Source organism: Triturus cristatus, chromosome 7 (genome assembly GCF_964204655.1).
Source record: "Triturus cristatus chromosome 7, aTriCri1.1, whole genome shotgun sequence".
Taxonomy (NCBI): Eukaryota; Metazoa; Chordata; class Amphibia; order Caudata; family Salamandridae; genus Triturus; species Triturus cristatus.
Window position 1 is genome coordinate 1,868,314,691 of NC_140590.1, and position 143,257 is coordinate 1,868,457,947.

Genomic DNA, 143,257 nt, shown 5'->3' on the forward strand with positions numbered 1-143,257 from the left:
TTCAGAGTTTGATTATGGCGTTCCACGAGACCTGCTGCCTCGGGATGTCGGACACAGTGGAATTTCCATTGGTAACCTAACAGAAGTGAAGAACAAGTTACTAACCTTCGGTAACGATGTATCTGTAAGAAACATTAGTTAGTTAGATTCCTCACCTTAGAATATCCCCAGGCGTCAGACTGGATCCGGAAGATTTTTCGTCAGCAATACCCCTTGCGCGTTGCTAGGCGTCGTCTGCGGCTCCGCGTCCGTCGTCGGCGTCGTGCGCCGGGATGACGTCGTCGGAGTACTTAGACGCCGCCCTCGCGCGCTGACGTCAGTTCTTGTACATAGCCTTCCGCGCCAGGAACGCAGAGCCATGCAAAGACCGACACTGGTGCCAAAAATAAAATCTAGGGGCCTGAAAAGGATAACCTTAACCCTAGATGTCAGTTCGCAGAACGGGGAGGATGGGAGGGTCGGTGAGGAATCTAACTAACTAATGTTTCTTACAGATACATCGTTACCGAAGGTTAGTAACTTGTTCATCTGAAAGAAACACGTTAGTTAGATTCCTCACCTTAGAATAGATACCCAAGCAATACCATCCCCGGTGGTGGGTCTGCGAACCAAGATCACACCAGAAAGTCCTGGAGGACAGAACGGCCAAAGAAGCCATCCCTCCGGACTTGGCTGTCAAGGCAATAATGCCTGGCAAACGTGTGTAGCGAAGCCCACGTCGCCGCCTGACAGATGTCCTGCAAAGGGACTCCCCGTCCCAAGGCAGTAGTAGCCGCCGTGGCCCGAGTAGAATGGGCGCGCAGCCCAACAGGAGGGTCCTTTTTAGCCAAGGAATAGCAGATTTTTATACACAAAACGACCCACCGAGAGATGGTTCTTTTGTGCACAGCTTTCCCCTTCTTAGCGCCCACGTACCCAACAAAAAGCTGGTCGTCCACCCGGAACTGTTTTGTGCGGTCCAGATAAAAGGAGAGCGCACGTTTTGGGTCCAGACGGTGGAGCCTCTCTTCCTCTTTGGAAGGATGCGGAGGCGGAAAGAAGGTGGGCAAGGTGACAGACTGCCCAAGGTGAAATGGAGTCACCACTTTAGGAAGAAAGGAGGGACGAGGCCGAAGGACAACCTTGTCCGGATGAACAGACAGAAAAGGAGGCTTTGAAGATAAAGCCTGGAGCTCACTCACCCGTCTATCCGAGGTGATGGCTACCAGAAAAGCAGTCTTTAGAGTTAGAAGACGAAGAGGGCAATTGTGAAGAGGCTCGAAGGGAGCGCACATCAGGAATGTCAATACCAGATTCAAGTCCCACTGAGGCATTACAAAAGGGACAGGAGGGAACGTGTGTGTAATGCCTTTGAAAAAACGTGTGACCACAGGGGACTTGAAAAGAGAAGGCTGATCAGGAAGCCGCAAGAAGGCGGAGATGGCAGCAAGATAACCTTTCAGAGTGCCCAGGGCAGAGCCCTGCCGGGCCAGAGAAAGAAGGAAGAGGAGAACCTCAGAAAGAGGGGCGGAAAGGGGATCCACAGCCTTTGCTGTGCACCATGCCACAAATTTGTTCCACCGGCAGGCGTATACCGTCTTTGTGGAGGGACGCCTGGCTGCCAGAATGATATCACAGACTTCAGGAGGCAAGTCAAATGGCATCAACTGCCGCCGCTCAATCTCCACGCATGGAGGTGGAGGCTGGACAGGTTCGGGTGGAGGACCGTCCCCTGCTGCTGCGACAGAAGATCCTCCCGAAGGGGCAGACGTATCGGGGGATCGGTCAACAGACTGAGTAGCTCGGGATACCAGTATCTTCGTGCCCAATCCGGAGCCACCAAGATGACTTGGGCCCGGTCGCGCCTGATCTTCTTCAGCACTCTGGGCAGAAGTGGTATAGGCGGAAAGACGTACAACAGACCGCAACTCCACTCGTGACGAAAAGCGTCGCCGAGTGAGTGCCGCCTTGGAAATTCCAACGCGCAGAACTGCTGACATTGCGCGTTCTCTTCGGTGGCGAATAGATCTAACCAAGGCTCTCCCCACTGCTGAAAGAGGCCTTGCGCCACTTCGGAGTTCAGACGCCATTCGTGATCCATCATGCACCGGCGGCTGAGTTCGTCTGCTCTGGCGTTCAGAGAGCCCGCCAGATGTTGAACCACCAGGGTGACGCCCTGGTGTTCCAGCCATGTCCAGAGGCGCAGAGCCTCCTGACAAAGGGTCCACGACCCCACCCCGCCCTGTTTGTTGCAGTACCACATGGCGGTGGTGTTGTCCGTGAACACCTGCACGACACTTCCCCTGACAGAGGGAAGGAAGGCTTTCAGTGCAAGCCGGATCGCTCTCAACTCCAACAGGTTGATGTGGAGACGAGACTCCGCCGGAGACCAGAGGCCTCTGATCTCCGCCTCTCCCATATGGCCACCCCATCCCAGGAGGGACGCATCCGTCACTACGACATGCTCCGGTTGGGGAAGGGAGAGGCTCTTGCCCTTGACCCACTCGCGGTCCGTGAGCCACCACTGCAACTGCTGTGCAGTGCCCTCCGAGATCAAGACATGGTCGGACAGGTTGCCGTGATGCTGGGCCCACTGAAACTTCAGGTCCCACTGCAGAGCCCGCATGCGCCGCCTGGCGTGATGCACTAGTAGGATGCAGGAGGCCATCAGCCCCAGAAGCCGCAACACTAGCCTGACCGAAACCCGGGATAGAGGCCGAAAGATGGGAATCAGGGCCTGTATATCCCGGACCCGCTGTTCCGGTGGATGGACCCGGAACTGCGCCGAATCGAGAACCGCTCCGATGAAGAGGAGCTTCTGAGAGGGACTCAAGTGTGACTTCGGCACGTTGATGGAAAACCCCAGCAAATGCAGGAGATCCGCCGTAGTCTGGAGGTGGGAGACGACTGCCCGGGGCGAGCCCGCCTTCAACAACCAGTCGTCGAGATAGGGGAAGACTGGGACCCCTGATCTGCGCAGATGAGCTGCGACCACCGCCATCACTTTCGTGAACACCCGAGGGGCACTGGTGAGGCCGAAGGGGAGCACGGTAAACTGAAAGTGCTCTTGGCCCACCGTGAACCGCAGGTAACGCCGGTGGGCCGGCAGGACGGGGATATGGAAATATGCGTCCTGCAAGTCCAACGCTACCATCCAGTCTCCAGGGTCTAGGGCAGCTAAAACCTGAGCCAACGTTAGCATCTTGAACCTTTCCTTTCGGAGGAAGGCATTGACGTTCCGGAGGTCCAAGATAGGGCGCAGGCCCCCCTTGCCCTTCTTGGGAACCAGAAAGTAGTGGGAATAACAACCACGACCTACTTCTGGACTCGGAACGCGCTCGACGGCCCCCTTGGCCAAGAGAGCCGAAACTTCCTCGCGGAGAAGATCCAAATGATCCCCCGAGATACGGTGGTGCTGCGGTGGCATGGCTGGAGGGGTCGTCTCGAAGGGGAGGGAGTAGCCCCTTCGGACGATCTGCAGCACCCACCTGTCCGATGTTATGGACCGCCGGTGGAGCAGGTGATGGCGAACTCTGCCGCCCACTGGCGTGGTATGGGCCTGAAAGCTCGGACTAGGAGGGCTTTGAGGCGGATGCTGCCGGGGTGGAAGTGGGCTGACCACGTCGGCCTCCATTTCCGCCACGGCGGAAGCCACGTCCGCGACCGCGCGCAGGTTGGTTCTGCGGCTGGTGGCTTTGCGGACGTGAGGAGGCGCCCCTTCCTTGGCCACGAAAGGGGCGAAAAGCGGAGGTGTGCGCCCGCGGAGCCGAGAGGCCCAAGGACTTGGCCGTAGCCCGGGAGTCCTTAAAGCGGTTCAGCGCACTGTCCGCCTTCTCACCAAACAGGCGAGTGCCATCAAAGGGCATGTCCATGAGGGTGTTCTGGACATCCCCGGAAAATGACGTGGACCGCATCCAGGCGTGGCGGCGGAGCGCCACCGTGGTGGAAATCGCCCGACCTAGCGAGTCCGTGGTGTCAAGCCCACATCTTATGGCGTGCCGTGCTGCATCCCTCCCATCGGCCAAAGCCTGGGTAAGACGCGTCCGGACCTCCTCCGGACACAGGGGCAGCACGTCCTCCACCGTATCCCACAGGGAATGGGAATAACGGTCCAAGAGACAGGCGGTATTTAAGGACCGCAGGCCCAAACTAAGGGACGAGAACAGTTTCTTGCCAAACTGCTCGAGTCTCTTGGAATCCCGGTCCGGCGGAGCGGTCGGGAAGGAGGATTGGGAAGTAGAGGCCTGGATAACCAGACTCTCGGGGGTGGGGTGTTGGGACAGGAAACTGGGGTCGCCCGGAGCAGGGCGGTGGCGCCTGGCAACGTTCCTATCCACAGGAGGAACTGTGGAGGGCTTGGACCAGGTGCCCTGCAGAACGTCAGTGAGGGCCTCGTTGAACGGCAGCAGAGGCTCAGTGGAGCTTGCTGAGGTTTGAAGCACCTCAGTGAGGATGTTGGTCCTCACAGCCACGGCAGGCAACTCGAGCCCAAGGGCCTCAGCCGCCTTGCGCAGCACCACAGAAAATGCTGCACCCTCCTCCGAAGCCACGGTCGGAGGAGAAGTGAATCCAGCGTCTGGCGAGGTGTCCAGCCCACTGGCCTCCCCCAGTTCATCTGCCCAGTCCTGAGAAAGCTGGGACTGAACAGCCAGAGGGTCCTCGAACCCCTCCCAGTCGCCCCCTTCTTCCGATTCCTGATAAACAGGAGGAATGATCGGAACCGGACTGTAGAGATGGTAGGACTCAAGCGGCGTCGGATGCGGCGTCGGCGGACGCCGTGCCGGCGTCGGGTCCGGATGAGGGCTAAACTGGGGCGTCGGCGTCACAGGCGTCGGCGTCGGTGGCGCCGGTGACGGCGTCGGTGGTTCAGGCGTCGGCGCCGGTGGAGGAGTGACTAGGTCAACCGGCGTCGACTGGGGCCCAGGCAAGGGCCCCGCGGGGACCTGCGGCGTCGAGACCGGAGTCGTCGACGGCGCCGGGGCCGGAGCCGCCGGCACGCGAGGTCGCCCAGTCGAGTCCGCGGGGCCCGAAGGCGCGCCAGCGGGCGTCGACGGCGGGGCCAGGCTCCTCATGGCCGAGAGGAAGGCACTGATCTCCGCCGGCGCCGCGTCAGCCCCAGGGACCGGAAGGTATGGGGGCGGACGCGGCACCTGCGGCTCCGCCGGAGCCGCGGGGGTGGAACCACTTGGACCCTCGGCCGAGTCGCGCGACCGGCGAGGGGAGTCCGAAGAGCGATGTCGCCGCTTGGACTTCTTAGAGTGTTTGGACTTACCCGACGACTTGGAGCCCGACGATCGATGGTGGCGTCGGCTAGGGCTCCGCGAGCGATCCTTGGACCTCCTCCTGGACCGGGATCGCGCACGACGCGGAGCCGAGTGGCGAAGCTCGAGAAGCTTGCGGGACCGCTCCCGCCTAGCCTTCGAAGTCAGGGCCTGACAGTCGTTGCACGACTCCGCGTCGTGGTCGGGGCCTAAGCAGACAAGGATCAAAAATGATCAAAAAGATTTAGTCAAAAAAGACTAAAAGGGGTAGCTCTCCCGGATCTGCGCTTACTGGCGCGGAAAAAAGAAGAACTGACGTCAGCGCGCGAGGGCGGCGTCTAAGTACTCCGACGACGTCATCCCGGCGCACGACGCCGACGACGGACGCGGAGCCGCAGACGACGCCTAGCGACGCGCAAGGGGTATTGCTGACGAAAAATCTTCCGGATCCAGTCTGACGCCTGGGGATATTCTAAGGTGAGGAATCTAACTAACTAATGTTTCTTACAGATACGTGTTTCATTAGTTCGGATGAGAATGGCTGGCCGTTATCTGAGTATACAACACGTGGCAAACCGTACCGTGGGAAGAATTCTCGAACTAACTGTTTGGCAGTAGTCGGGGCAGTGTAATCTGAAACCGGGTAGGCTTCTGTCCAACGGGAAAGAGCACAGACAACTACGAGAACATATTTGAATCCTCGACATCGTTCCATCTGGATATAATCCATCTGGAGGACTTCAAAAGCGTGATCGGGAGGCTGAAATCCACCCTGCTCTACGAAAATGCTTTTACCTGGATTAAACTGACAACATATCATACAGGTACGTACTTTCTGTTTGGCTGCTGCTCGCAAGTGTTTGTTGAACCAAATGTGTTGAATACTGTCTAGCATAGCTTTTTCTCCTAGGTGCGCTGGACTATGTATTGTGTTAATGATGACTTGAACCATGGAGTCGGGAAGAAACCATATAGATTTTTCCTTCGTCATCCATCCTTGATCCGTTTGGATCCCTCCTAATTCAGTCCATTTCTTTATTTCTTCTGGTGTAGCATGTGTCTGTATGTCAATTACATCAAGGGCGGGATCCTTAACTGTCATGCAATGTGTTGGTGTCGGAACTATTGTCTTTGTCGTGTCAGTTGTATGAGTCTGGTTCTGAGCAGTCTGTTTAGCTGTTCTGTCAGCTAGGTCGTTACCCTGAGAAATGATATCGGTAACTTTTGTATGGGCTTTGCATTTCATAATCGATATTGCAGTAGGTAGATGAATTGCGTCTAATAAAGCTTGAATGAGGGGTCCGTGTTGGATGTGGGCACCGTGAGAAGTTAAATAACCTCTCTCTCGCCACAGTACGCCGAAGTCATGGACGACTCCGAATGCATAATGTGAATCTGTGTATATGTTGACTTTATTATTTTTGGCTTGAATACAGGCTTGTGTCAGAGCGATGAGCTCTGCTGCTTGAGCTGACAAAGTGTTAATACAATTTGTTTCAATAACTTCAGTGTCTGTTGTGACTGCGTAAGCGGCCACTAACTCTCCTGTACTTGTTCTCATACATGAACCATCTACATACAATGTCAGGTCCGGATCTGATAAAGGGATATCTGTCAAGTCTTGTGTGGGTTTCGTCGTGATAGTAATGACTTCAATACAATCATGTGCTAATGGATCTGTTCCATTTACTGGCAAAAGTGTGGCAGGATTTAATGTGTTACAGCGTCTGATTTCTATGTGTGGCTGAAACAATGTTAATTCATAACCGGTGAGTCTTGCTATAGTCAAGTGTTGTGTTTGTGTGCGGTTCAAGAGAACCTCTACTGCGTGTGGTACTTGTACTGTCAATTGATGTCCTAATACTATGGCATCGCTTTGTCTGATTGCTAAAGCTGTTGCTGCCACTGATTTCAGGCACGCAGGAAGAGCCTGAGCTACGGGATCTAATGTACTAGAAAAATAAGCACATGGTTTGTGTGATCCTGCTTGTTCCTGAGTGAGTACTGACAAGGCAGTACCTTCGCGTTCTGTAACGAAGAGTGTAAAAGGCTTACTGTAACATGGTGTTGCTAAAACAGGTGCTTGACATAAAGCTTTCTTTAAACTTTCAAAGGTTTGTGTATGTTCTTGAGTCCAAGGGAGGACAGTCGATGTGGCTGCCTCCTGTGTTGTCAACTGGATGAGTGGTTTTGCTAGAAATGCATATTGAGGGATCCACTGCCTACAGTATGAAGTGAGACCTATAAAAGCCCGCACCTCCTTTTGTGTCTTGGGTGGTGGCATGTTAGCAATTAACTGGATGCGGTCGGGTGTAAGCTGTCTTCACTCCTTGGACAGCAAGTGCCCAAGGTAAACAACTTGCTGGACACAGAATTGCAGCTTAGAAGGGGACACCTTGTGCCCCTTGTCGGCCAGAAATTTTAAAACCGTCAGTGACGCTTTTTCACATTCAGGTTCGCTTCGGGCGGTGATCAGCAGATCATCGACATATTGAAGCAGGGCAGTGTTAACTGGCATGTGGATACTGTCAAGTTCTCGTTTCAATGCTTGGCTATAGATGCTGGGGCTTTCTGTGAATCCTTGAGGAGCGCGTGTGAATTTAAAACTTCATCCATTTAAACTGAATCCGAACAAATATTGACTTTCCGGATCTATTGGGACGCTAAAGAAGGCATTCTTGAGATCAATTACAGTAAAGAACGTTGCTTCTGAATCAATAGCTGTTAGTAATGAAGAGATATCTGGGACCACAGGGTATTGTGGTACAATACATTTATTTAATTCGCGCAGATCAATAACTAATCGATATACTGGTGGTGCTTTTGGATCCGTTCTTTTAAGAATCGGAATTATCGGGGAATTACATACATTGGAGTCGGTTTCTACAACCACTCCTTGTGAAATGAGCTCGTCAATGATTTGCAGTAAAGCCACAACAGCATCTGGTGGTAACTTGTATTGCCACATTCGTGGTAGTACTACTCCTGTTTTTAGTGTGACTCGATATGGTGTAATGTTCATGCAACCAACATCAGTCGGGCCTTGTGCCCATAAATGTGTAGGTAAATTCTGCAGCCGATGATCCATGTCTCTGGACACGTAGTGACCTTTGAAGTCACGTAGAAATAGTTGTACTCCTTCCGGAAAACAACATATTATGGCTCCTAGAGCTTTCAATGTTTTTATACCTAACAAGTTTTCTGGACATGATTTAGTAAGCAATAAATCTGTAGTTCGTGTCAATGGACCAACCGTAAGTGGAAGGGGTTGCGTTACTTCATTAATGATAGGCTTTCCTGAGAATCCAAGGGAAATATTCTGTGAGCCTGAGAGGGGTGCCCCTGGAACTTCACTGCGTCGTATAGTTGTTCTGCTTGCCCCTGTATCAAGTAAAAACTTTCTGTCTTCCCCTAATAGTTCACTATGTACATAAGGTCCCTCTTGATCTACAGGAACCTCGATAAGGGGTAAGCCAACTTCCCTCTCTAGGCTATTTCATGTATATCGCTGATAATCGGGATAATCATTCTGTGCATACTGGTACATCTGTTGTGTCGGAGGTGTCAAGTTTTTCGATATTTCCGGGGTGGCCTGGGGTAACCCTTCGGCCAAAAGAGGATACATACCATTCATAAGAGTGTTTCGTTGTCTGTCTACTTGTTCTGCTTTTACTCGGGTACCTTCTTCAATTAATATATTTTCTCGGGTTTTATTTGCATTCTCCCTACTTTTCTCTTCCTGTCTGAGCGCTTTTTCTGTACGTCTATATGATTCTTTACGCCATAATTCAATGGCATCTTTCTGTGACTGTCTGGCTTTATTTTTCCATAATACTTCTTCTACTCTCATGATGCAATCTGCATCCCAGGTCCCAGCTGGGGGCCATCTCTGACTTTCTGGTAAATCTTTGGTGTAGTCCACCCATAAATCAAGAAATAATACGGCATCTAGGCCATGTTTATGATACATAAAGTACCCTGGAGTGTCCCTAGGTGGAATGGGAACAGCTTCTTCGAGTACCCCTTTTCTGGTTTTGATCTGTCTTAATTTTAAAAAGAGCGGCATTTTTAGACCTTATTACTTGAACACACTTTATACAATAAACACAATAATGAACAATCATTCACACCACAATATGTAGAACGTATTAAAACAATTAACATTTAACAGTTAACGAACGATAATAACTAATAGAAAACTAGTTACTGACATAATACTAACACTAGATAATACTGAATTATATGCAAGACATTACTAGATATACTGCTAAACAGTACAGATACACTGCTGAAACAGTGCAGACCGGATTTGTGTACCCAAACCCGTCTTGACCGGCACAACCTATGTGCACGTCTAAATGCCTCCCCGGCAACGGTACTCACCGGGTAGCTCGGAACGGAAGGCCTCGGAACTGAACTGAACTGGACCGGACTGGACTCAACTCGACTGGACTCGGAACTTCGGAACCTGGTGGGCCTCTGTATACCTCGGATCTTGCTCTCTCAGCTAGGCTCTGGTCGGGATACTTCGCACTTCTCACCGCCTCGTCTGGGTGTTGATCGCAGCCTCAGTCACCCCCGCTTGGCCGGAGGGAGATACAGGAAATCCTGCGGGTACGCGTTTTTGTCCGTCCAGCTGTGGCAGGAGACCGGGCCTGCAACGCACCTCCGGCGCGTGAGATGAGAAAGTGTCCCTGTTCGGGCGCCAATTTATGTGGTAAATATTTCATTACCGGTACTATTTTTTATGGGGTAAAGTCTAGTAAGAATAACTCAGTATAAATAAGAGGCAGAATCCGTGGTATTAGAGGTTCTGAAAGGCTTTATTCCTCTACAAAGGAATTACAGTTCGAACCGTAGGCTTCAAATTCCATCACCACGAAGGTTCAGGAAGGGAAGGCAATACATTATTGACAAGTAAAGGTATTTATATGAAAAGCATTACATTAAGACAGATGCAGGAGGCGTAACAGCTGATAATACAGATAATGATACACATACGTAATGGAAAAAGGCGTAAACATAGGCGTAACTAGAAACGTCATTAAACATGATGTCACAAGTGGGTGGATCCATAAGAGAATCCTGCAATGTCAGCAGAAATATTTGGCAGAGATGCGTGCGCAGCCGCATGACGTGTGATTGACGTGCAACTAGAGGGTGAAGGGGACTTGACATGTAGCTCTACATGTGGAGACAGAAGTCTGAGGAGTCATGTCAACCTAATCCCAAATCATATCTACTATCTTATGTTTAAAGAACTGTATTATCCAAAAGGAAAGGTCTCTGGGACGGAATCTATTCTATACTGACTGTTAGTGCGTGTACAAGCGTCTAAGTGTCTACATGAGATGCGAGGGGGCAGGAATCCTCCATAGTAACAGGGGCTATGAATTACTTGCATGAGGACAGTGAGGCCTGGCCCTTTACTCGGTAGCTGAAAGAATGTTTACCTAAACTACTAGACAGGAATGCATCGGATGAGGAGCGAAGCAGATAATCTTGAAGGTGAAATACAGTTTTTGGCAGGCAACGGCCGGATCAGGCACCGTTAGCCGCGCAGGGAGTAGGACAAAGTTCAGGGATACAGATGCGGGCTCGGACTGGAGCTGTCAGAGGCAGAAGGCAGGAAAAGGCTTGATGGCAGAATTCAGGGCCTACTCGCCTGAACTGTAAAACGTGGAAAGTGAACCACATAAAGTCGGTGGCCTTTCATACTTAGGAACGGAATATCTGACCCATTCATGGCGGATCTGAAAGAGGACATGTTGACGGTGGACGCACATGTATTTGCGTCTTCATAACTGGAACTGGAGGGAACATACATGTACTTGTAGCATGCACATGGAGCCGTTGGGGTCTACGATAGGGGACATAACTGATCATAAAATTCATATTTCCTCAGAGGAGTGGCCGGTGCCCCGAGGAGTAAAGGTAGTCCAGAGCTTCATAGGCTTCGCCAACTTTTATAGGCGTTTTATTGGCTTTCTGGCTTGGTTGCCCCGATCACGCAACTACTAAGGAAGTCTCAGGAGTTCGTGTGGGGACCGGAAGCACAAGAAGCATTTGTGGCCCTCAAGAAGGCCTTCAGCACCACCCCGGTGCTAGCTCACTCGAATCCGGAATTACCCTATGTGGTAGAAGCAGACGCCTCTGATGTGGCGCTGGGTGCCATTCTATCTCAGAGGAATGAGGTGTCGGGTTTGCTCCATCCTGTGGCGTACATGTCTCGTAAATTGAACGACGCGGAACGCAATTACCATATTGCGGAGAAGGAACTACTCGCAATAAAGGACGCATTTGCTGAGTGGAGGCATTTGTTAATGGGGGCCAGACACGTGGTTACAGTGTATATGGACCACAGAAACCTCCAGTTTCTGACGGCGGCGCGGCATTTGTCTCCCCGTCAAATGAGGTGGATGATCTTTTTCTCCGGTTTCAATGTCCACATCACATACCGACCCGGTACGGAGAACAGGAAAGCGGACGCGCTTTCGAGGCAATCGAATGCCAGGGATCCGCAGCCAGTTGCCGAACATTCCATCATCCCTCCAGGAGTTGTGATAGGGGTGATTCAACCACAGACGTTCCTCAGGGGGGTTCAGAAGGGGACCCATACCGTCATGTGGCGGAGGTGGCTTCACAGTCACAAGGAGTGGCAGATGAAGGACGGGATTCCGGTGAAAGGACGATGTATGTTGTTACCCACGCCTAGGCTTCGAAAACAGGCCTTCACCTGATGCCACGTGTCTCCCTGTGCCGGCCATCTGGGTGTCGAAAAGACGGTGGTGAGCCTAGGATGGCAGTTCTGGTGGCCTGCCATGAGAACAGACGTCCGGAATTGGTGTTCATCATGTACCGTTTGCGCATCCATGAAATCGGACCACAGAAGATCGCAAGGACTCCTCCAACCCCTTCCTACACCGACCAAACCCTGGGAAAACATATCCTTAGACTTCATTGTCGGGCTACCAAAGGATCAAGGAAAGGTGGCCATACTGGTGGTGGTGGACTATCTCACGAAGATGGGGCACTTCCTCGCTTGCAAACAGGTACCTTCGGCAGGAGAGCTGGCGTCGTTGTTATTGAAGAATGTAGCGAGACTACATGGCCTACCCAACGTGATCGTGTCGGACAGGGGATCTCAGTTCACGTCGCACTTCTGGAAAACTTGGTGTTCAGCGTTACACGTCAAGTCTGCCATGTCCACGAGTTATCACCCGCAGACGGACGGCCAGACGGAGCGCCTGAACCAGTCGCTCAAACAATATCTATGTTGTTTTGTAGAGCAAGGGAAGGATGAGTGGGTGGACCTACTTTGGATCGCGGAAATCGCGTACAACAACGCCACACATTGTTCCACCAAGGCCTCCCCTTTTTATAGTAACTACGGCCATCATCCCCGGTTCTTGCCGTTTCTGCACCCGGTCAGGGAAGACAGATTGCCGACAACAGCCAAGAGGGTGGCCCGCATCAAGGAGGCCTTGATGAGTTCTCGAGTTGCCCTGGAGGGGGCTAAGGCCACATATAAAGCCTTTTCTGATAGGAGGAGAAGGCCTGGACCGGTCTACAAACCTGGAGATTACGTCTGGGTCTCTACACGGCACATGAGATTCAAGAAAAGTAGCGTGTTCCATCCCCGCTTCATGGGCCCATATAGGATCCTTCGATGCATCAGCCCGGTGAACGTGAAAGTGTGCCTGCCCCAGTCCCTGCGGATCCATCCCGTGTTCCACGTTTCTCTCTTGAAACCCGCGAACGCGGTGAGGCGTCGTACGCCGGTGTCGGTGACTGTGGATTTGGAGGTGGAGTACGAGGTGGCTGGTATCTTGGATTCCAAGTGGCGCAGGGGCAAACTATGGTATCTGGTGGCATGGAAGGGGTACGGACCCGAGGAGCAGTCATGGGAACCTGCGGGGGGGGGGGGGTTCACGCTCCTCGTCTGGTATCGTCGTTCCATCGTCGATATCCTTCCTGTGCTGGTCCTGATGGGGGGCGCTGATGGGAGGGGGATGTACTGTCAGGAATCCTACTACTTAAGGAGAAGATCACTGGGACTCGGTGTCGGATATTCTGATCTTTGCCGGAGTACCTGGTTGAGGTACACGGACCGACCCGTTGGTGAGTTGAGCGGCGGAAGGAACATTCTAAGGAGCGGAGGAGAGGTGCTGGCGTGTGCTTCCTGCCCGTGTCCTGTCCCGTTCTGAGAGCCGTATTCAACGTCATTGGGCACAAGTCCCGTTGGTAGAGCCGAAGCTCCCAACGGCCTGACAATTTGGAGAAAACGAGGTTGGTGCGAGCCGAAGCTCCCAACCCTCGTTCCTTGGGTAAACACACGCTTAGAGCTAAGACGCTATCCAGGAGGTGTTTCCGCGTCTTAGCCATCGACACTCGTAGGAGAACTGGGATAGGTAGAGCAGCTGCTCCCATGCATTCTCTGCGCCACCTTGGGTATCATCACTTATACCCGGATACAAGAGACGCACACTAGGAGGTGTTCCCAGCGTCTTTGTGTTGTGGCAGTACTCTGGGGGATACTGGTAGAGCGGCTGTTCCCAGGTGGTAGAGAGCCCGGCCGGGTGACTCCCACGTGCCCCCCCGTAGATTCCACAACCTTGGAACTACCCTTCACAGCGGTCGAGTGGCATTGTCGGCCACTGCTTAGCACTGTGCCCTCCGTTGGAGCATACCGGGTCCGGTGTGCATGCGGAGGACGGTTAGACGAGCTGTGAATGGGTATCGTACGTTAACTGGTGATTCCAGTGCCGGTATTCTTTGTTGTCTGTAGTTGTTTATCTGTTTATTAAATCATCCTTAAACCTCCATTTCTCTGGTCCGTCGTCTGTTTGTCCGAACCCCGAGAAAGCCAGGACGTTACAGCTGTCTGGGTTTAGAGGGACAGGGCAGGCTGAGCCCGACCTGGATTGAACAGAGATCTGCAGTTGGAGTATGGGGAGGGGTGACCCTTTGATCTGAGCAGGGCTGTGTCTGGCAAGGTGAATGATGGCTCTACCTCCCACTGTGCGTCTGATGGCAGACCCCCTCTTCCTGAAAGGCAGGATTCCGCCTTGTAAACAAAGTGCTCCAGGACCACACCAAACTGGTTCTGGCTGGGTTTAGTGACTTGTGACTTTTGAGAACAAAGGAATTCTGGGTATAAGTATTGGGGCTGCAACCCCATGAGGTTGTTCAGTCTTGGTTCCTGATTCCTGCCGGGGCATGCTGCTGCTGGGGTCCGGGGTGGGGGGGGGGAGCTGCCATGAGGGCTTGCCTCTCTGGGCCCTGCATTGCCCCTTCATCTCTGAGGACTTTTTGGGACCCTTCTGCTTTGCTTTGACTGTGTGTTACTTCTGGATGTCAAGACAAACCTCTGTCCGTGTAACTAGAGGGAAAGGACTTTGAAACTTCTATCCATCTTGCTGAAGCAACTACACAAGGGCCTGCTTTGAGCTTGCCTCCTGCTGAAGTCTCAGGGACATTAGACTTCACCCATCAGCCTTCTGAATTCCTATTGAGGGAGATTCTACTTGCAGGTGAGGCTTCTGTCGAGAATTCCAGAGCCTCCGGGTCTACTGCGGGGAACGTGGGCTGAAAATCATCGCTATCGCTATTGTGGGCCGCTGCACCTGAGGAACTGTTGCCGCTGAGAGCCCGCATTTGCCTGTGCTACGAGAATCATCGCTATCGCTATTGTGGGCTGCTGTAGCTGAGGAGCTGTTGCCGCTGAGAGCCCGCATTTGCCTGTGCTACGAGAATCATCGCTATAGCTATTGTGGGCCGCTGCAGCTGAGAAGCTGTTGCCGCTGAGAGCCCGCATTTGCCTGTGCTACGAGAATCATCGTTATCGCTATTGTGGGCCGCTGCAGCTGAGGAGCTGTTGCCACTGAGAGCCCGCATCTATCTGTGCTACGAGAATCATCACTATCGCTACGGTGGGCCGCTGCAGCTGAGGAGCTGTGCCGCTGAGTGCCCACCTTTAATCACCATCTCAGGATCATCGTGAGTGCCCGCCGCGGACAGCTGCAGCTGGGAGCTGTGGCCGCTGTGAGTCCGCCTGTCATCTTCGCGGCTTCCTCACGAAGCTGCGTGCCGTGCCCCTTTAAACTTCAGGTACATTGTGCATCACCGGGTCGCGTAGACCCCAGCCTCAAACTAAGCTCGTTTCACATGCTTATTAGTGCTTTTAGTGCTTTTTAGGTGAATCTATATTTACTTGCATTGTGGCTTCTTGATTTGGTTGTAGAGGGCCCAGAGGGGCCCGTGCCGGTGGTTGAGCAATCTCGGCTGCCCCACCTGACAGTGGGCAGCTGCAACGTTTTGGGCAGAGTTAATTCGAGAGCCCCAGAGCAGGGTCTCTGTGGTCATTTCTCAGTTGCGCCACCGTAGTGGGCAGCTGCAACATTTTGGCCTATTTGGTCAGAGGGTACATTGGGTGCCCAGGCCTTCCTTTCCTTCACAGCTGCGCAGCACTTAGTGCCAGCTGCCACGATTAGGCCATAATTTCTCTGGGGGCATTGTGAGAGATAGGAGTGAGATGGACTCCTCTGCCCCAGCACAATTGCGCACATGGATACTGCTGCATTGGCAGCGCGCCCTGACATTTTGGACACAAGGCATTTGAGCGCATTTGAGAAGGCCAGTTGGCCAGGGGGACTGTTAGGTTTGTAGAGCGCCAGACCCTAATGTGATTTATGTGGTGCTAGGAAATGTGATTTATCTGCTATAATTTACGCACCCTGTTTTATGCCTCTAATGTGGTTTTATGATTATGAGGTTGTGCATACTGTGTTTATGTTTGAGTTATTCTATACTGTGATATATGCCTCTAAATATGGTGTAGGTATGAGGTTATTTGCATACTGTGGTTTATGCTAGTGAGATTATTCCCTACTGTGAGGTATACCCCTAATGTGAGTAATGCTTAGGAGGTTATGGTCTAATGCGTTTAGACTTATGAGAAGATTGCATAATGTGTTAATGCTGGTGAGGTTGGTGCAGAATATATTTCACGCCTAAATGTGATACTGTGCATAATATGGTTTGTGTTACAGGATGATGCTGAGTTCAGTGTTTGCCAGTAATTACTGGTTGTGTTCTATGTTCATTATATGTCTACCTTTACTATTTTTGCTAAGTGATGGTCTGACAGGGGCCCAAGTGGCCCTGTCATGTGCATATAATCCCCTGTAAATATTGCTCAGTGCCAGGTGGCACAGTGAATATTGTGTGATTACTATTCTAATGTATTTTATGATAATACAAAGGCCATTTTTTATATAACCTTGTGTGGAGTTCCTTTTGTGGTGTGCCTAGTATGTTGCTGCTGTGTGTGTGTGTTGCGCAAACGCTTTACACATTGCCTCTGGGATAAGCCTGACTGCTCGTGCCAAGCTACCAAGGGGGTGAGCAGGGGTTATCTTTGGCGTGTAACTCCCTTGCCCTGACTAGAGTGGTGGTTTCTGCCTGGCTTTGGTGTAAGCCTTAGTCAACCAGAAATCCCATTTCTAACACCACTGATATGGGTCGAGAAACGCATCTCCCTATATGCAGAGGACATACAGGCATATGCATCAAAAAACAAAATAGCGAATCTTTAATTGCGATAATTAAGGAATCGCAATCTAAAAATCTCTATCGGCAATGCATGAATCCATTAGCGAAATATTACCGACTCGCTAAAACGATTTGCGAGGACACAAATGCGAGGCGCAAAAACAAAAAATTCCATTTTGCGATATCGCTTTTAGCGAAATCTCTAATTGCGAAATCGCTATTAGCGAAAATCGCAAAATGCGTGTCGCATTGGAAGCAGGCTGATGATATCACAACCAGGAAGTCATCCAGTCCATGCTTCATTCAGTGCCCAGAGGAGTTCAGAGGAGGAGGAAGAGTACTGGAGCTGAGCTGAGCTGAAACACACCCAAGTCTGTATCCAGAAACTTTCTGTGACACAGGATGGACAAAACAGCACCAGGGAAGAGTGTCACGCCCAGAAAGAGGAAGATTAAGTTTAGTGAGAGAGAACTAGAAAATCTCATTGAGGAGGTCAGCAAGAGCCATGACAAGCTCTTTGGAAAAATGTCTCTGAAAGTGCCAGAGGCAGAAAAAAGAAAAATATGACTGTGCATTAAGACAAGGTGAATGCTGTGGGTGTCACACACTGCAGCATCGATGACTTAAAAAAAAAAGGTGGTACGACCTGAGGATACGTGCCAAAGAACGCATTGCCGAAAGGCTGTAGGAGGCAGGTGACACAGGAGGGGGACCATCAACTGTACCCAACAACACAGCCCTGGAGGACCTTGTGGAGGCGACAATCCAGCCTGAGGCAGTGGGTGGAGTCACACAGCTGGACACATCCGGCGCAGCAAGTACCCCACAAGGTAAGATGCATGCAAGCATAATCCTCTACGTAATGTATAATTGTGCACATACACCCAGGCAAAACACAGTGTACAGATCAAACGCCAGTCCAAGTTTTCCCTTATACACCCAATGCATCATGGGAGTTGTAGGCATTCCAAAGCAACAATGGCAAGCAAAACACACCAACACTGCATGGCAGTCAATGTTTTCAGTCAGTGATTTAATGTGAGCAAAGTATGTCAAATGTACAATAGTAGGATTAATAAAAATTAACATTGCACTGTTTCACATCACAGATGCAGCTGAGGCAGACTTCGAAGATAGTGACTGCCTCCACATCTCTGAGACACCTGCTGGGAACGATGTTGAGACTCCAGTTGCCCCAGCATGCACACCACCTGCACCACCAAAATGCAGGGCACAGATTCCCTCACTGCAGCCAATGGAATCCGAGCTGTCTCCTGCACCCACTACAGGGACCAGCCAGCCTCGTGTTGCAACACCACAGGCACGGGTCCAACCAGGATGGCGCAGGTCAAGGGCCTGTATTGCTGCACGTGAACATCAGGCTCAGAATGTGTTTGGAGGCGTAGAGTCCCAGATGTTACGCGTGCAGCGCCTGCAGGGAAGACACATGGGCTCAATTAATCTCCAGATATCCAAACTTGCAAAGAACATCAGCACAATGACAGACAGTGTGTGTGAGCTGACCACAGTGGTTGCTGTGGGTAATAGGCAGACAACCTTGAGCATACAGGAGCTCACCCGGGCGCTGCTTGCGGGACAAAGCACAAAGAGGAGAAGACATCGCCAGAGCATGATCTGCATGTCAGCCAATACAAGGGCCACCAACAAGCTCTGCAACATTACTGCGCTGCTGGCATGGTGCTCCGTGGCAATGCAAATAGATCTTGGACATTTCTGTGGGGATGTTGCCATTGCCCTAGGACAAGTGACCACTGCTGTGGAATATATCCAGGCCGGGACTGTGGGTGACATCAACTTGACTGAGGAGGAGGGGAGTGAGGAGGCATCGAGCCTTAGTAGCCTGTCGGTGCCACTGACCACTGCCAGGAGGTGCAGTTCACGCAGCACTACATCTTCAGTCACACATCAGGGTGATGTAGCAAAGGCAGGCAGAAGGAGGGTGAGGGTGCGTGGCAGAAGGCGGTAGCCAGGCATGTCCTCCTTTTTTGGCCATGGTGGTGTAACCATGGTCAATTACAACCTAGTGATTGCTATCCAGTGCATGGAACTGTTCATTTGACTTTATACCTCAATGCAATCACAGTCATAATATGCACTTTTATCTTTTTGGCTAAACATGGGCTCATGTTAATAAATAATTTTGCGTTCACCATTTAGTTGTTATGGCTCATCATCTACCTCAGAAATAATTTTGGGTGATGTGTGCACGTCTCCTTTGCCCTTCTGCTGAGTTCGCCACATGCGCTTGTCGGTGTTGTGCGGGTGGTTGGTCGTCCCCATCAGACTCACTGTCAGACATCTCGAGGTGTATGCCTCTTCTGGTGCAACATGGCACATGCAGCCACGACCCTGCAGCAGGTCTCTGGGCGGTACTGCAACGCTCCACCAGTTTTGTGTAGAATGCGAAAGCGACTTTTCAGTATTCCAAAGGTGCGTTCAATCACATTCCGTGTGCAGCATTGTACCTCTGCTCATGTGGTGTGGCTGGGTTGAGCTTTGGTGTCAAGATGTAGTCCCGCACGGCGTATGCATTGTCACCTACAGGGTGGAAAGCAAAGGGTTAGCCACAGTTATGCAATAACATTTGTTTGATTGATGTTGCAAATAGGTATATGTGTGTACCAAGTAGATGTCCTTCGCCAAATTCACCCCTGAGCAGACGCGTGTGGATGCCACTGTGCTGGAATATATAGGAGTCGTGGGTGCTTCCTGGAAATTGTGCCACGATGTCCATTATGATATGCTTTGCATTGCACACTACTTGCACATTAATAGAGTGGTAAGTCTTCCTGTTCCTGAAGATGTATTCGTTGGCTGCTGGGGGACAGATTGGGACATCGTACAGTCTATGCATCCGATCACATGAGGGAATTGGGCTACCTGGTAGAAGTCAAGTTTTGTCTTATTCAGATCCTGTGGGGTTGTGGGAAAGGTGATGTGGGTGTGGATCCTGGTCATCATGGCGTTAAGGAAGGTTTTGAAGAAACGTGAAAGGGAGCTTTGTGATACCCCTCCGGCTACGGCTACTACCCCCTGGAAACTGCCTGACGCTAGTAGGTGCAGGCAACATAGGACCTGTACATGTGCGGGGATAGCATAGGTCCTATGGGTCTGGTGCTGCAATAGGGGTTCCAATTATGCAATTAGCTGCATGATCATTGCACGGTTCAGCCTGTACTTATCGTAGATATCATCTTCTGTTTGTCCCAGCAATGTGATGCGCACTCGGAAACTGGGACAAATCACTTGTATTTCCCCTATCTGACCCTCCCCAACGAGACTTCCAATGAAGTGTGTGGCACCAATAGTGACCAACGGCTTCAAATACCTTGGGATCATTGGGACCCAGGCCCAGCACTGATTTATGCAAGGAAAACTCATCCCACGGCTGTATTGCATCCATGTGGATACGGAATACTGGCGCACCCTTCCCTGTAGTAAGGATTCCCTTAGTACGTACATACATTGTTAAGTTAGCATAACCACGTTAGATGTTAGAAAGCCATCTTGCTGCTTTTGCACACGACACTGCGTCTACATGTTATTGTTTAAACAAACTGCTGACTCGCGCTTTGCCTCACACGAGAGCAATCTGTTGTTACCATCCCGAGCTCTGCGCAGCGACCTTGGTCTGTACATGGTGTAACAAACAGTCTGGGTTGTTAGACAATGCATGTTTTCCACTCTAGGTTGATCGACCCACTATTTAGCCATAACACACAGGCAGCTGCGAATACCTGAAAGCTGGTGCTTTTAATATTGCAGACATCATGTTTAATATTCAGACCGAAGACGAGCCTTCCTGCGAGAAGACTTCTGATGCTCCTGTGATGTGATTTCACTAAGCTGATCTTTGAGGTATGGGGTCCCCTATTCAAGCCTAAGAGACCTTTTATTAGCATAATAATAATATTAGCTTCTTAGTAAAGGGAAGGTGGTAGTATCCACTGTCATTTATAACATGATCACTCCTTTTATATTCTATGGTATTGTAACGATGCTGATGGTTTTAATTATAATCATTTGTCTGCTTGTATTAGCCAAAGTACTGCATCTGAGGACACGTGGTCTATAAAAATAAACTCTTTTTATTTTCACCGTGTCTCTGTTTATTCTTGTTGTGGACTGATGTGAGAATAATATACGAACAGGTATTTCCGATTCCCACCATTCCTGAGAGTACACTGAGTCGCTTGTTCTGGGTTGTCTTTTCATTGGGATCGCTGAGCCAAATCTCGGATAACGGATGGGACACTTATGCTAGCCGGATACTGGGTTCTGGGTTCTGAGGTGAGTTTCTGGTACACCACAATTCACTGAGGTCCTGGGGTTCTACGCATAGTTCTGTGTATAAGCAGAATCCCTGCAACATGGCGCACCTTACGTTTGGTCTATGAGTTGAAACGCCTTGGTAGTGCTTATATTAGTCCACAACACCCTCATTCTTGTTTCCGGATAACAAGTCTGACGGATTTAAACCTACCTATTTCTGTTGATATAGGTTTCTTCAAGCTTGATCATTAAAAAGGATATTGAACCCTTGTGCTACTGCTTATTTCGAGTGTAGCTTGTCCTTATGGCGGTAGATATAGCGGCGCACAGCCGTGCAGCTCTGAAACGTCATTTGACGCAGTATGGGGTGCCGGACACTGGTATGAACGTCATCTTTGTGGTAGGAGCCGATGCGGCTCATCCTTATGAGTTGTTCTACTCTTGGGTGACGCTTCCGGCAGTGAGTGAGGACGATAACTCCTTTCATTCTTACACTGCCACTGCTGTGCCAGCGAACTATACACTGTATAGGACACACGAAATACCAATATCTGCTTGGCAGCATCTTATTTGGTTTAATGGCGCCCTTCCCCATGCGGTTATACCGCCGAGAATGGGCCCTTTATCAATTGCAGGGACCACTTGGCTGGTACTAGCCGGATTTACGCCTCATCCCCGTTACCTCACGGTGACGGTGGCTGAATTGCGTGTACTACACACTGCCCTTATTACAGTATATAGGGCGTTGGTACAGTACGTGTCACGCAATGTGCAGGCGGGGGCACCTGCTGTTGCGGGACAGCCTACTGACCACCACGCGGTGGTCGTTAGTCCTGTTATGGTTAATTCTGTTATGGGCAAGCGCCCCCAAAATCGGGATGATTTCCCTTTTTGGCTTGCTGAAAAATTTGACCAAATAGAAGCGGTTTACCCGAATACTACTCCTGTGGAGAAACACAGGATCCTTACCATTAGTTTGCCTAAAGACTTGGTCCCCGACATTGATGATTGTGTGAACTGGGGCAAGGTCTTTGCAGCGACGTACTCGCAGTGCTTTGGCACTCCGTCTATGTCGGTGCTGCCCTCCGTTATTAAACGTGTTCAAGATAACCACGGAGCGGAGTCTGCGATAGAATTGGGCATGCGGCTCCTCGGACAGTTTGACCTGGTGGCTACCATGATAATGTGTAACCTTAAGGGTGATGCTATGCAGTTCCAAGTTCGTAATGAACTGAAGAAAGTTGCTGATGAGGATAAGCCGCGGGAGTTTGCGAAAATAATCTCGTCGGCGTACAGAGATTTGGGTCGTAGCTCTTTAGGAGTTAAACCTGTGATCAAAACTCCCGAAATTAAGCAGCAGGGTAAGGCGGAAGCCTCTGGTAAGGATGACCGTCCAAACTTTCCGAAACAGAGTTGGCGGTCAAAACAACAGGGAAAGCAGCAGCAGAAACAGGGGTCTCGGCCTGCCTCCCCCGTTCAGTCAGGTAGTGAGCGCACTTATGATCTGCGTGATCGTGCTACTATTAAGTCTCCTGATAGATTTCAGGTTTCTGAACAACGTTCTCCTCGTTCTTCACAGGAAACATCGGCTTCACAGTCCGGTGGCGGAGGCGGTGGCGGTGGCAAAGGTCGGGGTGCTCCGCAAACACGTGACCAACCCCGACAGACTGAGGGTAAAGGCAAGCAGGACGAATTTGCACGACAAAGACCCCCGTTTCAGAAGAAGAAAGTGGCTGCTCTGACGGCAAGGAAATTACCATAGTCCGTCAAGCTCTGCGTCCATTTCTGGCGGCGACAGCAACTGATATATTGGTTACTGTTGAAACAGCTGACACCAGAGTGGCTCCACCTGACAGACTTTATGAAATAGTCTTACTAATTGAGGGTGACATACAACGTACAATAAAGGGGATTTTTTGGGATAATCTGACTACCACCTATGATATCCTCCTAGCGGAGGCAGATTGGCCCCCAGCTTTCATTTTAGAAGCTCCTAGAGGGGAGGAGGTAATCCTCCCGTCCTTTGCGCACACAGTGCCTAAGGACCAGGCTGAAGTGTACGCTGAGGAGTGGGCACTGGCGCTTGCGCCGGCGGTGTATCGTACTCAAGTGGGATGGGACCGGTTGTCCCCCTGCCATGAGATTCCATTGTGGTCTATGCCCCAGCCTCAACCCCAATATCCCATGCGTCGTGAAGCTAGACCGCACGTCGCTGCAATCCTTGAACAATTGGAATATCAGGGTGTTATTGAAACTTGTGTGTCCCCTATGAATAACCCTTTATTCACTGTGACGAAGCCTGACGGGTCGTACCGTTTAGTTTTGGATTACCGGCACTTAAATTCGCATTGCCGGACCTGCGCGGTACAAAATACTCACAGCTCGGCTCTTGTCGACAGTCTCGTGCGTAAGAGATTTAAAACGACACTTGACATCTCCAATGGCTTTTTAAGCCATAACCTGTCCACACTGAGTAGCCAGTGGACGGCGTTTACTTCGGGCGGCAAACAAAAACAGTTCACAAGATTAGCCATGGGCTACAAAAACAGCCCTGGCGTCTTTTCCGCTCGCGTGGTCTCTCTCTCAGAGAGAATAGACCCCGACGCATACTCCTATGTTGACGATATCTACCTCACGGATGATGAGCTGATGCCACATCTGTCTCGAGTCGACAATATTATAGTGAGTTTTGCAGACTATGGCTACAAATTTAATTTTGCGAAGTCTTACATCACGGAATATACAGTGTTGTTTTTGGGCTACGAGCTCAACAATGAGGGTAAGGGATTGGCTCCTCACTTTCTGGAGAAGTGCGCATGCCTGCGTGCTCCTACAACACTGAAAAAATTACAATCTTTGCTGGGCTTTCTGACTTTCGGACGTACGTATATTCCTGATTATGCCCAGCGTATCAAGCCGCTTTACGCCTTGGTACAACCTTCTTTTTCGAAGTCTAGCTGGCAGCTAGAACATACTGCTATTCTTCAGTCTTTACAGGCTGTTCTTCTTGCTTCACAATACTTATTGACGCATGATAATCGCACTAACCTGGTAATAAGAATAGTACCAGGCTGTGAGAAGTTGGCCTGGTATATGCTGGTCACTAGTTCTAGTGACCACCTTGTACCATGCCAAGCAACCCTTATGGTGTGGTTGTAAGTCAACCTTTTCGGACTAGCTGCCCTAGTGGTAGCGTAGGCTAAGCAGTCTTTGAGGCTAAACTCGTGAAGCGTGTTAAGCAAGCTGTTTTACCAATAGTAACCCCCTTTTATACCAATGAAAGGACACCACACAGATATATATTCAAAATATATATGTATTTATTTCTCAAAGTAACCCCTAGTCTCTTTATGAGCACAGGAGCACAAATCGTCAAACAAGATTATCACAGAATACACAGAAGTTGCACTTTATATGGATAGGCCCTGGTGGCCACTCGAACCATATACTAAAATAGTGGTATAAGTACCACGAACAGAAAAGGGAAAAGGCCTAGGGCCTCTAGAATCGCTGGGCCTACAAGGAGCTAACGTCAGTTAGTGACCAGGAGGTCCACGGGTGGCGTGTGCAGAGCAAATAGTCACACGCGTGCTCCCATAGGTTTCAATGGGTGCGTAAAAAGTACAAAGTTACTGCAAAAGGAATCTTCCGGATGACCTAGGAACTTAAGATTTGGAACACAGACACTAGAGATGTAATACTACACTTGGGCACAGGAGTGCCAGCTTTACCTCACCCACAGGAAGCGGGTGCATAGGCCTCGAAGTGCGTCGGGTTTCTTCTATCGGTTCCGTGGGGCCTGTAGACAAAAGTGCTGCAGGCGGTCGGTCGGGAAGAGATGCAGTGGATCCAAGAGTGGATCGGAGATGTTGAAGACCTGTAAGCAGAGGGGACAGTGTTCACAGTCACTAGCCAGTGACCAGCGTGGCACCAGGTGGGTACCAGGCGATGTCGGGTGCAAACAGGAAGGAAGGTGTAGCTTGACTCTGCAGCCACGTGGTCCCTGAAGGTCGACGACGTCCAGGAGTCGAGTCACGAGCTGTCCCACGCAGGCTCTCGCTGTCGGCGGTGTCGGCGACTTGATCGAAGCAAACAAGCCTTGGCAAAAGCAATTGTTGTAGGCAAGGAGATAAGCTGATGGTTCTGACCAGCAAGGTCAGAGGAACTGCTCCTTTGGAGGGGAGCAAGGGCCAGTCTGGAGCAACCAGACCAGCGGGGTTTGTCGTAGATTTCGTCGCCAAGATGGCCACTAGCCAGCGGGCCAGCAACCGGTTAGGCGCGTCGAGTGGCAAAATGCAGAAGGGCCCCACGCAGATCGTGGAGATGCTGGAGGGCTCACCTTTGGTGCAGATGCTGCTCGAGGGTTGGGCTTCTCAGGACCCAAAGCACAACTTGGAGGGAGCCTCGGTTGTTGCACTGGTCAGCTTGTCGTAGTCGTTTCAAGATGTCTGGCTCCACGTGTCTCGGTGCCTCCACGGGTCTCCTCTTTGCAGGGACTGTGGATCGGGCGGTGAGAGGTCTGGAGGTCCAGGTCTTGTCAGTCTCTGGGCTCGGGCTCCGGCGGGAGGCGGCGGCAAAGCAGACGTTGATTCGCTGGATGGTGCTTGCGTTAGCAAGGTGGTCACTCCCTGACCACAGGGGAGATTGGCTTCAGTCCTCTGTGCAGCAGAGCGTCGAAGTTCCCGTCTTCTTCTTAGTTTTAAGTTGATTCCAGGATGTCTGAAGTCTTAGGACACAGCTCCTACCTTTAAGCGGATTCTAGGGGCCGGACTACCTGCTAGGTCCCTCCCTATGGGTGGGACCAGGAAGGGGGGTGGTTACACCCCCAATCCTTTGTCCAGCTCGCCCCAGGCCCGGGACTGGTGTGCCCCAGGACCGGTTTGAACTGGCATATGCACCGAGGCTCCTTGTGAGCCACAGGCATGTCTGGTTTCTTTCAAGCCCTACCTGACCAATACACAAAATCCTGTCTGGGGTGGTGCACGCACCTCCCCTGGCAGGAAACCCTTTGTCCACACCTCCCAAGCTGGAAGGACTCCCAGCAGCAGGAGGGCAGACTTGTGTCTGTGGTGGCAGCATCCATTTTGTGGAGCTGAGGCTATGTCTGATTTTACCCGGGTTTCAGGTACTGTACATGTCGTGTCCCCCTAGAAGGGTGGAATGCTAACCCCGTCGCCAGAATTGGCGAGGGGTTAGTATTCCAATTCGTATGACACCTTACTCGACATGTTTTGATAAAGCCAAACCAAAGATAGCATTTAACCGCGAGGTTCATAATGCACTTAAGAGTATATGGTATGACGATATCTGGAAACAGTAGAAGGAAGTTGTTCCGACCACTGCAGACAGGCTCAGTTCATGCCAGAGCACCATCTCAAATGGAACCAAGCACTCTGCCTTCAGGATTGTTAAGGCCTGCCATAGGAGTGACTTATAGGTTACCAGGTGTCCCATTTAAGGTTAGGTATAGGTATACTACACCTAAGTAAGAGGTGATTACACCAACTTACCCCAGCTGAGTGATCAGCCAGTTGTGTCAAATTGTTAGGCCAAGCCTGGGGTGGCATAATACATGCTGCAGCCCTTGGCAGGCCTTGGGTACACCAATGCCCTGGGTACCTAGTGTACACTGGTACAGGGGCTGACATGGTGATCCACTTCCAATTGGTTATGCACCTAGGGTGCATAGTTTTAATTTTAGTAGAGAGAACAGCAGGCTGGGGGTCTGATTGGCAGGCCCACAGCCTCAATATGTCAAAAACCAGTGAAGCAAAAAGCAAAAATTTGGGGTGACCATAGGATAGCAGACCCTACTCTCCTACACAACCCCCCCCCCAAACGCTGGGACATTAAACTAGCCTTGACCAGTCTCGTCTTCATGTCCTAAGTGGAAGTACCTGGAGAGACCATCTGCATTCCCATGGTCAGTACCTGGCCGGTGCTCCACTGTAAAGTCCATCCCCTGTAGGGAAATGGACCACCTAAGCAGTTTGGGGTTTTCACCCTTCATCTGATTTAGCCACAAGAGGGGCTTATGGTCGGTCTGACTCTTGAAGTGAGTGCCAAACAAGTATGGCCTCAGCTTCTTCAGGGCCCACACCACAGCAAAGGCCTCCCTCTCAATAGCTGACCAATTCTTCTCTCTGGGGGTCAACCTTCTGCTAATAAAAGCAATGGGTTGGTCTTGACCATCTACATTAAGTTGTGACAGCACAGCTCCCACACCCAACTCAGAAGCATCTGTTTGGACAATAAACTCTTTGGAGTAGTCAGGACTTTTCAGGATAGGTGCAGAGCACATGGCCTCCTTCAGGTCATCAAATGCCTTTTGACAGCTTACTGTCCACTGAACCTTTTTGGGCATCTTCTTGGATGTCAGATCATTAAGAGGAGTCACAATGGACCCATAGTTCTTAACAAACTTCCTGTAGTACCCAGTCAATCCCAAGAAAGCTCGAACTTGAGTCTGGGTGGTTGGAGGGGACCAGTCCTTGATGGATTGTATCTTACTCTCCAGTGGTTGAACTTGGCCTCCACCTACAAGGTGGCCCAAATATACAACCTTACTCTGCCCTATCTGGCACTTTGTAGCCTTGATAGTGAGGCCTGCCCTTTGCAGAGCCTCAAGAGCCTTCTTCAGGTGGATCAGGTGATCCTCCCAGGTGGAGCTAAAGACAGCAATGTCATCAAGATATGCTGCGCAAAAGTCATCCAACCCAGTAAGGACTTGGTTCACCAGCCTTTGGAAGGTGGCAGGTGCATTCTTCAGACCAAAGGGCATCACCACAAACTGGTAGTGCCCACCTGGGGTTGAGAATGCTGTTTTGGCCTTAGACTCCTCAGCTAATCTGATTTGCCAATAGCCAGCTGTTAAGTCAAATGTGCTCAAAAACTTTGCAGAAGCTAGTTTGTCTATGAGCTCATCTGCCCTTGGAATAGGGTGTGCATCTGTCCTGGTGACAGCATTGAGTCCTCTGTAATCCACACAGAACCTCATCTCTCTCTTGCCATCTTTGGTGTGAGGTTTGGGGACCAGAACCACTGGGCTAGCCCAGGGGCTCTCTGAGGGTTCAATGACACCTAATTCCAGCATTTTATGTACCTCAGCCTTTATACAGTCCCTGACGTGGTCAGGTTGTCTGTAAAGTTTGTTCTTTACAGGCAGACTGTCACCAGTGTCCACCACATGGGTACACCAGTCAGTTTGACTAGGTATCAAGGAAAACATATGTGAAAATGATTGTAGAACCTGTCTACATTCAGTCTGCTGATGGGCAGTGAGGTTGCCTCCAAGGGTCACTCCTTCAACTGAGCCATCTTCAGGGTTCTGAGACAACAGGTCTGGGAGAGGGTCACTCTCTTCCTCCTGTCCCTCATCTGTAGCCATGAGCAAGCCCATGTCTGCCCTGTCAACATATGCTTTAAGCCTGTTAACATGGAGTACCCTGTGGGGACTCCTGGGAGTTCCTAGGTCGACCAAGTAGGTGACCTCTCCCTTCTTTTCCAGGATTGTATGGGGTCCAGACCATTTGTCTTGGAGTGCTGCTGGGGCCACTGGCTCCAACACCCATACCTTCTGTCCTGGCTGAAACTCAACCAAGACAGCCTTTTGGTCATGCCAAGCTTTCTGTAAGGCCTGGCTTGCCTCAAGGTTTTTGGATGCCTTCTCCATATACTCAGCCATCCTGGAGCGGAGACCAAGTACATAGTCCACTATGTCTAGCTTAGGCTTTTTGAGAGGTAACTCCCAGCCTTCCTTCACCAAACACAGTGGGCCTCTCACAGGGTGCCCAAACAACAATTCAAAGGGGCTGTAGCCAACTCCTTTTTGTGGGACCTCTCTGTAAGCAAACAGAAGGCAGGGTAGAAGGATGTCCCATCTTCGCCTGAGCTTTTCAGGTAATCCTTTGATCATACCCTTTAGGGTCTTGTTGAATCTCTCAACAAGCCCATTGCATTGTGGGTGATAAGGGGTGGTGAACTTGTAGTTGACACCACATTCCTTCCACATAGCTGTTAAGTATCCTGACATAAAGTTGGTACCTCTGTCAGATACTACCTCCTTAGGAAACCCCACTCTGGAGAATACTCCCAGCAGGGCCCTGGCCACAACAGGAGCTGTAGTGGTCCTAAGGGGAATTGCCTCTGGATACCTGGTGGCATGATCCACTACCACCAGTATAAATCTGTGCCCAGATGCAGTGGGAGGATCCATGGGACCCACTATGTCTATTCCCACTCTTTCAAAGGGAACCCCCACCACAGGTAGTGGTATCAGGGGGGCCTTTGTTGTGCCACCTGATTTGCCACTGGCTTGGCAGGTAACACAGGAGCGACAAAACTCCTTTGTATCTTCATTCATATGAGGCCAGTGAAAGTGAGGGACAAGTCTGTCCCAGGTCTTGTTCTGGCCTAGGTGTCCTGCTAAAGGAATATCATGGGCCAAGGTAAGAAGGAAGCCCCTAAATTGCAGAGGTATAACCAACCTCCTGGTTGCACCAGGCTTGGGGTCTCTAGCCTCTGAATAAAGGAGCCCTTCATCCCAATACACTTTATGGGTACCTTGAGCATTCCCAGCAGCCTCAGCAGCAGCCAGCTGTCTGAGGGGTTCAAGAGAGGGACAGGATAACTGAGCCTGCCTCAAGTCAGCCCTTGAAGGTCCCCCTGTCCCCAGAAACTCAACCTGATCAGGTTCAAGCTCTTCAGGGACAGTTCCTTCAGGGTCCTCTAGATCATCTTCCTGGGAAGGCTGATCATCACTCTGAGGCAGGGGGGAAGGCACAGCCTCGACCCTCCTGTTCTTCTTCTTGGTAGGTGCTTGGTCCATTGTTCCAGGATCCAAGACCTGAGGTTCAGTGAGGCACTTTTTGGCCTGTGACCTGGTCACAGCAAGGACATGTGATGATATACCTAACATCTCTGCATGAGTCCTGTACTCCACTTCTGACCATAGAGAACTCTCTAGGTCATTGCCCAACAAACATTCTACTGGGAGGTCTGCACTAACCACAACCCTTTTGAGGCCAGTTACCCCTCCCCATGAGAAGTTAACAACTGCCACACTATGTGAAGTAGTGGCATTGCTGGCATTGGTCACCAGGTAGTTCTCACCTGGTATGTACTGTCCAGGGTCCACAAAGCCTGGTGTCACCATAGTGACACTGGCACATGTGTCCCTGTAGGCTTGAGCCACTTTGTCATTAATTAAGGGAGTCTGTCTGTACTTGCCCAGGTTACTGGGGCTCACAGTCAGGGACAAATCAATGTCCCCATCACAGATCAAGACTGCCTGTGTCAGGGTTCTGTCTAAGTCAGAATCTCCTTCAGTTCCCATAGTGATTCCCACTACACCCTTTGTCTGGGGACCAACACTGCTAACAGTAGTACTGGGAGCAGGTGCCTTAGGGGCAACAGTGTTGGGGGCTCCACCCTTTTTGCAATCACTAGTCCAGTGAGTTGTATTCTTGCAATGATTGCACCAGGGTTTCTTTTGACCTTCTTTCTTCTTTTTGGACTGTTGTTGGGACCCACCCTCCTTAGCAGTAGTTTGGGGCCCTGTTGAAGACTTCTGGTCTTTAGGTTTCTGATCTCCACCCTTTTGGTCTGTTTTCTTCTGATCACCCCCTTGGCCCTGGTTCTGGTTCTTTTGCTTAACCCTGGTTCTGACCCATTTGTCTGCCTTCTTTCCCAATTCTTGGGGAGAGGTCAGATCAGAGTCAACCAAGTGTTGATGCAGTTGCTGGTTTTGACAGTTATTTAAAATCTGTTCTCTCATCATCAAATTATACAATCCTGTAAAATCAGATACCTTACTTCCCAGCAACCAACCCTCCAAAGCCTTAGTGGCACATTCAATGTATTCAGACCAGTCCTGAGTCTGTGTCTTTTGGGTGTCTCTGAACATTAACCTGTACTGCTCAGTGGTTAAGCCTAACCCATCAACTAGAACACTCTTCAGGACTCTGTAGTTTCTGACATCCTCTTCTCTAACAGTGAGGAGTCTGTCTCTGCCTCTTCCCTCAAAGGAGAGCCAGAGGATTGCTGCCCACTGGTCTTCAGGAACCTGCTGTACTTTGCAGGCTCTCTCAAGAGCAGTTATCCACTTGTGGATGTCATCCCCACTTTTGTAGGGGGGCACAACCTTAGACAGGTTTCTATTATCGAAAACCCTATCTTTGTCCTTAGGGACAATGCTGCCACCAGTGGGTATAGACCCACTCTCTTTATGCTGTCTAGCCTTGCTCAGTTTCTCTTCCATCAGGGCTACTTCTAGCTCCTGCTTCCTGATCCTCAGCTGGGCTTCTTGCATCTTGGCCTCATGTTCCCTCCTCTGAGGGGTGGTCATCCTTCTCCTGGAGTGACCTTGAGAGCCTCTAGAGCCATGGGAAGCATTGGAGTCACCTGAGCGATTCCTTTGCCTTCCAAGCCCTGTGTTAAGTCCACTGGGGAGATCCAGTGGGGTGAACCCACTGTCAGTCCCCAATAGCCTTGGTTTAGCTGGGCCAAGTATAACACTTGGCACTGGGCTAGTTCTCCCTTCATCCTCACCACTGTCTGTATCCCCCTCACTTTCCTCCTCTGTAGTATGGTTTTCATCTAAGGGATGGCTATTGGAAAGGGGTACCTCAGTGGCATCTTCAGAAGGGGGGCCTCCTGTTCCTGTCCCTAAGGGGGCTAACTGGGAAGCTCTCTTGAGCTCTCTTTGATTCTCATCTTCTTGCAAGAGTGCTCTGAGCACAGCAGAGGTAGGGTTCTTGGGCTGTTTAAGGCCTCTAAGAGTTGCCAACTGCCTGAGCTCATTCTGATTAAGGGTAGCAAAGATGGATGGTGCCCTCGGGGGGTCACTCTCAACAGAGATGGGTACAGTGGACCCCTCTGCCCCAGCCATTGCTCTTAAGTGTTGGTGGATGTGTTGCAATCTACCTACACTTGGGTTTACCTACTAAACCTATCTAGTAGTTGTAGTCAGGGTGTGCTACTCCCTTTGCTCTACAACAACTAAGTTCAGTAGAACTTAAGTATATCTAATCTTGTTTTATATGTACCTACAGGTACCTATGTGATCTTTCAATTGGTAACCAAGAGATTACAATGGTAAAACACAGCAAGCTCAAATCCAACCGCTGCTCACCAATGTGAGAAGTTGGCCTGGTATATGCTGTTCACTAGTTCTAGTGACCACCTTGTACCATGCCAAGCAACCCTTATGGTGTGGTTGTAAGTCAACCTTTTCGGACTAGCTGCCCTAGTGGTAGCGTAGGCTAAGCAGTCTTTGAGGCTAAACTCGTGAAGCGTGTTAAGCAAGCTGTTTTACCAATAGTAACCCCCTTTTATACCAATGAAAGGACACCACACAGATATATATTCAAAATATATATGTATTTATTTCTCAAAGTAACCCCTAGTCTCTTTATGAGCACAGGAGCACAAATCGTCAAACAAGATTATCACAGAATACACAGAAGTTGCACTTTATATGGATAGGCCCTGGTGGCCACTCGAACCATATACTAAAATAGTGGTATAAGTACCACGAACAGAAAAGGGAAAAGGCCTAGGGCCTCTAGAATCGCTGGGCCTACAAGGAGCTAACGTCAGTTAGTGACCAGGAGGTCCACGGGTGGCGTGTGCAGAGCAAATAGTCACACGCGTGCTCCCATAGGTTTCAATGGGTGCATAAAAAGTACAAAGTTACTGCAAAAGGAATCTTCCGGATGACCTAGGAACTTAAGATTTGGAACACAGACACTAGAGATGTAATACTACACTTGGGCACAGGAGTGCCAGCTTTACCTCACCCACAGGAAGCGGGTGCATAGGCCTCGAAGTGCGTCGGGTTTCTTCTATCGGTTCCGTGGGGCCTGTAGACAAAAGTGCTGCAGGCGGTCGGTCGGGAAGAGATGCAGTGGATCCAAGAGTGGATCGGAGATGTTGAAGACCTGTAAGCAGAGGGGACAGTGTTCACAGTCACTAGCCAGTGACCAGCGTGGCACCAGGTGGGTACCAGGCGATGTCGGGTGCAAACAGGAAGGAAGGTGTAGCTTGACTCTGCAGCCACGTGGTCCCTGAAGGTCGACGACGTCCAGGAGTCGAGTCACGAGCTGTCCCACGCAGGCTCTCGCTGTCGGCGGTGTCGGCGACTTGATCGAAGCAAACAAGCCTTGGCAAAAGCAATTGTTGTAGGCAAGGAGATAAGCTGATGGTTCTGACCAGCAAGGTCAGAGGAACTGCTCCTTTGGAGGGGAGCAAGGGCCAGTCTGGAGCAACCAGACCAGTGGGGTTTGTCGTAGATTTCGTCGCCAAGATGGCCACTAGCCAGCGGGCCAGCAACCGGTTAGGCGCGTCGAGTGGCAAAATGCAGAAGGGCCCCACGCAGATCGTGGAGATGCTGGAGGGCTCACCTTTGGTGCAGATGCTGCTCGAGGGTTGGGCTTCTCAGGACCCAAAGCACAACTTGGAGGGAGCCTCGGTTGTTGCACTGGTCAGCTTGTCGTAGTCGTTTCAAGATGTCTGGCTCCACGTGTCTCGGTGCCTCCACGGGTCTCCTCTTTGCAGGGACTGTGGATCGGGCGGTGAGAGGTCTGGAGGTCCAGGTCTTGTCAGTCTCTGGGCTCGGGCTCCGGCGGGAGGCGGCGGCAAAGCAGACGTTGATTCGCTGGATGGTGCTTGCGTTAGCAAGGTGGTCACTCCCTGACCACAGGGGAGATTGGCTTCAGTCCTCTGTGCAGCAGAGCGTCGAAGTTCCCGTCTTCTTCTTAGTTTTAAGTTGATTCCAGGATGTCTGAAGTCTTAGGACACAGCTCCTACCTTTAAGCGGATTCTAGGGGCCGGACTACCTGCTAGGTCCCTCCCTATGGGTGGGACCAGGAAGGGGGGTGGTTACACCCCCAATCCTTTGTCCAGCTCGCCCCAGGCCCGGGACTGGTATGCCCCAGGACCGGTTTGAACTGGCATATGCACCGAGGCTCCTTGTGAGCCACAGGCATGTCTGGTTTCTTTCAAGCCCTACCTGACCAATACACAAAATCCTGTCTGGGGTGGTGCACGCACCTCCCCTGGCAGGAAACCCTTTGTCCACACCTCCCAAGCTGGAAGGACTCCCAGCAGCAGGAGGGCAGACTTGTGTCTGTGGTGGCAGCATCCATTTTGTGGAGCTGAGGCTATGTCTGATTTTACCCGGGTTTCAGGTACTGTACATGTCGTGTCCCCCTAGAAGGGTGGAATGCTAACCCCGTCGCCAGAATTGGCGAGGGGTTAGTATTCCAATTCGTATGACACCTTACTCGACATGTTTTGATAAAGCCAAACCAAAGATAGCATTTAACCGCGAGGTTCATAATGCACTTAAGAGTATATGGTATGACGATATCTGGAAACAGTAGAAGGAAGTTGTTCCGACCACTGCAGACAGGCTCAGCTCATGCCAGAGCACCATCTCACATGGAACTAAGCACTCTGCCTTCAGGATTGTTAAGGCCTGCCATAGGAGTGACTTATAGGTTACCAGGTGTCCCATTTAAGGTTAGGTATAGGTATACTACACCTAAGTAAGAGGTGATTACACCAACTTACCCCAGCTGAGTGATCAGCCAGTTGTGTCAAATTGTTAGGCCAAGCCTGGGGTGGCATAATACATGCTGCAGCCCTTGGCAGGCCTTGGGTACACCAATGCCCTGGGTACCTAGTGTACACTGGTACAGGGGCTGACAGGGTGATCCACTTCCAATTGGTTATGCACCTAGGGTGCATAGTTTTAATTTTAGTAGAGAGAACAGCAGGCTGGGGGTCTGATTGGCAGGCCCACAGCCTCAATATGTCAAAAACCAGTGAAGCAAAAAGCAAAAATTTGGGGTGACCATAGGATAGCAGACCCTACTCTCCTACACAGGCGCAGTGGGTTTCACGTACTTGACGTTCAATGAGGGCGATACAGTTCCCATTGCGTATAAATCACACTTGTACACCTCTGCTGAGTTGCATTTTTCCACTGTCGAGAAAGTACTGACGGCAGTACAGATGGCGATCCTTAAAGAACGCGCACTGTCACATGGAAAACAGATACTGGTTTTAACACCGTATCCTGCCCTAGAGGCAGTGACCAAGGCAAGTGTACCAAATTCTAAAGCTTTGCATCCACGGTGGATACAATGGGCCACGACTCTGACGTCACCAGATGTCACTTATATCTTTGACGCTTCTTTACAGACTCAGGAGTACTTACAGTATGAATTCGTTCATCCAGCTCCTCTGTCTTTGCGCCCGCTCGAAGAATACCATTGTGTCATATACACTGACGGCTCGGCGCAGCCGGCGATTGGATCGAGGCATGCTTATTCTGCGGCTTGCGCAATTGTCGTGGGTACATTCGTAAATGGTGAATTCCAATCTGATGCAGTGCATACGCAGTCATTGGGTGATTGTACCGCGCAATTGGCGGAGCTTCGGGCTCTGGTGCTTGCACTGGAGTTTGCTGATCCCCGAGTCACTACTCTTATAGTGAGTGACTCCTTTTATTGTGTCCAGTCCTACAATGACAATTTACACTTCTGGTCTCAAAACGATTATCGAGATACCAAAGGTAGCACAATTAAGCATAAACTGCTTTGGGTTCGAGTGGCAGACTTTAAAGAACGTCTCCCTCTTGTGAATGTTATTCACACTCTTGGTCACCAACGACTTGGTGTCCATGCTGTCGGTAACAGCTTGGCTGACGAGGCAGCAAAAACCGCAGTGGCTACATACTTAGTGGCAGCAGTTACAAGATCTAAAAGTAAGATTGATGATGACATCTTGCAGCTATAGCTGCTACAGAGAAGGGAAGTGATTACCCGAAGGGTTTTCCTTCTCGTTATTTTTATCATTTAAGTCCTGATAACGTCCCGTTAGTGAGGATTAACGACGTTGGTGACAGAATTATTCCCAACGCGGACTGCAGACCATCTCTGATACTAGTAGCGCACGAGGGGTTGGCGTCAGCCCACGCCGGCGTGTCCGCTACTATATCTCTGTTACAACAACGTTATTGGTGGTTTGGTTTATACAAACAAGCGCGCGCTTATGTTCTTGATTGTGACATTTGCCAACAGATTAAACCTTCCACTGTTGCGCGCCCACCACAAACACAGTTGTACATATCTAATAAACCATTTGGTTGTGTTTATCTAGATCACTGCGGTCCTTTTTCTTCTGATACTGCGTACAAGTATATCTTGGTTGCAGTGGATTCGTGCACACGTTTTCTTTGGGTATGGCCACAAAGGAGTGCTGACTCACGGACTGTCATCAGGGATTTGCGTGTCTTTGTGGGAACTTTTGCGTGTGGTACCTTCCATTCTGATCAGGGCCCTGCGTTCGCCTCTAAGGCTTACAAGGAGGCTATGAGAAATTTGGGGGTCCAAGTCAAATTTTCGTCCCCCTACCGACCTGAGGGTAATAGTGTGGTGGAGCGAATGAACCGTGACTTAAAGCAATCTTTGACAGCACGGGTTTTAGGCACAGGCCGGAATTGGCTGGCCCATTTGTATAACGTCCAACGTGCACTTAATAATCTCCCTAGAAGGTCTCTGGGTGGGCGGACCCCATACATGATGCTCTTCGGAATCAGAATGTTTGTCCCAGACCTTGATGGTCTAGACATGGCGGCGTCGACCGCACCCTTTGACGTAGATGATCACTGTGCTGTTTTGCAGACCCTACAAGAAGCCAGAGACACTTTGTCGAAGGAACACTTGCCCTCCACGTCTGATGCTGAGCTTCAGATTCCGGTAGTCGGCTGGCTACCCCGAGTTGGAGACCTGGTCCGTGAGAAGGTGGAGAACAAGAAGGAGTTCGGCCCCTCTTATCGTGCACCAGTTCCAGTGCTTGGAGTGCAGGGTACAAGAACAGTCATTTTACCTCCACTTCCTGGTCGCAAAGAAAACAGGTACATCTCTATTGACAATGTCAAACTTCAGCGAGTGGCCGATACTTCTTAGTCTGACTCCAGGAGTATCGTGCCAGACGATGCAAAGAAATTCAGTGTTGGTTCCTGCTTCTTCCACCTTGTCTGATGTTGCCATCGAGATGCAGTCAGTTACTGATCCCTTGTTATTACCGCCGGCTGGTGGTCTGCCCGAAGAGACTGAGTATGCTTATCCTACAAATGGTCACTCGCCTGTTTTACAATCTACGGCGGTTGACCAGTCCCGTTTCTCCTTTGACACTAACTCATTGCCTTCTACTTCCCCTTCGAACATTGCTATTTTTGCTAGTTGGTTCAAAAGACATTTTTTGATTTCCCCTTGGACATACATCTGGCTGGTGCTTTTCAGTATTTTTTTGTTTATGTCCATTGGATTTGTAATAGTGTTTTTCCGTCTGGTGGATGGCCACTATCTCAAAGAGAGATCAACAATTAGACTTATCAATGGAACTTTGGCCCCCCACTCCTCGTCCCACATCATGAAAAGGGACCAGACTTTTGTGAATATTACTGCCTGGCCCGTTTTGGATGGAATTGTGTGGGATGCTGTTAAATTCCAAATTCATGGTCCTACAGAGGTCATCAATGTACCTAATGTATTTCGTGTTTCTATGGGTGATGTGGTTAAGCAGAACATACATTCTGATGATTGGGATGTTCATGCCATTGAAGCACTGTTTTCTGATTTGAAATATTATGCCGCTTTTGATGCAGAAAATTTATATGAAAATGCGGCTAACTATGCGGAACAGTATTGTTTTCAGCATTATGGCAATCACTTCCTGCATAAAGCGAATACATTTCGAAATTTTGTAAATTTTACCCAATGGGAACACTGTCCCACCCCATCTTTAGGCAGTTCACCTACATTGGTTGATAAGTATACTTATTTTACTGATTTCAGTGTTTCCAGCCCAGCATCCTTTTATTTTAAAGTGATGTCTGAGTCTGCCTCGAAGGTTAGACTGACACACACCAAATTACTATATTCTAAGTCCTTTATGGATGAGTTGTCAATCAAAGGTTATGATCTGTGGAAGGCTACTATTGATCTTAAATCGGTTTGGGGTTCAAAACCATGGCAGGTTCAAGGAACTGAAGCTTTACATCGTGCCTGTCTTGTACCAAATCATATGTTGTTTTTAAATTCAACCATCTTCCAGACCACCTGTTTCGGATTGGCCAGTTCTAAAAAACTAAATTTCCCTTCTGTTCCAGATCTGGGTGCTTACCCAAATTGGGATAATCACACAGATCTGTCCCTTACTGCTTTGCAGTCATTAGTCTCTAATGCATCTTTCAATATTTCGAAATTTAGTAGTGAGGGATGGTTAATTTGGCAAAGCAGTTCGGATGCCTGTCAACGTCGTTTTCTAGGTCTGACACCGGGGTTTACGCGGCAGCGCGTGGACCCTCGGTTTGAGTCCTCTCATACAGTAACTACATACTCTGTAGGGAAATTATGTCAATCCTGGCTGCGACATTCCACCTTGGCATCTGTCAAAGTTCATTTATCAAAATTACATGACAAAATAGATTTGAATGATTTTGTTAAAGGTCCTGTGGGTGGCAGATCCAAGAGATGGGCGTATGCTATTTACAACGAAGTATGGAAATTATCGCAAATTGAGGCGGCTTCAAGATTAAGGGCCATTGATCAAGCAAATATGGAAAAGGTCTTGGCCATTATAGATAACAGCATTAACACACTTTCTTCCAGAATTTATACATTAGACAATATTGTTTCTTCAATTGTTGATATTGTGCATGATGATATGTCTGTATTGTATCATGGTCAAAACCAGTTGCGTTCTGTTATGCAGTTTGCATGGACATTACAAACGTTAAAAGCAGGAAAGGTCCCCTGGGACTATCTGAATACAACATCATTATTCCTTCCCTTTAACCTTACTGTAAAGCAGCAGTTCATGTCCATGAAAGATGCTACATATTCATTGTTGCACATTGAAAAATTGGAGCCGTTACCTTTCTCTGTGGCGGAATTAAATTCAGCCGTGTGGTTAGTACATGGGTTGATCACGCTCCCTTTCGCGCTTTTTAGGTTTACGTCCTGTATGAAACACTATGCTCTGGGTAGATATGAACAGCTGGGTACCGCTTTCATACATGAGGTTTGGTCTCTCCCTTTTACGTATAGATGTACAAGAGACGGTACAGAGGTTTATCTGAAAGGTGAGGAGTGTACCTCGACACCTGATCATTCTGTAGTTTGTAGGCACATTCAGTTACACGGTGCATGCAATGTACACGCCCCGAATTTGGCCTGCGTCCTCAAAGGTATCCCAGTGCCAGTGATTACACCATCTTTCACGCTGCTTGCAAACGGTAGTTATTTGATTTTGAATAATGAAGCTTGCTGCGGGATGTTAGTGGGGATCCCATATATAGTAACTGTATCGCAGAGAGTAGTCTGCTGCAATAATGTTCTATTTCCTCCCCCGCAAGGGCGGCTGGATGTTTCCATCTGGCCTTCGATTCCGACCTTGAAAGCAGAGTTCAACAAGATGAGCAGAATAAGAGCTCTATTGTCCCAAAAGGAGGTGCCATTGACTTCCTCCCGAGAAACATTTGTCCTTCACGTGGCAAATACGCGCACTGAGGTGCAGGCGCTTTTGAATACTGACCTCCCCCTGCATTTTGGAGCTTTGATCCAAACAATCTTTAATGCCTCGTCCACAACTGGCCTGGCTCATTTTTTTAAACTTGTGGGCTCAGGCCTCGTGACCTCCTTCCAAACTATCTTTGGTGTGGTTCCGGCATTTTTTCATTCTATTTTTTCGAGCGTCTTTGGCGGTGTCCCGCTGATTCTGGCGCTGGTGGCAGGTGTGGTACTTTTAATTTTCATACTACGAAATGGATGCTCTTTCTGTGCCTCACGACGACCTGCCCCGTCTGCATCTTCTTCGTGACAGGATGCTTGACTATTATGGTACCCTGCCATTGGCGACTTTGAGCCTGGCATATGGATTATCCTTCCGGTATTCATACTTTACCTGCGTGCAACCTGTCTTTCACTGCCTAGATTGTCCCTTTGAATGGCCTCTGGATTTGTGCTTAACCAACACGGTGTCTCCGGTGCCGGATTATGATTGACTGATGAGGCCCTTAGTGTCTCACGAGTTTGCCTGTTCTGGTGTTCGGATTATGGCCTGTGGTGCGGCGCATGGCATCCTGGGTAATTGGGACATCGCAAGGGCTGCCTATGACTTCTTGGATATGAGCTATCTGGAGGAACACGTCGGTTGCCCTCTGATCGTGCTAGAGGCTCCGCTTATTGAAGAACATGTATGTTCCTTTTCTTTGATTAACTGGATGGCTGAAACTTTTAGTGGCTCTGCAAACGATTTCCTGTTGGAAGCAGTTGCCACTTATGCTGCATACACGTTCATGGATTGAGTGAACTGTCGTCCACTATGTTTTTTCTCCCATGTCTTGAACATTACCTGTGCCTTTGGATTGCTGGCCAACGCAGCGTTTTTCATTTCTTTTCCTTTCCCCTTTTGAGGTTTTTTTTTCCTCCCTTTTCTTTTTTTCTTTTTCGAACTTTATCTGAACCGATACTTGGTTTCAAATTGAATACGCCTTGTTCTGCTCTGTCGAATTTGAACTCTGCGTTCTCTCATTTCTTCCCTACTGGTTAGTGCTTCGATCAAGGGGGCATGTAGTAAGGAATCCCTTAGTACGTACATACATTGTTAAGTTAGCATAACCACGTTAGATGTTAGAAAGCCATCTTGCTGCTTTTGCTCACGACACTGCGTCTACATGTTCTTGTTTAAACAAACTGCTGACTCGCGCTTTGCCTCACACAAGAGCAATCTGTTGTTACCATCCCGAGCTCTGCGCAGCGACCTTGGTCTGTACATGGTGTAACAAACAGTCTGGGTTGTTAGACAATGCATGTTTTCCACTCTAGGTTGATCGACCCACTATTTAGCCATAACACACAGGCAGCTGCGAATACCTGAAAGCTGGTGCTTTTAATATTGCAGACATCATGTTTAATATTCAGACCGAAGACGAGCCTTCCTGCGAGAAGACTTCTGATGCTCCTGTGATGTGATTTCACTAAGCTGATCTTTGAGGTATGGGGTCCCCTATTCAAGCCTAAGAGACCTTTTATTAGCATAATAATAATATTAGCTTCTTAGTAAAGGGAAGGTGGTAGTATCCACTGTCATTTATAACATGATCACTCCTTTTATATTCTATGGTATTGTAACGATGCTGATGGTTTTAATTATAATCATTTGTCTGCTTGTATTAGCCAAAGTACTGCATCTGAGGACACGTGGTCTATAAAAATAAACTCTTTTTATTTTCACCGTGTCTCTGTTTATTCTTGTTGTGGACTGATGTGAGAATAATATACGAACAGGTATTTCCGATTCCCACCATTCCTGAGAGTACACTGGGTCGCTTGTTCTGGGTTGTCTTTTCATTGGGATCGCCGAGCCAAATCTCGGATAATGAATGGGACACTTATGCTAGCCGGATACTGGGTTCTGGGTTCTGAGGTGAGTTTCTGGTACACCACAATTCACTGAGGTCCTGGGGTTCTACGCATAGTTCTGTGTATAAGCAGAATCCCTGCAACATCCCCTATCACTAATGGGATGAACAGCTGTATACAAAATGATGGCTCTTCCACGACTATTATATGCCCTACAAAACACGCCGTATCTGGTCCCACCCACCTTTTTTTAAGCAAAGAACTCCGGTCACTACTCTGGCGGGGGGCACCTTGTATAACTCAGCGCAAGTTAGAAAGAAGGATCTATGCTGGCGGGCTGGCAATCCTGTATGTTAAAAACTACTATTGCGCTTCACAACTCCTGTTGGTCCACGATTGGGTTTATGCAGACCGGGGAGAACCGGCTTACAGGGTTGATAGAGCAGCTATTCTATAGGCTCGCAAAGGGAAAAAAACGCTATCAACACATACAGAGACAGTGGTAAGTAGCTGAACTGAAGCCAATCGATATTTGGATTAAAACAATAGATTGACGGCCATGACCCTTTCTTGGCATAGCGACCAGCTGAGGGAAGTGTGTGGACTGCAGGGCTTTGAATAGTTGGCAAAGATAGGAATCGAACATCAGGGAGCTGTAAGGAGAAATGGGTCATTACTCCCCTTTGAGGTCCTTGGTCAAGAGTACGCCCTATCCCCCACACAGAGACTCTGCTACTTCCAACTCGGACACACCCTCAGGAAACATATCCAAGAAGGCACACACTAACCTGACATTTCTCCCCTAGGGGACCGATTGTTGGCTGCCCCCAACCCAGAAAAGGGAATATGGATGATTTACCGAAAACTGATGAACAACTCCCCAGACCCCATGGGACAACTCAGACTCATGTGGACTGATGACGTAGGTGACATTGATGACAAAGAATGAGTGGAGGCCCTGCTAAGTCCCCGAGACATAGCGATCCGAGCCAGTTTTGGGCTAATGCAGCTGAAAGTCCTACATCGTTCATACTAGCCACGACCCTTGCTGCACAGACTGGGGGTGGTGGAGACATCCCAATGTGCAAGAGGATGTACACAGGAGGGGTCCTTCTACCATAACCTCTGGGAGTGCCCTGTGATCAACAGGTATTGGCGGGATGTGACTGGGGTGATGGGCAGGGCACTGGGAGTGAGGGTACCCATGAACGCAAAGTGGTTGATTTTGCTGATCCAGGGAGAGAAGAGTGGCCACGACATACTAAGACCAGTCTGGCACTAGCGACAGGGGTGGCCAAAAGAATTATAGCTAGGAAATGGGGGGCTTCAAATCCACCATTAGTGGCGGAATGGGAAGTTGATATGGATTGGTGGCAGAGGAAGTGATTTACAAAGCAAGAGGGTGCCCCAGAAAATGGGAGGAAATATGGTCCCCATGGAGGAACTACAGAGGAACAACATTAGGGTCATGACGTACCCAAGGACAGTAAACGCGACACTACATAGCAAACTAGATTTACGAGGGCAGTCACAAACTGGCATAAATTGGGGAGTTGCGAAGTAGGACTGAGAGTCATTTACTCGCCATGTTAAACCACTCCTTTGAGGAGATAATACTCTATAATGTAAAATGGTGTTTGTACTGTACTTTCAACTGGCATACTGTATGATGAGCTTGTTTAATAAAAAAGATTTAAAACAAAAAAAAAATCCCGGATTTCCTTAGAGTTAGCATTTGAGTTGCATCACTTTTTTGGCACAGCCTCAAATGAAAATTGATATTGGGATTTGCAAAGCCCGATTGGTGTGACTTTGTAAAAAAAAAAAAAATAACACAAAGCAGCGAATAGTTCTGCCGTGCATAACCATGCATTGGCAAGGCGTTACATGGGTGAAGCATGGGAGTTCCCGTGCATCCACCCATGGATTTTTACTCAATAGTAATATTCGGAGTATTAGTTGTCACAGATCACTACAAGAGCACGTTGAAGATGGCTGCTGGTGATTGCAACGACCGGGAGATGACGCGTCGGTAGTACGTCGTCCGCAATAGATTTAAATAGATGTGGCAGATTGGGACTAGGTGAAAGCAGTCGCGAACAGGGAGGAAGCACGGCGTCGATGAAACGTTGTCACCAGATAAATGGGAACAGAGACGGGTGGTTTTCTCTAAAACAGACCATGCTAAGACTTGGATTAAACAGCCATTGGTTTCATCCCTAGGGAGGAACGCGAAAAAAGACATCGGGGTATACCGATTTTATGCAACTAAGGTAAACCACAGGGAGACAGCCCAGAACACTAGCAGAAAATGGACGGTTTAAATACCCAGTTAAATAAGGTTATTTTGTTTTTATAGTGAGATACTGGTGCATAAGGTTTGAGTCTGGTAGACCCCACAGACAAAAGGCTGCTTAAAGGAGTGCGTTGGTCAAACACATCACGACGTGAGTAACAGGTGAATTTGTTTTGCATGCTTTCAAGGAGACGGAAAATTATGAAGCAACCACGGAGAGGGTCACTTTAATGTTATTGACACAAAACCGGTCTGCTGACTTGTCCTAAGTTGATGCACCCCACAAAATGAATTGAATGGTTTAGTAAGATTTCTTACTAAACTACCTCAGAGTACTCCCCTTTGCCCCCTGTTTTATGACCTAGGAATGAGACCTATAGCATTAATCGCCTCATTTCGCCCCATACTGTACTGGCGGCGCTTATGGGTTACTCCTGAACTTAGGCTCTTTGCCTCATGGATATTATCAAATTGGATACCTTTCGTAAAGTCAAGTGGCTCCGAAGGGTATATGAGTCCCTTCAGGACTTGGGCTTAAAAACCCTGTGGGAGGATCCACTAAACGTTAGCTTCCCATCTAAGCAAGTACTGAAGGCCTTGTACTGGGAAATGGTAGCTACTCGAGTTTTTAGATCCACAGCTCCGCTCTCATTATCTGGTGTTTTTTTTTATTTCAAGGATACCATTTCTTTGGCACCTTTTTGGGATGACATTACTAATCCTTTGGATAGGAAGCTTTATTTTCAATTTAGAGTTGGCAGTCTCCCAGTAAGAGAGTTTTCATCTAGATGGGCTGTGACCAATGTGCTTAATTGTCCTGGCTGTACTGCACCTATTGAATCTGTTAACCATTTCCTGTTTCAATGTCCATCCTATGCAATTCCGCGCCGAACCTGGCTAAAATCAATGTGCCGACAGTTGGGCACCAGAAATGCCAAGGTGGCAGTACGTATTTTGCGTTCTGCTGAAATCCCACTTGTTTATATTTCTGTTGCTAAGTTCCTTGGAAGGGCATGGGTGATTAGGAGCAAAATGTTGGCTGGGTAAATCGTCTCAGAACCTGAAATGTCAATCTTTCTGCAAATACCCTTATTTATGGTTTTAAACTATTTTAATATGTTTTGTCTATTTTGTACATATATAAATTTTGTACACTTTTATGACAATCGTCGAATAAAGCTTTCTTGACTTGAATTGAATGGTTCTTATACATCTTTAGTTGGAGTATCTCTTATAAAGTATTGAGTTGATTTTGAGAACACACTGCATGACTAACCGGGAAAGAGGTTATGGCTTGTGTAGTTTATATATTGATAAAAACTTGGTTTATTGATTTATTTAATTTATTTTATAGTGGCCCCTGACAAAGGGACGTTGGGTCCCGGAAAGCATAGGGCAGGCAACAACAGTTGTTGAAAGAATTGACACTTGAATTCATGGAAAATTATGAGTTTGGAAAATAATGAAGGAGTGTCAATAAGCATTGTATTGTAATGTAAACAGATCAAATGATACAGATATTGTATCAGTCATCAATGGAATGGAATATTGAAAAAATATATTTGATGATTAAGTAATCGTAAAATAAGAAAATGTAAAAACACAAGAGTACTGGCATTAGATGATTGAATTATTTGTTGTGGTAATTGAGAAACGTTATGTATGTTAAAAACAACAAAGGCAGTGTACAGAGGCAGTTTCAGGTTAAATGATTCCTGAACTTTGTTCAATTGTTTAGTTCACAGGGAAAACATGCAGTTCCCTAGGCCAATGTAGCACGCCATCAACGGATACATAGCTGAGAACACATGATTGACTAGAAATACACAGAATAGGGAGTGCGCCTCAACATACATTTCTCCTACACAGGGATGTGTGCTAAGCTGACTCTTTGGTTTTGCCTGCACCAAAACATGCAGCCTGCCGTGCCAGTGTACATGTATTTGGTGAGGGGCCTCTGACGGTGGCATAATACATGCTGCAGCCCTTAGAGACCCTCTCTGGTCACAAGGCCCTTGGTACAGTGGTACCTTTTACAAGGGACTTATAAGTGGGCCAAAGGTGTGCCAATTGTGAAAACAAAGGAACAGTTTTGGTAAAGAACACAGGCACTGGCAGGGACCCAGTGCACACTCAGTCAAAGTGCATCAGATATCAGGCAAAAAGTGGGCGGTAACCATGCAAAAATGGGCACTTTACTACACTTCCCACCACATACACATGCCAACATTTGGTGTACTTTGTCCTTTGTCCTATCAAGACTAAACAAACACAGGCCATCATGTCTTACATCTTGTCCTGCTGGTACCCTAAACACTCATTCATGCAATGCATTTTGTAACACACACACAAAAGCATGGATTTTGCCAGCAGTGAGCTATTATTGCGTTAAGAGTCACAATGAAGAATCGATGGGGCCCTGCAACGCTTCTAAATTGTAGTCCTGCTTGTGGCGGTCTTCTTTTGGTAGGATCTTCCTGAGGAACAGCCAGATGGAGATGCTGCTTCTCTCACACAACAAAGTGCCACTGGGTATTAATTCTAATCATCCACCATACACAAAACCCACCCAGATCCACCAACCCAGGGTTTTTGTGTAAGTGTAACTAAGAACTTTGTAGTGTAAGTTCATGCAAGGTGCTACACTGATAGCCAAAGATAAATAATAGCTTGTTTTTGAGGTGACCATCAGACTCAGGTTATCAGATGGTGCACACTCTGCTCCGACTCAGTGTTGGTGGCCGTCCCAAACTTATGGTGATGTGTACTTTGTGGTCGCGTGAAGAGACCATTGTGCTGCAATGCAGCTGGCCCTGTCATCTATAGGGCAATATCGAGGGGACAGGATCCTTGTGATGCGTTGGGTGCATCTTCCTCTTTGCTTGCCATGACCGCAGACAAAGGTCCTAGAGACCCTGTTGAGATGAGGCCCAAACTTCAATTGTTTAAAGGGAGAGGGGGTTTCTATTGTACGGAAAAACACTCCTAAAGGCTATATAACAGGAGGACCTGCTCATGTGGAAACAGTTGAAGGTTTGAGTCTGGTCCAAGTGTGTCAGAAGGCACCCAACAACTATTGCAATAAAGAGGACAAGACTGATAAAACAAGAGGTAGCAATGATGGTGCCAAGCAGCCATAACTCACTACACTGTATGTTAGCATTGTCACCCATATCTTTGGACATCTTATCACATCTTCTCAATGGTGACCCTAAACCCGCAGAGCACAAACTGCTTTTCAAAGGTATAGTAAAGCGCTCAGGATTCCCATATTCTGAACCCATAGCCAATAAAAGAGTCAATCAATTGTACTTTGCTAATAAGGACCCTGGGGTAGTCTGCAAGAAGTTGGAAAAAGAATGTTGTTTAGGAAGAGTGACGGGGCCGAGTGGTGTGTGACCTAATGTCAAACCCATGGGGGAAGCATGGTCTAACCAAAAAGGGGCGCATCTGGTGGTGGTGTAAAGAGGCCAGGTGGATTAAGGACCACACAGCCTTGCGGGCTGAGCACAGCTTTGTGCACCAGCACTCATTCGTTTACAAACTAAGCACTGCGAACCCCATGCATGGGTGCACAGCACTTCTCTGTGGTGGGCAGCTTTACAAGAAGGGGAGGAGGACCCAAGTGTTAGTTTCCCCAGAAGGGCAGCGTTGAAAGTCTGGTCTAGGCTGGGACTGGAGATGCAGATGGCGCCACCTGATTCCTAAAGGTGGCACTGAATGGCATCTGTAACTCAAGGTGCGAGGTGATATTGTACTCGCATCTGGCAAGGGCAGGAGGTACCACTATTTGGTACTCATGCCTCCGTGGTGTGTGCTATGTATACTACTTCCTTTCCACATGACATTTCAGCATCCAGTTTCATGAAGCAATGGGATAATGTAATTTCTGGCCAGTAACTAACTGCCTGTGAGCCACAACTCTGGACTATGTCTGTTTTTCCTCTTCCTAAAATGACACGCACATGTGGGTACCATGCCGACATGCTCCACTAGATTGATCTATGCCATCGTCCAAACTGCACATCCGTTGTCCTGCACGTGTCTAGTGTGTTCCCAGGGCAGAGTTCCATGTGCTTGTTCTATGCCTTAAGGGTTCACTGGCTCGGACTGGATTTGCTTGCGTTGTTGGTGCTCAGGTCTACTTGCTAAATGTAATATTCAAATGTCTCCTGCCTGAAAGAGGAACCCACTTTCCATAAATGTGATGGTTTGTACCAGGCTCAAGGTCGCAAGTCTTTGGACCTCATTAGGACTGCTCAGGTGATCATCATTTGTGTACAAACCACGGGATTTTCTGCCCTCCCCAGGACTCTTCTTCAAGCATATTTCACCAGGTAAACTCTGCTAAAATTTCTATAGGTAAAGAAGTTAATTGATTCCACTGCACAATCAGCATTTCCCTGGGTGATATTACCGCCCCAAACCATGAGGGCACCTATAGGTTTGATTTCGTCTCTTACAGGCACTTGCATTTGCCTCGTCCCTCCAGGCTCTCTCTCGCTCGCTATCAATATGTTTTATCTGTTCTTTCCTTTCACTACATGTTCTCTTCATTTCCTCCTTCTCCATGCTTCACATGAAACATCGGCACACAGGTGCTTCCGTGAAAACTTTGTAAAAGTTACCCTCTTCGTTCCCTCCAAAATGCCAGTGAGGCCAATCCACGAAGGCACGTACAATGTGTAAAAGAGTGCTCACACGGTACTCTTTTACATTTTTTTAAACTGTCCACAAGACATCTAAAATGGGAATATTTACAAATTTACCATCTTACTGATAGGCATTTGGGACATTTCGGGGACCATTCACACGTCATGTAAGAGTACTTAAAAGAGTACTCCTGTCAAACTACTTCCCATATAAATGAATGCTTTTGTGAATTGGCCTCTTTGAGAATAGACCCCAAAGCAAACAAATTACAACCTTGTCACGGCCAGATCTTTCATCATTTGGTACTTCCAATGCTTGTTTAGGTGTGGTACTAGGCACAAAAGTTCATCCAGTGTCCTCCCCAAACGAAACTCACAAGGACCTCAAAGGACAGCGCTATCTATCTCAGGAGAGTGAGATAGTAAGTTTATTATATTAATCTGTGTTTACAATAATTCAAGATCAGAATAACATCCAATATCCCTTAAAAAAGAATACATGGAGTACAAACTAGTGATTAAGATACAAGATAAGATCAGCGTGCATTAAATAAACCAGACGATCTAAAACAAAATTCAACATCTTAGTAGCTTGTTTGAGATGATGATATGCTTAGTCAATAAGTTTCATAACTTTACTAATCAGCTAGGTTTCACATTAAAACAGAGTTTGAGAGCCTCATTCACAATCCTCACATTAGATTGTTGAAAAAGTTCCCATAATATATTTCTTTTGTTAGTCTAATACCTTCGCACACAGGCAAATGATGTGAACAATAGATGTGTTCTTCAAGCCACGCAGCTTGCATACAGTGTAACCAGCGCAACATGTGTTCCATGTTCCTTCAAACTGGAAAATTGGTGTACACACTTGTATGAATCGTAAGAATTTCCTTTTTTATGGAACCATCCAAATTTGAGCTGACGTACGGTCGCCTTAAAGTAAAATAGGAACCTAAAACCAGGTCTGTGTGTTTATATTTCAGGATGTCAGGAAGCCTTCTTCAGGTCTATTCCACAAGGGTGTTTTCTTTATTAATCTCTTATGTGACTTAGCATCACAACGAGATCAGTCAGTTGGGAGTGGAGTATGTGTCAATAAGTAGTAGAGGACACAGTCCATGTTCACAGAGTCAGACTGGTGGTTACCATGGCCTCTGATGTGATGAAACGCAGGGACCCAAGTTGGACTGAAATGGTATGGGGGGTTGGAATGTGATGTCCACAGGCAGCAGCAGTGAGCAGGCGAGAGACACAAATAGGTTTCGCTTCAGGGAAGCTTCCCAAGTGGCTCCACTGAGAGAGGGAAATTGGCTGAAATGTTTTTCTAACACCAGGAGAGTTGTGCAAAGCTGAGTAAAGTAATGATGTAAAAGAACCCGCCAACAAGAAGAAGGTGGAGGACAAAGGCCAACCCTTCCCAGATTAATGTAAATTGTTGGGATTACCTGTAAATCATCAGAGAAAGGGGAGAAAAGTGTCAGGAGAAGCGTTAGTGGAGCGTCCTCCGCACTGGGCGTTAAGGCTAACACAGAGCTCCTGAGGGCTGTCGTCTGGGATATACCTGCGTCCTTTACAGACTGTGGGTACTGGCCACCTGTGGGATCAACTGGTGCCTACGCTAGTAGGTGCTGCGAGGAGTGGGAGCGGGCATGGAAAGGGGGTGTTTCTTGTAGGGGGGTCACATGACGGGCTACATCTCTCCTTGATAATAAACTTAGTGTCGGGTTCGCGGCGGTTGCCGTTCCCCAACATCCCGTTAACACACACAACACTGCCGGGATACTCACTTCCGGCTGGAAGCTGAGCCCCGGTCTAGTTCCTGCGGAGCACAGAAGCACTTCCGGGGGAAACGCATTTAGATCGCGCTTCCCGCCGGCTCTGTGCTTCAGATTCTTCCGAGGCTCACGTCGAGTGGGGAGTTCCCTGAGACCCACCGTTCCGTGAGTACCAGTCTGTTTCATGCCACCGCGCTGGAGCGCTAACTTTGTGTTTCCTTGTTACCGCACTGAAGCGTTAACATTTGGGGTTTCCTTATCACCGCGCTGGAGCGCTAACTTTGTGTTTCCTTGTTACCGCGCTGAAGCGTTAACATTTGGGGTTTCCTTATCACCGCGCTGGAGCGCTACCTTTGTGTTTCCTTGTTACCGCGCTGAAGCGTTAACATTTGGGGTTTCCTTATCACCGCGCTGGAGCGCTAAACTTTGTGTTTCCTTGTCACCGCGCTGGAGCGCCAACACTCTTGTTTTTCTTTGCCACCACGCAGAAGCGCTATGTCCTTCTTTCATTGGGGGTTAGCGCATATGCGCCATCAGTGGTTCCTTTGGGGGTTCGGCGCAAAAGCACTATTTCTTATTTTCTTGGGAGCCAGCGCAATTGCGCAATCATTCATTCTTTGAGGCTAGCGCAGGAGCGCTACATCATTCATTTCTTTGGGACCGCGCAGGAGCGTTTTGCTACTGGTTATCTGGGGGCCCATGCAGAGGAGCTCTCCTGGATTATCCTGTTACGTGTGGAACGACACGAAGGGTTGAAGACTGTGACCAGCAAAAACACCGGTGAGTCCTGGCAGGATAACGCTTGTGTGTGTTTTAGGGAACGTTTGATAAAGGGCGAACGTAGGGGTTCCTTACCAATTAGATTCTTGTTCTGTCTTCCAGTTGCCCTCGGAATATCCTGCAAGCACCATTCCACGCACCACAACTTTACCCCCATTTTCTGGCTCCTATCCTTGCGTCCATCTCATCCCTGTTGGGTTCTGGTCCCAGGGGGGTCAGGTGGGTACAGGGGCGGGCGCTCCTGTCGTCTCTGCGGAATCGCTTCACAAACAAAGGTGAGTCTTGTGGGGTACCTGACAGAATCTGAAGACCACGTTGCCTATTCCACCCAGACGACATGAGCGACCCGGAGGTCACCTTGTGAGACATAGCAGTCATGCTGGCTGCCATGCAAGCTGAGAACCTCAGTCTACGCCATGATATCACTACCCTACAGGGTCAAATGGCATCCGGGGTTACCAGTCCTTGGGGAACCACTCCTAGTCCCAGAGTCATACAAGGAGGGTTGTTGCGCCCACCTACTTTGACCTTTGGGGGTCCTCCGCTGCCACCGATCCGAGCACTGCCATACAAGTCGTCACACCCCATCCTGTACAACTGGCACCACCTGAACGTTTCTACGGCGACAGTACCAAGTATGGGGTCTTCATCCACCAATGCCACCTGCACTTCATGGCCAGAAACGCGGCCTTTCCCGATGATGCATCCAAGGTCGCATACATCTTATCATACATGGGAGGAGACGCCGCTCAGTGGTCCATTTCTTTTGTGGAAAACGACGATCTCATGCTTCACCACTTGCCGACATTCAAGGAAGCCATGTGGCGTATGTTCGCTCGTCACACCTTTGTGCAGGCCACAGACAACGAGTTGCTTAACCTAAAGCAAGGCAGCCAAGACCTGCTACATTACATCACCCGATTCAGCCGGCTTGTCATCGAGGCCAATTGGCCAGAGGATAAAAAGGTGTCAGTATTCTACCGAGGTCTGCGTGATGATCTGAAAGATCTCATCTCCCAGTTGCCCAATCCGCCTGAGGAAATAGGTCCTTTCATCAATTTAGTGGTGAAGATGAAATTCCGACTGCAGGAAAGAAGGACCGAGAAAGGGAGAAACAGTGACCACCGTTTCTTGTCCATTGGAGACAAGGGCGCCGAAAAGGCCAAAGACGAATCCACTCCTCAAGGCGACACATCTGAGCCCATGCAGATCGGGGGCATAAGAGGGCCGTTGACCAGTCAAGAGAGAGAAAAAAGGAGGAAGCAGAACCAATGTTTGTATTGTGGGAAGAGCGGACACTTCGTCAGGGAATGTCCGGTGAAACCCTCCAAAACAAGGGGCAGAAGGCCGTTTGCGTTACCCATCACCAAAAGCGATCCGATGGGAAACGAGACAACCCAGTAGTCAAGGGGATCCGTCCTCTGGGTTCTTCGTATAACGCCTCAGCGATCCCTGCAGTACTTGACGGCAGTCATCACGTGGGAATAGAAGTCTCCTTACAAAATCAGGCGGGCAGAACCTGGTTGGTAACCGCCATGCTGGATTCCGGTGCGACAGGCAGCTTTATTGACACCGGTTTTTTACGTGTCTTGGGCATAGCCACAGTACCAAAGGAGCAACCTGAAACAGTCAAGGCGGTTGACGGAACGGACCTGACTTCCGGCCCTATCGGGCATCAAACAGAGAACATGACGATGTCCTTTGCCAACCAGCACGCCGAGGCTGTTTGTTTCGACGTCATCGACGCTCCTCAATTCAAGGTTATACTGGGGTTGCCATGGTTAGTGAAGCACAATCCCCGTATCGATTGGGTGGCCAGAATAATACACCTGGATTCCGAATACTGCTGTGCAACCTGTTATACGAAGGACAATCCCATGGGGGCTCGCTCCATACAGGCTCGGTCCCTACCAGTAGATGGCATGGGGATTGTTTCCCAAGCAACCATACCAGAGGAGTATCAGGACCTAGCAGAGGTGTTCGATAAGAAGGGGGCCAACACTCTGCCTCCTCACCGGTCGTTCGACTGCCGCATTGATTTGATCCCTGGCTCCACGTTGCCATGCAGCCGAATATATTCTCTCACAGAGAAGGAGAACATCTACCTTCGTTCCTATTTGGATGAGTATTTGGACAACGGTTTTATTCGCCATTCCAGGTCTCCGGTTTCCTCTCCTCTTTTCTTCGTGTCGAAGAAGGAAGGCGATCTGAGGACCTGTATTGACTTTCGGGCGATGAACGCCATCACCGTAAAAAAACGGTACCCTCTACCGTTGATCTCTAACCTTTTGGAGCAAGTCAAAAATGCCTCAGTGTACACAAAACTCGACCTGCGGAGTGCTTACCATCTCGTCAGAGTCCGGAAAGGGGACGAATGGAAGACCGCCTTCCGGACGAAGTTTGGTCTGTTCGAATACCAGGTGATGCCTTTCGGACTCCGTAATGCCCTCGCAGCGTTCCAATACTTCATAGACGAGGTGTTGAGGGACTTCATAGACGTCTTTTGTATTGTCTATAAAGACGATATCCTGATATATTCCCGAACCATCACGGACCACGTACAGCATGTGCGTGCAGTCCTCCAACAGCTAGGGGAACATCGTTTATACGTCAAACTGGAGAAGAGCGTCTTTCACGTCACCTCTGTAGAGTTCCTGGGGCACATCATCACTCCGGCAGGCATCCAGATGGACAACAAAAAAGTCGAAGCCATCTTGACTTGGCCTTCTCCAGAATCCGTAAAAGGGGTCCAGCGGTTCATAGGTTTTGCCAACTACTACCGTAGGTTCATCACAGGCTTTTCCGCTCTGGTGGCTCCTATTACACGCTTGTTACGAAAAGGAGTGCTGTTTGGGTGGGATCAGAAGGCTGACAGCGCCTTTCAAGAACTAAAGAGACGATTCACCATCGCCCCCGTGCTGGTGCATCCTGATACCGAGCAGCCCTTCATAGTGGAAGCAGACGCCTCGAAGGAAGCTATAGGGGGCGTGTTATCCCAACGAAGCACCAGCACAGGACAACTGCATCCGGTGGCTTTCTATTCCAAGAAGCTACAACCAGCGGAACGCAACTACACTGTGTCTGACCGAGAGCTATTAGCTATTAAAACAGCGTTCGAGGAATGGCGCCATTTCCTGAAAGACGCCAAACACACAGTGACCATCTACACTGACTACCGGAACCTCCAGTTTCTACAGTCAGCCCGTGCCCTCACAGCCCGACAGTTGAGATGGACTTTATTCTTCAATGAATACAACTTCGTTATCACATTCCGACCCGGAAAAGACAACGCTAAAGCAGATGCCCTTTCACGGCTAGACGAACGTGACGGACATGTCGAAACCACCGAGCCAAGTCCTATCATATCGGAAAAACACTTCCAGGGGGTGGTAGCATCCTCGGACTTCCTGACTCTCGTGAGACATGACATGAAGCAGTCCGATCCGGTGGTCCTGGCTAAGGAACACGAAGGGACGATTCGTGCGGACGGATTGCTGTTTAAAGAAGAACGGTTGTACCTAACAGGTACACCCAGCCAACAAAGAACAATCCGCATGTGCCATGATCAAGTCCTCTCTGGCCATCCTGGTTACCACAAGACAATTGAACTCGTACAAAGACAGTTTTGGTGGCCAACACTGGTATCCGACACACGTACTCATGTGACGAATTGTACCATTTGCCTTCTAGGGAAGAACAGGTCTGAACCTTCTGTTGGTCTGCTGCGTTCCATACCCGTGCCACCTTTTCCCTGGAACACCATATCAATGGATTTCGTGGTTGATCTCCCCATCACCAAGACCGGGCACACCGCGGTTCTCACCATAGTTGACCACCTGTCAAAAATGGTGCACTTTGTACCCTTGATAAAAGTGCCCACAGCAACGGATCTGGCTTTGATCTTCGTGCACGAGGTGGTCCGCCTCCATGGCATCCCTTTGGTGGTTATAACGGACCGGGGTTCTCAATTCATGTCCCGTTTCTGGAAGGAGGTATGCAGAATCCTCGAGATGGATGTACGCTTATCCTCAGCCTATCATCCCCAGACCGACGGTCAGGCTGAGAGAACGAACCACACCATGGAACAGTACCTCCGTTGTCTGCTTCTGATGGTGGAGAAGGAATGGTCGGCGGTGTTATGGATGGCGGAATTCGCGTACAATAACAGCAAGCATTCGGCCATTGGCATGTCTCCCTTCTTTCGTCTTCACGGCCGTCACCCTCGCACCACTGCTTGGGAGGTACCTCGGGACAGCCAGTTACCATCGGTGCGTGCCTATCATGAGTCCCTGCACAGGCTCTGGCAGCAGGCACGGTTTGAGTTGGCCAAAGCAAAGGACACCTACAAGGCGCATGCTGACGCTCACAGACAGAAGGAGCCTGACTACCGCTTGGGCGACATGGTGTGGCTGTCCATTCGGCACCTCAACGTACATGGTCCCAAGAAACTCTTGCCTCGTTTTGTGGGTCCCTTTGCCATCGAGAAGGTGATCAACCCAGTGGCCATGAGACTCTCGCTACCTCCGCACATGCGGATCCACCCGGTCTTCCATGTCTCCCTTCTGCGGGCGGTCCGCTCTGGTGCTCCGATTCCCTCTCCTCCGTCTCCGGTGGTGGTGGAGGGCCATGTTGAGTATGAGGTCGGGGCCATCTTGGGGTCTCGCCGTGTCCGGGGTAAGCTCTTCTACTTGGTGGACTGGAAGGGTTACGGTCCAGATGAGTGGTCTTGGGAACCCTTGTCCCACGTCCGTCATGCTCCCGTTCTGGTCCGTGCTTTTCATCGGAGTCACCCCTTGAGCCCTCGCCCTGCTTGCCCTTTCTGAGGTCCGGGGTTTCGGAGGGGGGCTTGTTTTGGTGGGGGGTTCTGTCGGGTTCGCGGCGGTTGCCGTTCCCCGACATCCCGTTAACACACACAACACTGCCGGGATACTCACTTCCGGCTGGAAGCTGAGCCCCGCTCTAGTTCCTGCGGAGCACAGAAGCACTTCCGGGGGAAATGCATTTAGATCGCGCTTCCCGCCGGCTCTGTGCTTCAGATTCTTCCGAGGCTCACGTCGAGTGGGGAGTTCCCTGAGACCCACCGTTCCGTGAGTACCAGTCTGTTTCATGCCACCGCGCTGGAGCGCTAACTTTGTGTTTCCTTGTTACCGCGCTGAAGCGTTAACATTTGGGGTTTCCTTATCACCGCGCTGGAGCGCTAACTTTGTGTTTCCTTGTTACCGCGCTGAAGCGTTAACATTTGGGGTTTCCTTATCACCGCGCTGGAGCGCTACCTTTGTGTTTCCATGTTACCGCGCTGAAGCGTTAACATTTGGGGTTTCCTTATCACCGCGCTGGAGCGCTAAACTTTGTGTTTCCTTGTCACCGCGCTGGAGCGCCAACACTCTTGTTTTTCTTTGCCACCGCGCAGAAGCGCTACGTCCTTCTTTCATTGGGGGTTAGCGCAAATGCACCATCAGTGGTTCCTTTGGGGGTTCAGCGCAAAAGCACTATTTCTTAATTTCTTGGGAGCCAGCGCAATTGCGCAATCATTCATTCTTTGAGGCTAGCGCAGGAGCGCTACATCATTCATTTCTCTGGGACCGCGCAGGAGCGTTTTGCTACTGGTTATCTGGGGGCCCATGCAGAGGAGCTCTCCTGGATTATCCTGTTACGTGTGGAACGACACGAAGGGTTGAAGACTGTGACCAGCAAAAACACCGGTGAGTCCTGGCAGGATAACGCTTGTGTGTGTTTTAGGGAGCGTTTGATAAAGGGCGAACGTAGGGGTTCCTTACCAATTAGATTCTTGTTCTGTCTTCCAGTTGCCCTCGGAATATCCTGCAAGCACCATTCCACGCACCACAACTTTACCCCCATTTTCTGGCTCCTATCCTTGCGTCCATCTCATCCCTGTTGGGTTCTGGTCCCAGGGGGGTCAGGTGGGTACAGGGGCGGGCGCTCCTGTCGTCTCTGCGGAATCGCTTCACAAGCAAAGGTGAGTCTTGTGGGGTACCTGACACTTAGACCCTGACCACACATTAGGTGGAATTACATGCAGGGATTTCCACTGGCTGGAATTACTGGGACTGGCCAGTATCTCCACATGAAATTTTGCCTATTACAAGTTAAAGCCCTCAGAATGGGGAATAACTGCCGACATGGAATGACTGTGCAGAATACCTCAAGGTATTCCCTATTTCGAGAAGTTTATCACACTCTGAGCAGGTGTTAAATGTCTGTGGCAGCTGTGTGTGCCAGAGTGGACAAAGGAGGTTAGGCTGGGTACTAGAGGGAAGGTAGGGATAGTTCCTGGGAAATAGCACATGTCGACAGGAACAGGGAAAAAGGATTAGCTGGTACTTGAGCCAAAGCCTCATGATTTTTACCACTGGGAATTACAGCCAGGAAAATCGGATCTGATGTTCCCATACACAGTTGTATCAGTAATGAAAATGCAGACAGCAATTCTGCTCTGCCTGACTCGCACTCAGTGCCTCAAAGAAAGGACGTCTTGCTCGTACAAGCTAATTACAGGGCGCTCACAGAGTTATATCTAAATAAAGAACAACAATATAGAAAATTAAAAACAATGAATCAAGACCCCTGAGAAAAAACAATTCATTGAATTTCAGAACTGTTTAGATAATATAATAATAAATCTCTATAACAGAGAGGCAGATATGCACATCTAAGTTCTCTACCACAAGAGTTTACAAACTACATTTTATGAACAAAAATAGGGAAAAATGATAATTTTTTATAAATACACTTTCAAATGTTTCCTAATAATTGTATCCTGTGTGGCGAAGACAACGCCGACACACCAAGTGGCAGATGTACTACGCTGTCATGCAGCGCAGCTACCAAAGTTGTGCACTGCATCGTGTGAGTGGGGAACAGCAGAACAGCACCACATCTACAGAGTTGTGGCACTCCTGCTCTCTTTCCTAACACCAGCGCACAATCAGACTGCTTAGCGCCAGGCACACATCCTTGCACCATAGCGCAAAGGTGTCTAGCATAGGTGTTGTACTGGAAGGTTTAATATTGTGCTTGGAGAAACTTTGAATGTGCGCTGTACAGTGCGGCACACACACAAAGCCTGAAAAGTTTTGAGAAATTCAAACATTTTTCATTTAGAACGGCAGCTTCAAAGATGTTCTGTTTTTTGTCGCAAAGTCCTGTCTACAAAGACTAGTAAATATGGGTTGGTGTCAAAAAGGGTGGGAGGCTGCATGGGTACACCCTTGTACCCTCCCTGGTATTCCCCCCCCACATGATGCAAGCAGAACTAGCATTACTTTGTGTTACTTTAGGGATACTTTCCAGCGAAAATCACTTTTGTGACACAAACCCGCACAAAATGTTACCATCTCTGTCCCCAAGACTGATCCTTAGTGTGGCTGGTGCGCGGTGTGACACAAAGAAATGTGTGTGCAGGATGCAGGCGCGGTGTGACACAAAGAAATGTGTGGGCAGGATGCAGGCGTGGTGCGAAACACAGAAATGTGTGCGCAGGCGCGGTGTGACACGTTTAGGAATGCATACCCAGGTTGTGTGAGAGGACTGGGCTTGAATACTAGCCTTAGAAGTGACGTCATTTGTAAGATCCATGCCTCCTTCTATCATCGGGTGTTGAAATTGTGGTATCTGGTGGCTTTAGTAGAAGAAAGGGCAGGAAGTAACATGTCCTCATTTTTATATCTGGTCAGGAAGACCATTTATTTAAAAGATATAGGGTAGCACCGGGTAAGTGTGATTATTTAGTTCATTTTTCAGTTTATCTACCTTCAACTCCTGCCCATGGTCTCTGAAATAGATATATGATGTTTTTGATTGTTTTCTGTTCAGTACATGTTTTTTGTGTGGCGGCCCTGTATAATATTTAACTTCTGCTTATCATAACTCATGCTGTGTGAGGGTGTGTAGAGTTTACCTTGCTGGTGCGTCATGCATCCATCATATGGAATTCATTCAAGAGCTTGTTTCTCCTTTAGCTTTTGTCAAATCCGGCTGAGGTAAAGAGGGTGAAGCGGTTTGTACTTGACTAGTTGGTAAAAGGGATGTTCGATGACGCTGATCTGATGATGCGACTTCTTGTCATTCCTTGGTTTCTGAAGTTATCTTTTGTGGCCTCTATTTTCGCCCCTCCCAACTCAGATCTCACTGACGACTAGTGTTTTGTTTTTCTATGGAGATTAAAATCACTTTTATATCTGAAGGTGCGCGGGCACTCCGGACACGTGTATGGTCGCTCTCCAGTATGCGTTCGCATGTGAACGGTCAGGTGGTTTTTTACATTGTATCTTTTGCTGCAGACGGAGCACGCATGTGGTTTTTCACCCGTATGTGTTCTGTAATGATCGACAAGTTTTGTCTTTGAGCAGAAGCTTTTGTCACAGTCGGTACAGGCGTAAGGCTTCGCTAGTGGAGGTTTCTCCAAAGGACTTACAGACTCACTCTGCAGACGGCTGCTCTGATTACATTCATTACGTTTCTGTGATGCTTGCGTTTTTTGCAGGCTTAGCAGACTATTGATAAACTCTGAATTCTCCAGATCACTCTTAGGTTCATTATCCTTCCCTGACATCTTCCATTTACCACTTTCTTGATGTGCTCGTAAGTATTCGATGTGGCTTCGAACACTTTCACATTGAGTAACTTTCTCTCCTCTTGTTGCCAAATAACTTCCTGACCAGAGTGTTGTTCTGGAATTTGGATTCTCGAACGATCTCTGGAGCATCCTTGGGAGTTTCTTGTCTACAGGGGCTTCCGTTTTTCTGCACGTCGTGGCCTCATCAACATTCTTTTGATTCTTTATTCTTCTATCACCTATTAAATTTAAAAGGGTGTTATTTCTAAAAAAAAACAAAAAAAAACAAACAACAATTTACACATTTCTAGAATGTGGATCTTCTGAGAGATTCACAACTGGTTTACCTGCAACATTTTTTTCACAGCATTTTACCAGTTTTGATCAATTCCTTACTTTGTGAATATGGAAATAACATGCACGGGCAGTAAAAGCTACACATTTCTTAAAACTGGAAAACAATTTGAAGTTAGGTTGAGGTCAGAGGTCCACAGGCCACAACCAGAGTCTGCAATCGAAGCTGGCGTTTTACTCATTTGTGTCGTTTAATGAGCTTTCTTCTTTGGTTTTAGAGAAAAATACAAAATATTTTATCAGTGTACGCAATAAATATGCTTTAGAAAATAAACAGAATATAGGTTTGGACATAGGCCACTTGCTGATACATTAGTATGTACATGTTGTTTACTGGTGAGACCCCCGTACCACTGGTTTTCAACCCATTTCGCCTGACAAACAGGATGTACATATGTCATGCAGGAGAACAAGCAACACTGTTGTTCTTGCAAAATATGTTAAGAGTTGGGGCATGGGTCAAGCACAGTCTGCCTTGACCTGCTCTGATTTTACTAGATCCCTACGAGGGCTCATTGTGCCTTCTTACAGGCTCGCATAATACAGAAAAAAAGAGGCGTGGAAGGTAGCTGGTGCAGCGGCGGGAGGAGTGAGAAAATGTTTAATGGTGAGTGACAGCCCGGGTCCTCAACCTATCTATTAGAAACGAGCACAGAGCTGTTGGAGTAGTAAAGGGCGCTTTAATACTCTACAGGACAAAGGAAGACAAAAGTCTACGCCCTTCAAATCTGTGCACTGAAAAACTTTACACAACCAATTGCTACATATCTATGCGCTTAAAAACTATGTTCCACAAATCCACGAACCGCAAATGTAAGCACCACAGATCTATGCACCGCATCTATGCTCTGCAGATACATGCATAGCAGATATACACACCACAGATCAATACAGCACGTCTATGCACTGCACTGCATATCTATGCACAGCAGGTTTATGCACATTAGATCTATACACTGCAGATCTATGCACTGTATATCTATACACCGCAGATCTACACACCGCAGATCTATCCACTGCACTACAGATCTATGCACCACAGTTCTATGCACTGCACCACATATCTATACACCACATATCTATGCACCACAGAACTATGCACTCCACGTCTATGCACTGCAGATCTAGGCACAGTAGAGCTATGCACCGCAGTACCCCGCAGATCTGTACCCTGCACATCTATGCACCGCATCCATGCTCCACAGATGCATGCACCACAGATCTATACCCCGAAGATCTATGCAGCACCTCTATGCTTCGCATATTCATGCACTGCAGATCTATAAACCACAGATCTATGCACCGCATATTTATGCACCACAGATCTATACACTGCAGATCTATGCTCCGCGGATCTATGTTCAGCAGTTGTATGCTCAGCAGATGTATGCTCAGCAGATCGATGCACAACAGATCTATACACTGCATCACACAACAATGCTCTGCAGATAAATGCACTGCATAGCTATACAACACAGATCTATGCACTGTAGATCATACACCACAGATCTATGCTCAACAGATCTATACACTGCACCGCAGAGCTATACACTACAGATCTATACACTGCACCAGAGATCTATGGTCTGCAGATCACTGCACTGCATAGCTATACACCACAGATCTATGCACCACAGATCTATGTACTTCACCACAGATCTATACACTACAGATCTATACACTGCACCAAAGATCTTTGCACTGCATCCCAGATCTATGCACCGCAGATCCATACACTGCAGATCTATACACCACAGAGCTATGAACTGCACCACAGATCTATGCAGCACATGTCTATGCGCTGCAGGTCTATGCACTGCACCACATATCTATGCAGCAAAAATCTATGCTCTGCAGATCCATGGACTTCACAGCAATCTAGACACTGCAGATCTTTGCACTGCACCGCAGATCTGTGCACCAAAGATCTATAGACAGCAGATCTAGGAACTGTAGATTTATGCACGGCAGAGCTATACACCGCAGATCTATGCTATGCAGATTCATGCACTGCAGATCTATACACTACAGATCTATGCACTGCATATTTATGCACCACAGATCTAATCACTGCAATGTAGATCCATACACTGCACCGCAGATCCTTACACCACAGATCTATGCACTGCAGAGCCATACACGGCAACAAAGATGCATACACCGTAGATTTATGCTCCTCAGTTCTATGCATTGCACCACAGCTCCATGCACTGCAGATCTATACACAACAGATCTATGCACTGCACTGCAGATCTATATACCACAGATCAATGCACTGCACATCTATACACCACAGATCTATGCCCCACAGAGCAATGCACTGCTCAGCTATACAGAACAGATCTATGCACTGCACCACGTATCTATATACCATATATCTATGCACTGCAGATCTATGCTCCGCAGATCCATGCACTTCACCTCATATCTATACACTGCAGTTCTATGTGCCGCAGACCTATACACTGCAGATCTACACACTGCAGATCCATGCACTGCAGATCTATACACTGCACTGCAGATCTAGGCACAGTAGAGCTATACATCGCATATCTATATCCCACACATCTATGCTCCGCATCTATGCTCCACAGATGCATGCACTGCAGATCTATACACCACATATCTATGCACTGTAGATCTATACACCGCAGATCTATGCACCGAAGATCTATGCTCTGCAGAGTAATGCACTGCACAGCTATATACCACAGATCAATGCACCGCAGATCTATGCACTGCACCACATATCTATACACCATATATCTATGTACTGCAGATCTATGCTCCGCACATCCATGCACTTCCTCATATCTATACACTATAGATCTATGCACCACAGATCTAACCGCAGAGCAATGCACTGCTCAGCTATACACCACAGATCTATGCACTGCACCAAAGATCTTTGCACTGCATCCCAGATCTATGCACCGCAGATCCATACACTGCAGATCTATACACCACAGAGCTATGAACTGCACCACAGATCTATGCAGCACATGTCTATGCGCTGCGGGTCTATGCACTGCACCACATATCTATGCACCAAAAATCTATGCTCTGCAGATCCATGGACTTCACAGCATATCTAGACACTGCAGATCTTTGCACTGCACCGCAGATCTGTGCACCAAAGATCTATAGACAGCAGATCTAGGAACTGTAGATTTATGCACGGCAGAGCTATACACCGCAGAACTATGCTATGCAGATTCATGCACTGCAGATCTATACACCACAGATCTATGCACTGCATATTTATGCACCACAGATCTAATCACTGCAATGTAGATCCATACACTGCACCGCAGATCCTTACACCACAGATCTATGCACTGCAGAGCCATACACGGCAACAAAGATGCATACACCGTAGATTTATGCTCCTCAGTTCTATGCATTGCACCACAGCTCCATGCACTGCAGATCTATACACAACAGATCTATGCACTGCACTGCAGATCTATATACCACAGATCAATGCACTGCCCATCTATACACCACAGATCTATGCCCCACAGAGCAATGCACTGCTCAGCTATACAGAACAGATCTATGCACTGCACCACGTATCTATATACCATATATCTATGCACTGCAGATCTATGCTCCGCAGATCCATGCACTTCACCTCATATCTATACACTGCAGTTCTATGCGCCGCAGACCTATACACTGCAGATCCATGCACTGCAGATCTATACATTGCACTGCAGATCTAGGCACAGTAGAGCTATACATCGCATATCTATATCCCACACATCTATGCTCCGCATCTATGCTCCACAGATGCATGCACTGCAGATCTATACACCACATATCTATGCACTGTAGATCTATGCATTGGAGATCTATACACCGCAGATCTATGCACCGAAGATCTATGCTCTGCAGAGTAATGCACTGCACAGCTATATACCACAGATCAATGCACCGCAGATCTATGCACTGCACCACATATCTATACACCATATATCTATGTACTGCAGATCTATGCTCCGCACATCCATGCACTTCCTCATATCTATACACTATAGATCTATGCACCACAGATCTAACCGCAGAGCAATGCACTGCTCAGCTATACACCACAGATCTATGCACTGCACCACATATCTATGCACTGCAGATCTATGCTCCGCAGATCCATGCACTTCACTTCATATCTATACACTGCAGTTCTATGCGCCGCAGATCCATGCACTGCAGATCTATACACTGCACTGCAGATCTAGGCACAGTAGAGCTATACAACGCAGATCTATATCCCACACATCTATGCTCCGCAGATCTATGCACCACAGATCTATGCACTGTAGCTCTATACACGAGGATCTATACACCGCAGATCTATACCCCACAAATCTATGCACATCGATGCTTTGCAGATTCATGCATACCAGATCTATACACCACAGATCTATGCACCACATATTTATGCACCACATATCTATTTACTGCACCACAGATCTATGCACCACAGAGCTATACACTGCACCACAGATCCATATACTGTAGATCTATGCACCGCAGATCTATGCACAGCACCGCAGCTCCATGCATTGCAGATCTATGCACTGCACCGCAAATCCATGCACTGCAGATCTATGCACCACAGATTAATGTACTGCAAATACATACACCATAGATCGATGCCCCACAGTTATACACTGCACCACAGATCTATGCTCCGCAGATCAATGCACCGCATATCTATACACTGCACCACAGATCTATACACCACAGATCTATACACTGCAGATCTATACACTATACAGCGGATGTATACACAACAGATCTATGCACTGCAGATCTATGCTCTGCAGTTCAATGCACTGCATAGCTATACACCACAGATGTATGCACCACAGATCTATGCACTGCAGATCGTACACCACAGATCTATGCACCGCAGATCTATACACTATACAGCGGATTTATACACAATAGATCTATGCTCTGCAGTTCAATGCACTGCATAGCTATATACCACAGATCTATGTACTGCAGATCACACACCACAGATCTATACAATACATATCTATATACTGCTCCACAGATCTATGCTCTGTAGATCAATGCACTGCATAGCTATACACCACAGATCTATGCACCCCAAATCTATACACTGCACCACAGATCTATTCACCACAGATCCTTGCACTGCAGATCTATACACTGCACCGCAGATCTATACACCGCAGATCTATATGCTACACAGCAGATCGATGCACCATAGATCTATGCTCCGCAGATCTATACACTGCAGATTTATGAACTGCACCACAGATCTATGCAGCACATGTCTATGCGCCGCAGGTCTATGCCCTGCACCACATATCTATACACCACATATCTATACATCGAAGATCTATGCTCCGAAGATCCATGCACTTCACAGCATATCTATGCACTGCAGATCTATGCACCGCAGGTCTAGGAACTGTAGATCTAAGCATTGTAGATCTATATACCGAGGGTCTATACACTGCAGATCTATATCCCAAAGATCTATGCACCACATCTATGCTCCGCATCTATGCTTCACAGATTCATGCACACCAGATCTATACACCACAGATCTATGCACTGCATATTTATGCACCACTGATCTATTTACTGCAATGCAGATCTATGCACTGCAGATCTATACACTGCACAGCAGATCCCTACACCACACATCTATGCACCACAGAGCTATACACTGCACCGCAGGATCCATACACCGTAGATCTATGCATTGCAGATCTATGCTCAGCAGATCTATGCACCACAGATCTATGCACTGCACCGCAGCACCATGCACTGCAGATCTATACACAACAGATCTATGCACTGCAGAGTTATACACTGCACCGCAGATCCATGCACTGCAGATCAATACACCACAGATCAATACACTGCAAATCTATACATCACAGATCTATGCCCCACAGATCTATACACTGCACCACAGATCTATGCTCCGCAGATCAATGCACTGCATAACTATACACAACAGATCTATGCACCGCAGATCTATACACTGCAGATCTATACACTGCACCACAGATCTATACATCGCAGATCTATACACTATACAGCAGATTTAAACACAACAGATCTATGCACTGCAGATCTGTACCCCAAAGATCTATGCAGCATGTCTATGCGCCACAGGTCTATGCACTGCACCACATATCTATACACCACATAACTGAGCACAGAAGATCTATGCACTGCAGATCTATGCTCTGCAGATCCACGCACTTCACAGCATATCTATAAACTGCAGTTATATGCACCGCAGACCTGTGCACCGCTGATCTATGCACCGCAGATCTAGGCAGAGTAGAGCTATGCACCACAGAACTATACATCGCAGATCTGTACCCCGCACATCTAAGCTCCACAGATCTATGCACTGCAGAGCTATACACTACAGATCTATGCACTGTATCTATGCATTGGAGATCTATACACCGAGCACCTATACACCACAGATCCATACCCCGCAGATCAATACCATGCAGATCTATGCATATCTATGCTTTGCAGATTCACACACACCAGATCTATAGGCCACATAGTTATGACCACAGATCTAATTAATTCAAAGCAGATCTATGCACTGCAGATATATACACTACACAGCAGCTCCTTACACCACAGATCTATGCACCACAGATCTATGGACTGCATCGCTGCTCCATGCACTACAGCTCTATACACCACAGATCTATGCACTGCAGTTATACACTGCACCGCAGATCCATGCACTGCAGACCTATACAGCACAGATCTAGGCACTGCACTGCATAGCTATACACCACAGATCTATGCACCGCATATCTATACACAGCACCACAGATCTATACACCGCATTGCAGATTTATACACTGCACCATACATCTATACACCACAGATCTATACACTACACAGCAGATTTATACACCACAGATCTATACACCACAGATCTATGCAGCACATGTCTATGTGCCCCAGGTCTATGCACTGCATCACATATCTATACACCAAAGATCTATGCACTGCAGATCTATGGTCTGCTGATCCATATATTTCACAGCATATCTATACACAGTAGATCTATACATAGTAGATCTATACACAGTAGATCTATGCACCGCAGTGCTATACACAGCAGGCTATACACCGCACAACTATGCTCCGCATCTAAGCTTCGCAGATTCATGCACTGCCGATCTATACACCGCAGATCTATACACTGTAGATCTATACACCGCAGATCTATACACTGTAGATCTATGCACCGCAGAGCTATACACCGCAGAACTACGCTCCACATCTATGCTTCACAGATTCATGCACTGCCGATCTATACACCGCAGATCTATACACCACAGATCTATGCTCCGCAGATCTATGCACCACAGATCTATGCACCACAGATCAATTCACTACAACACAGATCTATGCACATCTATGCACAGCACCGCAGATCCCTACACCACAGACCTATGCACCGCAGAGCTATACACCACATATCTATGCACCGCAGATCTGTGCACCGCAGATCTGGGTACCGCAGATCTGGGCACCGCAGATCTGGGCACCGCAGATCTAAGCACTGCAGATCTACGCACCGCAGATCTTTGGAGCACATCTATGCATGGCAGACATGTATACATATAGACCACAAGTCTATTCACCACAGGTCTATGCACCACAGATCTATGCACATCTATGCATCACATCTCTATGCACCACATAATTATGCACCACAGATCTATGGTCGGCAGATATATCTTCTGCAGATCTATGCTCCGCATATCCCTCAAAACAAAAGAAGCGGCAACAACATTAAGTAAGTTGTTTTAAGCTCTAAGAAATACAATTGTCATCTTCTCAAATTCTTTACTGCATTCATCACTTGCCTACATACCAAAGACCTCAATGATTGTTGGAGTTATCTTTTGGACTCTATGGGCCTAGTAATCCATTGTAGATGAAGGACCGTAACGGCAAGAGCTACAGAATTTGAATTGAGAATCCAAGTGCGAGTCTTGGCGTCAGCTCAACATCCTGTGATTCTGGGTAAATCACATAATCTGCCCTTGCCTAAAAAGAAACCATAGAATGCACCTTGTGTAATATAAGTGGTGCTCATGTAAAGTGCTCCAATACAGCTGGTTCGAGTTTGCTCTATATACAAATCCCAAACAATCAAGACGAGTGATATCAAGTTAAAAGGATACGTTAATAAATGCTTTGCTTATAACAGCTTGTGCTCAGTACCATCTCTCATTCACAAACCGGACAGTATTGCATACTTGGGAGAAACATCCTATACTGCGCCTGCCGCTGATGATGATAATTCTGTGGCGTAAGACTTGCCCTGCATTCTAGTACCAGAATTTTACCAATCATGCCGCCCACATCTTAGGTATCCTCCATAGGTCGAATAATGCTGACTCATGCATTCTGGAGGCTATTCTAGAATTATGGGGGTTACCCTTGGCAAAATGTTGGCATAAGGGAGGGCAACCATGCTATATGGGGGATGGGAAGAACCCATGTGGAAATGCTGGTCCTGACATATTTGAGGCATTTTTTGACACCTTGAGCACCCATGACACAAGATTGGCATGAATGTCAAAGTCCTGGTACTGGAGTATTGTATGTAATTCACTGCTTAAACAGGGTACCCATCACTGGAGGTCATTCTTAGCAGATAGGAGAGTCCTCCTAGCACACTTTGAAAAATATAAATGCACCATTTGAACCCAGACTTTCCAAATGTTCTTTGTGGGAAAGCCCCCGACTCTGCACAAACAAGTCAGGTGTGCATGCTACGCCCACTCACTAAAATTTAGGTCAAATCTTATGCCCATCACTTCAGAAGATCATCAGCTGGACTTTAAGTGGCTTTGGATTAGTCCTGAGCTGTTGTCCTGCTTGCTTCCTTCTCTATTCGAGGAGCTAATGAAGCGGCTGCTTTCAATGCTGCCACACCTGAATTAAGAAAAATGAATGCAGCTTCTTGGCTTAAGTGGGCGACGTTCTGCAAAACACGGACAATGCCTCATTCTGACCCTAAATCTGATGACGAGATATTTCAAAGTTTCAGGTTTCAAACTCAACAAAAACAAAATGCAGCCCCTTCCCTTCTTTATTCACTGGGCATCAGCTACACCCAGGTCTCCTCTTCACACAAGACATTGATTCTAGGATTATACTGATATACCAAAAAACTCCAGAAATTAAACATAAAACAATAGTTTTAATTGTGGAGTAGAACTGACTTAGTAAAGAAGGTAGCTCCCTAGTGTCTCTCCTTTATCACCACTTACCTGCTGACTTTCCACCATTCTCTCTTTCCTTATAGCTGTAGGCCCCTAACAAAGTTGTGGATTGATGAAAAAGTGAGGATGACTTGGAAAAGACCCTACAAAGAGTGAAGAGAGAAGAGACTACAACTTACCAGACTTCAAGAAACATCTTAGGAACTCCTAACGCGAGTACCACTGTGGTGTGAGTGAAGAGAGCTCCACTCATGTATCTCCTACATTTTTAAAGACTAAAAAAGAAATCAATGTCTCTTGATCTTAAAAATATAAACCAAGTTACTCTTGGGCAGAAAAGTTAAGATTAAAATGAAAGATTTAGTCTCTCTATTACTAAAGGTGCTGCTATAAAAGAAATCAATAACCCACTCAGTGCTAATTGGTGCGGAATAACAAATATCCTTACTGACTTTTAGAGTTGATCAAATCCTAAACTCTTAGCCACCAAAATCATCTGTGTATATTAGATGTTTACCTGGTACTGCTCTAGAAGGCGTGTCGGGGAGTGTGTATATATGTTGCAAAGAATATACTCAAGGTAGGGTTCTTGGAGAATGCCACACACGGATGACTCAGGTGAACAAGTTACCTTCGTAACGCTTTTACTGGTAGAGACTCTATCTTATTACAGATTTTCACCTTGCGAACAGTCCCAAGGATTCAGACTGGATCCGAAAACATTTTCAGCAGTATACCTGTGTGCCAGTAGATGTTGCAGCGCGGGTCTACACGGACACCGGTTGGCTCCAGAAGTGACATGCGGTCCTATAAAGGCACCACTCCTGCGTGCAGATATCAGTTGCATTCAAGGCTGTCCGCACCCCAGACACAGAGCCCCAACAGCAAATTGGCTTTGACCTGTGATCAGGTTTCTAGACTTGGGATCGTATTAATGGGTACAGCCCGTTCATAGAACGGGGAGGATGGGAGGGTCGGTGAGGCATCTGTGGTTATATAGAGTCACTGCCGGAAAGAGCACAACCAATGGTAAGTGACCCGTTAGTGTGATGAAGACTTCTAACGGCGGCTTTCTTACCTTTTGGGCGGATACCAGAGCATTACCTTGTAGGATTTCCAATACACAGTGGTGTCCGTGCGCAGGCAGATGGTGCCCCCAAGCGATCCGCCGGATCCAGTCGGAAGCTTTGGTAATATTCTGAAGGTGAGGAAAGTGCGGGCTGGTCTCTATTAGAACGATCTGACTTACTGGCTGCGCCAGTGATGAATGCATGGGCCTGCCCGAGCGCACATCCAGGGGGGCGCGTCTAATGTTCAAACCTTTCCAGAAGCATGGGGTAGACGACTGCTGACATGTTAGCAATGCTGATACACGTTTCAAAAACTCCTGATATTTTATATGATTCAGCTCCTCGATTCATCACCAACAGTGCGTCCCTGAGATGCACTCGCGTCTGTATGTATTGTGTGTGCGTCTGTTTTATCACCACTACAGGGACCAGGTTAACATGGGGATTTAGTCAAAAACTATTCTGTGAAAGCCCTCCTCTATGCGCTTCTGTAGCTATTCCCTATTAAAAGACTGCTTTTTTCCAATGCTTCAGTGCAAGAATGTTCACTTTATTTTAATTTTATAACTTTCTTGGTGATGCATGTGGACTTGGAGTTAGAATATCAAACGAACCCTTAATGGCCGTCACATGTCGTGGTGTAAACGGGTCAGTGGAGGGCTGGGGCATCAGTACGTGGGCATTTTTTGTGTGTCTGTGTGTGTGAGAGAGAAGAACAGGTGAAGAGGAGTCATTAACTGTCTCTTTCACTGGATGCACTGTGTAATAAAGTTGGTGGAAGAATTATCTGCGATGCTGCAACGTCAACACAGTGTGTTAGTACTCAGGAACAAGATTAAACTACGGAGAGCAAATAATGATGAATAAACACACTACAACCAAAGCCTTGAAAATCTTTAAAATTTTAATAATAGTATAAATAATTTAGTTACAACAAAAACGAGATAAGCACATCTAAATTCCCTGCCAAAGTTATGCGCTATTTTTTGTTTGAGTTTATCTTCAAGCGCCTTGTGTAGCGTTTGCAGCAGCGATGCATTGAGAACCGAAAGGTATTGCTGCACCGCCAGGATGCAGGCTTCAGTATCCCCTGAGATGCACAGCGTCACAAGACGCACCATGAATGTGGCGGAGAAAAAAGAAACGGAGGAAAGAATGCTCCTTTTAAACTATACATACATTGAGTGTTTCACTGATATTCTAAAAAGGATGGACCAGTGGGTGCCAAAATGTAGAAAGGGGGTGATTTGTTCAATAATAGTCAGACATTTTGGATTTAATTAAAAGTCAGCATTTTTCTTCACAATACAAATGTCTGCCTACAAAGAAGAGGTAGCTGATATTAGTCATTTCAATATTTGGATTTTGAGAGGCATTTTTCAGCATGGATAATGGAAATATTAGCATAAGCCAATTAGACGGAGCTATTTGCTATAAATGTCTGTGCTGCACATAAACATCCATCAGTTCACACCCACAGTTGTCATTTTCATGCATTTATGCGATAGCTCTTTATGAGGTCCGCTGTTTGCATGGCGTCGCACGTTTTCTTTTCTGCGCGCACAGACTCGTCAATTGTTTTGTTATTCTTAAAGCTGTATGTTAACTACTATTAGGGGTCAGAGTTCAGGCCAAAAACCATTTGAGATGTGTGTCCAAGATCTGTAGCAGGAATGGACTCTGGTGCTGGCCTTAAACGTGACATCATGCCTATGAGCCACATCATGCCTACGTCTGTTCTCAGGAACTGACTTATGGTGTATCATGGCTTCAGACAACGAAAGGTGGAGACACCTCATGTTTTCTTTATGCACCTGACCCAGTTAAACAATTCTTCCAAAGGAGGGGGCTAACTCAGGAAGCCTGTTTGCCAATTTTTTTGTAACTTAAATATTCTGTTTAGGGCATTTATAGCGGTTATATGGCCAAGGTTTTGAGAAAGGCAATGCTTTTCTTGTGGGTGCGCTGTTTAATGACACATTTACGTCTAGTGATTCATGGAGTATGGAAAGTTATCAGAATCATGCTTGGTTTTGTTTCCTGCTTCCATTTTTACAGCTTTCACTAATGTAACAGCCTTTGTTCCTCTCATGGATTCGAACAGGTGTAGCTGCGATACATAAGGTGATATTTCTGGTTCTAATGGGCTAGTTTGGGGGTAACTCCGCTCTGATTATGCGATTGCATGTCCATCCTGTTTGTCTCCTCCTGTCGTCGATTACCAACGGAGAGTCCATGTTTTTTTCTTCGATGGGAATTAAAATGACTTTTATATATGAAGGTTTGCTGACACACCGGGCATGTGTGTGGTCTCTCTCCGGTATGTATTCGTATATGTTCTTTCAGATGATGGCTTCTGCTGTAGGTTTTGTCACAGAAGGAACATACATGTGGTCTTTCGCCAGTATGCGTTCTATAATGATAGAGAAGTTGTGTCTTGTTAAAGAAACTTTTCTCACAGTTCAAACAGGGAAAGGCCCTCACTCGCTGGCGTTTTGGTGCGCGCTTACTCTGGGGATTATACTCGGGAGGGTTGTGTGATACTTCTTTTTTTGTCAGGCACAGCACACCATTGAGGACCTGTGAATTCCACTCATCACACTCACTTCCATTTTCTTTTGGTGACATCTGCTCTTTCGCAAATTCTTGATGTTCTCCGATATACTCTGTGTGGCTTGTATCGCTTTCAAATTGTGAACTTTGGTATTCTCTAACTTCAAGGCAATTGTCTAACCATGGTGGGCTTCCAGAGCCCTCGTAGGAGTCCCGAAACATATTGAAGCGCGTCCTCATTAAAAGAGCTTTTTCGCTTGCTTCTGTTGTGCAGGCCAAGGACTCGCCAGCTTCCTTTAGACGGTCCATGCGTTCATCACCTATTGGGTTTGAAAGTTTGTTATTTCTGTTTAGCAGCAAGACATTTTTAAATTTCTAGAATATCGATCTTCTGAGCTTTTCAAATCTGGAAAGTGAAAACCTGTTTTTCCCCGGTAGTTAATCATTTTTGGTCAATTTATATTTTGTTGACATTTTGCACATGATTGCATTTAGTAAAAAAGTAGAAAGCCACCCAAGAACATAGCAAGCTATACATTTCTAGAAACAAGATAGGATTCTATATGTAGGTGTGGGTACAGTTCTTTGTTTACCAATTATTTACAGAGTCTGCAACTGAAACACGCATCTCGCTTATTTTTCAATATATGATGAACAGCCTTTACTTGGTTTGGCAAAGAAAATGAATATGCCCTAGGAAAAGAATATATTTAAACATATTTCTATGAACGTTGACATAGGCCACTTGTAAACCGATTGAAAGCGACATGTTGCTTACTTGAGCCACACATTTTCTGGAAACACAGCCTCCCTCCCAGACACCCAGAGTAGATCTGAACCAGCTGTAGAAAAACAAGTGGTATTTTTGTTCAGCATAAAATAGGTTAACGTTGGAAGTCCGATATAAGCTCAGTTCACCACACCATAGCTTTCGTCTCCTGGATGCATCTCAAAAACTCAGAGTACAGAAAAGAGATATGAAGGATGGTGAACTGCTACTCGCCATCTCCTGGGTCTCTTTTCTGCACTTTCTGAGTCCTCTGTCCACGGATTTACAGATGAGAGGAATAGACAGATCTGTTAAAGTTGCTAACGATAGCTATTTTAAACCACAGATCAATGCGCCACACACATGTATGAGCCACGCAGGTCTATGCACTAGAAACCAAGTCACACCAAACCTGCGTGCCACAAAGTCAAAAGAAATGGCAATACAATATTTGGATCTTAGAAGCAGTAGTAAGTAGTCGGGAATAAGAAGAACGATCGAGCGTGTACACTTGGATCTTTTGAATTCCGACCTACATATAAGATCAAAAGAGGTTAGGTATGGTAAATAAGGAAGAGGGGACAGGGAGACTACCATGAGATCCCCATGATCCTCACTTCAGGGTCGGAGGCGGGGCATCATGGGATAGCAGTGGAACTGCTACATAAGACTCACACAGGCACCTGGAAGGTGTCTGGCACCACATTGCAGGAGTTACTGCTCCTTCACTAAGGATTACTTTGGTTCTTAACTTGTGTCCCTGCACTTTATCAATTTTCCCCTCATCAGTTTCCTGTATCTCCTGAAGCTCATTCTTTCTGAGGTTTCCTTTCCTACCCCTCCTCTGTATTATCCTTGTGGATTCTCCACTTTGGCAATACTCGTCTTCTCTCCTCTGTGCCTTTGGCTCCGAGTCTGAATTCTCTTAGGACTGGGGCTCGTCGTGGTATTTCTAGGCTCAGTGAGAGGTAAGAAGATAATGCGCTGTTTCTTACATGAAATAGTGCTTTACTCACAAGAGTCTAATAGTCATTGTTTGTCTCCGTGCACTAGCAGCATTACAGAGTGGCGGTCAGGGACAATCCAGGGCTGCTGCTGGTGCCAGCCTGAAGCAGTGTCTCCGGTGTGTAATCTCTTCCCCGGGTTCCTTTCTGACATTAATCTTACTTTAGATGAAACAGGAGGACGATTGGAACTTCTGGCTCTATTCTTTGGGGAGTCCATGTGAGCCACAGAGCTGCCATACCATTGTTGAAATGGCAACTTTATGGCTACCTTTGGAGATATAACACCTTATGAGAAACAAAAATTAAATAAATGGCAAATGAAAGAGTCCAAAGTAATGAAAACAAATGGAATCTATCATGTAGATAGGTCAAATAAAAGGCCTTTCTCTAGAAAGGGGGTGGAGAAAAATACTCAGACTAATAATACTAAAAATTTTAATAATAATAATAAGTCATCTAAAGCTCTAACTCCCCTACTAAGCAAGTAAGGTGGAGTGAAAACAAAAGAGGGACAGTGAGAGAGAGGGAAAAAAAGAAATAAAATATATAGCAAGTGAGAAGAGAGAGGGCACGCAAAAGGGTGAGAAATATACAGATAGCAAATGAGAAGAGAGAGAGAGAAAAAGAGACAGAGAGAGTAAGAGAGGCTAGAGAGTGGAGTATGGGAGAGACAGAAAGATAGGCAGAGGGATAGAGAAAGGATAGAGCGCAAAAGAGAAAGGGACGAAGAGAGGGGTGAGGGAGTAAGATGGGGAGAGAGAGAAGGGGAGCAATAAAAAGTTAGCAAGCGAGGAGAGAGGGGAGGGTGAGAGAGAGGAGAAAGAGACAAAGAGGGGTGAGGGGGATTGAGAGTGAGCGAGAGGGTGATCGGGGGAGACAGAGAGGGGGTGAGAGAGAGTGAAAGAGAAAAAAATAAAAAGCTAGCATATGAGAAGAGCGAGAGAGGGAGGCAGAGAGAGAGAAAGGGACAAAATGAGAGCGAAACATAGAAAGTGAAAATGAGACGGAGAGGGAGAGGGACAGAAAAAGAGGTAAAAGGAAGAGTGCCATGAAAAAAGTGATAGCTGGACCTAGGCCTCAAAGGTGAGAGAGAGAGGACACTTCCTAAATTCAACTGAAAAAGAAAATGGACAGGCATGGAGGACATGTTCTATTCTTTAGTAAAGCATTAGGCGGCCTAAAACAGCCTAGAATCTGTTACCTGCATCACCAATGCCCTTAACGTGGTCGCGACAAAACTCATTTACAAACCTAAATGAACTCGTCCATCGACTTCAGGGTTCTCAGACTCTCTTGGAGACGGGAGACAACTATGTAAAAAAGTACAATGTAAATGGAAGCTCACGTACAGGGATTAGGATACAAACAATCACAGAGATGCTCTTCACAGGTACAAATCTCAGGTGATATCCGGAAAAGCGGACTGTTTCAGCTAATCTATTTTCTATTCAGAAAATCCTGCTTGAGAGCTTTTTTCCATTGTGAATGAGCGAGGTAATCCTGAAGCAGGGAAAAGTACAGCCCCTGTCTCACAAACTCTCTACTCCGAAGTCGCTATCTTTTTCAAGGGGAAAAATACTGAAAAAAAGCTATGCTTCTTTTCCCCAAACAAAGAGAATGATCAGGATGTAAATGTAACACTGACAATCCACCTCGAACAATAAGGTGATGGTCAGGGAATTCTCTCCCATAACTAGATCTCAAGGAGAGAAGTTTCTTACAGAAAGAAAATCAGGCTCCCCTCTATATTCTTGTCCACCAGCTATTCTCAAGTTAGCACAGAAAATGTAACACCACTTCCCATCAGCATTTGTAATACATCTCTTACATCTGGGATTGTACCTCTTAATTAGAAGAAGGTGATAAATCCAGTATTTGTAAAGCGCAAACAATTACCCAAAGTCGTCAAGGCGCCGGGGGCCATCTGGAAGATTAATCGAGCTATTGCCCAGAGGCACATGGTGCTGGGCTGACCTGCCGCCGGGATCAAACTGTGAGCCCCCTTGTTGCGGCATCAGTCGCTCTGGCCGCTGCAACACACCTTTTCCCTCATCATTAGACAACTGCTAAAAAAAACAATACAGATGAGTCCCTTCTTTCAAACTACCGTCCCATTTCGGTACTTCACTACCAGCTAAGATGCTGGATAAAGGGCCAATATGCAAATCTCCAAATATTTGGAAGACAATCTCTTCCTTGACTCTAGACAGTCTGAATGTAGACCTCCATTCAAGCACTGAGTCCGCATTAGAGGCAGTTACCAATGAGCTGAGAGATTCTAGACCAGTGTGCAGCTGCACCATAGTCCTGCTGGATCTTAATGCATCTTTTGACACTGTTTCCTATGCCACACTGTTTCTTTAAAAAAAAGAAAAGAGTCCAATGTGTAGCATGCCCCCCCTTATGAATTACCCCCCCTTTTCGATCAGTTGTGCGGAGCCACAGGGATCATCACTCAGCCGTATCCTGTGCAACATACACATGGTTCTATTTGCCAATATAGTAAGAGCTCATGGGTTTAGTTTGATATTATATGTGGACCACACCCAAACAGTGGTGTTCTTATCCCAAAAAGAAATATTTCACTGCCTGCATGGCTGACATAGCCAACTGGATGCAGCAAAACTGCTTGAAATGTAACAGTGATAAGATGAGGGTTCTGTTGCTCAGTAAGCAAACACCGTCGTGGACGACTTTATGGTGGCCAAAACAGCTCGGGGAAACACCTCCTCCAGTAACATCTGCGAGAAGCTTAGGGATCTTTTCGGACAATAAACTGTCTTTTTTCCTAATTAGTAAGAAAGTTGCATGCACCCGATTTTTATTCCTATACATGCTATGAAAAATATTTTCGTAGCTCACTGCTACATCCAGGAGGATCGTAGTCCAAGCTGCGATTACCTCCAGATTGGAGAACGGTAATGCCCTCCATTTTGGGTCTCCCTCAATGTCTTTTGCAGCGGCTTCAGATCATTCAAAGTGGGGCATCAAGAATGACTTTAGGTTCGACTAAGTTCACATCAGTATCCACTCACTTGGTGAAACTTTGCGCTGGCTCCCAGTGAAAGAAAGAATTTGGTGCTAAATCCAGTGCTTTACTCATAAAGTCCATTACAATTCAGGACCTGGCTATCTAAGCTGCAAAGTTCACAAAAATAGCCTCCTTAGATAAAATGCACCAGACAGGATTACAGGTCGTTCTTTTTCATGGTACACACTCTCTGGAATGCACCTCTGGCAGTCAGAGGAAATAATGATCATAACTCCTTCCGGAAACAGCTTAAGACGACACTTTCTAAGCAAATCATCTTTTTTCCGATAGACACATTTTTGGTAATTGCACAATAAACTGAGTTGGAAATATCGAAATACCAAAATATTGAGTTAAGAATATTGTTAATGTGACACAGAATATCGATGTCACGAATATAGATTGTTAGGTACATAATATTGTTTTAAATAACAATTTTATTTATCATTTACTTAAATACAGTTATAAAAATATGTGTTTTGATTAAGTTAATATGTGTCAATTAAAATATGAATTTAAGTTGTTAGTATTGTCAGTTTAATTGTCCATTTTTAAGGTAAAGTTTAAAATGTAAAATAAAAAAAAACTTAAATTAGTAACTTATAATGTAGTAGCGAGTGTTGGGTTTGTAGGGGAATGCAGTGAGAAGCTCATAAAATTATAGTTAATTTTGTTATTTTGCATGGTGCAATAAATATTTTATTGGTTAATACTTGTTATTGTTTAATAGTTATGTATTTAAGCAACATTTTGTTTAATGTATATTTACAATTTAACATTTTTGGTGAATATTTTTTAGTAGTGTGTTGCTGGGTTTGTAGGGTTAGGGTGGGAAGTCAATTACATTAAAAAAATATATTTATGAATGTTAATACATTTTTATTAGTTATGTAGTTTAGTAATTATGAAAAAAAACTTATTTTTTTAAATAAATTTACAGTATATTCATAAGTTAAGATTTTTATTAGAAATTAATATTTTGGTAGTGGATTGTTTGTTTTGTAGAGAAGTTAAGTAATTGATTAAAACTAGTTTACATTGTGTTATATTTAACTATAATAATATTTTTTATATTTACCTTATAGTGTATTTTTTAATAAAAACGATATCCTTACCTTATTTTGGAGTATATTCCCTTCCACAACTTCCACAATATTCTTGACTCTATATTTTTATCATTCCTGTTATAAAGTATAGGAAGACTGTATTAAGGTTAAAGATATTTTTAAAAAAAATGATATTAATATGTTTCTATATTTGTGGTCTCGATACGTTGTCATACAATCAAATTTTCCTTACTGATAGGTCTTAGCGACAAACACCCTTGGGTAGCTGTGCACTTTAAAAGTCTCATTTCAATTCATTGATTTCATTGAAAAGTCTTCGATGACAATGGCCTAGGGTCCGCCATGTGCATGGCGGACCAGAGTCAGTCTCTCAAGGTCATTTCAAAGAGGGGTCAAAGTCTCGGAAAGCAGAGCTGGTGTGGCTACCTTCAGAAGGATTAGCAGATCTCTTTGTAGATGTGATCTGCCACACACCACAGCGTACCCACCTGCTTACATCACCGGAGTATCCTTGGCAACTGCTTCATGAGCCTCGGTGGGAAGATGGGGAGGAAATGAAATTCACGGAGACAAAGAGGGCTATCCTCCATTACCTCCTTGAAAGCATCAAGTGAACTAACCCCAGAAGAATAACAGGGAAGAGTTATTAAATTGTCACAGAGTTCACAACCTAACACTGCTGGAAAGTGAATGAAAAAATAACTAGTTGAGAGGAATATTGTAATCCTGTGGCTGAATCTATTTTTAATTATAAACTTAGTTGTATACAGAACTATATAAATTGTGCTGTGAAGAAGAGGCCACTTTGTGTTATAAGTCGCAAAACATGTTTTGGCAACATTTTGTGTTCCTTGATTTCCAATTTATATTTACAAGTTGATTTGAGTATTCAATCAAGCACTGAAAATAAAAGCGTTCAAAATGACAACAAGGATCTCAACTTGTCACTTTGTTTGTGGGAAAAAAGGTAGGTGATGAGGGACCAACTCTCAAGACAACCTCATCAGCCAGATGATATGAATGAATGAATACGGTAGTTTTAGAGTGCACGATCACTCAAACAAGAGCATCCTGGCATAAACTCAAAACAACCGTTCTGCAATAATGATAACAGGAAAGAAACAAGAAAGGAGAAGAGGAAATACAGAAGGGGACGAGGGAGAGAAAGACTCCTTGAAACTGACTTTGTTCTCAATGAACCGAAGCAGTCCTGGAAGTTGCTCCCAGGCGTTCGATCCTAGGACCATGAATGATTTGACTCCTAGGGATTTAAATCTCAAAGAGAGGGAAGTTGTAGCCAATTCTATGAAGACCAGAACAAGAATTTTGACTAAGACCCTCTTGTCCACAGGAAGCCAATGTAACTCCTGTGGACAAAGAACTATATCTGGGGAGTTTAAGCATCAATATGGCGACTGGCGGCTGAATTTTGAACCATCTAGAGTCTATGAAGCAATTGCTTCGATTCCATGCATTCATGCTGTTGCAATAAATCAGCCTCGAAGTTATCAGAGCAAAGGCCACTGTTCTCTTTGCGGCTAGAGGGAGCAAGTCAAAGATTGTTTTTAAATATTTAATCAATGAAAAGGAAATCCCGGCTACTGATAGTACTTGTGGCTGAAAAGACAGTGCATTGGCAAATTTGACTCCCAAATTTTTTGCCACTTCTATTGTAGATGGAGGAGGGGACACAGAATCCGACAATCACATCGTGGGGGAGAGCGAGTTAGACTTTTCGAACAAAAGAATTTCTGTTTTATCAGTGTTACATTTTAAGTGGTTATTTTCCATCCAACGAATAATACTTGTAAAACAATTCTCAAAAATTATGTTTGGACCCAAAGGAATTCTTATACAAAAATAGAATCACTTTTGTGTGGTCAGTATAATAATTGGTTGAAATTCCACAGGAAATCATCTAAGTTTTCGAAGGAGCAAGCCAATGCTAAATAGAGATTGACTAAGTGATGAGCCCTGAGGAATACCAAAGTCTAACGATCTTTCCTCCGATGAGAACTGTCCAATGGGCACTAATTGTTTCCGTTAGTCAAAAAAGATTTAAACCAAGCCCAGGCCTTGCCGGTGATACCAATATCCAGAAGACGCTGAAGTAGTTTAGGACGAGAAATCGTATAAAACGCTGCTGTTAGATCTAATAGGATCAAAACAGCGTTGTTGCCGTTGTCCAGCATCATCTTGATAAGTCTCATAGACTTCTAGGAGGGCAGACTCTGTTGAGTGCCTCGGTCTCTACCCAGATAGACAAGAATTTAAGGCTTTAACATTTTCCAAGTAAATCGTCAGTAAAACATTCATGATCTTCTTGAAGATTTTAACTAGAACAGGAAGCAGCACAATAGGCTGAAAACTGTCCAGAATCTAGAGTGGTTTGATGACTGCCACGTTCCAAGGCCCAGGGACTTCAGCCAGAGAAAGGGAAGTATTTAGAATCTGACTTATGACCTGATTCACAATATGAATGGCCCAATGTGAGAAAGTGCCCTCTTTCTGGCATAGTATGCCCCCACTTTTTGCTAAATTGCTGATGTGCTTTGACTGAGTGTGCCCTGGGCTCCTGCCAATCAGGTGCCCAGGGCCTGTGTTCCTTCCCTAAAACTGCATTGAAGCCTAAACCCAATTGGCATCTCTGGCCATAGGTCAGCCCCTGGTAAATGGTTCCACAGGTACCAAGGGCACTGTGACCAAAGAAGGCCCCTAAGGGCTGCAGCACTTATTGTGCCACCCTTAGGGGCCCTGTCTCCTGACACTCACATCCTGCCTTTGCAGACTAAGTGCCTTGGTGCAGAACAAAGTGAAGAGTCGACATGGCACACATCCCTGTGTGCCATGCCCACAAACCACTGCCCTGGCATACATCAGTCACCCCTCTAGATGGGTGCCCTATGCCAGAGGTAAGGGTACAAGAGCATGAGCGCTGTACCCCTACAGTGCCCAAGTCTATTCCTGGGCACTGTAAGTGCAGTGCTGCCATTAAGAGTATATTCTGCTGGGAGTTTGTCATCACGAACTCCACAGCACCATAATGGCTACACTGAAGACTGGGAAGTTTGGTATCAAACTTCTCAGCACATTAAACCCACACTGATGCCATCTTAGAGATGCCCCCTGAAACTCGACCAACTTCCAGTAACCTGACAGAGTGGCTGCGCAGGCTGCCACCACCAGACATGTTTCTGGATCCCTGGGTCGAGAGCTTGTTGCTCTCGGGGGGTCTGAAACAATGCACATCCTGGGACAAGGTGCCAAGCCTCTTCCCCCAGGATGGGCAGGGTTCACGAAGTAGAAGCTTCAAAGGCCTTTGTGAGCCTCTCCAGACCATTTGCTTCTTTTAGCAACTGGTCCCCACTGGTTCTACCCCCCACTTTGGGAGGGAGAACCGGCGGGAAAAACAAGTGAGGAAGAGATGTGTGCCCACCTCTGCCAACTCCACCCCTAAGGTGGGGGAGGCGAGGTGAAGCACAACCTCGAGTCCCCGTCATCTTGAGGATGGGGGGACCCAGCCAACCAGGGACAGGCTCCTGCCCCCCTCCCACTGGAGAGTGGCAGAATAGGGGGTGTACCCACCCCAGGGAAGGGACCCATTGGTCCCTGCCCTTTACCTACCTATAACGCCCCTAAATTTAGTATTTAGGGGCACCCTGAACCTTCCTTCCTCAGATCCAGCAACAACAAGATAAGAAGAAGGACGAAGAGCAGTGCAGAGAGAACAAGAGGACAACACCCACTGACTTGGCCCCAGCCCTACAGGCCTGTCTCCCCTCGAACCTGCTACTGCGAAATCTCGGCGTGTCCAGCAGCCAGCAACCTCACAAACCCCAGAGGACCTGCCTGCCTTCACCTTCCAGACTGTTTCTCCCGTGAACACCGGACGTGTTTAAACTGCAGCTTCTGGTGCCAGCCAGGTACCGCAAATCCAGCCCACTCTGCACCCGCCGAATCTGGCCCGAGCTCGAGTGGACAAATACCACGAGGAGGTCCCCCGGCGATCATGACCCAAGATCCGGCGACCCCTGACCTGCCTCAAGACTCCTGACAATGCCTGCAGCCTCAATCCAGAGGATCCCCCCCCTACTGCGACCAGAGCGGGTAAGAAAATCTGACGTCCCAAGGCACCCCTGCACCCAACACCCCACAACCTTGTGTGCCCAACCCAGCGGTGCCAAACCAACCCTCTACATCCCTTCTTACCCCTTGGAAGATCCTCGTCCCCGTGCCTGCAGTGTTTCTTTGTCCCAGAGAATCTCCATTGAAATCAACAGGGCACCCGACCTCAAAACAGCACCCTGCACCCGGCCGCCCTAGCGCCGCTGAGGGTGCCCCTTTGGTGCTAACTTGGTCCCCAACTTGCCCTGAGCCTACCCTAGGAGCTTTGCTCCCACAACCCCGTGGCCACCAACCAACCGGAGCCCCCCTATCCTCCTTGGGATAACATTGGTCCTTAACACTCTGCACCCGGACGCCCCAGTGCCGCTGAGGGTGCAACAACAGTGCACCACTGACCCTGGGGGGCCCCCCGCCCGAGTCATTAATTGCATTTTTCTTAAAAAGCCCATTCATTCGAATGTACTATACCTGCTAAGTGTTGCAAACTGCTTACTTAAACTGTAACCAAAATCAGTACGAGTTATACTGCAATTTTGAACTGTGTTCATACAAGTAATTTACTACTGCAAAGTATTTATATGCTTACCTGTACCAGGCCTGCTTGGTTCTAGAAATAAAACAACAGTATATTTTTTTATACAAAAACAATTGGCCTAGAGTTCAGTTCTTGAGTGTGTGAGACCATTTGCTGACTGAGTGTGTACATCAAATGCTTTACACTGTCCTCTGATACTGTCTTACTGCTCGACCAAGCTACCACTTTAGAGAGTAAGGTTATATCTAACTTTAGCCTCTGCCAAACCTCTGGAGACCCTTGGACTCTATACACACTGTACGTCACTTTGGTGCAGGATATATAGAGCCAGTTTATTACACCCGATGCATAATGACAGGGGCATGGGTCCGGGGGGAGCCGGATTTACAGGCAAAGATAGCTTTCTGCAATTGCAGCAAGGCAATCGACTGAAAAATGGATAGGGTAAAGTGGACTTGCGAGGCATTTAATGCCATGTTGAATTGTTAAAATCTTTTCTTCAAAGAAGGTAGACAACCTGTCACACACGGCCAGTGATGGGGCTTCATGCTGTGATAAAGACTTGGAGATTTCAAAACAGGCGAACTAGTAGTTGGAGGGAGATATTCGGTAAGCCTCCGGACCTGGGTGCTATAAACCTAAATATGATCAACAAGAACAAAGAGCCCAAAAGCGAGCCCTTTTTAAAAGTGTGATTCCCCCATGAAGGCCTTATGTAAGTGTGATGAAAGGTGGACCTAGAATGGTATCTTCCAAACCCTAGGAAACAAACTACTGACAGAAAATGGAAAAGGACCCCCAACCCACAGAACAAGGACCAGCTGAAATAGCTGTCAAAATAGTAGAACACCAGATGATTATTAAATGAGTCCCCACCTAGAAAATCTATCATCATTTGTAGTGAAGAGGCTTGGTGGAAAGGTTTCTTCAATTTGTTAAGGTGTTTGCCATATTGTGATCATTCCTCACATCACCTTTTGTGTATTTGATGTGATGCCCCATGTGGCAAGGGCATGCCCAGAAGTGGGTCCCATGCTCACTGTCAGAGGATGTGGTCTAACGGCTAGAGCGGTCTACTTCGAAGCTAGTGAATCGGGTTGGAGTCTCGGCAGGGACGCTCAAGTTCCTTTGATTCTGGGCAATTCACTTAATCTCCCTCTGCCTAACAAATGTGTCCGACTGCAACGTAACCGGTGCTCATGTAAAGAGCTCCGATACCTCTGGGCCGAGTTTGCGCTGTATAAAACTCAACAACTGTGCCACTGTAATCAAACTGCACCCGCCTGAAGAGCCCTAATCAGGGAGAAATCAGTTCTGGGTTGCTTGGGTTCTGCTGCAGGGAGGACCAGGCTGGACTGTTCCTATTGGAGCAGGGTCAAAACTAATTTGCATATGGCTCTATCTACTTTGAGGTGGCATGGTGAGCAAAAGAATGATGGGCTGAAATGCTACCTGACTGACTTCCACTGTTTAGACAAATTACAAGCGTTCCTTCCACTACCATATCTGTGTTTGAAGTACTGCCGTAAGTGGCAAGGGTATACCCAGATGGGGGTCCCTTGCTCACTGCTACTGAAATAAGCTGCACCCACTGAAGAGCCCAATTAAAGTGAAACTGGTCCTGGGTTGCTTACTTCCGGTTCAGGGGGACCCGGTCGGACAGTTTGAGCTGGACTGTTCCCATAGGATAAGGGTTAAGACTGATTTACATATGACTAGGCCCAAACTGAGGTGAAACAGTGGGCAAAAAACACAACAGGTTGAAATGCTACCCTTAGCGAGTGCCAATGGTTAGACTTATGCAAGCATTCCTCCCTTCATCTTTAGTGTGCGGTTGTTTGACAGTTTAAGACACGGTCACGCAAGGACTCTTGTTGTCAAAAATACTTACTGAAAAGTATTCCCTCACATCTGGGGCAGACCTTAGAGAGCAGCCATGGGTTCTTAACTTTCTTGGTCCAGGCTTCCTTCCCCACACAATTAATTCTGAGTGGATTAAATATGGATCAGAAAATAGTCACATTGACTCTCAACAAAAACATGAAAATAGTTGCTTTGTAGTTAAATCACTACAGTGTCCTTGTCTTAAAGTCTTAATATACACGCTGGATTGACCCCATTCAATAAAATGGTTTGACATTTTCTGTTTGACCCCTGCTAAAAAGTTCTGTTCCTGGAAGAGGTAGTGACCAATCAGAAATCTCAGACATCTTTACTGGGATAAGAGTGCGGCGCTACAGACATTTCGCACAGGGTGTCTCGGGTTCCTTTCGTGCATATGTGGGGGTGCGGAGTCTGTATCAAGGCATGTCGGTTGAGAAAAAAGAAAGGGATTACTGGTGAGTGGAAGTGGCTGTAGCTCACAAGACCCCTATACCAGAGCCTAACAGGTTTTAAAGGCGTTCACAACATGAACTCACCTTCTGAGGCACTGTCGTCGATAATCTCGCAGTCCTGCTCAGTGAAACAGACCTCGTTCTCTTCCTTTATGTTTGATGAAACCACCTCAGAGATAGCCTTGCGTCCTGGTAATGAAAAGAACAAGCCAAGTATTATTGTATAGAATATATTGAAACAGAATATAGACAACAGGAAGCGTGTTCAGTCGCCAAACTAAATTAACTCAAAAAGCTCTGCAGTTTCTGGTACAAGTTCGAATATCAAACAGCTGCGTCGGGGTCTATCAGCGGCCCTGAGGGGATCAGAGATGACATGAAATATAAAATACCTGTGCCCGGCACAGTGAAAGGAGGGTTCAGACAAACTTTGATATAATAATAAATAACGAACTGTGTATACAAGCGCATATTGGTGGGCAGGGGGATATACAGACTCTGGCAGATTATTAAAAATCTTAGCTGTGAGTACAAGCACATATCACAGAGGTGGTAAACGGTGTGGCACATATCACAGAGGTGGTAATGTTTGCACGTACATATCAAGGAGGGAATCCAGGATCTGGCAGAACATTATATATCAAATACCTATGCACAGGCACGGATGAGGTGCCTGCTACAGGGTCAGGTAGGAGTTCACATACCTGAGCTCTATGCAGAGGCACACATCAGGAGCGGATATAGTGCCTGGCACAGCTTTACAAGTGATGTACAGGCACAGATGCGTGCTGAGGTACCCGTCAGGGGGCACTTAACGGGCAGGGGTACCGAGCCACACGCATGTTAAGGAGGACTGATGAAGTAGGTAGGATAGAAATATTGATTATTATGCACAAGCCAATGACTTAGAATATGTAATATTAGTAGATATGAATTATGATTGAGTGGCTTGGATTGGCAGACGCACAGGTCAGAACAGGTTTAGTGCCCAGTTCTGCACCCCACGCACGGTGGGCACAAACACACATCTGTGCTGGTTTGTTTTCACTGGGATCTTCCACCCATGAAGAAGGAGCTAAATCACAAATGATGCTTCTGAAGAAGGGGAGAACTATGGTGAAACCTCGGGCAACGGATTAACGCAAACAGAGAGGAGCTTGTTGCTAAGTAGTTACTTATTATCTCTGTCATAACAAGTACTTTTCCTCACCTGAGCTGGGCTCAGCGTGGCTCTCCTCACCTGCACCAGGAACACCCTTCGAAGTCAGGATTGACTTGTTCTCATTTTCCAAAGAAACTGCACTTTCCCAGACAGGAAATCCAGCTGCATAAGACAAAAACATGACTTTAGTTCTTAAAGTGGTGAGCTGCAAAACACAGTTTAAAAAGAGGAGGGGTGTGAACACCCTTCAGTCTTGAAGGCGGCACTGCCTGCACTGAAATGTTGAGCCTTTTTCATGATGGATGCGAGTAGACGTTACTTCCTCATCAACCCTACTAGTCACCGTCCTCTCACACATACAGAACCCTTCAGGCATCGTCCAAGAATGTCTGCAGTTCAGGCACCTGGGATGCCTGGAATCGGGCACAAAACCAGCAGACTCTACAATGATTCTGTTCTGATGAGTATTTTTTTGACAGAGAAACAGTCACAAGTTACATATTGGAACCTGAGAGAGTAACAGAGAGCAGCAGTGGCGAGTCCTCACAGCGATTAGTGCAACTGCTGATCGGCAGAACAGAGGTGCTGCCGTGCGAGTTGGTGGTAAACAGGCCCTCATGCCTGGCATCATCTTTAGACCGCAGTGCACAGATGTCGCCCTGATGTCATTGGTGACACATCAAACATACGGTCCCTCTCACTGAAGGTAACAGTCACTAGAACACGCTCACGGGTGTAATGAAGCGTGCAAATGCACACAGGTTTCCACGTTGGACATCATGAAAAAGCATATCATCACAAAAACAAATATGGTGGCCAGCAAGGGTGACGGTTGTTATGCAGACCCTCTCAGCAGCATCCTGGGTCCAGAGCGTGTACAAACGCTCATGGGCCAACACTAGGATTCCTCAGGGTTATGACTGGTGCATCAAGGTGTGACGGGGTCACAGCTGAGGCTTGATGGGTTCTGTCAATCTTGCTGCTCCAAATCTCTAATTAGATGGTCTTTGAGCTGGGGCTCTGCTAGCAAGAAACAGATGACCGTTTACACACAAGACAGTCTAGCTTCCTCTTTTCCTGGGTTGCTGCAGTTTAGTCTTCATCACAGTTAACTGGTATAATTTCCACTCCTCTGGGGGTGTCAAGCGAAGTTTCCAGCCTTCTACCACAAATGCGCTCCATGGCAATCATGCACAGGGGGAACTATCGCTCTCAGGCTGCGCACTGGAAACCAGAATCTGTACAATCAGATACTGGTGGCAGGTCTTGGCTTCTCTAACAAGAGACAGGCAGGAAGCCCATCTCTGTAAGATTTGTGGCTTTGGCCCACAGTATCCGTCAAGTGTCGCTATGCTCAGGCCACATACTGGCTCAGTTGAAAAGGCCTGGTGTCTAGGTCAGGTGAGTACAAAGGACCCTTCCGGTTACCTTCAATGCATGTGAATTCAAACGAGATACAAACCAGGCTCGGCTTTAATGTGACTTCTGCACAGAGAGAGGAAAGGATAATCGCAGAGCCAGGGCATAGGCGGGAAAGGGGAGACAGCAACAGCGACAAGCATTGGACTTATGAAGCACCCTATAATATTAGCACAGAGGGCACCCCTTGATGGAAACCCCCTCCTCTCATGTACCTATGATTTACTGAATTGGTTGCATGAAACACTTGACAAACACCACAGTTCTCGCTGGTTTCTACAGTGCGCTTACAGCGAAGGTGACTAAACCACACAGGCCCTCAGTTCGACTGCCCTGATAATTACAATGCGGCCCTATAGAAATTGTAAGTTTTGTGGGAATATCGCTGCTCCATGGAGTTTCGCTCAGATATTTCACCTGCTGCAAACAGCCTCAAGGTAAAATACCTGGGAACGCATGCAGAAGCCAGCAGGGTGCGTTCCATTCCCACATATGCCCCAAATACTCACAACTGTTTGTTATTTCACCCCTCCCAACAGTACTCCTGGGGGAGGGAAATTACAGGGAATATTCCAGGCCACTTGCAGTGACAGCCATTGTGAGACTGGAATAAAATATGTTCTGCTTTGAAACCCTGACTCCACCAACAACCAACAGTGTTACTGACAGGCTCTTGTTGCACAACAAGCAGTGACATTGTTCACCTGGTGCGAAGCTTTCCTGCAGAAGATAAAGAGATCTGGAGGTGTGCAGAGGATGACGGCATCGGAGTCATACGAACTGAGCCAGACACACCCAGATGGTTTCCTGCCACAGCAGGATACCCAGCAAAAGTGTTCAATTTAAGGCCTTTTTGGATTGTGGGGAGGGGAGCTGGGATGGGAAGAGGGTACCGTTTCAGACAAGATTCCCAAAAAGTTAACAGCAAAGGTAAATATTTTGAGAACATTGTGGTGCTTGTACTTTACAAGCAAGTAAAACTATAAGGATGTGTGTCCTCAGCCCAGATTAAGGGTGCTACATAATAAACTGAATAACAGGACCTGTTCTTTCTATTGCATGTGTGAGTAAAAACTCGATTTGTTAGTTGGTCAAGCCTAGGATTCTAACCCACATGCATTAGGAAGAGTTCTTAGATACACCCTGTAGCCACCACTGTCACTCACTCGAGGCGCGATCGCGGTTCTCTCTTCGCTGCGACCTCTGCTGGTGCGTGGGATACAGCTGCAACTCTTGTTCCTTTGTTAAGGAGAAGGCAGCAGTCACAACTGGAAAACCTGTTGATAAGGCAGACATTTGAGGTATTAAAGAAGGTATTGTCGATCAAAGTGAAGAGCGAGAACGCAGATCTCTAACATAGCGCCTCGCGATAAGGCCAAACGGTGCTAACCACCTAATAACATTGCTGCGATGCCTAGAAGGTTCACTGCTTTCTTGTAAGAATATCAAACTCACATGAACTGGAACTGTTGCAGCCTCCTGGTTCATCCAAGTGTTGTCGTTCTCCACAGTCTGACTCCTCCTTGTAAGAGATCCTGAATAAAACATCAGGCATGGCTTCCGGGTGAGATGCTGCACAGATAAACAGACAGGGTTACACACAACAGCTGAAACCATTCGAACCGGACAGCAGGATTCAATCTCTTCATGTTAGTGCACCAGCTATTGGAAACATTCAGCCAGATTGGTTGGTGCAAAGGACTTTGGTGTGACTTCCTGCTACGAGCACCTTCCTGCAGAGGTCAACAACACAGTTTGTTCTGTAAATAAGCTGCTGTTACGTCTCGGGGTGCAGAAAACGACCAGCCATCGGATCCCCCCAAAACATGCAGTCTGCACCTGGTGGGTTTCTGCCATTAGGAGGGCAGAGCTCCACAATGAGGCAAAATACATAACTAATCACACAGGATACTCCCTTCCAGGGCCGGCACTCTATAGTCTCCTAAGAGTATAAAACTGCTCCTGTGAGAATGTGGTGTGTCAGAACATTCTATTGAATCTGGGTCAAGGGGATTAGTCACATGCAAGCCAAACTGCTGAAACATACCACTGTTTCAGCCAGTCTGACAGATTACAGGCACCCACTCAGAAGTGGCCCCTGACTTCTGGCCAATCAGACATGCTGAAGTCCCTGCTGCCTTTCTGGAATGCCTTTGCAGGAATACCACGTGCTCCTCAGCGCAGGTAAGAACAATATACTTCATTTCCATCCCGCTCTCTGGAATGCATAAAAAGTTAGTTTCAGCAACTCACTCAGACTTTCAAGAATTCAGGTCAAGCTTGAGAGCGTTTAGACAGAGGCTTTTGTACAGAAGTAAAGTAACTTTCCATGTATACCCATCCTTGGATGACAAATTCAAAGAACGCTAGAGGAAAACCAAAAACTAAACCATGACATGATGGCCCATTTAATAACTGTTCTTCCTGTCATGTTATCCAAGTAGAGGCTTCGTTCGATTCAGTTTGTCTGAGCAAGTTAAAATTCACTGCACGAGAAGCAGGTACATGGGCCGCACAGGCCTTGCCCTCTCCGCCACATGCATGATCTACGCTCCAGGCCCCAGCACCACATGCATGATCCACGCAAACCAACTTACACAATCCAGGCTCCAGCACCACATGCATGATCTACGCAACCAACTTACACAATCCAGGCTCCAGCACCACATGCATGATCTACGCAGACCAACTTACACAATACAGGCTCCGGCAGGTTAGTGTTCTCTGCATCTCGGGAAACTGGCACATACGCATCCTTTGCTTTGTAAATCTGCAGTAAATTATCAGGGTGGACGATCTGATAGCCTGTAATGAAAGACAGAAAAGATCAGTAGTCTTTTTTTATTTTATTTTTATCTAGTCAACTCGAATTCATCTGCACACATTCAATTCAACTGATTATCAGCATGTTAGCCAAGAGACTTTGAAATCTTTGCAATACATTGAAATTTCATACAGTGGCTCTGCAGGTTGCAGGAGCTTCGTTCTGAATTTTTGACTTCACCCACAACTTTTCACCGGGGACCAGGGGGAGACCTCAGCCCGGTTGGAAAAGGAGCCCGGCTTATCTCGACTTCGCTTACTTCACCGGTGAGTGTGGTGACAGCAACGGAGGGGAGTGTGACCGCCGTTAGACAGTGGCCGCGGAGAGCGTGCCCCAGGGGGACGAGGAGGCGGCCTGGTTAGTACCGGGTGCGGCCTGCGCCCACCTGTAGGGCCCCGCTCGCCCTGGTGAACCAGTGAAGCAGCGTGAGCAGAGAGGGAGGTCGCTGTTGCTCTGCACCGTACTTTTCCGCAGACTTCCTCCACCTGGGGTCCCTCCCGCCGTGTCGTACCGCATCCTGCTGCAGCAGTTATAATTAGAGGGCTGCAAGTGAAGCTGAAAGGCGGTAATGTGGCAGAGCGGCAAGGCTTAAAGACTTAGAGGCAGCCGCTGAGCTCGGAAACCGCAGTAGCAGCCCAATTCACTCCAGTAAAATGAGTGCAGGTCTCTGTGGGTCAGGAGCACCTTGGACCATTCTCCACCCTCAGACTTCACTTGTCAGATACACACTTCGCAGACCTTACTTGCCATCCACTAGCTGCTGCAACTTAGAGCGACTCAGTGTGCTTAAAGCTTGTGTCGTGCAGGGCCCCTCGTGGCCCACAGGACCATTGGTAAGGGCTAATTCTTGAACGGTGCTGCAACAGATGTCATAATCTCCCAGAACAATTGCACTGACCCTCCTTGCCGGGAGAAAGCGGAGGGGCAAGTCCTTTGATCCTCCCTTATACCTGCACCACTGGAAGAGCGAGCAAGGTGGACAAGCAAATTAAAATATATAAAACTAAATATAACAAACTCACCAAGAGCACTTGCCAGCAGCAAACAAACGATCAGAAGGCCTAAAGGGATTATAAGGGAAGCCAAAGGAACGCCCAAGGAAATAGAAAACTGCAAACCAGGAGGAGATGAGCTCAGGCAGAATCAGGAGGTCTCCAATAAATCCAAAGCCTATGCCAAAGCCACAGTAAAACAAGCATTTGCAATGCAATAGGTCTCGCATTCATAAGAGTCTGAGCTATAGGTTTGTAAATAAAAATGCCTTTTATTTATGTGTTTTGAAAACAGACAAATAAAAGGCGCTGCCATTTACAATGCCAATAGCTTAAACTCTTGCAAATGCGAGACCATTTGAATTGCTAAATATTTTAGCAATTTTGGGGATCATATGTAAAATAGGATCCCTGCCCGGAATTTCTGTGCACTAAAGTGATGAGCTGAGCACGCTGAGCACAAACTTTAAAAAGTCATTGCCCATCAAGCTTCAAACTGAGGAAGGCTTTGCAGAAGGAAAAGCTAGACCTGCATTCGTCCGTTCAAGCACTCCGTTAAACCGGAAATGCAATTTTGTAATTAAAAAAAAAAGTGAAACCGGAGTAGTATCATTAATTTTTACAAAAAAGAGAATATGCTAACTAAATAGGGTGGATAGGTGCATAGCTAGCCATGCCTTCTCTGCCTTTCCATGCCCTCCGTTTTGCCAATCACCTATCTCCACTCAACGACTGACGCCTCTTTACTGTATCCCGTTGCTTTGCCGTATCCTCAGACTTGGCTTCCTCTCGTAACCAGGAAGAATAAGGCAGCGTTCTGCTCATGCGTGGTGTCAGCGACATAACAACTGACGGTTAAAGACATAGAAGATGGCAAAACGGCAGGTGAAAAGGAGGGCAGACAATTCAGAAGCCAGTATAATGTTGCAGTATCCTGCCTTCATTCAGTGACGTAAAACATCCAATTGTCAGGGAGTTAGTATAGTAGTCTTGAAGCACTTTCCGGTTTTTGATATAGGTGCAATAAAAGAAATTTGTGGGCAAGAATCGTTGGTGCGTGAGGAGGAGCTGAGACTAGCGAAACCGGAGATGGAGCGCAAAAATGAAGAGGGGCCCAAGTTAAGCGAGAGAGAGAGCCACTGCTCGAAACCTGCACTGACTGGTGCCGTGCGCGAGCAAAATATCTAGTCCGGGTGGGCGAGCCGAAAAGGAGACAGGGAGGGAACAAACAAGCCTCACTTGCAATGAAAAGCGATTGTTCAGCATAAATTGTGTCACGCGCCAATCAAAAGCATGGGTGGAGCTTCCACCCCACTTCCAAAAGCAACCAGACGACAATAGATCACCCAGAGCGAGCAGCGCATGCGCTGCAACGCTAGGCGAGACCTAAAATAAAACTGATGGAGAGGACACTTCTAAAATCGGCATAAAAAGTGACCCAACCATGGATTCCCCAAATATGAACAACAGATTCATCAGCATCTGCTCCTCTACCAACGTTATAAATGGCAGTGAGATCTGCAGTCGTGTCCACAAATGACCCCAATCCTACAACTCAACCGACAATGAAACCAAAAAATAAGGAGTCAAAAAAAGCTCATAAGTATTGAGGAGGCGACTCACAGGCAAAACCCATGTACATTTCAGCCAAAAATCTATACAAAATTCTCATTCCTGAAAGATCCAGGAACAGCTATTTACTCCAAAAATGAAGATAACGGGCTTCAAACCCCTCTAAAACCAGGGAGATTTGAAAATCCGGCAAAGAACTCCCCCCCCCAAACTGGGCCGGATCACCAGCAGGCACAATGGATAAAGCCAAAGACAAGAACAAGGACATGGACAGGGACACGGAAATTGATAAATCAGACACAGAAGCCAGGATAAATAGTCAGACTATCAATCCATTAATGGACAGAGTCTGCAAGGGAAACACCTCGTAATATAAAAAAATAGTCCAATAAGAAGCCCCACACCTCATAAAACCTCTATACATGGGAGCAAGGGCCGGCAGGACACAGAACACTTAAACACGTCAAGTCAAGAGTCAATTAAAGATCTAACTAACTCTAATGAACTCCAAGCACTCCCCCATGAGCAGAATTCTCGGAATGAGCAAAACGCTTGGGCCACACAATATCAGCCACGATTCAGCTCTCCATTACAGACAACAACGAAACAAGTGGACAGTCTCTAAACTCTTAATCAATCACTAAACAACATCCCAGCCGTGCGCTGCCTGCCTTTATCACACATAAACTCCAATATATCGGATAGAGATATGACCTTCGCAGGAATGGGAGGAACTTGTTGATTCTTATAGCTTTAAGCCTGCTTTTAACCACCCTAGCATGGAACCACAAAGTGCGCCTACAGCAGAAAGTAACAACTCCACAGAAACTACTTATTCAGAGAATATTTGGGCGACCATATTAAGCTCTATGCAACTTTCAGCTACGGCTTTTCAATATCAAGCTCATAAATTGTATCTGCAGCTTACGGTGCTACAAACTCTAGCAGACTTCTCCTCAGAGATTGATAGGAAACTAGCAGAACTCAATGGTCTCATTAAGCGGGGGCAAGAAGCCGCACAAGCAACTCAAATTTCACATTCTGATTGTATTTGTCCCCCAATTATTCAAAAATATCTACGCTACCAACAATGCTAGGAAATTACTATCAGATCTAAAAACAAATAGTACATCGCATAATCAACCGATCTGATGGTTCATTCAAAATGAATACAACAACGACCGGACCCCATAACACGGCGAATATGTCGACTAGCTTACATCACACACCAGGAGAGATCCAACTATCAACACCAATTAAAGAGTGTTGTTAATGCCAATTGTTCGACCCCAAAATCGAGTCTCAAACAAAAAAGGAAGGGCAGGAACAGGAAGATAGCTGTCCTGGGCCTCTGCGGGGAGAACCAGCTCTTGGTAGCTCCCGCGGAACTTGAGGATATCAGGAGTGCTTCAACCTCTACCTCGGATGAAAGGATAGACCACTCAATCACAACATCTAATGCCATCCTGGCTCCAATCATGGGGCAAGCACCAAAATCATTATCCCCAAAATGTCACAACAATCGACAAAAAACAGGGGGAAATCCAGATAAGCAAACAGCCAACCACTATAGCACAAGAACCTAGCAAGGCCACCAGTGCAACACAAACCCCAAGGACCAAACTGGAATATGGGCTATCGATCAACCCTAAGGAGCCAGCACAAAGGTCACCAAGGGAGAATGCACACACCATCAACAAACCAGCAAAAGACCAGGCACGGTCGAGCCCAAACAAGCCAGTAACGTCAATGCTAAAAAAGAGGTTAGCAAGAGCAACTCCACATCACAACGGCCTTTATATCATGAAGTAACTCCGCACGAGGAAACCGAGTTCAATGATGCAATGGGAACAGATACCATCACATTCTTTCCCGAATACAAAACTCGGGGAAGAGTAGATATATTAAATAGGGGGAACATATTACAGCTTCTACACTCCATCGCAAGTCTAGAAAATCTAAGCCCAACAGCTCTGCTTTCAATTGAATTCCATCCAATTAACAATCAGCAATGTCAAGAAGCAACTAAAAGAATATGGAATACCAAGGAAATAATTAACTCAATCATGAGAGAAGAAAACACATTTTACAGTGGGGGCTAAAACTAAAAGCTGAATCAAGAACGCCCTATCCAACGCCCTTCTTAAATGATCTCAATAGTGGATTACCAAAAACGACTACTTCTGTAGTAAAGGGAGCTCGCAGCTTCTCCCCAACTGGTTACTTCCCTCATTTAAAGGCCATTAACTTGAAAACAGGACTCGAGCATAAAGGCTCGATTCCTTTGCCAACAAACTCTAGCCGGACACAAATACAGCGAACGGAAACAGTAGAGCGGACAAAATGACAAGACATGCACCGTTTAGCAACTCCCTCGGCGAAGTCAAAGAAAATCTGCATGTGTATTTGGAGCATTAATGGCCTGGTGAATAAGATGGAAGACCCTGTGGTATTAAACTATTTAAAATTGTTTGACCTGATATCACTACAAGAAACCTGGGAGGACCACGCGTTTGAGCTTTAGGGGTGTACGTCACAACTTGTCCCAGCAAAAATGGGGCCAGACTTTGGCCATCGCTCAGGGGGACTGATGATATTTGACTCAATAACCACAATAGGAGCGATCTCATGAGTAGAGGCACAAATCGAAGCCCCAAGCGCCATACAGGCAGTAACGATAATACTCAAGGTTAATAAGGAAGACCAGCCAATCACAATAGTCAATATCTACGTGCATCCTAAACAAAGATTAAAAGCTGCAAAAGAGCTAGTGGAAGAGCTGAAAAGGGTTATGGAAGAGCAAGACGCAGATCCCATCGCCCTGGCAGGCGATTTTAATCTTTACCTTATCGGGCCAGGACCTAAGGACGAACTGGCACAAGAATTAACCGCCGCATGGGGAATACTGAATCAGGGCCCAGCAGATTCAAGCAAACCAACGAGATGTTCGACATATTTACTCAACGAACTTGAACATCTAAATATGAGACCCCTTAATGGTCGCTTTAGGGAGGACAACCGGCCGGTCCCAACATTCCACTCGACAAATACTTCTACCTATTTAGGCTTTACCTTTAAAACCATACCTATGTTTCATAACATTGACTCTTTTAGAATAGACGACAACGAATACAGTGATCACTTACCTCAGGAAGTGATATTAAAAGCAAACTCGGCACATCCACTGGAGGCACGTAAAATATTTGCCACAGAATTCACCTTGGATTACCAAAGAATAAGGTGCAAACCCAACACCATTGAGGAATTATCAAACACTGCAAAGAAACTTCATTGCCAAGGAAAAGATACGCTAATCGAACCTGGAAAAGCCTGGGAGAACTTTACATCAACTCTTGGGGAGAAATTTGTCACCAGGTCAGGAATGCACCCGGGATAAACTGCAATAATGTCATTTAGGGCGGCAATTATGCCGGAAACAAAGAATCTCAAATGGACAATAAATAAAACACTATGGCGGCTTCGCAAAAATGCCCCAAAACCTAGATCTGCAATGCGACCTGCAGAAGCTGAAGGTAAAACTAAACAAGCATTTGCAATGCAATAGGTCTCGCATTACTGAGAGTTTGAACTATTGGCATTGCAAATAACAATGCAATGCAAATAGCTCAAGCTTTTAGTAATTAGAGACCAATTGCATTTAAAATGATCGTTCTTAATAGCAATTATCACTTGTAAGTTAGGCTTAGAAACATGTAAGTCCATAATTTTAAATATTTTTACAATATAATTTTGTGAATAGCCAAAAGAAATAAAATAATTCAAAGGTTTAAGAGTAAAGTTACATGTGTAAATTACTCTCAAGTGTAACACATGGTCTGTAGTTTGTTTACAAGCATGTATTCTATCGTCCAGCAGCACAGGATGCCATTTGCCTCACTGTAGCCATCTTCCCCATGCCCGGTTCATATTTCAGACCACAACCTTTTTTCTCTGTCTCATTTTACATGAACATAGTGTATCTAGTGTAACTACACAGGGCTCCATGTACATCATTGCTCTCAATCCCTCTCGGTGAACATGTACATAACAGCATACACTGAGCCAGGTGTCATATCACAGCGCTCTCTATCTACCATACTTCTCACGCATGTGCTCAGTCAATGGATGTAACTCCGTAATCCTGCAGTGCCACTTGAGTGTTGCCATCAGAATGAGACACAGTGCCCAATCCTCTATCAGACTGCAAAGCAATGTGCTATTGGACTTGCACATGTCCCTTTTGGACTGCACATGTCCACACTCAACAGAAATGTGCAGACTTTCGCGAAGCCATTTTATTCTACTGCTTAGTAATAAAAAAAACAACCACGTATTCGTCTTAAACTGGGTCACCCCAGGCCAGTAAGAACTATAAACAATCTTTGGCTAAGCCAATAGCTTGGGAGTTGTCAGGCACCCTTTTGGCTTTTCAGTGCTTATTTAGTTTTTCAAGATTTTGCAGAAAGTTATTGCTGGAGAAGCACCTGGGCCTCTAAAAATATTTTTGAAATGGTTAAAATGGGCTGACCCACATAGATCCATGACAAAATAACAGGCCAATGTGTGAAGAGAGCAGGTTGAAAGTTCTTATAAAAATAGTATATATATATATATATATATATATATAATTTTAGTAAAAATGGAAAGGCCTCGGTTAACACCAGAACTAAAACCAGGGACAGACACCAGGGAGCAGGGACAGACACCAAGGAGCAGGGACAGACACCAGGGAGCAGGGACAGACACCAGGGAGCAGGGACAGACACTGGGGAGATTGATGGCACAGCACCGCATTACTGCAAGTTGGATTTAAATTCAACACAGTGAATTGCACAGACATAGATCAGGGCAACATGAAGTGGTGTTACATGGCAAATAACGAATAGTGCATCCCAGGTATTAATACGCGCAGCATTCACGTCACGCAGTCACGCTTCAACAGTAACGAAGGCACGAAGTAACAAATGGCAGAGAACATTTCAAATTCATTCGAAGTCAAAATAGACAACTTTTAAGTCCCATTTTTTCGGCTGCTGCGCTACAGACCCTATTACGAGCAACATATGCAGGAAGGAGTTCCACAAAAGGTCTGCAGTGGTAGCGCCGCACAACAAACCCTCACGACGCTGCATGCAATAAAGGCTGTGCTTTGCATCTCATCCATTTCAATGGCATTCACAAACTGTCAGGGGCTCGCCTGTAAGATTAGAAACCTCGCGGCGCTCAATCACATTTGGCTCCGATTACAGAAAGCAACCACTCGCTGGTACGGACAGGGAGGTCATATCAGCAGAAGTGTGGATTAAAAGATTGAGAAGTCAAACAGATAAAGAGAATGTGAACCACAAGTTCAAGTCAAACCAGACTCACTCCGCCATGCAAAGGGGACACCGAACCTGACCGCGCGGGGGCTGCCAGGGCAGGCCCGCTCACCCCGACACTCACCTCGATCCATTTCTGCGCCTCGCGGAAGGCTGCCTCGGGAGCCGGCTTCTGCGGGTTGCTTCACAGTGAAATGGATCCAAACAAAAACAGAAGCTCGCGAGTGGTGCGCGCGCACCACAGCGAGCCATGTGATTTCACTTATCGCGCCCGTGTCTGGGCACGATAATTGAAACCACATGGCCTATTGGTGTATATTACGCGCACCAAGTGCGTAATAGACACCAATAGGCCATGGGCGGAGCAATTCGCCCGCCTGTGGCCACTTGCGTGCAGTCTTTTATAAAAAGACAGACGCAAGGGGCAATGGGGTAGAACAAAAGGAAAAGCACACGCACGAGCGTGTGAGATTCCTAGGTCAGTGCTAAAACCCCGTTTTTCACCAACTAAATGTCTTGTGCTGCGCAGTGCAACGCTAGGCGTGAGACCTAAGAAGAAGCAATGGGATAAAAAAGGGCTAGGATACTCCATGACGCCAATCTTAAGAACAGCGCCAGGTTCTGGCAGATGATCAACAGACTTCAACGACCAACTCATCTGGGAATAAATTCTAATATAACAGAGGCTACTTGGGCAGAACACCTACTCAGTCACTTCAACAACAACGTGCAAAAGGGGAACGAGACAGACGAAGAATCCAGGATCATCAAAGAAGACAGAGGTATCACTTGTAGAGGAAAAATAACTCAACAGACCAGAGAAGCCACGCATAAGGATTCCTCCTTGAGTAGACAAAAATGCCTGGGAGTAGAAACAGCAGCAGGCCAAGAATCATCACTGTTCAATAACGTAGACTATCACGAAATAACGACACTGCAAATCAAGAGACAAATAGCAAGGGGTAGGCTAGAAGGAGCCCCAGGCCCCAACGGAATTCCTCCATTGCTGTACAAGCACAACGCAGATTACTGGCGCAAAGCACTAGTCCCAGTCTTCACAGACATACAAGGCGCACATAGAATACCGGAGTCTTGGAAAAGATTGATAATTAGCCCCATCTTCAAACAGGGCGATAGGAATGATCCAAACAATGATTGACCGGTCGCCCTAATCAACATAGAAGCAAAGCACTATGCGGGAGTAATCTTTGAAGAACTAACATCTTGGGCATCGGCCAACTATATCATTCCAATAAACCAAAACGGGGTTTGTCGCGGACAAGGACCATCACTAACATCATGGCGTTAGCTCTGATGGTGGACGAGGCTAAAGTGGCAAAGTATCCCCTATTTTAATGCTTTATAGATTAACTTACGGCCTTTGACTGCGTAGAGCGCGCCAAACTATGGAAAAAATTGGAAAGCTGGGTGTTACCGAAACCCCTTCTACATCAGCTGATATTGCTACACACGGAAACCTGGGTTAAGAACAAACTAGGAGCTGGGACGCACCTCTCAAGGTGAAGTACCACCTCCAAAGGACTAAAGCAAGGGTGCGTTCTAGCACCCTTACTTTTTAATCTCTTTCTGGTCGACCTCCCCGGGGAACTTGACAAGAGCACATCACATGCCCCGAAATCGGGGAAAACTTCTCTGTCCAACCTGCTACACGCAGATGACCTGGTGCTGATAAGTCGGACTTATCTTTTGAACACTACTAAAAACTTTTCACAACGCAACACCCTAAATATAAATCTTAAGAAAACAATAATGATGTCTGTTAACTACCACAAAAGGAAAAAATCAATTGGTACTTACATGGGCAACGTTTGGACCAGGCAACTAACTACGAATATCTTGGATTTTTGCTGGATTGCAGAGGGTGGTTCAGACCCCAATTGGAGGCCCTACGCAGGAAGGGTACAATAAGCGACCTAGCAATGAAACCCCTAAAAAAGGTGCAGCCTGATCTAACCCTTGACCCCTTATTCCAGGTGATCCGCGCAAAATTACAACCAGCGCTAACTTACGGGAGTGAATTACGGCGCTGAACTCTGGGGTTTTGCCGATCTTTCCCCCCCTGGTTAAGGCGCCACACAAATTTCTCAGGAAGCTTACCGGTCTCCCCTGTTCCACTCCAGTGAAACCGCTCCTGCTGGATCTTGGCTGTCATTCTTTTGACGACATTGCTAGGTTTAAACCATTGGCCTTCTGGAGGAGATTATGGACGGTCCCGGAATTAGGCCCCTATGCAAAGGCATTTCTGGACGTCCGTTCCATCTTGGGAGCCGGTAACATCATCTGGTTCAGGCAAGTTAGCCAACTTTTGGAATCTTTGGGACTGGGAACTCTTTGGACCGACCCGGCTACCAAGCCTTTTCCCCCCAAAAAACATTTTAAAAGCCTTTATTGGTCAATGGTGCTACAAAAACATCTATCCTCAGTTTCAGCTGAGTCCTTGTCAGGCAGGTTTCTCGAGCATAAAAAAGTCCCTCTTTTAGAAGCTTACTGGGACATTATTACCAGGCCCAGCGACAGGAAACTTTACCATCAATTTAGGGTTGGCACCTTACCAACTAAATCATTTACAAAAAAATGGAAGGGTGTGACCTGTGATTCCTGTAGCTGGTGTACTGACTGTGCTGATTCAGTAGGTCACATATTCTTTGTTTGCCCGGCCTATGCTGCCCCCCGGGCCAAATGGCTTAAACCTATATGTCGCACATTGGGAACCAGACAGGGGTTTGAAGCTCTAAGAATTCTGAGATTTGATACTGGTGAATGTGTCGTAGTCGTAGTGGCCACATTTTTGGGTTGGGTCTGGATTATCAGAAATAGGAGGCACTAGATTTTAGAGCTCTGTTTATTCATGATTTTATTCTAATTGTGTTAATTTGGACTTGTTCTTAACATTTATCCTGTTTGTATTTCTTACTTTGTAATTGTCTTTTTTGATGAAATATATCGATAATAAAGACTAACGAAACGAATTACTGAAAGGGAGAGATGCAGTGGCCTTGGATAAAGTAATTGCCAAATACTTATAGAGCAATTTTCCGCCTACCTAACTGTCACCTGCCCAAATACGATTAGAATTTGGGCTACAGAAACAATTGGTGGAAAGGAGGGGCGTGTATATTATAAAGTTGGCACAAAATCAGAGGCGCTGAGGCAGGATCCTTAAATTCGCACCTTTGAAACGAGTTGTCATGCCATGAAAAATCACCCGCCAGGGAGCACTTGTTTGACTCTTTAAAGGTACTGGGATTGTCCGATCTCTGGGCAACCTCCGCAAACCATCAGAGTTTTAAAAATATTGTAACAAAGGTAACAAAAATGGTATCTATCTTAGAGGACAAGGATACACTGGCAAAAAGGGCTCATGACTGGACAGTACTCAGTGACTATAAAGCTCTTAAACCTCAACCTTATCTGAAAACAGGAAAAAAATTGTGGATAAAAGAAAAATTCCTCGGGCTCCGCTTTTGCACTTTACCAATCCTCCCACACCTCCCGCCATGGAAAAGGAGTCCTGCCGTCTATGCAAAAGAGGAAACGAGGACCTTGTGCATGTTATCTGCATTTGCCCCAATCTGAAGGACATAAGGGGCACCCCCCTCCGACCAATATTCAAGCAGAGTGGCATCAGTACCTGCAGGCAGTAAAACTGTGCTTCAATCTGCCTGAATCACAACTGAACTGCCGGCTCACAAAATATTTTGACATAGTGACAGAGAGACTTAACCACACTTTGCAAGCTGATATTAAATAAAACAAAGTGCCTGTTTTTTTCATTACTCACTGTGGTAAAACACTTGTTTGCTCAACTACATCGACGCACAGACACTTTAGATCCGATGAATTGTACAATCCCTTAAATGTGAATTTAACATGCCATGTAATGGTGGTCTATTATAATGTACAATCATGGTTCTTACTCCTGCTTGACTTGGCAAAGTTTTGCTAGTTTATCTATTTTGATGCACAGGCATTTTAGACCCGATAAATTGCACAAGTCTTTAAAAGTGAATTTTAACACGTTGCATAATGATGTATTAACACAATGTATAAAGATAGTTTTTACTGTGGTTTAACTTGGCAAAGCTTTTGACAGTTTACCTACCTCAAACGCACAGGCACTTCAGATATGATGAACCGCAAAAGTCCCAAGATTGGGAATTTTAACATGATGATTAAGATGGGTTTTAATGCTGTTTGTCCAACTGAATCATGTATATGGAATAATTACTTTTATGTATATGCAACGGTTTTAATTAATCATGCATAAATAAATAAACTAAACATACAGTTTTAATAGCAATCAAACAAGGATAGATATGCAATTAGACAATCATTCTCCTTTTCCGTAGAGCCATCAAAACTCACCTCTTACCTGCATAACTGCTTTTTGCGTGGTTTCTGGTTTGCGTAGGACAGGTGCATTATAGCGCTGGGATGCCCCGTTGCTGGGGCAGCTGCGCGCTCTATAAAACCCTATAACATAACATAACAATGGAACATTTGGCTAGAATTGTATCTACATTTCTGACATCTAGTCCTATTCTTAAAGTGCCCGATCAATATCCTGATATCCGACTCTCTCCCCTTCCCCATATCAGAAGCGTCCTTTGTTTCCACCAAGGAGCCTATGAGTGCCACTTCTTTAAACTAAGAGGACAGATACTAGTACTGAAGTCCCCGGTGCTGAACTCTCTCTCTGTATCAATGACTGACTGACTGGGAGAGCTCCTTCATTGTCGTCAACTTCTGCAGCTTCTGGTACTAGTTGTTGTGGGACTGCACTTGCACACTCCCCTATCCCGCCAGCTGCAGTTGTGTCTCCTTACAGGTTGTAAGCCCGAGTCCTTCACTTCAGGGCGGGCAGCGGGTACCTTGTGATACCCTGGAGACCATGTGCAATGTGACTCGGAGTTCTAGACAACTTGTCCTCATCACTGCTTCAGTCTCGGAGAGAAATACTTCTTTGAAACCCAGCTGTTTCGTAGCATCTTCATAGCCAGCAGTTTGGGTCACCTCTACCCCGGCCGCCAATCCTCAGCAAGGGTTTGGTTAACCTCATTGACCACCGTGAATCTGAGAGGTGTGTTGCACCGCGGGCACAGTATATTGAACAGCGGTTCTGTTTCATGAACGCTTCTAATGCCAGAGTGTGTGTTGGCCCAGATCTGCTCTCATTCCTGCTATATCTGCGGTTTATTAGCCTTGGTTTCTTGGTGTTTCCAGACTTTACGTCTGTCTGGGGTGGACAGTAGCTTCTAGCGTATTCACACCATCAGCTGCTCAGCTCCAGGCCTCTTGATGTAAGTAACAGTAGGTTAGATTACTGCTCTCCTCTTTTTGTGGGACTTCTTCATAGACCGCAGTTGGTGCAGAATGAGCCTTCACGCTTTCCAGTGCAAAAACACTTTATTATTAGGGCTCCATGTGCCAGATCTAAAGATATCAGATTTGCTAGAAGTGGCTGCAATTTGCTCACTGACTTTTAGCAAATCCAATGCTATTTTGCAAATCGACCTATGTACTACTAATAGGTCGGTTTGCAAAATACCAAACTGTAGTGGGTCGCAATTTGACCTACCTCATGAATATTATTGAGGTAGGTCACAAATTCAGTTCTACTACAATACGCTGCCATCAAAGGCATTGGGACCTGCTGTAATCAGCAGACCACGTTTCGGATTGCTTTTAAATAAAGCAATCTTCCCCCCCAATGCAATCCGTTTTCCTTAAAGTTAAAAGGGACGCATTAAAAAAAATGTTTTACAAACTTCTCTTATGATTTGCCAGTGCTCGGATGCAACTGCCTACTCTTTTTTTTTTTTTTTTTTTTTTTTTGAAACCGTTTATTGCAGTTTATAGAAGTTACAGGTATGGGCCTACAACCACCCGGCCGGCCGCTAGAGCATCAAAAGCATAGTACATACATACAGCAAAAAGCTTTCTCAGCGGTGCATAGTAGGAAGACAGGAGCGATCAATGGTGCAGGCCTCACAGCTCCATGCCCACAGTACGGTTCCATTTTCTTAATGCAGAACAACATAAACAAACCACAACCGCAAGGCAACCCTCGATCCAAAGTGACAACACGTGCTCCATAAGTGGGGGATCCAAACCAGCAGCAAAATTCTGAAGAGGGGGACGGGAGTAGATCAGGGACTGGGGGACCGCGCGCCCGCGGCCAAGGGAGGGGCGCCATCTAGGGAGACGGAGCCGGCGAGGCCGCTGGTAGCAGCGGCGGCTCACAAATACCCCCGCGGTAGGCGTTCCAGGGGCCCCAGAGTTTCATCCACGCCCCAGGCTTACCCCTCGCCACATACACCACCTTTTCACGAAACATACACCAATCCATATGCTCTTTCCAGGCCGACACCGCAGGGGGCCTCTGGGATCCCCACAATTGGGCAATATCACGCTTGGCTATCATGTATCCCAGAGTCACCCACCGCGCCTGCGGGACCGAGTAGTCATTTGGTTCCCAGACATTCAGCAAGCATCTCCTCGCTTCAGGCAGCAGCGCGACACGCGTAACCATTCGTAGAACCTCATGCACACCACGCCAGAATCGCTCCACCTTCGGGCACTCCCACAGTATATGCATGAAAGTCGCCAACGCCCCACAGCCACGCTTACACATTCCATCACCGGCAAAACCCATACGTAAAAGCCTTGGCCCCGTCACATAGACCCGGTGAAGGATCTTGAGCTGGACGAAACGAAGGCGAGCCGGGATGGCCACCTCTTTCGGAGAGGCCACCGCAGAAATCCAATCCTCGTCGTCCAGCTCCAGCCCGTCGGCAACCCAAGCCTCGCGGAGACTAGTCAGCAGACACGATCTATCGTTAATCAATTTTTTGTATATGAGGGAGATCGTGCTGTCCGGGACATGGCCATCTAGCACTCTGTCCTCCAGGGGGGAAGACTCCGGAATGGATGCAACATCCGGGAAGACGGAGCCCAGCGCATGGCGGACCTGTAGGTACCGAAAGTACTCACTGCCCTGCAGCTGAAACTCCGCCTGCAGCGTCTCAAAAGTTTTGAATCCCCCCCTCGTCCAGAGATCTCCCACCGTGCTGATTCCGATCGTGTCCCACTTCTCGAAGCCCTTCGACGTCCACAGGGAGCCCAACCTCTCAGATGCATACAGCGGAGACGATCGGGTCAAACGGTCCTTCCACCCCATAGCTGCATTAGCCGCGTGCCAGACACGCACCATGACACGCGTCGGTCCCGTCAAACGGGAGTCGGGCGCGCCAGAGTAGAGCGCTCGATTATAATCGCCACCGGGCAGAAGCGTCCTGTCCATCTCAAATGCCGGGTTCAAGGCGGGCCCGTAAAGGCCATGGTTAATTGCAGCTAGTTGGGAGGCCCAGTAATACCGTTTGATGTCCGGGAGGGCGACCCCTCCATCGTACCACGGGAGCGTCAATTTAGCCAGAGCAATACGCGGCCTCCCGTCCCAGAACAGGCGCCGCTGGAGGCCCTCCACCTCGCGAAAGTAGCGTGCCGGGACCAAGTCCATGGTATTCTGGAGGGCGTAGAGGAAGCGCGGCAGGGACATCATTTTAAATAAGGCCGCTCGGCCGAGCGGCGAGAGCGGCAGACGCCGCCAGCGCACCACGTCCTCCCTCAGACGCTGGAGGGGGGGCAGCAAGTTCCGCTCATAGCGGGCCTCCGGGTCAAGAGTGATATATATACCCAGGTACTGGAAACCCTGGGAGGCAATCTGGATCGGACAGTCCCGTGGCAGGACCGGGGCCTCCCCGGAGAGCACATAGACACAGGATTTCGCCCAGTTGATGACCAGGCCTGAGTTGCGACCGAAGGAGCGCAAAACATCAACCAGGACGATCAGTGACTTGCGCGGGGAGGCGAGATACAAAAGGATATCGTCAGCATAGAGGGACACGCGGTCCTCATGCTCGGGGGTCCAGCGGAGACCACGGATAGAAGGGTGCCACCGCAGCCACTCCGCCAGGGGCTCCATGGCCAGGGCGAACAGGAGAGGCGACAGGGGACAACCCTGTCGCGTGCCCCGCCCCAGCGCAAATGGGGCAGATACTCGCCCATTCACCACCACCTGCGCCAACGGGCCCGAATATAGCAATTTGACCCAGCTGACGAAACCCGGGCCGAACCCAAACCTCGCCAGCATCGCCCAAATATATGGCCATTCGAGCGTATCAAACGCCATGGTGGCGTCCAAGGACGCCAAGATGGCCGGCTCCCGCACAAACGGGACACGTGCGAGCACCCCGTGTAAGCGCCGCAGATTAAGCGCCGTGTTGCGATGTGGTATAAAGCCCGATTGGTCTTGGTGGACCAAATCGCCCACCACGCCAACCAATCGGTTGGCCAACACCTTGGCGAGGATTTTGGGCTCCGCGTTCAGAAGCGAAATCGGCCTATAGGATGTGACCCGCTCACGGGGCTTCCCCTCCTTATGGATCACCACAATTGTAGCCAGACGCTGGTCCGGCGGGAGGGAGCCCTGCGAGTGGGCCGCAAGGAACATCGCGCGCAGGTGGGGCGCCAACACATCCGGGCGTAGCTTGTATAGCTCAATGGGAATACCATTGGGGCCCATGGCCTTGCCGGATGCAACCGAGCGAATAGCCGAGGCAATTTCGTCCGAGGTGGGCGGGGCATCCAGCGAATCCCTGTCCTCCACCGTAAGGGAGGGCAGTGCGATGTCCCGAAGCAAGGCATGGGAATCTTCCTCCGAGCAGGGAGAAACCGGGGAGTAGACTTCGCGGAAATAATCCGCGAAGCAGGAGACAATGGCTTCCGGCTCAGTGACGCACACACCATCCACGCTCTCAATCAAAGGCACCACGCGGCTCGCTCTTTCCCTCTTGTCCAACCACGCAATCAATTTGCCAGCCTTGTCACCCACATCATACAATCGCCCCTGCTGCTCTCTACTGAGGCCCCTGGCCGCCTCCGTGACGAGGGCCCGATAGGCCGCCTGCTTTAAGTGCAAAACATGCAACTTAGCGTCTGTTACCCCGCTCCCCAGGTCACCCTCCAGTTCTGCAATTTCGGCCTCAACCCGGGTCACCTCCTCCCGCTCGCGCCGCCGGGCATTGGAAATAAAGGAGAGGGCCTCCCCTCTAAGAACCACCTTGAAAGCCTCCCACAGGGAGATGGCAGATGGGACCGACCCCACATTCTCATCGAAATAGCGCTGTAAGGATTTGATCAAGTCGGCACGAATGGTGGGGTCGCGCAAATACCATGCATTGATCGGGGCCACCCTGCCATCCCCCCTCGGGAAGACATCGAAATGCAACAACAATGGGGAGTGGTCTGAGATACCCCGTGCCAAATGGCGCACCTCCCCCACCCTCCCTGCATGGGCCGCCGGGACAAGGATGTAATCAAGCCGCGAGAGGCTACCATGGGCCCCCGAGTGGAAGGTGTACTGTTGCAATACGGGATGCTTTAAGCGCCAGCAATCCACCAGGCCCAGCGTGTCTAAAAGGCCGGGCAGCCACGCCTGTGCCCGGGGGAGGTCCCTAGGGGGATGGCGATCCATAGACCCAGAGGCAACCGCGTTAAAGTCCCCTCCAACCACCAACAGGCCACCCGGAAGGTCCAGAAGGAGGCGCCCCAGGTCCGCAAATGTAGTGGCTTGTAACCCAGGCGGGACGTACACTGATATAAAGATAAACACTCTACCCTCCATTCGTCCCACCAGAACAGTGTAACGTCCCCTCTCATCATGGCGCACCTCGTCTATCTCCAACGGGAGCGAGTTCTTGACCAAAATACCCACCCCCCGCGAGCCCGAAGTGAAGCCGGAGTGGGCCGCCAAACGATATCCCCGCCGATTCATTGCATGAAAGGTGTTACCTATAAGGTGTGTCTCCTGCAGGAAGACAACATCTGGTGAAATACGTTTTAAATACTGCAGGACCACACCACGCTTAATCCTATCCCCCAGGCCGTTAACATTCCATGACAACACAATCAAATCCCTACCCCCCATCATACGTCAAAACAATCGGTCGCCCCCCACCGAGCATCTTAAAAACAACAAAACAGTTGCGGGTTTGCCTTGCGGTGTTAACAAACAACACACCCCCCCACCCCCCGGTCCCAACAGAACTCCCCCCTCCCTGCACCCCTGCATGAGCCCAGACAGCCCCCCCAAAGTGCAGTGTGCCTGTCGCCCCATAGCTAAGTACTAACTAGTCCCCCAGAGGAGGAGGGAAGCCCCCAGCAGACCCCACCCGACCTCCATGGGAGGGGAACATACGAAAGCAATATATGGTAAAGGAACAATATCCAGAGCAAGGCCTATACAGTCACCCCTCAATTCTGATCCGGCGGGCCCTCCCCGCCAGCCGCGCCCCCCCCACCCCGATCTCCAGGCAAAGTATCTAACCAGTCCCCAGCCGCCTCGGGCCGGTCGAAGAAGTGCGTACGGCCATCCACCTCCACCCTCAGCTTAGCCGGAAAGAGCATTGAGTACTTGAGGTTTAGGTCCCTTAGGCGACGTTTAATACCAAGAAAGCTCTGTCGCTGCTTCTGGACCGCCGGAGTAAAGTCTGGGTAGAAGTGTACATCCATGTTGTCCAGCCTGACCGGTCCCTGTTGCCTGGAGGTCTGGAGGATGGCGTCTCTGTCCCGGAAATTAAAAATCCGGGCAATAATAGGCCGCGGCGGGGCACCGGTCTTAGGGCGGCCCCCAGGGACCCGGTGGGCACGCTCCACCGCAAAAAGCTTACTCAGCCCCCGGGGCTGGAGATGGGTCAGGATCAATTCTTCCACGAAGAGATCTGCCGCCTCCGCCTCTCGGCCCTCCGGCACACCAATAATGCGAACATTGTTCCTCCGGGCCCGACCCTCGGAATCCTCCAGTCACCGGTCCATCAGGGCGCTCGCCTGGCCAAGCCGGCGCACCTCCTTCTGGAGGGCCACCACGTCCGTCGTGAGGCTCGTTGTGGTGTGGGCCAGGGAGTTAACTCGGTCGTTCGTTTTTGACAAGTCTGCCCTCACAAGGCCCACATCCACCAGGACCGAGTCAATTTTTTGCGCCAGGGTATCGAAACGCTGGTCCACTGAGGCCTTCATCTCTGCGATGGCGCCCATGACGTCCCGGAGGGTCAGATCCACCGGTTGGGCAGGCGCCTCCGTCGGGCCCACCAGGGATGACCGCGATGTCTCCGGAGAACCCTTCTGGAGCGTATAGCGATCCATACTATTGGCCTGGTGCGCCGTGCCACGGCGGGTTGTCTTCATCTTCGTCCGGTCGCCATCTTGTTTGGTGGACATGCTGGCCCTTCCACCGTCGTGCCAAGATCTCCAAACGGGCCGCCACACCAAATCACGGGTGTCAGGGGGGGGGCGGGGGCGACCACCGGGCCGCGGGTCAACCCACCGCCGGCGGGTCAGCCGGGCACCTGGACAAGGCAACACCACCGCACCCCGCTCCGCAGCCCGACCCCGCCTGAGGCAAGGAGGGTGCAAAAGCGAAAGTGAAAGTGCGGGGTACGCGAGTCGCCCAGCCCCGCTCGCCGCTGTTATTCACTTCGTCCCCGGATCGCCCCACTACTCCAATCCGGGGGGCCGGCGAGGAGAAGGCCGCAACCTTCAATCGATGCTCCCACCGGTGTTCGGGGTCCGATTCGAGCCCAAAAAACGGGTGGCGCCTCAGCTCGGGTTCACCGACACAGTCCCCTCAACAAGGACAGGATATCGCCAGGATTAATTCAGGAGGTCGCGGAGGTCCTCGGGAGCCTCGCACCTACGCGGCCATCTTGGTTGCGCGCTAGGCTCCTCCCCCCAACTGCCTACTCTTAAAATAGTTTGTCAACATTCAGAAAGGAGAAGGGCTCCACTGGGGACCCCTTTACGTTTGCGAGTGCGTTACCACTTTCGGGATTTAGTCAGTAAAATATGAATGCTTTGCAACTGGACTTGGTTCCAAACATTAATACATTCTATTGCGAAACGACACTTGGAAGACACGCCCTAAGCACGCCCCATCCAATAGTAATTTTGGATGTATTTGCAAACCCAAATTGCGATTCGGTAACATTACTGAATTGCAATTTGAGCTTTGTATATACCAAAAGGCCAGTTTCCTGCTGCAAAGGCTCTGATTTTGCAAACTTCATATGCCTGTGGCTGCTTCAACGGTGCAAGTATGCTTATCCAGGCCTTATAGGTCTTTCTTGACCTCATGAGCGTTGTACTCTGATCATCCTCAATGCTCTTGGTGTGGTCTCATGCTTCTCTGTGGAATAGTCATTATCGCAGCCACTCGGTTACAACCTTGACGTTAGCACAGACCCCTCATGCCTGTGCCGCCTCTTCCCTTTCATGGTACGTGTGACCTGAATCTGTACGTTGGTAAAGCGGCACTGTCCTGCATCCCACGTGCGTCAAGCCATAGCTGTTAAAGTGGGATATCACCATCGTTCTCTTGGTACATTTACCACTTCCTGGGGGCAGAAGACGATAAGGCATTTGTATGATGTGGCCGTCCCTTAAAGCTGAAAGCCACATAAAGACCAAGATTGTGCAGTGAGCCCGATGAGCACAGAGTCGCTCAGCCCTGTATCTGGACACAGTTCATTTACACACAATATCAAGTGGCCCCATAAGGCCAACGCCAGTCCTACGTGGGAAATGGGATGTATTAAGTCACAATCATTACACTAGAAAAAGCTGTGGTTGTTATCAAGGTTTCTGAAATAAACTTGAAAAGGGAAAAGTGTTAGAGGGGACTGTGCAGCGGTAGTCACTTTGGATAATTAAACACATCCCAAAAGCACAGCATCTCGGACATATTTCAATATAGCAATAAATAACAAAAGTTCTCATCAATTGATAACGTCACAAATAAGTGCAAATTCTAATGCACACAAACCAAAACACTATTTGCACTCTATCTCACTTAAACATCTCACACATCTAAAATGTAACAATCTGGAGTAGAGAAAAATCGCTGAAAATCACAAGAGGCTCTAGAGAACTTCCAACCAGATACGCACAATCCTTGTGTTCGTTTGCCTATCTCCATTCTGCACCTCCTGAATCGAGGGACCACCTTCCGCTCCTCTTTTCCCTTTCCATGACATTCTTCAGGAGTGAGTTGGTGTCTAATGCACCATTGCCACAGCAACTAGCTATCTCTATGCAATGACATTATCCCCTTAAAATACTCTTGGTTGGGACTTCAACCACAGTCTCTGCCAGAAAATAAATCTTTTTAGGGAAACAATTTTGGAAAGAGGATTAATATTTAATGTGGAACACATTGAATGATGGAGCTTCTTCACCCATGTCCAACACGTACGCCAACATTAAGATAAACATAAGAAATTACTTTGTGCCACTTCATATATAATCATGTTAAACAGTTTTAAACAGGTTGTGTTTTACAACCTCTTGTCTTAATCCTGTTTCACAGGAATGCATCATGCGATTGTAGAATGTCGTACTTGTTATGCAAAGCTCACAGCTCTTCATTAAACTTGATTTTCCTCTTGAAAGCACACACGTCACATATGTAAACCTTGCTCAACCAACCATAGTCCCCCATGTTCGCTGGAGTTCTTGCGGACTCGGACTACCATGAAAAGGGAGGCCGAAGAGCTGTCTTTCCACTCACTCAAAGTGGGAGAGGACAAGTGCCTTGTGGGTTGGCGGGGGGAGGGGAATATGAACAGAGGGTGGTATGAGATATTGGCTGCATGCCAAGTATTTTTTTGCTGTTTGCGAGGAGAGGGTCAGGAATTGCCAGGAGTGGATTGGTATCGTGACGAGGCACCAAGAATCTTTTTTTTGGGCTGGGTGAGAAAGAGGAGGGTTTGCCTGTGGGTGGTGTCGTACAGGGCAGGTCAACAGGTAGCTGAGCGAGAAGATATAATGTTGCACATGGCTTTCTGTGATTACTCTACCCTCTGCTGCCAATCTGTACATGGGGAATTAAATTTGGGATGGACATACAATAAAACTGGAGACTAATACTTGTCAATACCGTGGGGTTTTCCACAAAGTAAGCAACAGTTTCTATTTTGTAAAAAGCAGGGTTAGTTGAACACATACGAAAATCAGAATAAAGGCCTGGATGTTATGGGGACATTTAATTTTTTCTAGTAGTTTTCCCACCATTTGGTAAGTTTCCTCATCCCTGGTAAATAAATTATTCCAGTGTCAACAGTTTGGCTTCACAGTTTGGTGCATTATACGTAGGGTTCCCGGTTTTATGGTATTTATTTTTTTCACATTTCCGTCTGTATTTATCCATATTTATTTTTTGGTCATTTTATCTGTATTTATCCACATTTATCTTTGACGCACGAAAAAAAACGCTAAAGCTAGTATTTTTCCACAATTATTTAAGTTGACATGCACACTTGCACTAGGTGGTTATAGCTGTTTTTTTTAATTGGAGCCTATGCTAAGTGCACTTTACATATTGGGAGCAAATTTCTTCCCTGTCCTCTAAGAAAAGATGTGTGAATTTGTGATTTTGAGTACGTCTCATTTGCGCAGCTGTCTTGCAAAATATCAACACATTTCTACCTCTTTTACTCACACTTAATCAGCCATCACAGAGAGTGTCTGCTCGAAGAATATCAGATCATTCTTAGTGTGCATTAGAAGACGACCTACCCCACGAGGCATTGTAAATCGCCAAAATATCTAAAGAATCCTGCATCTTCATCTGTACAGAATAGTGCTTTGATATGGACACTATGGAGAAAATGTAAAGCATAGGTGGTGCAACAGTCATTCTGTTCTTGTTTTTATTTTTATTTAAGTAGCACTTAAATAAACATTAAATGGAAAAATGAAGTCATGCTAACTGACTTTCTCCCCTCTCACTCAGCCTCACTGCCCAACAGAGTGCATAGTCCCTGAGAGATGCAGCTAATAGTTGTTGGGGGCATTTCTGCCCCCGTGGCCTGCCACATCAACCTCCTTCACCCTCCCATACAATAACAAGCATTTACAATGCAATAGGTCTCGCAATGACATTATTTTGAGCTATTGGCATTGTAAATGTCATTGTGTTTTTTTTCCCTTCATGAAGCATTATTCAAATGGTGTAATGCAAAATGGCAATAGCTCACTTTGTTGTAATTGTGAAATCTATTGCATTTGTACTAGTGTGAGTTTTGTATTGTAAATGGTACTGTCTTTTATTAATGTTCTTTACACCACCAACACCCCCCATACATCACACTAGACTGCCCCACTGTGGCTAATAGCCAGACACAAGGGAGCATTCACAGTGGAAGTAAAGACACCTCCACTTTTGATGCCACTACTGTAAAACAGTATTCATTGAGCGGACACCAAAGGCAGCCCAATGTGTTATTTACAGGGGTAAGCTCAGTGCTTTAAATGGGCCGGTACTGTCCGGTTCTGAATGCCAGAACTTTTTTATTTTGAGGGAGAGTACCTGCACTTCAAAAAAAAAGAAACAAGCAGAGTACCTGCACTTCCGTTTTTCCGTTTCAAACACTGGGTATGCTCCACTCCGTGCAGATGTCATTTTCAAAGCATATTCTACCTGTTACAACTCTCTTTTGCAGTTCCAATTTTATATCAGGCAATTCTCTCCCTCTGTGTACATAATACAACAAAACTGTCTCCCAAGATACATTACCACTGCACCTGTCACAAGGCACATCAGCCATGCACCTCTCTTAAAGTTCACCAGCCATTTAGCTATCTTTCCAGGCACAGATCTGCTTCACAACTTTTTCTAAGGGCATCACTCATTTTCTGCAGCCGTCTCTCTTAAGGCACATCCCACTACTTTTGGGTATCTATCTAGGGTATGTCACAGCCTACAGATATATTTCTCCCACTAAGGATGCATCTCCAAGCTCAGAGCTTTCTTAGAGAGCACCAACCCCTGCAGCTATCTCTCCCAGGTCACGCCTTGCCTCCTGCATCTTTCGTTTCTAGCGCACGCACAGCTCGCACCATTCAGATCTCGCTCCCAGGTTGTCTCACCCCTGGAGCTCTTACGCAAAGCACATCAACCTTGCAGAATTGTATCTCATGGATGCGTCCACATCTCTTCTGGGCCTCTCTCTGTCTCCATGGCACCACACTTCCTCTGCAGCTGTTTCACTTTTGGAACAACACTCCCTGAAGCTTTCTCTCCCATTGCACTTCACCCACTGCACTTCTCTCCCCCAAAACACATCATTGCTTGGAACAAACCCAGCCTCCGGGGACATTCTAGCCAGCAGATGTCTCTACCAAGTCACCTCATACTTGCAGTTCTCTATCTCTGCCCACATACCAGCAAGCATGTCTCACTCCTCCACTGAGCACAACACCGCCTGCAGCTTTCTCCCATACCAGCCCCTCCCTCCTCCCTCAAGGAGCAAATTGCTGTCTCTGAACGACCCCCCCCAACCTATCACTGCTGTTAGCGCTCGCTGTAGTGTCATATTCACCTTGCACAACTCTCTCCAACTATTTAGCACAACAGTGCATATTTCCCAACACATATTTTGCAAATTGCTCCCAGTGCACATCGCAGTTCCTAAGAATCTCTTTCCTACTGCATTTTTCTCCCTTGGCACATCACCCTTTGCAGCTCTAGCTCCCAATCTCTGCGTCAAACGGCGATGACCTAACTTTGCTCTACCCTGCCTCTAGTTCCTATGTGCCACAACACTTCGCTTATGTCCCCAGGCCTCCGTTTACACGTGATCCTCCTTTCTTATGTTTAAATGCAGTGCCCCACCCTAGCTTCAGTTTAGATCACATCGACTACACCCACGGCCACCTCTTTCAAAAAGCGTCCTGCCTTTCATTAAGCAACCCACCCTTCTCACCGGCCCACTCCGATGTGTGGCAAAATACTCCCAATTCCAGTTGTGCCCTATATCCCCCACACGTGAGACCTAAAAAACAAAAGGTTGCTGGAGCTGCAGCCGATGTCCTGGGGTGTTTTCACACCTCTTAATGGACATCGGCTGCTTGCACTGCTCCAACAATTATCTTTCATGAACTACCGCTGTGAGGGGGTGCTGGAGTGTCTCTGCAGACACGGCGCTCCCAGTCCCCCCCCCCCGTCTTTGGAGCAGTTTCAGGGCGGCAGTTTCCCCTTTCTTTTGGATGCCCTTGTGCACCTCTGACTCGGATTTCACAGAGGAGCACAGGGGCAGGAGGAGCATTGGTTGTGTTAGTATTTTCCCGTTTTTATATCTAAATACAGACAAAACCCAAAAAGCTTTCCGTCTGTATTTAAATGTAAAAATCCGTTTAAACGGAAAACCGGGAGCCTTAATTATAAGACAATTTTTGTTTTAAGGTCTCTTCCGGGAGAGTCACACAGCGAGCCTTGATCAAGAGGACAGAATTAGCAAAATTAAATCATAACGTATTTTAAGAAACAGGACACTTGAAACAATGACTGTAAAACCATTTGTAGAACGGAGTCAGCACATAGTTACCCATCAAGAACAAGGCCTGGTGAATTTCCTTAATCACATTCTGGTAAAAGTCCTTCTGCCACTGATCTAAAGTCTTCCATTCCTCTTCGGAGAAACAGACAGAGACATCCCGGAATTTTACCTGCTCCTAAAACGATATGTTTATATGAAAGGTTAGCAACTTCATTGAAGTAAATACGACAGGAAGGTAAAACTGCGTGGGCGAGGAAAATGCCTTCCTTTCACTTTCTCTCCATCGCCAGGCCAGAATAGCTCCGGAGCCACTGGGAGGCCTGCTTCTTAGTAAGTGAGTAATGAGTGTACTAAATAAAAAGACTCAAAACAAGCATGCCTTCCAGAGCCAGCCTGACTCCTTGCAAACGATAGAGGTCGGGGACCACTGGTACGGTGATTAACAGCACACCCACTAATGTGGGAGGGAAGAGAAAGAGACCCTTTTCTTTATATAACCCTCACCCACTCTAGTAGTGGCATGCTTCATCGGATTCACCCCAACACCTAAAAGTCAGGGTGGACTCGACCATATTCCAGGGAGCACTTATGAAGATAAGGTGTATGGGGGCGTAACTTTAAATATAAAATTCTTCCCCCACTGTGAAAGTTTCCTTTATTAGAAGAGTGGAAGGGAAGGTTACAAAATATGTATATAGGGACATGAGAATGTGATGGTCCTATGACCTTAAGGCACCAACATGTTTCAGCCCTGTTCTATCAGCCTGAAAAAGGTCCTGGGCTTCTGTCAGGGTGGGCAGCGAAGAAGTCACTCCCCCAAAGACATGACTAACGTGTAAACGTAACGTAAAAATGTTCCAAATTTTTAAAGCCAGACTCAAGCTCAGATCCATGAAGCCCACTTTTCTTACTAAGGCTTATGGGGTCTATGGAAGGGCCTTTGGGACCCACGTGATAGGTGTGTGGGGTTATGTGAGAGCCTGTGGAAGGCTATGTCCACAGTCTGTTGGGGTGTTTTTGCATGGGGTCTGTGGGGGTGTTTGCATGGGGTCTGTGGGGGTGTTTGCATGGGGTCTGTGGGGGGGGGGGGGCTTGTTGTGGCCTGTGGGGTCTTTGTATGGGGTCTGGGGGGTCTTTGCATGGGGCCTGGGGGGTCTTTCCATGGGGTCTGTGGGGGGGGTCTTTGCATAGAGTCGGTGGGGGGGGGGTCTTTGCATGGGGCCTGTGGGGATCTTTGCATGGGGTCTGTGGGGAGCTTTGCATGGGGTCTGTGGGGAGCTTTGCATGGGGTCTGTGGGGAGCTTTGCATGGGATCTGTGGGGAGCTTTGCATGGGATCTGTGGGGAGCTTTGCATGGGGTCTGTGGGGATCTTTACATGGGGTCTGTGGGGATCTTTACATGGGGTCTGTGGGGTCTTTGCATGGGATCTGTGGGGGTCTATGCATGGGGTCTGTCTTGGCATGGGACTTGTGGGGGTGTCTTTGAATGGGGACTGAGGGGGTGTTTGCATGGGGTCTGTGGGAGGCTTGTGGCCTGTGTGTGTGTGGGGGGTATTTGCATGGGGTCTGTCGGGGTTCTTGTGTGGGGTCTGTTTTAGCATGGGGGTATGTGCATGGGGTCTGTGGGGGGGCTTGTTGGGGTCTGTGGGGGGCTTGTTGGGGTCTGTGGGGGGGCCTATGCATGGGGTCTGTGTTTTTTTTTGCCTGGTGTCCTTGGGGGGGTCTTTGAATGAGGTATGTGGGGGGTCTTTGAATGAGGTCTGGGGGGGGTCTTTGCATGGGGTCTGTGGGGGGGGTCTTTGCATGGGGTCTGTGGGGGGGGTCTTTGCATGGGGTCTGTGGGGGGGGGTCTTTGTATGGGGTCTGTGGGGGGTCTTTGCATGGGGTCCTTGGGGGGGGTCGTTGTATGGGGTCCTTGGGGGATCTGTGGGGGGGTCTTTGCATGGGGTCTGTGGGGGGTCTTTGCATGGGGTCTGTGGGGAGTCTTAGCATGGGGTTTGTGGGGGAGTCTTTGCATGGGGTCCTTGGGGGGTCTGTGGGGGGGTCTTTGCATGGGGTCTGTGGAGGGGTCTTTGCATGGGGTCCGTGTGGGGGGGGGTCTTTGCATGGGGTCTGTAGGGGGGGGTCTTTGCATGAGGTCTGTAGGGGGGGTCTTTGCATGAGGTCTGTGGGGGGGTCTTTGAACGAGGTCTGTGGGGGGGTCTTTGAACGAGGTCTGTTGGGGGGTCTTTGAACGAGGTCTGTGGGGGGGGTCTTTGAATGAGGTCTGTGGGGGGGTCTTTGAATGAGGTCTTTACATGGGGGCACTTGGGGGGTCTTTGCATGGGGTTTGTGGGGGTCTTTGCATGGGGTCCTTGGGGGGTCTTTGCATGTGGTATGGGGGGTCTTTGCATGGGGTCTGTGGGGGGGGTCTTTGCATGCTGTCCGTGGGGGGGGGTCTTTGCATGGGGTCCGTGGGGGGGTCTTTGAATGGGGTCTGTGGGGGGGTCTTTGAATGGGGTCTGTGGGGGAGGGTCAAGGAGACCATCAGTCCCTGCACTGTCGGAGGGGGTGGGTTCTCTCTCAAACAGGACGCGGTCGTAGGGGGGTCCGTGGGGGGGTCTTTGCATGGGGTCCGTGGGGGGGGTCTTTGAATGGGGTCTGTGGGGGAGGGTCAAGGAGACCATCAGTCCCTGCACTGTCGGAGGGGGTGGGTTCTCTCTCAAACAGGACGCGGTCGTAGGAGGTCATGAGGAATCCTTCCCAAGAGGTGCGGCCCGGGCTCCGCCGGCGCCCTGAAGCTGCTCTAAGCACTGGGGAGGGGGGGCTTACCGCTTCTAAAGGCTTCTGCGACATTTCTCCCCTCCGTCCCGGGGGCTCATCGATAGCGGGTGCGGGACCGTGTGGCGGCGGAGCGCCTCGACGCGCAGGCTCAGGGCACCGGGCGCTAGGCTCGGCAAAGAACAGGAGACACCGCACACCACCCTACGGAGCGTGCGACTGAGCACGTCCCTAGGCAAGACACTGATCACCAACGCATGCGCAGGCGGAGCGGTCTGCGAACTAAGAGCACCGGCGCATGCGTAGAATGAGCCAACTGCAAGGTACGGATCATCAACGCATGCGCAGACAGAGCGCCCGACGCGAGACACAGACGCATGCGTAGATGGAACGCACTACAAGGAGAGACACAGATCACCAGCCTATGGGTAGATGGAGCGCTCTTCGAGGCAGGGCTTCGAGATGGAGAAACCGCTGACCGACACATGCGCAGACAGAGCGCCTTCCGAGACTGGGACACTTATCATCGGCACATGCGTAGACGGAGCATTCTGCGACGGGGACGTGGATCACCCTAGAAATCGCATACTGAGCGTTCCCCACGATAAAATAGGGATTACCGACACATGCGCAGACCAAAGGCCCTGGGAGGCGAGACACTAATCACCAGCGCAGCCGCATAAGGAGCACCCGCCGGGATACATTTCTAACTATTGCCTCAGGATGTTTCAATTCTATTAAGTACACAGAGGCTTCGATTTTATGATCTACTGGCGATCAGTTATAGTTAGGACCGTGTTTCCATAGGAAATCTCCAAATTCTATTTTGAATAACTTTGGCTCCGGTTGACGAATCTTTGCGAAATTTTAAAAACTAATGGGGCGCTCCGCTCAGCTCCTACCCTGAAAGTCTCGGGGGGGATTCGTCAAGCGGGGGCCGAGAAAAAAGGGGGGTCCCAAAACGCGTTTTCCCCATGCATTTTCCCATAGGACCTTTAGTCGAAGGTACAGCCCGAACGGCTGAACAGAATTACTTGAAATTTGGCCGAGAGGTAGTCCTCAGGTCAGGGATGTGCCTTTTGCATATATGGAGTCAATCTGTTCAGTAGTTCCTGAGAAAATTGTAGTTAAAAGCACATACATATCTATAGCCGCGCACCGTGCGCGCCCCGTACGCGCACCGTGCGCACACCCTAACGTGCGCGAGTGTAATTCTGATTGGTTGTTACATGTCAGTCAACGTTCGAATCGGTCGAAATCAGGAAGTGTCGGCCGCCATTTTGTTTGTTTTCAGTGCGAGAGTGGAAAAGGAAGGTGGCGAACGTGAAAAGGGGGCAGGGTAGAGAGTTCCTGACCCCCTAGCCTTGGTCAGGGGGTCCCTGAAGGACCCCGAAGGCAGAAAAAAACATTTAATTTTTTTTAAAAAAAATCACGGAGGTGCGCGCACGGTGCGCGCACGGTGAAAAACCATAAAAAAATATAATACATACATAACTTAGCATTTAAAAAACAGTACATAAGATTTAAACATAAAAAAAAAGATTTAAACATAAAAAACCGTACAAATTCACTGAAAAAAACCATAGGTTTCACACACGTTATAGTTAGGAATTAGCATTTAAAAAACCTTGCAAATTCACTTAAAAAACCATAGGTTTCACACATGTTATAGTTAGGTGGATATTTCACTCGTAAAAAACCAATGAAATTCCCCCGTTATAGTTAGTTGAGATAACTATAACTCGCGCGACCGCCACTCTATCACAAGGATGATGTCATCAGTGATGTCATCAGTGATGCCACTCTCCATGTCATGAGTGATGTAATATGTGACGTCATGAGCAGAGGATTGCGGGCGCGCGAGTTATAGTTATCTCAACTAACTATAACGGGGGAATTTCATTGTTTTTTTACGATATTGAAACAAAAAACATTCCCAGAATGCTTAGCATAGTTACACAAGAAGCATAGAGACTAGCCCTATATGACACTCTACACCAAAACACTTCCTCTTTCTTTGCCCAACGAGCAGAGTCCAAATTGAACAGGAATAAGTCCAAATAAGATCCATAACGCATCCAAATCACACAAGAATGCTGAGAGAACAGGAACTGTGGAACTTGACTGTGAGGAGGAGCCCCCCTTCGGCCCCGTGACAGTCCCACAAGACCGTCTGTCTTCCAACGAGAAGGGCGTGCCAGTCCAGCAGGGGTTAACCCAGCCGAACTCCTCTCCCCTACAGGAACGCTCCCTGACTGGAGCAAACCAATGGGATGACATCTGGACCATAGAAGGGCGCATTCGACGGTCCAGGAGGCGGTTGCGGAAGACGCCGGAAAGAAGGAAGACGGAGAATCGAAGATCGAGACCGACTACTGGGAGGACCAGCGTGCGAAGACTGAGGAATCGGGACCTGGAGAGGACGACGGCGACGATCCCAGCCTGGTCGAGGAAGACGACGCGGTACCGGAATCGGAGTCCTGGTCGGAAGAGTGGTGGACGCCCCCAGAGGATACGTGCATGCCGCCGTAACTCAGGAGAGTTACGGCTTCTGCGGTACGTGGTACAGGGCAGAGGGTCGTAAGCGGGAGGGAGGTACGGCCATTGCAGTGATGTATTGAGTAAGGGGAGGGGGGACAAGGGGAGCACTGAAAGGCATTTACCTCGAGACTAAAGGAGCACTATACACTCTACCCTTACAGGTATAGAAACCGAGATAACCAACCCTAAAACAATGCATGTACTTGTCTCCTGAAGTAAGGGACAAGGTTGTGGCAAATACCTCTGTTTTTCCAGACTACTTCTTTTCCTTCTCACCGACCTACACATCCCTCACCCCCTCAGCCCGAGCACTGGGTGTATCCGCCCCTGGTTTTTTCCCTCTCCTTGGTGACGGTAGCAAGTATAGAACCCCTAGACGGAAATACTTACCGCCTGTTGTCTTTTCTCTTCTATGATACCTGGGGAACGTCATCACCAGTCACCAGGAGAAGACCCAACAGCAGACGATTCTTCGGCATCCTTCACGCCTCACCCTTCATGAAGCCTCCTATGTTTAGCCTTCAACTGTTTCATCTGTGTCTTTAATAAAATACGCCATCATAGATCCACGCATAAGACCTCCTCGATTCTTTTTCCGCCCTTCCCTCTCACATTGACTATGAAGATCGCAGAGCACGACTTCCCAGAGGACCACCACGATGGCCTATTCGCTTTTCTGGTCAGTGCCTGAAACAAAAAATTTGTACTCGTAATAAACTGACATAGACCTGTAATCCAGAGTGGGTAAACATGACATTATGAATCATAATATACATTTTCTGGGCGGGATAATCTTTGCCTCTGTGTCCTTAATAGAATTGAACATTCTTGGCGCGAATGCTAGCAAATATTTTATTCTATTTCTGGACCGGAGACTTCACATTATGCTAGTTTAACGCTTATCCAATACAACAGAAGCAATATCGCCCACAGGTTTATAATAAAATTGCTTGAAAGTGGAACTAAAAGACCACTCAGTCGCTTTAATGATATCCTGCATACTGGTACCCAGCATGAATGATTTGGAGGCCATAGCACCTCTGACCGAATGCACTCCAAATAAGTCAGTGTCAATACCTGCTTCAGACATTACAAATCTAAGCCATCTGGCAAATGTGGCAGAAGTAACGGGTTTAAAAGGTTTCTATAAAACAATTAATAACCTTGAACAACCAGCTGGTCTGAGAGGTTGTGTACAATCTTCATACACCTTTAGACATTTCACCACACAAAGTTTTTTATTCAATGGAAAGGCATTGTAATCAATAGATTTGGAAAAAGTTTTGGTACGGGCTGTAATAACAAATGACGCCTTCAGGCAAAAAAAAATTCTACCCTCCAAGTCTAGTACTCTAACATCAGACACCCTGCGGCATGCAGATAAACATAATAACATAGCTAACTTAGCTGATAATTGCTTTCGAGTCAGTAAATCATTATTAAGCCAGTTATCAAACAAATTCAACACTTTAGAAACATCCCATAAAGAAGTATACTTAGCCTTAGGAGGGTTGGCTATGCGTATTCCTTTCAGAAGCTTGCTTACCACCGGATGCATGGCCACAGGTCTGCCATCCACAAGTGAGTGGCCTGCTGAAATGGCTGAACGAAAATTGTTCACCAATCTATAGGATAACCCATCAGCAGGTTTCTAGGGGAGAAAATTCACGACTTGAGAGATGTCTGCTTCCACGGGATCCAGGTGCTTCTCCAAGCACCAACCTAACCAAGCCTTCCAGGCATAACAGTATTGTTTTCTGGTTGAAGGGGCCCAGTCTTGTTGGATGAAACCTGATGCCTGCTCCGTAATTCCTGGCAACGACCATTGTTGCCGGAAAGCCTCCAAGCCATCAGGGATAGCTGCCCTGCCAGGAGTAACGGGTGGAGCTCTCCCTGAGGACCCTGGAGCAAAAATGGAAAGGACAGAAGACAAAGTGGGCAGTCGCATCTCATCTCCAGCAGGACTGGAAACCATGGTTGCGACTTCCAAATCGGGGTGACCAATACAATCTCCGCTTTCTGCTGATATATTTGATTCGCTACTCTGGGTATCAAGATAAACGGGGGAAATGCGTAGTGGAGACTTAGTGACCAATTCTGTGTGAATGCATCTGTCGCTCTCGCTAGGGGATCTGGCCTCCAGCTGAAGAAGGACTCCAGCTGATGGTTCAGTCTGGAGGCAAAGAGATCTATGTGGAACGGACCCCACAGAGATTGGAGCTGGTGAAACAGAGACGGGTGAAGCTTCCAATCACTGTAATCCTTCAGGTGGCGGGACTGCCAGTCGGCTACTGCATTACCGCTACTACGGTATTCCGAAATCATTGTTATCTGATGCACTAGGCAATAATGCCAAAAATCGTTTGCGCTCTCCGCCAACTTCGGGGATCTGTTTCCCCCCAACTTGTTGATATAGTGCACAGCAGATATATTGTCCATTCTCAATAGAAAACAACTGTTTGAATCCGGGGTCTCTGGTTGGCGCAGGTATGCACTTGCGACAAGCAGGGACCCTTTCCTCTAAGTCAGGGCGAAGGATTACTCTTAGAAAATAACCCCTGCTCACCCTCTAGGTAACGTGGCGCGAGCAGTCAGGCTAGATTCCAGAGGGCATTAGGTTAAGCATTCAAGGCGTCCCACAATAACCACCAACCCACCACACAGAGACACAAGGCTGTATTTATAAAAATAAAGTTCTTTATATAAAGCTCTTCAAGCAGGCTTTAAAAATACAGTTCTTCACTTAAAATGAGGTTCCAGTTACTTGTGATTATTTTCAGGGAGTCCACAGTTCTCAAAATGGTCACTTTTGGTGCAATCTGCACCTTCTGGGGGCCTGTACGCCTCGTAGGGCCATCTGGACGCTTCGTACGGGTTTCTGGACACGTCGTGCCGTTTCTCACGCTTCCCGCGTGAGCACGCGTACTAGGACTCAAGCCGTACGGACCGTACCTTTGTAGGTACGCGTCGTACGAGTCCGGTACGCCTCTTGCCACACCTCACGCTTCCCGCGTGAGCAACGTCTATATCTTTAAAGCAGGACGGACTGTACAGGCGCAGGGACGCACCGTACGAGCTAGGTACGAACCGCACCAAGTCTCACGCTTCCCGTGTGAGTCGCGTAGCGGTACGATAGCGCAGTACGGGCCGTACACAGGAAAGTACGGTTCGTACGACGGCGCTTGGGCTCACAGTACCTTATTTCTTGGGGGCAATGTTCGTGGCGGCCTCAGAAGTCCGTTGAGGGGCGTCCCACGTCGCTTTGCAGTCCCGCTTGGGCAGTGGACGACGATGCTTTGTGGGGCGCTTTAGGATGTCGCAGCCCACCTCGGGGGTCAGAAGCAGGAGGGGCAGCTCGGGGGTGATTTCTCAGCGCGGCGCACTGTCGGCTTCGTCCAAATCAGCGAACCAGTGCGCCGCCGGTCCTCACAGTGGTCTCTACGGCCAGGGGGTCGCAGAGGCTCGGCGCTTGAGCTCCGGCTCGAGGGGGCAGTTGTTTGCTTTGCTCAGGCCAGGCAGGGCCTTTACGGTGCTCACAGCAGCACAAATGATTCAGGAGTCGCGTTGCTCAGCGAGAGGGGGCACACAGGTTCTCTGGGGTCAGCGTTGCAAATCCACCCACAGCAGCTTCCTCTTCTTCCAGGGGAGGGTAGCGCCCAATGTTCCTGGGCGCAGTTCAGGGGGCAAGTTCACAAGCAAGCCCTTGGAGATTGTTTTAAAAGCACAAGTTGAATTCAAAGTCTTTCTCAGTCTTTTCCTCCTCTCCTTCAGCAGCAAGGCCCCCACCACAGGCCAGACTCTCAGGCTTAGAGACAGTACTCCTCCATGCAGCTTTCCCAGGTCCTTCTCTTCGGGCAGAGGTTCTTCTTGGCGCAAACAGGATCTGATTTCTTAGGAGCAGGGCTCCTTCTTTTATAGCAAGTTTCTTTTGTTCCTTGTCGCCAGGGGGCCTGTGCCTGGCTCAGTCCGGTTTTGGAGCACTTTGTTGTGGTGACTCTGCTCTTTCCTTTCAGTGCACAGGGCAGAGACATCAGCCGCTCCACAGGGGGCGGAGCCAACATTGTGGTGGCAGAGCACAGGTCTATTCAGAGTCAAGGTGTACTCCTCCCACCCATCCTAGTGTAATCTCTCTACCCACCACCTGACAGCCAGCCTGTCTCCTGGAATTCCCCAGCCCTGCCCCTCACTGAAACTAGGCAGCACACACACACAGCGCAGAGGCGGACTGAAATGGCTAAGCAAGTAAATACTAACTTTCTAAAAGTAGTATTTACAAACACAGGATATTAAAATAAACTTTACTAAAAGAAGTATTTTATTATTCTGAGTTCAGGCATACTAAACTTGACTTTCTACCATGCTCTGTGAGTCCGCTGGGTTTATAGCGTGTAATAATTCCAGCAGCCCATTCTGGCCTATGGAGAGCAGGTAGCCTTCAATAGTGAAAAACGAAAATGGCTGTAATTCACTATTAGGACATGCCACACACATCAGGGCATGTCCTACCTTATGCCTACAATGCACCCTGCCCTTGGGCCTACCAGAGGGGTGACTAATATGCAGTTAAGGGAAGGTTTAGGGACTGGCAAGTAGGGGCACTTGCGCAGTCAGCATGACAGTACCAGACTACACGCAGGTTCTGCAATGGCAGACCCTAGACACATTTTACTAGGCCGCTTCTGTGGGTGGCACAACCAGTGCTGCAAGCCCACCAGCAGCATTTGCATTTACAAGCCCTGGCACTCCTGGTGCACTTTACTAGGGGCTGATAGTAAACCAAATAAGCCAAACATGGAATCCAATGAACATCAACATTTTACCATAGGGAGAGCATATGCACCTTAGCACTGATCAGCAGTGGTAAGATGCCCAGAGTCATAAAACAGCCAACAACAGGTCAGAAAAAATATAGGAGGAAGGCAAAAAGTTTAGGGATGACCCTGCAAAAAGGGCCAAGTCCAACAACAACACAATACCTTCCTGGGTGAGAGAGTGCGAATCGGAAATTACCACCGCCAGGAGTTCGAGACAATTGATGTGCAATTCCAACTCCTGGAGAGACCATCTGCCCCCCATGGTCACCTCCCCGCAGCGGGCTCCCCAACCCGATCTGCTGGCATCGACTCTATGATCAGCTCCGGGCGAGATCCGAAGATTGCCCAACCATTCCACGCATCCACGTGGGTCAACCACCATTGAATCTCTGCCCGGACTTTGTCCGTAAGTGGGACTAGATTTGAATAAGAGAGACCCTTCTGGAGATGTTCGATTTTGAGACGCTGAATAATGCAAGGGCCCCGGAAAAATCGCCTGTATGGAGGAGGCTAACAGATCCACCAAGCGCGCGATCGCTAGCTGTCAGGCTCCTCCTTCCAGAATCCTCAGAGTGGTATCAATGCTCTATGTGGGACCCACCTCTCGATAACCCCAAGTCTGGAATGAAATACTCACAGACTGTTGGAGTCATCAAGCAGAGGAAGGAAAGGGTAGGAACAGCTGGGAGGGAGACCTGAGGATGACACAGGAAACACGATAAGGAGATATACTTCAACACTCCTACACAGTATTAAACAGATACATTTCCATAATCCAAATCTAGTGCATCTCAGACACCCTACCTGAAATAATAAAGAAGTGAGAGAACGATGTCAGAAGAGAGCAGGGTGTTTGCATGTTCCTCAACCTGAAACTATTGGAAAGAAAAGAGAGCATTCAATGTAAACACTTCCTATCTCGATCGATACCTTATTTAAGTATGCTTTCAGAAACCCATGTATCACCTACCAATGGTTACACAATGTTTTGGCCATGTGTGAACAACACTGAGAACTGCACCCCCTTTGTTGCACTCTCTGCTGGGAAAATAAGAAAACAAAGAACAACCAAATTGCAAGGTGAAAAAGGTGGGCCAAAGTTCAATCACAGTCTTGCATGATGCCCAAACAAAAGAAGGAAGCCCAGGTACGTTGATACTTCACTATATCCTTGGCATAAAGAAAATGGAACAAGTACCAGTGTGACCCTTCGGTTAGGTAAAACCAATAGTCAAACGAAAGTCTAGGTAGGTCCCTAAACAGGGTGTTCTGCCCCACGAGGTCACATACAGAGGAAATCAATAAACGTGTTTCCTGGTTGAAACCAAACTGGTTTCTGCCAGCAGGAAATAGAGCTGGCCAAATATTGCCCCAAGGACTGTAAGCGTACCTCTGCAAGGGACCGTTCCTTGCCGGTCCCAGCCAACAGAGAAAAGCGCTATCCGAATGGTGTTCCCTGACACCGGTAGCCTCCTCTGCAAGAGCCCAACAAGCCGGACTCGTCCAACAGAGGAGGAGCGCCGGGGAGAGCGACGAGGCACGAAACCCTCTGCCTCTCACTCAGGAGAATGCGGTACCAAGACTGTGCAACAGCACTCTTACCACCTTAATACGAAGTCCGTAGGAGAAGTCTGAATCACTGCAAGCGATCAGGATAATCGGCAGCGTCTCTGTTCGACCGCCGTTATTTACCCTGCCTCCGACGTCGTCTCGCGGTCACGTGGGGCGTGACTCGCTCTGCATGTCGGGGATTGTAGATCTCCAACCCCTGCACTTCCTGGTTCGCGCTAGAGGTTCAGCCAGCGCGCAACCGGTGTGTATTCCTGACACTAGTAAAGACATCAACTGCGTATCTAGAGTCTTCTTGAGTTCTCTCTTCAAGTCTCTGAGTTTCTGTTTGGGCAGCTGGGCTGATTGGGTATTGATTACAAACCCCAAGAACTCCAACGACTGCGTTGGGAGGAGGATCGACTTCACTTTGTTTACCACAAACCCCAAATTCTCTAACAGTGACGTCGTTATCTGTAGATGGAGAGTCGCTAGGTGCGCAGAGGGAGCCATGATTAGAATATCATCGAGGTAAACTATCAAATGTATACCCTTCTCCGGGAGATGTGATACCACCGGCTTCAATAGTTTGGTGAAACACCACAGAGCAGAGGAAAGACCAAAAGGCAGGACCAAGTATTCCAGGTGCTTGCCGACCACAGAAATTGCAGGAACCTGCGATTGGGAGGGAAAATGGGAACCGACAAGTATGCGTCCCTGAGGTTGAGATGGACCAACCAATCTGCCTGCCTCAGGATGTCCGCTAGAAGATGGATCCCCTCCATCTTGAAATGACGGTAGAGAACAAAACAATTGAATTCTTTCAGATTCACAACCAGCTCTAGGCCTAGTGTCTAGTGTCTAGGTAAGGCCTCCTCACACCCATAATGCATTTTTCCCAACAAGAGCAAGATTTTATCTCCTCAGAGGTTCAGACTCTCCTGTAGACAGGTGCCATAGAGGTATGTTTACCACACCCAAATGGGTTTTTCAGTTAGTGGAGAAGAAGGGAGGCCGGTCTCGCTTGATGTTGAATCTGAAGGATTTCAATGGTTGGATTGTTTATTGGCATTTCAAGATGGAGGGAATCCATCTTTTAAGGGATATTTTTCAAGAGGGGAATTTGATGGTTGAGTTAGATTTAAAGGACGTCTACTTCACCGTTCCTGTTTTTCTGCCTCACAGGTATTTTCCTCAGCTCCTCTTGCAAGGTCATTGTTACGACTACAAGGTTATTCTCTTTGGCGTCTCGTCCACCCCTTGGTGCTTTACGAAGCTTATTTTTATTTATTTATTTGAAAGGTTTTATATAGAGCTGGCTAGACCCGGAGGTATCAGAGCGCTTTACATGAGTATCAGATCATAGTTGCAGGTTACATCGTTACAAAGGTTACACAGTTATTAGAGCATGGCAACATAGTTACTTGTAAGGTACAGACAAACAAAAAGGACATATATGTAAGGGAAAAAGCAGGCAAGGGGAGAGATTCAGGGGAGGGGGTAAGGAGCAGGGGAAGTAGACAGAGAATGAAGGAGGGAAAGAGGAGGGGAGGGGGAGAGACACAGCATGGAAAGAGGGGGGGGGCGATGGGGACACAAACCGGAAGACGAGTCAAAGCTGCGTCCAAAGTCCAGTAAGCTGTGATCATAGGGGATGTGGTATCATTTCCCCAGCTCTGTTGCGAGAGGCTCCCTTTACGCAGTGGACTCTCTCAGAGGGGTCTCTGAGACTCCAAGGCCTACATACTGGATCCTTCCCCAAAAAGGGGAGAGGGAGTGCTTTGGCAAGGGGTGCCATACCATACCTCAGTTGTGAGTGGCTCCCTTGGCGCTGTGGACTCTCTCAGCGGGTTCGCTGAGACTCCAGAGTATAAATATTGGATAGGAGCGAGCGTTTTACATGTGGAACACTAATGTTACAATTTTACAACAGTGACAAGTTACATAAGTATCACGAAAAGCATTTAAAGAACATAGGGGACAAGGTTAATAGAGCAAGGAAGGGTAAGGGGATAGGGTAAAGGGGTAGGAGGAAGAAAGGACGTAGAGACTAGATGAGCAGCGCAGGGCAGGACTGGCACCGCAGGCCACACCCCTTGCCGCGCAGCCAACATCGTGCAGCGGGGGCTAGTTAGGGCGCAAAAGTTCACAAGTGTCAGCAGGAGTTTACGCATCCCAAGCAGCTGGCCAGACCTGCTAATTATGTGGCCGTACAGGAAGCCCTGAGGCGGGAAGGCGCGTGGGGCCGAGGCGGCTGGCAGCGCGCAGGCACGGGACGAAGCAATCAAGCTCGCGGGCAGGGAAGCTCGTCAGATTGGTGGTAGAATCCCTGAGAGCCTGAGGTGTGCATCTAATTATCAACATAGACAACATCATTGTCATGGCCCAATGTCCTTAGTTGGCACTCACACGCTTGGAATGGACGATTCTCCTCCTACAAGATCTTGGCTTCAATGTAAATGCTCATAAGTCTGTCATGACTCCCTACCAACGATTAGAGTTCCTGGGTTTTCAGGTAGACACTCACCTCTCCCAATTAATTCTTCCTCCCCAGATTGTCTGGGGTGTCAAGAAAGAACTGAGGTCAAGTCTGAGCAGGCAGACTGTATCCTTGAGATCGAGATCGATAGCTCATATTGTGGGCCTGTTAGCCTCATCGATTCAGGCCATATTCCCCGGTCCCATGCACTTTCACACCATTTAGAGACTCAAGATTCAGCATCTCTGGAAGGGCTTCAGTTACTCAGAACAGATTCTCCTTTCAGAGGGATACGGTTGGAGATGTTGAGGTGTTTGGATCACATGGAGATCTGGAATGGCAGGGCGATTTTTGGCTCGACTCCAGAGATAATAATCGAGTCCAATGCCAGCCGGTGGGGTTGGGGGGCTTGTTGTGGTCCTGTCTTGACCGGGGGTTCTTGGTACAGAGCAGAGCTGGATCTCCACATCAACTGCTTGGAACTCCTGGCTGGTTCGTTTGCGATTGGCAGCCTCTCCCCAGGGAGGTCATATTGTTGCATACTTCTTCAAATGGACAATATCTCGGCGGTCTGTTACAAGAACAAATTGGGCAGGACAAGATCCTGCCTTCTGGCGAAGATTGGCAAAGATGTTTTGCATTATTTGTTTCCAACATCAGATATCGGTGGTGGCGGAGTATCTCCTGGGCCAGAGTAATACCATTGCGAACTGGCAGTCTCATCACCGTCGGAACTTCAGCGACTGGAGGCTTCATCCTCAAGTGTTCCATGCGCATCATCACCTTTAAGGCCCCTGTTTGATGGGCCTTTTTGCATCTCGCCTCAACCGGCAGCTCCCTACTTTTTTCAGCTGGCATCCGGATGCCCAAGCCACAGCTGCGTTTTTCCAGGACTGGGCTCCCGGTCTGTGTTAAGACTTCCCCCATTCATGATGATCCCCAGGGTTTTGACTCAGTTGAGATGCCAGATAGCAGAGCTGAGATTGGTGACTCCGTTTTGGAGAGCACACACGTGGTTTCCGGTAATTCTGGAGATGGCCTGTGCCCGTCCGATTCTGATTCTTTTCCGTTGGAACCTTATTCTGGATCCAGAGGGCCTTCCAGATTAGTTGATCCTGTCACAACACCTCTCTCTAGTGGCATGGAGAATTTCCGAGACAGATGGAGTCTTCCGGGAATTTCGCAGGAGGCTAATGATTTCATCGTCAGGTTTGATACTTGAGCACTTACAAGCTGAATGCATCCACTTGGACCACTTGTGTGGCTGGTGTCATGAGCGGGGCGCCGATCCTGTTGGAGCAGATTGTAGTTTGGTCATACATTTTTTGTCCTCCTTGGCATAGTGGTCTGTAAACAATTTTAAGTCGACTATTTCGACTGGTCATTTGCCTGCTGATGGTAAATGGGTGGGCTAACACCCAATAATGTGTAAATTGTTAAGGGGTATCCATATGGTGAAGCCCTCCTTTCCTAAATATTCTGTATTTATGAGATGTGACCATAGTTCTGAGGTATTTAGACTCTTGGCCGTGCAATAAATATCTATCACGGAAGGAATTGTCAGCCAAATCGACCATGCTCTTATGTTTATTTTTTTGTAAATGTGTGTCTGATGTCCAAGCCCTTGATCTGGTGGGGAGAAGTTTTTCTCCTGAGGTTGTTACTGTCTCGATTTCTTGTCGGACCAAATGTAATTCCAGTTCGGTTTCTTATCCTGAGTTTCAGGCTAATTCTAAGCTTTGCATGGTGCAATGTCTGAAGACTTATCAGGTAAGTACCACTGAGTTTCGGACTGGTATTGGGGGGGGGGGCAATTAATAATTTCCTTGCAGAAGCCTTTTCACCCAGTGGCATCGGCCATTCCTGCCAGATGGATGCAATTGCTTATGGGTGAGGCTGGAATTGTTACCTCAGTGTTTGGCCCCCACTCCGCTCGAGGCGCAATAGCTTCAAATCTTTTGCTTTGGGTTCTAGTTTAAATGATATTCTAAAGGCGGCCGATTGGGTGGCAGAATCTATGTTTAAGTCTTTTTTATTATAAACCCATTGTTGATGTTGCTTCTGTGGTGGTGGCACAGCTTTAAACTAGCATAATCGGAACCTTCTGCTCTAATATAGTATAAAAAAAAGCTCTCGCATTCATGACAAGAATTTTCAATTCTATTAAGGACATGGAGGCGAGGATTATCCCACCCATTTATATGTCTTTATGTGCATAAAGTTATTTGCATGTTTATCTCTTTTGATGGATTGCTGGATATGAGATTACGTATTCTCCCTCCCTGATGACATTGTACTAGCTATGATATGTCTTTGGTGAGGACCAGCAAGGTCCAGGGGACTCTCAAAGCAATGGAGAGTCCGGGCCCGTCTGGAGCAACCAGGTAAGACCAGGAATTAGCAAGGTGACCCTCAGGACCCACAGGCCAACGGGCCAACGATCACAAGGAGACCTCAAGTAAGTCTGCAAAGCATCAGCCCACAGGACACTCGTGGAATGGAGGCCGGAAATCTTCAGTGCAAATACTGCTCGGGGTCAGGACTACACAGAGTCCAAAGTACAGGCTGAGGAAATGTCACTAAGCACATGCACTTGCAAAAGGACCTGGTGCACAGGGGTTCGGGTTGCACAGTCCCCACAAAGAATACTGGTCTCAGAATCACTGAGAGGGCAGATCGACCTCAGGGACGTTTGGACACCCACCTCCTGTGTTGCTGAAATCTTCAGAGTTCTCAGGCGCTTGGGAGAAGCAAAATGGTCAGATGCGTTTTAGGTGCCTTCTTTTGCAGGGAAGTAACTCCTTTACTCCAAGGGAGATTATTCAGTCATCCAGCGTCGTGCAGGCAGTCGAAGTACTTGCTTTCTTCTTAGCAGAATCTTGTCCAGGTAAAATCTAAAGTCCTGTGATCCCCATGGGAAGGGGTTGGAAAGAATTTGTGGACCCTCCTAGGGGAGGGGCAGCACAGAGGGGTAGCTACACCCATGTCCTTAGTTCAGTCTCACGCCAGAGCAGGAGCAAATGGCTCCTGGAACTGGTTTGAGCTGGACTATGCACGGGAACACCAAATGTGCCCCCAGTGCAGACTTTCTGGCACTCTAAGAGTGCACCCACCCAGCCCCATACACTAAATCCTGCCAGGGAGGTGGTTAGACCTCCCTGCGACAGGATGCCTATTGTCATACCTTCCTCTGCACAAGCTTGGCTCAGCAGCAGAAGAGCAGAATCGTGTCTGTGGCTGGCAGCATCCATTGTGTGCTGTCCAGGTTGAGAAAGCTGGTACCGGGTATACCGGTGACCCACATATGTCTCTTCAGAAGGGTGGAATCATACCACCCCCGCCAGTTGCTGGCAGGGAGGTATGATTCCAAGGTGTTTGACACCAAACACGACATGTTTCTAAGCAGCCGTTTTAAAGTTAGCATTTACCGCGAGGTTATAATGCACTTAAACATATATGTCTGGCTGCATCACATACAGCCCCGGAGAATGGTCTCCGAAGGCTGTAGAGCGGCTCTGCTCATACAGGGGCACCCTGCCTTCAGGATTGTTAAGGCCTGCCATAGGGGTGACTGATAGGTATTTAAGTGTAGTGATTTAAATAGATATAGTGAACCTATATCTTAAGTAAGTGGTGCAAGCACCAGCTTACACAGTCTGCTGTAGCAGGCTCGTCATGGCAATTTGAATGGCCTCTCAGGGGTGGCATAATGCATGCTTCAGTCCCTGGTAGGCCTCTGGGGTACCTATGCCCTGGGTACATAGTATACCATATACTAGCGACTCACAAGGGTACCTCAGGATCCAATCAGTGGTGTAACTAAAGTACATGCAATCAATTTAGAGAGGAAGCAGCTAGGCTGGGGCCCTGAATAGCAGGGCCCCAGCCAGACTAAATTAGAAAACACAGTGAAACATCAGCAAAAAGTGGGGCCTGCTGAGGCATGATAAAACTGTTTTGGGACCATATATTAACTTTCTTTGTAATTCAGTGGCTGTGGGTGCACCAGTTCCGGACTCATGGAAAGGGGCCTAAATTAAAAAAGGTAATGGTCAAGACCCTGCAAATTACCGGCCTATATTGTACAAAAAATTACGCTAAACAAATTTTAACAAAATTAAATGACTAGATTGAGAAGAATCATATTTTATCACAATACCAGGCTGGATTTAGAGCCAGAACCAGCACAATTGACCAGGTCTTCAGAATTCTCCTTATGAGTTGGAATTACAATTTTTTTTAAAATGCCACTTGTACATCGCTTTTATTGATCTGAAGGCCGCCTTTGACCTCATCCCCGAATATTTGCTTTGGAATTCCCTAAAAGATCAAGGAGTACCAGAGGAATTCCTCATGCAAATAATAAGATTGCATGATGACAACTATGCGAAAGGTAGATGGGGTCTGATGGGTGAACTTACTGAGGCAATCCCGGTAAAAAGGGGCGTAAGGCAGGGTTGTGTGCTGGCGCCCACCCTATTCTCACTATACGTAAATGATGTCCCAGAATACCTACTGGGCTGTGCGCATGACTCGCCAAAGCTAAGTGGGGTGCCAGTACCAGCTCTTTTATTTGCGGACGACAATATTTTAATATCCCAAACCCCAAAGGGCTTGCAATGCTTAATAGATTCTTTTGGTGTTTATTGCGACTCCAAGGGCCTAGAAATAAATTCTAGAAAAATTAAATATATAGCCGTTAATCCACATAAATCGTTTAAGAAGAATATAACTATTCAAAATCAGAAGCTAGAATATGTGCAGAACTTTAATTATCTAGGCATAACACTTGACACCAAAATGACCTGACAACCGCAACTGCAGGAAATTAAGACCATTTTGCTTAAAAATTCTCTACCAAAACTAAAAAAACACAATAACAGTATTAATAAGGCAGTATCCCCCGCACTCGAGGTATATAAATATAGGGCACAATCGGCATCCCTTTATGGGGCGAAACTATGGGGGCCTTCATGTAGGAATACCTTTGCGGGAGAAGAATATACATTTTTTAGGAAGTTGTTACGTCTCCCTGTGCGCACACCTGTAATTTCTATCGTTATGGACTTAAATACTAAACGTATTGATCACCAAGCCATAATAAGACCATTATTGTTCTGGATGTGACTGTGGTCAACAACCGAACTAGCCCACTATAAAGAAGGGCTAGAAGAAATTCTAAGGTTTGACCAAAGTACTAGCCTTCAGTGGATTAAGCATGTCTACTCCTGATTTTGCAAACTTGGGCTGAAACACTTTTGGGAAGAACCCACCCTATTGACATTAGCTTCTAAAAAAATACTGAAAACTACCTTTTGGGCATATATTCGAAACAGTGTGTCTCGCAGCCAAGTCACTGGTAGATTAACGGCCCAGTTTCTTCTTATGAAACCAACCCCGGCCTTCAAGCTATTTCTGGATGAAGTGCAGCCCCAGTTGGCAAAATCCCAATATATGAAATTTCGTTATGGCGTTCTGCAAACCAACTTGAACACATCGACATGGGGCTGAAAAACCGATGAGAGTAATACGGAGTGCTGTGCATTATGCCAACTCGATACACAAGAAAATGAGCTTCACTTACTATTCTTTTGCCCTGCCTATGCTACACCCAGGAAAAATGGATTAAACCTATCTGTCGAAACCTGGGCTCTAGATCTTGTTTTGAGGCAGAAAGAATATTGAAAACTGACACTTCCCAGAAAATAGTTTTTAGTGTCAGTAGATATTTGTTTGCTGTGGAAATATTAGGAGGGAAAAAAGGTTTGAAATTTTAGTAGTCTGAAGCACGTGTAATCTTGAATTATGTTGTTTATTAATTCCGCATTTGCACTTTAGAATTTGTTGAGAGAGCAAGTAGAAAGTATTGTTAAGCATACTATGTCTTACATAGAGTATCCAACCAGCACTTTAAAGCACTTGCACTTTTGTTATTGATTAGAACTATTTGGGAAAGTTGCACTTATCATATGTATATATATTCCCCTCCAACATTCAGTTCTTCTCAACCCCATCTGGACTTTATAACCTTCTCAAGCGTTTCAGATATATCAAACTAAGCTGAGCATTTTTTTCATTTTTAACCTGTCAGACAGATTGCCGTTTTTTTCTCTTTTAAACAATTTGTATCTAAATTGGGATCATTTTAGTATTTGCAAATTGTCTAAAGCGGTACCTGTGGAATGCTTTGTTCTTTTTAATCGTGTTTTATTAATCAATGTGTATGACATTTTATTATGTATATTTTATGGTTTAAATTAAACCGAAATAAAGATTATTGAATTGAATTGAATTGAATAACCACTTATAAGAATCAATTTTTTCACTTCTGCAGTGCTAGATTTTAAACCAACAAAGCCTTATTAAGTGCTTCAGGTACTTTTCCGCAGCAATGTATACACGCAGTTACATTTTTTGTTATCCAAATCATAATTGGGGAAACAGAGACACATTGGCAGGGATACAGAGTATTATAGATGTTTCGGGGTAACATACACAGGGAGCACGCGTGCTGGTAGCAACCAACAGAATAGGTAAGTCGCGTTGTTTGCATTCTCACATTAGAGCATTATAGCCAGCATGAGTTATAATGCCGTCCCATCTCTCGGGTCCCAGAAGAGAACACTCCTACCAGCAGTTGGAGAATAGTTGGGGAACTGAAGCATGGCCGGTTGGGTGAGCGTACTACCTCTATAGGTCTTATCTAAGCTCACCCCCGAGTCAGCAATGCACAGACGGCTGCTCTGACCAGGGAGCATGGAAGGCCTCTGGTTGAGGAGCAGCTCAGCCTTACCATCAGGCCTTGGAATGACCCGAGCAGGTGCTATGCTGAATAGTTCTCAATAATAGTGCGTCTGCCTGACCCGTTGGTCTATGCTCAGGCGCTGTGCTGGAAAAAATTTGCTTAAATCTGTGCACATGATGAGCCACACGGCTATAAAGCCCGCGGTGTTAAGCAGTTAATGTAACACATGCGCTTGCATACTTTGCCACCAATTAGAGCCCAACAAAGGCATCAGGTGAGCGTGAGGTGGTGACGTGATAGCATAGTCCAATCACAGGGCTCAATCTTCTGCATCATAATTTAAAGGGCCCTCTATTTGCTTGCCGCTGTGAGCAATGTGTCATTTAGTGACAGCTATGGGTAAAGAGCAGAAAATGTTCCAGCATTTGAGACGAGAATTTTAGATTCTATTAAGGACACGGAGGCGAGGATTATGCTCCTTGATTTTTACTGCTCCCATAAGAGCAGCCAATGAAAAAGCAGTAAAAATATCCCATAAGGCTTTAAACCACACCTCTTATTAACCCACCAATAGTCTCTTGGTATCATGTACAAAATAGAGAGGCACCCTCTTCCTGCCTCTTGCTTTGCGAACACATAGTCCAACGAATAAGAGAACTATGTCCATAAAATGAAAGAAAGAACAGTTCCAAAGACTCTCAACAGAGAGTCACCAAAGTCCAGAGCGTCACATCCCAACGGGAGAAAATCCAGATACAGCAACCAGAGTTGTGAATCCAGACAGAGCATCGGGAACAGCCTTGCACAGTTTTGTTTCAATTCTGAACCTGAAAAGAAAAAGAACATGAGACCCACCTCGAAATAAGTTGAGCCACAAGGGCGGGCCAAAGAAACAGTCTGTACATAACAGATACTTAGATAACAATTATATCTTAACACTTACCGGTCCCAATGCGTGCGATAATCCTCGCCTCGTGTCCCTAATAGAATCTAAAATTCTTGTTGCAAATGCAAGAAAATATTCTATTGTATGGCAGGACCCCAGGCGTTGATTATGTTGGTTCAAAGCTCACCACCAACAACAGAAGAAACAAGTACAATACGTTGTTAATATAAAACCTTGCACACAATCAGATGACCAATCAGCAGCACAAAGAATATCTTCTAATCAGGACCCAAGAGCAAAAGTCTTAGACACCATAGCTCCTCGCGATGAATGAGCACCATGCATGGAAATGTCAATCCCAAAGGGCCAGGGTTGCTGTTGAAACTGGACGGAAATGTTTCTGAATAGCCAACAACTGGCCTAGAGGGCCGGCCCTATGTGCCAAAGTGCGTTCTTCTTTAACTTTACGATATTTTACAACACTTAACTTCACATTGTGGGGAAAAGAAGGATAATCAATGGACCTGGACATAGTCTTTGTCCTTCCTGAAATAAGAAACAAAACACCTTCAGGAGAAAAAAAACTTCATGCAAGGTCCAGGGCTCGCACGTCTGACACTCGTTGGCACGAAATCAAACATAAAAGCATAGCTAACTTGGCAGAAAGTTGTTTCAATGATAAATCCGGATTGTCAGGCCATGATTCCAATAATGATAAGTCATTTGTCACATCCCAAAGGGGTGTACTTCCCAGCTAACAGCTAGATTCCTAGAGATCAAGGCTCATCCCAGCCAGGAACGTTATTGGGATTTGATAGTAGCACCAACTGATCGCAAACTTTATTTTCAGTTTAGGTTAGGCACTCTCCCTATTACTTCATTTACATCAAAATGGACAAAAGGGTCCTCGGACAAATGTCCAAAATGTAGGGACAAGATCGAATCTTTGAGCCACTTTGTTTTCTTCTGTCCCCTTTATGAGCTCCCACGGAAAAAATGGGTATTACCTGTCTGTCGCCTCTTAGGCACCCGAAGATATGTAGAGGCATTAAGAATCTTGTGTTCTGATCCAAGCCCACTAATTGCAATTGCAATGGCAAAGTACATAAAGTGGGCTTGGATAATACGTTCCAGACAGACAAATATCAAAAGTGCCAATTTACTAGCGCTGATTTGAAGTCATGTATAATGTATCTTTTATCTTTTAATTTCGGATTTATCTGTTTAATTTAAATTAAACTAGGAAGTTTTTTTTTTTTTTTATTAACTGCTTCACTAGATATCATTGTTGTTTATTTAAATTGATGTTTAGTACAGGTGTAAGTGTAAGTCCGAAAATTATGTGTCTATGGAAATATGTTATGTATTGTCTTAACTTATGTTTTAGCATGTGTATGTAGCTGGCCAATGTATGATACTTTCATGACTTAATTGTCGAATAAAGTTTATTTAAATCGATAAGTCATTTGTCACATCCCATAACTGAGAGTATATAGGTGTCGGAGGGCAAGCCACCATAATATTTTTTAATAACTTACATACCAGAGGACAGACACCTGCCGGCTTACCATCAATGGGATTGTGCCCATCAGACAAAGCCGACCTGAAGTTATTCAATGACCTGTGACATAATCCAGATTCAGTACATTCACAAAGAAAGTTCAATATATCTTTTGACTCGGATCCCACAGCATCCACCTCCCATTGAGGGTACCAACCCACCCATCGCTTTTATGCAGAAAAAAAATATTTGGGGATGGAAGGAGCCTCAGTGGCATAGCAAGGGGGGGCGGTCCACCCCGGGCGGCATGAGTTTTGGAGGGGGTGGCTCCCCCTTGCTATTACCTGCGGTACGGGCGGCAAATGCTGGAATCGCCAGCACCCCCTTGCTCTTACATGGGGTTGCCACGGGGTGGCAAATGAAGGGCGGCCAGTGGTCTAGTTGTGCCACTGAGGAGCCCAAGCTTGGTGTATAATCTTGGCAGCTGCTGACGAAAGACCCTTTAATTTAGCTATGTCTCCTGATATCTTCCAAGCCTTGAGAGTCAGCTGTTTTTGAGGAGTCAGAGGATGTGGGGATTCCACTGGGTCCAGGAGAAGCTGTGGGAAGACAGGCATAAGAATGGGAAGGGCTATTGACAGTTCCAGAAGCATCCGAAACCAAGAATGTGTTTTCCACAGTGGGGTAATCAGAACAAGGGTTGCCGATTGATGCCTGACCTGAGCGGCAACCCTCGGAATCATGGCAAAAGGCGGGAACACATACTTCACCGGACCTGTCCATGTCTGTAAAAAGGCATCCGTCCCCATGGCCATCGGGTCTGGTTTCCAGCTGTGAAACTGTTTCAGTTGAGCTTTCAAACTGGAAGCAAAAAAATCCCCTTGACACAGTCCCAGGGAAAACACAATCTTCTGGAAGATGCGAGGATGGAGTTTCCAATCACTGTAATCCAAGAGGAACCGGAATTCGAATCCACCACGAGGTTGTCCTTGCCTGGAAGGAATTCCGCTAGAACAGTTTTCTTGGGACAGGCAGAAGTGGCAAAAATCTCAGGCAGAAGGTGTGATCTTGTGCCCTCCAAGCGCTTGATGTAACAAACCGCAGAGACATTGTCCATCTGCAGGAGTATGCAGCAGTTGCTTTTGATGGGAGAAAGTGACTTTATGGCAAAAGAACCTGCCAGTAATTCTTCGGAGGACCTGCAGCCGCCGGTAGAAAGATCTCAGCATTGTGACCCCCAGAGACTGGCGTCTGTTTCGATGACCACGTCTGGGGATGCCTTGAAATTGGCTTTGCCATTCCATGCGTCCATATGAAGGAGCCACCACTGAAGCTCTTCTTGGGCGTCGGGGGTCAAAGGAATCAGGTGAGCGTAACTGAAACCCTGTTGCAGGTACTGAATCTTCAGGCATTGAAGATGTTGGAAGCCAACGCACAGTTAGCGTTGCCAAGGAGGCATATCGCTCTCTACGTCCATCCAGCCAGCTCTTTGGGCCAATTCAAGGATCTTAGCCAAGGGGCCAGAAAAATCAAGAAACTTATCTTGGCAGGTCCGTAGGGCTCTATCTATGCCCTTTTTAGGATCTTTATTATATTTTTTAAGAAAGGTGAGCATAGATGTGTCAATATCAGGGGTGAGAGCAGTTTTGTGAGGGAGATCAGGGCAAGGGCATTCAGATTTTAGACAGGACTGGACTTCCTTATCAAACAAAGCCTTTTCCCAGATACAACTGCATATACCCAGTGTTAGACCTGGTGCCATTGGCGTGAGTCTCCCTTCCATTTTCCGCTGTTGTCTCCTCTGTTTTTGATATGTTTTGCTGTTTTTAGATGCTTTGGGCACTGTGCCAATTCTATCCAGTGCCACAGTGCAAGTGCTCCCTATGTTAAATTGTTGTAATGAATTAGTGACTCCATGATTGGTTCATTTGATTTACTTGTCAGACCCTAGTACAGCTCCCCATGTGTGCCCAGGGCCTGTAAATCAAATGCTGCTGGTGGGCTTGCAGCACTGATTGTGCCACCCACAGAAGCAGCTTGTAAAGTGTGTCTCGGGCCTGCCATTGCAGAGCCTGTGTGCAGTCTAGTACTGCCAGTTCGACATGGTAAGTGCACCCACTAACCAGTCCCTAAACCTTCCCTTTTTTTACATATTAGTCATCCATAGGGTAGGCCCAAGGGCAGGGTGCATTTTATGTAAAAGGCAGGACATGCCCTGATGTGTGTGACATGTCCTGATAATGAATTACACCCAATTTCGTTTTTAACTATTGCAAGGCTACCTGTCCCCATAGGCCAGAAAGGCCAGAAAGGGCAGTTTAATTATAACATCTTATAATCCTAACTGACCCACGGAACATGGTAGAAAAACGAATTTAGTATGCCTGAACTCAGAATGATAAAATACATCTTTTAGTGAAGTTGGTTTTAACATTCTGTGTTTGAAAATACCACTTTTAGAAAGAAGGTATTTTCTTGCCTAACCATCCAGCCTGCCTCTGCTAGGTTGTGTATTCCACGTCTGGTTTGTGAGTGACAGGGACTGGGGAGACTCCAGGAGATGGGGTGAGTCAGCACTAGGCTGAATAGACCTATCTGCATTGGGAGTGGTGGTAGGAGTAGCACCTGGGCCTGAATAGGGCTGTGCCTCCCCTCCACAATGCAGTCTCCACCTCCTGTGGTGCGTCTGATGACCCTGGTCCACATTGACAAAGGAAGAAGTTGTGCACTGGCAGAATGCACCCAGAACTGGTTTGGACCCTCTGCCTTCGGAGGACAAAGGATTTACTGGTATAAATATTGGGGCCCAGACCCCAGGACTTTAGATCACTTCTGGGAATCAAGACAGACCTTTTGCCAAGGAGAAGAACAAGAGAATCTGGAGGAGTTTTTGGCTACCCCTATGCCAGTGTGTTGTTTGCTGGGGTTGGCCTTCAGTGATTTCTTTATTGCCAAGGAAAGGAGAAAAGACTTTTATTGAAACTTTCATCATCTTGCAGGGCTTGAATTTGAGCTTGCCTCCTGTCTGAAGTCTCAGGGATACAAAGACTTCACCTCTTCTGCTTGCCTGCATCTGGAACTTGCTGTTCTGGCTGCTACAGAAGGAAATTGCAACACCGATGCTGGAGAGCGATGCTGTAATCTGCATTGAAGTCGTGAGCGTTGCTCTGACGTACAACTTAGACTTGACACCGGCTGCCGTGCCACATTGACGCCAGCGAGCGACATCGTAACCTGCCATAAGCCGTGAGCGCTGCTCTGACTTTACGACGTAGGCCCGACACCTATTGCTGTGCTGCATCAACTCCAAAGCCGACATCATTGTGGAGCCGATTCTCGACTTGGGTGGTCAAGAATCCATCGACATTGTGACATCGTATGGAACCATTGTTATGGTGCCATTGTGATGTCACCTCCTCTCCAGTAAAGAACCTACGTCTCCCCTGGCTTGCGCAAGCATCGAGGACCCGATGCGCCGCCTTCCCTGAAGCAAGGAACTGACGCCGCACAGCGCCCATGACACCGCATCTCTCCAACGCCGCAAGCTGTCTTTGTTTTTGCTTTTCC

At 47.5% G+C, this 143,257-nt stretch overlaps 1 protein-coding gene across 7 annotated transcripts; it reads right to left on the reverse strand.

Moving 5' to 3' along the window:
• Positions 1-53,554: 53,554 nt before the first annotated feature.
• LOC146813543 (zinc finger protein 398-like) lies at positions 53,555-119,416 on the reverse strand. Of its 7 annotated transcripts, none has more exons than XM_085620318.1 (9): positions 119,228-119,416; positions 116,465-116,591; positions 90,991-91,101; positions 89,752-89,868; positions 89,463-89,573; positions 86,926-87,039; positions 85,800-85,904; positions 78,768-78,833; positions 71,179-73,165 (listed from the first exon to the last, which is right to left on the reverse strand). In XM_085620318.1, exons 1-8 carry the CDS (start codon positions 119,249-119,251, stop codon positions 78,817-78,819), a joined length of 726 nt encoding a protein of 241 aa, XP_085476444.1. In that variant the 5' UTR covers positions 119,252-119,416; the 3' UTR covers positions 71,179-73,165; positions 78,768-78,816. The 7 variants fall into 7 exon arrangements, with proteins under 7 accessions (XP_085476441.1, XP_085476444.1, XP_085476443.1 ...); XM_085620317.1 differs by lacking the exon at positions 78,768-78,833 and adding an exon at positions 85,271-85,365; XM_085620319.1 differs by having other exon boundaries at positions 73,033-73,165; positions 86,956-87,039.
• Between the last annotated feature and the right edge of the window lie 23,841 nt (positions 119,417-143,257).

What these genes read in the sequence shown, in the direction of transcription:
- LOC146813543 (XM_085620313.1), bottom strand. Translation starts at nt 119,251, where the DNA reads ATGTCGCAGAAGCCTTTAGAAGCG. An exon ending in CCTGCCGGAGCCTGTATTGT is followed by an intron (nt 89,869 to 90,990) that starts GTAAGTTGGTCT and finishes TTATCTGTGCAG; the next exon opens with CATCTCACCCGGAAGCCATG. An exon ending in CCACGCTGAGCCCAGCTCAG is followed by an intron (nt 85,905 to 86,925) that starts GTGAGGAAAAGT and finishes TTTCATTACCAG; the next exon opens with GACGCAAGGCTATCTCTGAG.